This window comes from Tiliqua scincoides, chromosome 4 (assembly GCF_035046505.1).
Source record: "Tiliqua scincoides isolate rTilSci1 chromosome 4, rTilSci1.hap2, whole genome shotgun sequence".
In the NCBI taxonomy this organism is placed as follows: Eukaryota; Metazoa; Chordata; class Lepidosauria; order Squamata; family Scincidae; genus Tiliqua; species Tiliqua scincoides.
In genome coordinates this window covers 116,868,895-116,989,480 of record NC_089824.1, presented here as the reverse complement: position 1 = coordinate 116,989,480, position 120,586 = coordinate 116,868,895, and the positions used below count along the sequence as shown (strand labels likewise).

The 120,586-nt window shown below is 44.8% G+C and overlaps 1 protein-coding gene and 1 pseudogene across 1 annotated transcript; one reads left to right on the top strand and one right to left on the bottom strand.

The window, feature by feature from the left end:
* Positions 1 to 30,396: 30,396 nt before the first annotated feature.
* NMNAT2 (nicotinamide nucleotide adenylyltransferase 2) lies at positions 30,397 to 115,319 on the top strand. Its single transcript, XM_066626048.1, has 11 exons — positions 30,397 to 30,481; positions 82,485 to 82,573; positions 83,958 to 84,025; positions 90,696 to 90,774; positions 97,681 to 97,807; positions 102,099 to 102,179; positions 103,059 to 103,103; positions 106,720 to 106,796; positions 110,314 to 110,415; positions 112,548 to 112,615; positions 115,217 to 115,319. The coding sequence occupies exons 1-11, from the start codon at positions 30,397 to 30,399 to the stop codon at positions 115,317 to 115,319; spliced, it is 924 nt and encodes a 307-aa protein (XP_066482145.1).
* LOC136650714 (5S ribosomal RNA) lies at positions 111,207 to 111,325 on the bottom strand (annotated as a pseudogene).
* Positions 115,320 to 120,586: the final 5,267 nt, after the last annotated feature.

Sequence of the window (120,586 nt, the reverse complement as noted above, 5' to 3'; positions counted from 1 at the left end):
CCCCACCAAATCACAGAGCTGTGCCATGTTTTGCCAGATTCCAAGGCCAAGCTCTGCCTAGAGAATTATGCCCACTTTCAGCTAATTAGCTCCCCTTCTTTCCCCAAAAATGATCCTAGTTCTGCCTTGCAGCACTGCTGGACCCCACCACCAGGGTAGCTCACCTGTTTAACCTACAGAGGTCCTCCTTCCTCCCTCTCCTGCCAGCAGCCCCTCCCACCACTATAGCAGCACTTTGGTCCTTAGCAGGTCTTGGGTGTGACAGCCAAGCACCAATCTCAGTGTCTCCAGCAGTTTCTGCTCCAGCAGCCTCCAAAATCCATTCACACATCAGTCCATCAGCAGTTCCATGTGCCAGTTCCTCAGTCCATCAATCCACTCTCCCTTCCTCAAGCTTTCCTCCTACTACCCACACCCAACTCTCCCTTCATCAGATGCTTTATTCCTGAGGGCCCTATTGCATTCAAGTGGCTGCAGCTGTGCAGCACACATTCTACTGAATGCCCAGGCTTGACCCTTAAAAGGGCCACTGCTGACACCACATCCTACCTCCTGGCCAGATCTTCTGCAATTCCACTGGCCACTAAGTTCATCTCATAGAAAACCAATAGGTTTGTAGTAATGACAGGCCTAGAACTTTGGGGAACCATAACAAGCAAACAGCAATTTACATTCAAAGGAAGTGGTGTTGGCTTTACTTCTTCCTTCTCATTGCTTGAAAATACAGCTCCAGTCATTACAATACAGATCTGTAATTAAAGTAAGTTCCAATAGGGCTGACCTCATATCACCTAATCCCCTATAAAGACAGTTTTAATTAACTTGCCCGAAATTTCATATGAAGGTGTATGAACATGCTGCTCAAGTTCCAACTGCTGATCATGGACAATATCAACACAAAAGTTATTAACACAAAAGTTATTAAGTTCATTATTACACATTTCTCTTAAACTTCAAAGTGCTCTAGAAAGCCAGTTAAATACCCCAGTGTCTCTTATTGTGACTTTGGAATAAGAGACAATCTCACCTGCCCCCCCCTCCAGTACATCATGTGTAGAAAAACAATTGTTCTTCTCTACTAGACATCACTAGGAAACAAGGAAGAGCACCTTTTCCAACATGTGACACTTTGCTGTTCCCTTACTGCAGCCAGATCTTCAGAAGGGTTCAGAATAAGCTAGGGTTGGGGTGGGAGATAGAGGTTGTCGTAACTTATCCCTCAAACTTCTCCCTCAAGGTACCCTGTTCAGCAGTCACTGACTTTTGAGTGTGTGTACCTGAAAATGGAGGACCAAGGCAGAACAGGGATTCTGATGGTGTACCCTACTGACAGTCTTCTTGGCTGAGCTGACAGAAGTGGCCTTGGAGGTGGTGTTGGACTCCTCCCAGCATTGTCCAGGAGAATGGTGATAGTCACACTGGTTAACCTCCAGAATGAGGAAATGACCTGGGTGGTTGACATGACTGCCACAAAGTATCTGCTTCCACTGAAGAGAGCCTAGGTCTGCTGGTTGTCTTGCCACAGCTCCTCCCCACTGGGCCTCATGCCCACTTAAGGCTGATTAGTTTCCCTTGTTAAACTCACAAGTGCAGCAAGCAAAAGTCAAGAGTCAAGTTCCAGTCCACAGATTCGAAGTCAGTCAGTCCAATCAGTTAAAGTTGCCAAACCAGAATCCAGAGCCAATAAGCCGAGCCACAGTCCGAGGTCAGATTCCAGGTAAGCCAATCCAATCAATTAGAGTAGCCAAATCAGAGTCCAGAGCCAATAAGCCAAGTCACAGTCCGAGGTCAGTCGGTTGATCTGTCTCATCTCGTCCCCTCCAACATACACTCCTTCTACAACCCACAGTCTTTAGTTCCTCCAGAAGTTTATATACTTCTAGGTTCACTTTAACCTCTAGTGGCTGCAGCTGTGCAGCACACCTCCAGCTACCACCTGGGCTTTAACCCTGCATTTACTTAGAGCAAGGGGCACTGTGGACACCACATCCTATGTCCTCTTCCCTGATGTCGCTACACTGGTCTTCTGGGGAGCTTCGGGCCATGAAACAGACTGGAAGATGACTAGAATAATGACTAGAGAGAGCTTTGTTATTAATATTTTATTAAAGGTTTTCATCATGTCACAGTTGCAACCAATTATAAACAAATACAAAAAGAATATGAAGGGAGAGATTAAGGAGGGGGAGAGAAGGAGGTACCAGTTTATGTCATATTAGTGTCATACAGACAATAAAGAGCAAAAGCAATAATTTCTTTTGGGACAGGGAGCCATTTAGTTATATGATTTTCTTTGTAAATGGCTTTGTAAACTTTTTTGTTGAAAAGCGGTATATAAATATTCTTCTTCATCATCATACAAAAGACAAAAAACAGTTAAGAGGAGGTTAATTCTGAGTCTCAAATGAGTCAAAACCAATCTTCCCTTTGTCTACTTCTGTATAATGTCCTTTCAAATATAGCCTGCACATACAGTTTAGAGTAGTGGTTCTCACAATTTAGCACTAGGACCCAATTTTTAGAATGAGAATCTGTGAGGACTCGCCAGAAGTGATGTCATGACCGGAAGTGACATCATCAAGCAGGAAAATTTTTAACAATCCAAGCTGCAATCCTACCCACACTTACCCAGGAGTAAGTCCCATTTACTATCATTGTTAAAAGAATATACATAGTAGCTTGTTAAAAGTACAGGTCTGTAACATTTCCCCAAATGCAGTCACATACCATGGTAGCATCAGGTCTAATATATTAAAAATAAAATATTGAAATGAACAGGAACCTACCTGAAATTGACTTGTGACCCACCTAGTGTGTCCCAACCCACAATTTGAGAAACACTGGTTTATATAATCACAGATGAAAATCAGGAGAGAATAAATCCTTCTAGTCTAATGAGTGAGAAGAAGGTGCTTGGACACTTCCAGAGCTCTGGCAATCCACAATTTGGTATATCAAGACAGGTCCCAAATGATTGGGAAGTAACATAAGAGAATATGGAAGTCCAGGTAGTTAACCGTAAGATTACAAACCTTATTAATTGAGTTCAGTGCCTTATCCCAGGAAACAAACTATCAATAGCTTTATAACAAATGAGTGAGATGTGCCATTTCTGTGCCACATATCCAGCAAGAATGAGATGAAGTGGTTTTCTTTTAATATAAACTGCATGGTGTCCAATAAGTTCAAAACAGTATTTTTTTGTTGGATAACCTGGGATCAAATGGAAAAACAGCCATATTTTTAACAGCAACGTTTCACAGTAAAGGCTGATTTTGACAAATCCCAAGCATCTCTTGTGAGATCTGGAACCAATAAAGACTGCAATCTCTGTAGAGAAGAGAAAAAGGTGCAAAGGAAATCTTGAGAAAGGTACAAATTAAAGAATCAAAACAGGCCTCTGCATTCTGACACAGGGCTGTGTCAGAAGCCACACAGACATGGGGTCAAAATAATTTATTTAATGAATGTTTTAGTTGCATATATATTGTGAGCTAGCAGATGCTGGAAATGAGGATTTCTGTTGAAGTTAGCAAAAGAGAAATGTTCAATAGAATCGGTTAATTGTTCCAAGGTAACAAATTTAGTGGACCACATATGCCAGAGAAAGGGTTTTTCCAGATTTTTAATTTAGGGTTCCACCAAATGGACAACCTTTCATGAGAGTAGGGACAGACATTAAATTGACAGCTCACTGCTATCCAGGTTGCTCTGATGATGGTTATAGGGGGCAATACTGGGGTGCCCTTTGGCAAGAGGGCAAAGGGGGCCAAAGGGGTGAAAAAATGTGCTTCAAGAGGGGTCTGAGTGGGAGATGAATGAAAGGTCTTCATAGAGCAGTGCAAAGTGGATGAAAGAAAATAGGCTCTGATTGAGTGCTAAACTGGGGAGATTAAAAACTTCCAGTTTCAGTGGAAGTTGCATTTTTGCCCAAGAAAATTGAGGTTGTATCTCTGACCAGATAAATTTTCTCATTAGTCTTTCAGCCTGTGGAACTATGATATAGGAATATGTATTAAAAGGTCACTCAAAATACTGCAAATATGGAAAGAACATTCATTTTTAAGATATTGGTACTCCCACCCCATAAACTAGGCGACCATTTTTCCATGTAGCTAAATTCTGTTGAAGGGCTGACAGTTCCTTAACTTTATCTTGAAGCAAAGTTCATCAACATTTTCAATTTTCCAATTCTGAGAAGCATAGCAAGATAATTCTACCCCTAATGTACGCTTTAGTTGCTTCCAAGACAAACCTGGAGTCCCATTATGTGTGAAGAAATCAGTACGTTCATCTTGCATCTGTGAGACAAATGCTGCATCGTCAAGTAAGGAAATATTAAATCTCCATTTTGATGGGTTTCTAGGACTAGAGGAAAGAGATATGGACCAAATCAATGGTGTGTGATCTGAAATAGCTATAGTGTCTATTATGCAGTCATAAGAATGTGTAATTAATGTTTTAGAAACAAGAAAGAAATTCAGTCAAAATAGGTTTTTTTTGAGAAAGTGAGAGAAAAGTATAGTCTAATCTTTATCCTTACGGTGCAGGAAGTGCCAGATATCCAAGTTTAGTTCCTGCTTAGTTTCATTTACTTCCTGCTGAAGAATATGTAGTTTGTTCCAAACATGAGACTGTAAAGAAGAAGGGAATACATTATGATCAAGGAAGGGGTCTAATCCCTCAATGAAGTATCCCCCAATTATTATTTGATCATATTGATTGCTATGCTTCTACTTTCATTCCATTTTGCAAAAACTTTCCCCAATAAATCTGGATTTTTAATATTACTTGTCACCAAAGTTTTAATAGGGCACAACGAACCTGTATTTTAATAAGGCTGTTCCAACCAGTTTGGATTGCTGGGGACTAAATGCTCCCACCCATGCCCTACATTCAACACCCAGGAGTATGTACACTAATTAAGGATTATGCCGGTTTCTTTATGGTGTGATTTTTACACCACGCTAAGGTTCATATAAAAAGTGCTTCTCCAACAGCAAATTTGCCTCTTCCTATTTATACTTGCTATCACTTAAACATTGGTTCTCAGTTTCAAGAATATGGGGGTGCACAAGTGCAGACAGAATACCCGACATAGCTGCTCACTCTACTTATTAAAAAAGATAGTGGTGGAAAACATTTGTGCTTAAGGTGGTGCTTAGACAGCACCAGTCACATGCTAGATTTGGAAACCGTCAGCAGGAGCCAGGAGAGAAGAAGAAGCTGGTCTTTGAAGCCTGAGGCTGCAATCCTCTGGGAGTACATTCAATTCAATTCAATGGGTTTTACTTCTGATTAAACATGCATAGACTTGCACTGTAGAAGTATTCGCCGCCAACTGATTTTCACCCAATAAACACCCGTGATGATTGACTATAGCCCAATTGTTGTGTGCTGCACCTGAATGTGTCTGCTGCAGGTGCTGCACCTGCTGCAGCAGGTGTCTGCTGCACCTGCAGTCTGTGGCTTACTTGACTTGAGTGTTTTTCCGAGTCTTCCATGCATGCGACTCACGTGTCCAGGAGTCTGCAAAAAATGCACATTTTTGCAATTTGAGCCCGAGTCCTCTGAGTTCCCTCTGCACTCCTAGTGCAGAGTTCCCAACCCTGGTCTTCTGACTATGACTTCTAGAGGGGAACTATGTTCATCTTTGCAGCAAGCACAGAAAAATCACCATTTTTCAGCTGAGGAACTTCAGAGGGAGCCTCTAGCATGGAACTGCTGAATAATTAGAGTTTATCAAGAGGGTTGACTGCCTTTTGAAGCTTGAATGAGATGAGGGTTTTCTTTCAGGTGATAATTAACTAAGCCAGGCTAAGAGGATAGTATTATTACACGTCACTGTGTTGAATTTCACTATGCTTATCTTATTTATATTTAAACTTTTCATAGAATTATCAGAAGATGCCTCTTATTTTTCTTAGACATTTGATCTTCATTGCCTACGGATTTATTCCCCCCCCTTTTTTTTTTACATCCATGTACCTGCAAACTGAGGATTGCATTTCATGCATCCATAGTCCATGCTGCCAACAAATGTGTTGGCCTTTAAGGTGCCCCAAGGCTCTTTGTTGTCTTCTGGTTATAGACCTGCAGATGGCTCCAGCACCTAAGGGCAGCTCTGATTGCCTGCTCTTTCCCTTACAAATACCGGCCACTCCAAGTGCAGATGGCTGTGTCAACTTTCTGTTTCTGGCTTGGAAAAAAACAGAAAGGCAATTGGTTGGCAAAGTTGCATTGACAGATCTAAGGCACATACACTTATATACATATACATGATATGTGTTTGTGCTTATATCCATTGGAAGCACAAGGAGGTTCAGTTGAGATTAAATGCAAATGGTTGGGAAGCTGTTGGGGAACATTGTAGGCATATGAACAATGGAACAATTTTATGAAAGCTATAATTTGCTCGTTTGCATTGAACCAGAGGTGGACCTGTTTGTGTTTCCAGTATACCGTACTTGGGTTCGCTGACTTTTGTTGCCTTTAGCACCCTTGCCTCCATCTGTGAAGGTACACGATGTATATATTACATGTGGTCACACTAACCATGTATCGTATTTATACTAAGGGATCAGCACAATTGATGATAGTGCACAAGGGTAGTCCCCTTGTCCCCTGAACTTTAAAGTTTGAACAGTGAGCATCCCCAAAATGAAGTGGTCCCCCAAATGAAGCACTTCATTATAGGAATGAATGCCAACAATACATTTATACAAAGGATAATACAAGGTGTAGACTTGGCTTAACAGGTGGATTGGAGACTAAGGGCCCAATCCTATCCAACTTTCCAGCACTGGTGAAGCTGCAGTGCAGCCCTGAGTCAATGGAACAAATGTTCCCTTACCTTGTGGAGGCTTCCATAACTACCATCCCACCACAGGATGCAATGCGAACCCCATTGGCAAGGCTACACCAGGGCTGGAAAGTTGGATAGCATTTGGCCCTGAGGGTCCAATCCTTTCCAACTTTCCAACACCTGCGCAGCCACAAAGCAGGCCTGGGGTAAGGGAACAAATGTTCCCTTACCTAAAGGAGCCCTCTATGACTGCCTCCCCACCACAGGATGCAGCACATGCCTCATTGGCATGTTTGCACCGGCACTGAAAAATTGGATAGGATTGGGCTCTCCATCCAATTTTCCAGTGCTGTTGCTGCTGTGCCTATTAGGTATGCACTACTTCCTGTGTTGGGGATGCAGTCACAGAGGCCTCCTCACGGTATGGAAACATTTGTTCCCTTACCTTGGGGCTGCATTGTGGTTGCACCAGTGCTGGAAAATTGGATAGGATTGGTCCCTAAACCAACTGGTGACCTGATAAGAAGCAGACTGCTCCTATCCACAGTGAGTTTAGTTTCTGTTTCTAAAAAAGCCATGATTTGAGGGAGTTGATTCAGAAAATAGCCTGGAGAATAATTGCAAAAGTTTTGTTCTATCACCTGGAAGGTGGAACAAAAATGAACGTAGCCCTTTCAAGAAAGTAATGCACATTTTGGGGATGCTCACATAAGTGATATAAGTAATGTACAGTAATGACTTATAAGTAATGTATAGTACATATAAGTAATTACTTATTAGTTATGCACATTGGTTATGCACATTAGTTATGCACATTAGTTATGCACATATGACAATCAGCCTGAAGAAAACACATGTCATGGTTCAGGATGCGGACTCACCTCCCTGCATTATAATCTCTGAGCATGAACTGGAGGTTGTCCATGACTTTGTGTACCTTGGCTCAACGATCTCCGACACTCATTCTCTCGATACCGAGCTAAACAAGCGCATCGGTAAAGCAGCTACCACGTTTTCCAGACTCACAAAGAGAGTCTGGTCCAACAAGAAGCTGACGGAACATACCAAGATCCAGGTCTACAGAGCTTGCGTCCTGAGTACACTTCTGTACTGCAGCGAGTCATGGACTCTTCGCTCACAACAGGAGAGGAAACTGAGCGCTTTCCACATGCGCTGCCTCCGACGCATCCTCGGCATCACCAGGCAGGACAAAGTTCCAAACAACACAGTCCTGGAACGTGCTGGAATCCCTAGCATGTATTCACTGCTGAAACAGAGACGCCTGCGTTGGCTTGGTCATGTCGTGAGAATGGATGATGGCCGGATCCCAAAGGATCTCCTCTATGGAGAACTCGTGCAAGGAAAGCGCCCTACAGGTAGACCACAGCTGCGATACAAGGACATCTGCAAGAGGGATCTGAAGGCCTTAGGGATGGACCTCAACAAGTGGGAAACCCTGGCCTCTGAGCGGCCCGCTTGGACGCAGGCTGTGCAGCATGGCCTTTCCCAGTTTGAAGAGACACTTTGCCAACAGTCTGAGGCTAAGAGGCAAAGAAGGAAGGCCCATAGCCAGGGAGACAGACCAGGGACAGACTGCACTTGCTCCCGGTGTGGAAGGGATTGTCACTCCCGGATTGGCCTTTTCAGCCACACTAGACGCTGTGCCAGAACCACCTTTCAGAGCGCGATACCATAGTCTTTCGAGACTGAAGGTTGCCAATACTAAATGCACATTGGGCACCTGGGCACAGCTGGGCACCTGGAACGTTAGGACAATGACACCTGGCTTCTCTGATGACCTGCAAGAAATAGACAATGCATGCAAAACAGCTGTCATCGACATGGAGCTGAGCAGACTGCAGATGGACATCGTCGCCCTTCAAGAGATGAGGCTGTCAGATTCCGGATCTGTCAAGGAGAGAAATTTCTCATTTTTCTGGGAGGGAAAACCACCAAACGAAACCAGGGAACATGGCGTTGGCTTTGTGGTCAGAAATACCCTGCTGGAATCCATCATCCCACCTACTGTGGGAAGTGAAAGAATTTTGTCCCTGCAGCTCCAGTCATCAGCAGGACCTGTCACTCTCATCAGTGCTTATGCACCAACTCTGTTGTCTCCAGCAGAAGCCAAAGACAAATTCTATGATGACCTGGCCACCACTGTCAAGAAAATCCCTGTAAAAGAGCCATTGTTCATCCTCGGCGATTTCAATGCTAGAGTTGGTGCTGATAACAGTTCATGGCCCACTTGCTTAGGTCAGTTCGGCACTGGGAAGATGAACGAAAATGGCCAACCCTGCTAGAGTTTTGCTGTCATCACAGTCTCTGTGTCAGCAACACGTTCTTCAACACGAAGCCCCAACATAGAGTCTCTTGGAGACACCCAAGATCAAAGCACTGGCACCAGCTCGACCTGATTCTCACCAGACGCTCCAGCATTCCCAGCATCAAGATCACACGCAGTTATCAGGGTGCTGCCTGTGACACTGACCACTCCCTGGTGTGCAGCAGAGTGAAACTGCGAACAAAGCGACTGTACCACACGAAAAAGGAAGGAAGACCTCGCATTGATACCAGCAAGACCCAGGATCAGAGAAAAGTGGAGGAATTTGCACGAGCGCTTGAGGAATCTCTTCCAGGCCCGGCCGATGCAAATGCATCCAACAGATGGGAACATTTCAAGAATGCTGTTTACAACACCGCCTTGTCCATATTTGGCAAGAAGACCAACAAGGCAGCAGACTGGTTTGAAGCCCACTCTGAGGAGTTGACACCAGTCATTGAGGAAAAGAGAAGAGCTCAAGCAGCATACAAGACCTATCCCAGTGAGCGCAACCTGCAGGTCCTCCGAGCTGTTCGCAGCAAAGTCCAGCAGACTGCCAGGAGATGTGCTAAGGACTACTACTGGCTCCAGCTCTGCTCCCGGATACAGATAGCAGCTGACACGGGCAACATCAAGGGGATGTATGATGGTATCAAGCAACCCCTAGGTCAAACACAGAAGAAAATTGCCCCTTTGAAGTCTGCCGCAGGCGAGGTCATCCAGGATCGGGCGCAGCAGATGGAACGCTGGGTGCAGCACTACTCTGAGATCATTAGAAAAGTTATTGAGAATAAAATGGCTAATATTATAATGCCACTGTACAAATTGATGGTAAGGCCACACATGGAGTATTGCATGGTTCTGGGCACCACATCTCAAAAAGGATATTGTGGAAATGGAAAAGATGTAAAAGAGAACAACTAAAATGATTACTGGGCTGGGGTACCTCCCTTATAAGGAAAGGCTAAAGAATTCGGGGCTCTTCAGTCTAGAAAAAAGGCTCCTGAGGGGGGATATGATTGAAACATACAAAATTATGCAGGAGATGGATACAGAGATGCTCTTTTCCCTCTCATATAACACCAGAACCAGGGGACATGCGCTAAAATATTTATTTCCACAGCGTGTAGTTAGTCTGTGGAACTCTTTGCCACAGGATATGGTGACTCTGGTGGTCACTGTGAGTTACAGGAAGCTGGACTAGATGGGCTTATGGCCTGATCTAGCAGGGCTGTTCTTATGTAAGAAACCTAGAATTGATAAAGTTTAATGATGTTTTCTTATTAATGTCCTTTTAATCAAAACAGATGGAACTCCAGCGTCCCAGGCATAAGCATGGCATACATAACATTTCCTAATTTACAAAATAAATACATGGATTTTAAAATGGGAGATAATATCTTGATTTTATTCCTGACAGTGATGAAGGGTGATATTCACCCAGTAGTCCAGAGGTCCAGGCCTTGTTTCTAAAGAATAAATTGGAAAAGTAATTAAATGACCTCTAGCATTAAACTGTGAACTTTAGATTCCCCTCTAAGGCCGCAGACAATCCAGAGCCCAGAGTTTTTTTTGTGGTCTCATTTATTCTTTTTCCTGCTCAATTTGCTATTTATACCAAACCCAACTTTGATGGTAAGCCTGCATCTAGTTTTGCATGCAAGAGTTTATTCACGGAACATTTCTACACACATTGTTTTTAATTTGCAATTACTATTCCTATCAGCCTGAACTAAATGGTTGAAATGTTATCTGGGTGCTACCCCAGGCTTTTGCCTTCACAATGCTGTGGCCAATAGAGACCTCAGAGAACCACTTAAGAATGAGCCTCAATTTAGTTGGGGCTCAGAGAAAGCTTGTATGGGTTAGAATAAGCATAGAGCAGGGGTCTCCAAACCCTGGCCCAGGGGCCAGATGCAGCCCGCGACAAGCCTCTACCCGGCTCGCCTCTTGCCCCCTGAAAGCCTCTGGCCCACTCAACTGTACATGACCAGAGCTTTGCTCTGGTTGTGTCTGGAGGGTGTTCTGAGGGCCAGAGAGGTTGAATGAATGAGCCCATTCATTCATTTATTCACTCATCTAAGTTCCATCTCTTATTTATTTAAATATTATATTTAAATTTTTTTCCGGCCCTCAACACCACGCCAGATATTTGATACGGCCCTCTGGCCAAAAAGTTTGGAGACCCCTGGCATAGAGAATGCTTTAAATCAGGGGTGCCCAAACCCAGGCCCTGCTGGCCCGACACAGCTGCTCTCAGCATGAGGGTGACTGCTTGACCGCTTGCGTGAACTGTGGGACGAGAGTTCCTTCCACTGCTTGCTGTTTCATATCTCTGATGCAGCAGCAGCAGCAGCGAAGGAAAGGTCAGCCTTGCTTTGGTACAAGGCCTTTTATAAACTTGTACAAGATCTTCATTCATTCATATAAATTCTATCTCTAATAAATTAATTATGTAAATTTATTCAAAGTTTAAATGTAAATTAATTCTTTTATTCCTGGTCCCTGACACAGTGTCAGAGAGATGATGTGGCCCTCCTGCCAGAATGTTTGGACACCCCTGTTTTAAATAAAGAGATATGTGGATGAAATGTTGGGCCATCCTGCGTTTTGCATTTCGCATGTTTTTAAGGGGCCACAATATTGCTGTTCATGACCCTTATAGAATTACTGAGCTTGACAGTATCTTCCAAGTATTTTTTTTCCTCCAATCAAATTGCAAGCACCTCATTTAAAAGAGACCCATGTAATGCTTTTAAACAGCTTTCTGTGCTTTACATGTACAAAAGCTTTGTGCATCCATTTTTGTCTTTTAATTTTGATAGATTAAAATATGGCCTGAGTTGCAATCCTATACACTCTTTCCTGGGATTAATCCTTATTGAACACGGGGGAATTTCTTCTGAGTAATTCTTTGGATTGTGCAGTAAGTCTTCACGTATCCTGTGCCAACTGTCTTCTGCCTGTGGAGTACATTCAAAAGGGGCTTGGGAATGATCAAACACCAATCAGGCTTTAAAGAAACTAGGTAAGGAGCCAAAAAGATGCCCTGAAGACCTGTTCAGAAAGAGCCATTATTCTTCAGCATTTCCTATGCTGCTGAAGGAGAACGAGCATGGAGGCAACAAAAGAAAGCATTGTTTTGTCTTGAAACCCTTTTTTGAAAAATGAGGGAAGGTATAGAGAGATGACAACATATAGTAGCGTGGAGAAAGCGAACAAAGAAAAGAGATTCACCTGTGAGAATGTTTTAAAAAACTCCAAAGGGTCATCTAATGAAAGAAAAAGGTACCATGTGCAAGATGAACAACATGAAATATTTCTTTCCACTTGGCATGTTTATCAACCTGTAGAATTATTGATAGCCCAGTTCTATCCCCTGCCACGTTATAACACACAGTCACAAATATGGTGGATGCTCTGCATATTGTGGCAGAAGAGGACAATCAGGCAGCCTGATTAAAAATATTTTTTACTTTCCTCTTGGTAGGTTGGCCAATTGGTCTCCTTGGACCTGCGCAAGTCTGAGGAGACCCATGGAGTGTGTTGGGTTGCAAAATGGGGGATAGGATCTAGTGAAAGTTGCTATCACTGGATCCATCCTCTCCTGCCCTCAACATGCCCCCCAGTTCTTCCCCGTTAACCTATCCAGTTACTCCTCCTGCCATCCCCCTCCCTGCCCACAAACAACTGTCTGTGCCAGCTTACCTGCCCTGGTGCTATCCAGGGTCTGCAGCGGTGGTGATCTGCCCCTGCAGCTGCATTGTGGCAGCAACTTCAAATAGCCTGGTAGTTGAGTAATCTTCACACTCTTGCAAGGCCTTTTACACCACTGGGAGGCTAGTCCTGCTGTTGTGAAAGGCCCATATAGCAGTGGTTCTCAAACTTTTAGCACCAGGACCCACTTTTTAGAATGAGAATCTGTCAGGACCCACCAGAAGTGATACCATGACTGGAAGTGCCATCATCAAGAAGGAAAATTTTTAATAACCCTAGGCTGCAATTCTTCCCACACAGACCCAGGAGTGAGTCCCATTAACTATCATTGTTAAAAGCATATACAGAATAGCCTGTTAAAAGTACAGAGCTGTAGCATTTCCCCAGATTTCACATACCATGGTAGCATCAAGAGTAATATATTAAAAAATAAAATATTGAACTGAGTGGGACCCACCTGAAATTGGTTCGCAAACCACATAGTGGGTCCCAACCCACAGTTTGGGAAACACTGCCCCATAAGATCGGGCCATTAGAATAGTCAACTGCTAGAGCAGTGGTTCTCAAACTTTTAACATTGGGACCCACTTTTTAGAATGACCATCTGTCAGGACCCAGTGGAAGTGACATCATCAAGCAGGAAAATTTGTAACAATCCTAGGCTGCAATCCTATCCACACTTACCTAGGAGTAAGTTCCATTGACTATCATTGTTAAAAGCACATACATAGTAACCTGTTAAAAGTACAGATCTGTAACACTTCTCTAAATGCAGACACATCACAGTCTATTAAAAATATTGAAATTGGGACCCATCTGAAGTTGGCGTGTGACCCACCTAATGGGTCCCGACCCACAGTTTGAGAAACTATTGTTTATATACTCTATATATACCCATAAATACTCTATTGTATATATATGCACAATCGTCTTTTCCCTTTTGTGAGTTCAGTTTCAGCACACCAAGCAGAGCAGAATAAAAGCAGCCTCTTTCTAAAAACATCCTTGGAATACTTAGATTCTAAAGTATTCCAAGGATGTTTTTATGGCTGGTATAAATTTGTACCTCAGCACCCTATATTTCCAGTACCATGTTCCAGTATGAAGGAGGGTTTATGCAGATGGCAACTTTTGTCTGGTTGTCACATACTCATCTGTGGGTATTTGATGGGATTGTAAGTGGCCAACCAGGATGGCCAGTGAGAAGGGAAGGGCCAGTTTGGGATCAGCTGGATTGAGGAAGCAAAAAATGAAGGCTGCAGATGCCAGGGTCTGTAGCACCTAACATGGCTCCAAATGCAGCAGCAGTGTCACATCCAGGAGGTTAAACTTCGAATGATGAAGAGATTGAATACAGCTAGAGCTCCACCTACCCCCCAACTGAAAATACAAGGCATTTAATGAAGGTTTGCAGCCACACACTGTGACACAGCTTGGTGGGAGCTGTCAAACACAGGCCAGGACCAAGTCAAAGATGACAGTCAGGCAAAGGTCCAGAGGCAGTAGGCCTAATCCTAGTCCAGCTAGAGTCAAAGCCTGAGGCTGCAGTTGGATGCACACTGACTTGGGAGAAAGCCCCATTGAATGAAATAGGGCTTGCTTCCAAGCAGACATGCCAAGGGATAACAATCAAGTAAATCTTGATTCTTCTCTACTTGGATGAGTTGCTCACACTACTGAGTGGACCTAAGGAAAGAGTTTTATAGAGCTCAGGGATCGGCTGATCACAGCCCAGCATTTCATCCTAGTGGGCACTATCATGAACCCCTCTGGCCCGGACAGGGGAGGCATAGAAGATAAGGCGCTAGAGATTAACCACTGGGACATCCAATATGAGACACTTCTCCAATGCCTTAAAGTCTGACTTCAATGATATCTGCTCCCAAGTAAGTGTGCATAGGATTGTTGCCTAAGTTTGGGAAGGCCAAAGAAGAAGAAGAAGAGGCAGCAAGTTAAGTGTGGGTGTTTGGCTGCACTGCTCTGGAACAAGCTTCATGCTACTAAAGACCCAACTTAGCTAGGCTCTGCTAATTAGTTCTTCACAGAAACAGGCTGGGAGCTCCAATAATTTCAGTCAGTGGCATCACTAGGCTTGACATCACCAGATGCAGTGACATGTCATCACCCACCAAACTTTCAGGTTGTCCCCGTGCCTGCAGCTACTGCCTCTCCCTTTCTTCCCTTTCCAGCATCCTGCGACCCCACCATTGGGGTGGTGACAGGGTGAGGCCCTGCAGCTACACTGACATAGAGCACGACACCTACTGCCAAGTCATGGTCTGTGCATACTTTACCCTGGAGATCAGCCAAACCCTGCTCACCTCCCTTGCCTGGTGCATGCGGTGGGCAGAGTGTGTTGAACTCTAACTGTTGTCCTCTGGGCCTTCCCCCCTCCACATAATAAGCCTACCTCTTAAAGAGGCAGAGAGTGCAGGCGCTCCCAGCTCAAAGGGGCAAGCTGTTGCCTCCTCCTTGAATCTGGTGAGGTGGGTACCTGTGCAGCCCCTGCCAGCAGAGCTGCTTCTTTGTCACAGGACAGCTTCTCCTGGACTGCTTGCAAGCCCAGCTTTGGGCTAGCCCAGAGGAAGCTACAACTCGCCCTGGTACCCAGGGCAGCCTGTACCTCCCCCCCCAGTTGCTATGCAACTGATTTTAGTCATCCTGTCTGTTAGGAAAAAATCTGGCTTGGTTTGTAATAGATTGCCTTCCTTTGTTCAATTTTGGCAGATTCAGTTTGGGGTTTCACCTTAATCCCTGCAGAATGTAACTTAGTAGTAGCTAGCACACAGGGCATTGAAAAAATGACTCACTGAAGACCTGAAGAGCAGCTCCATTGCTAATTAGTAGTCTTTTCAACAGCCAAATGGCAACCATTAAGAGTAATATCTCTGACTACTAGATACTGTGAATTAACAGCAAAAGAACAGATATCCTGCTTGGAAACTCTCTGAGGCATTAGTGAGGCCAGTGTTGGTAGGCAGGTTGCCGTGACAGATGAGCCATTTGTCTGATCCAGCAAGGCAGTTATGATGTTCTTGTGACAGCATCAGACTAATGAGGACCACTCCAAAAGCTATAAACCTTCTACAGGGAAAATGTTTCTTTATTGAGAAAAAGTGCAAACTACACACTGATTGTCATGCATTTTCCGAGGCACTAAATCAACTTGTGCGTGCAGTCATTGTACACAATAATGAAAAAAAATCAGCGGGGCTTGTATGACACTACCTTCAGAACTATGGCGTAAAAACTACTGATTAAACAAATCAATGCACAGATCACGAGGAGAAGGAGGTAAGTCCAGCAATGATCAAAGATTGGACAGTTTAGGACCTTTTACGTTGGTGTCTGGAAAGAGAAGCAGAGTGCCTTGTTATGATCAGTCCCAAAGGCTTAATTATGTTCAAACCAAAATTGACTGACACAACTGCTCCTAGAAAATGCAAAATATCTTGGAAGCACAGACGCCTAACTGTCTGTAGTTGGCTGCGAGAGAGCATTTTATACTGTATTGCCATTGCCTTGCCACAAACATTGCATGCTTCAGCCTGGGAAGAAGCAGTTGGGCTGTGAGAGAGAGGGGAAGAGCAGAGACTGGGGCCTGCTTCTCTGGTCTATAGTTTACAGATGGAAACTGCTATGATTGAATGCTTCACCACACACCTGAACCAGGGACATTAGGGTTTTAACATTCTTGCAAAAATGCCATGTACTGAGGAATTTTGTCTAGAGGAGTATTCCTCTAGACCAGGGGTGCCCAAACCCCGGCCTGGGGGCCACCTGCGGCCCTCGAGGCCTCTCAGCGTGGCCCTCAGGGAGCCCCAAGTCTCCAATGAGCCTCTGATGCAACTGCTATCAGCATGAGGGCGACTGTTTGACCTCTCGCGTGAGCTGTGGGATGAGGGCTCCCTCCACTGCTTGTTGTTTCACATCTGTGATGCAGTAGCGGCAGCAAAGGAAAGGCCAGCCTTACTTTGTGCAAGGCCTTTTATAGGCCTTGAGCTATTGCAAGACCTTCATTCATTCATATAAGTTCATCTTTAATATATTCATTTATGTAACTTATTTAAATTTTAAATGTAAATTGATTCTTTTTTCCCCTGGCTCCTGACACAGTGTCAGAGAGATGATGTGGCCCTCCTGCCATAAACTTTGGACACCCCTGCTCTAGACATACCCCATGTGGGCCTCTACCTGCAGTCAGTCTCCCATTTGAGCCTCCACTGCACTCCTTCCTGACAAGTCTGGGCAGATTCTCTGATGTAATTATCTGCCTAAATAAGGTTTTTTTCCCCATTTTGTTCTAGTAGTAGCTGCTGACAGAGTGGTACAGGGACATCTCCCTCATTCCCTTCCTGTACTGAGCACAAGGTAATGAAGACAAATAAATACACTTTTTCCTGTAGCACGCATGTGTGTCCAAGAGAGAGAGGCAAGAGACAGATTTGCCAGCTAGCATATTGGCTACAAGCCTCTAGAATGCATCCATGAAATAAGAATGCCAAGCACTGGCATATCTGTGGCATTAATGGATTTTGATGAGCTGTCTGGCATTATGATCAGCACCATGGGAAGACTACGTTCTGCACCAGAGTCCCATTTTCTGCAACTCAAGTAGATATATCATGCATCATTTTATCTCCACTATTCAGATTTTCAAAGGATTTTGAATTTTGATTTGGGATACCAAAGGGCAATAAAGGATTAATAAATAAATGGGCAGAAGAAAGAAGGAACTGTGGCAGTGTGAGAGATGGGACTGTAAAAGTACTGATAGTCTGTCCTATGTTGATGACACACCTTGCCCAAAGCTCAGTTTTGTTTCTGATTCAGAATGCTTCCTAATTTCATGATCACGAGAGCTAGAAACATGGCTTTTGAAGCAGTGAGTGAAAAGGAAAAGATGAAAATCAAGATCCACTACCATCAAAATCTGCATCAGATCCTAATTTGACAAATGCATAGTGAATCCATAGAAATGCAGAATATACATCAATTCCCAATTACGTTAAGATTACGTTAAGATGGCAATTGGGAGGGAACCGATTTTTACAATATTCCTAAAGCTATTAAAATTTAAATTAAAGACAAAAAAGATGGGATTTATCGTTCTTATTAGACAATCAGGGACTCCACTGAAAAGCATAATGCTTGAGGAGTTGTGAGGGGACACAGAAGTTCTATCTGGTGATCTATCTATCTGGTGGTATCATTGTGATGCCAATGCTGCATTTACCAGTTAAGGTCATTCACTTATGAACCAGCTCTGAGAAACAGTTGCAGATGGGCATGCCAGTGGAAACTCATATCATGGATTCCTCGTTCAGCATCCTGTCAGAACCAGATCCTGTGAAGTGTGGGGTGAAATAAGGTCTGATCTAGTCCAGGGATCACCTTTGTGACTCAGAACAGTAAGCAAGTATGACCTGAACGGCTTTATGGGTGAAGATGGGAGAACTGGAATGTCTGGTGACAAGGAAAACATTGACATAGTGGGTATAACAGAAACCTGGTGGAATGTGGAGAATCAGTGGGATACTGCAATCCCGGGCTATAAACTCTACAGGAGGGACAGGGAGGGGCATGTTGGAGGTGGGGTGGCCCTTAAGGAAGGGATAGAATCCAGCAAAGTAGAGATTGAAGGTGGGTCCGACTCCACCATAGAATCTCTCTGGGTTAAATTACCAGGCCTGAGGAGCAATGTAATACTGGGGGCATACTATTGTCCTCCAGACCAGAAACCGGAAGGGGACCTTGAAATGAGGAAACAGATCAGGGAGGTGAAAAGGAGGGACAGGGTTGTAATCATGGGGGACTTCAGCTATCCTCATATAGACTGGGTCAATTTGTGTTCTGGTCATGAAAAGGAGACCAGATTCCTTGATATGCTAAATGACTGTGCCTTAGAGCAGCTAGTCATGGAGCCCACCAGTGGACAGGTGACTCTGGATTTAATATTGTGCAGTACGCAGGACGTGGTTAGAGATGTCATCATTACTGAGCCATTGGGGAACAGTGATCATGCTGCGATCCGTTTCAATATGCACGTTGGGGGAAGAATACCGGGCAAATCTCTCACAAAAACCCTTGACTTCTGACGGATGGACTTCCCTCAAATGAGGAGGCTGGTTGAGGAGGAGGAGGTTGAAAGGGAAGGTAAAAAGAGTGCAATCTCTCCAGAGTGCATAGAAGCTGCTTAAAACAACAGTAATAGAGGCCCAGCAGAATTGTATACTGCAAAAGAAGAAGGGCTCGACTAAGTCCAGGAGGGTGCCTGCATAGCTAACAAGCAAAGTTACAGAGGCCGTAAAGAGCAAGGAAGCTTCCTTCCGTAAATGGAAATCTTGCCCTAATGAGGAGAATAAAAAGGAACGTAAACTGTGGCAAAAGAAATGTAAGAAGGTGATACAGGAGGCCAAGAGAGACTACGAGGAACACATGGCCAGCAGCATTAAGGGGAATAATAAAAGCGTCTTCAAATATGTTAGAAGCAGGAAACCCACCAGAGAAGTGGTTGGTCCTCTGGATGGTGAGGGAGGGAAAGGGGAGATAAAAGGAGACTTAGAGATGGCAGAGAAATTAAATGAGTTATTTGCAACTGACTTCACGGCAGAAGACCTCGGACAGATACCGCTGCCCGAACAGCCCCTAATGACCAAGGAATTAGACCAGTTAGAGGTTAAAAGAGAAGTTTCAGACCTAATTGATAAATTAAAGATCAATTAGTCACTGGGCCCTGATGGCATCCACCCAAGAGTTAAGGAATTGAAGAATGAAGTTGCTGAGCTCTTGACTAAAATATGCAACTTGTCCCTCAAAACAGCCACGGTGCCAGAAGATTGGAGGAGAGCAAATGTCACACTGATTTTTAAGAAAGGGAAGGAGGGAGGACCCGGGAAACTATAGGCTGGTCAGCCTAACATCTATACCGGGTAAAATGGTGGAAAAAATCTCAAAACACATAGATGAACAAGCCTTGCTGAGGGAGAATCAGCATGGCTTCTGTAAGGGTAAGTCTTGCCTCACAAACCTTATAGAATTCTTTGAAAAGGTCAACAGGCATGTGGATACGGGAGAACCCGTGGACATTATATATCTGGACTTTCACAAGGTGTTCGACACGGTCCCTCACCAAAGGCTATTGAAAAAACTCCACAGTCAAGGAATTAGAGGACAGGTCCTCTCATGGATTGAGAAATGGTTGAAGACCAGGAAGCAGAGAGTGGGTGTCAATGGGCAATTTTCACAATGGAGAGAGGTGAAAAGCGGTGTGCCCCAGGGATCTGTCCTGGGACCAGTGCTCTTCAACCTCTTCATAAATGACCTGGAGACGGGGTGAGCAGTGAGGTGGCTAGGTTTGCAGACAGCACCAAACTTTTCCAAGTGGTGAAGACCAGAAGTGATTGTGAGGAGCTCTAGAAGGATCTCTCCAAACTGGCAGAATGGGCAGCAAAATGGCAGATGCGTTTCAATGTAAGTAAGTGTAAAGTCATGCACACTGGGGCAAAAAATCAAAACTTCACATATAGGCTAATGGGTTCTGAGCTGCCTGTGACAGATCAGGAGAGAGATCTTGGGGTGGTGATGGACAAGTCGATGAAAGTGTTGACCCAATGTGTGGCGGCAGTGAAGAAGGCCAATTCTATGCTTGGATCATTAGAAAAGGTATTGAGAACAAAACGGCTAATATTATAATACCATTGTACAAATCAATGATAAAGCCAAATATTGTGAACAGTTCTGGTCACCACATCTCAAAAAGGATATAGTGGAAATGGAAAAGGTGCAAAAGAGAGCAACTAAGATGATTACTGGGCTGGGGCACCTCCCTTATGAGGAAAGGCTACAGCATTTCAACCTCTTTAGCCTAGAAAAGAGATGCCTGAGGGGGGACATGATTGAGACATACAAAATTATGCATGGGAAAGATAAAGTGGATAGAGAGATGCTCTTTACACTCTCACACAACACCAGAACCAGGGGACATTCATTAAAACTCAGTGTTGGGAGAGTTACGGCAGACAAAAGAAAATATTTCTTTATACAGCATGTGGTTGGTCTGTGGAACTCCTTGCTGTAGGATGTGGTGACGGCATTTGGCCTGGATGCCATTAAAAGGGGATTGGACCAGTTTCTGGAGGAAAAATCCATTATGGGTTACAAGCCATGATGTGTATGTGCAACCTCCTGATTTTAGAAATGGGCTAGGTCAGAATGCCAGATGCAAGGGAGGGCACCAGGATGCAGGTCTCCTGTTGTCTGGTGTGCTCCCTGGGGCATTTGGTGGGCCACTGTGAGATACAGGGAGCTGGAGTAGACGGGCCTATGGCCTGATCCAGTGGGGCTGCTCTTATGTTCTTATGGGGTTCAATCAATGTGAAATGATTTGCTCTTTGTGTTGAGAAGCTCCTTGATAGTTTGGTTGGTTTCATTGTGTCATATCTTTGGGCCCTGAAAACTCAGAACATGGGGAAGAACAGGGTACAGAAACCAGACTCAGAGAGAATCCAGAGATACCCTCCTTTCCAGAGATTTCTATAGGAGGGGAGTTTTAGGAGCCACCTCTGCTAGCATCTGCTTTGCCCAAGGAAGTTGCTTGCCTCCCTCCTCTGACTCCAAGAATTCTTCCTCCTTCAAACCCTTGGTGAAGCAGGAGGCTATTCTACCATTGCCATCCTAGAGTTGGGGTGGCAGGAGGCTCCCTAAACCCATCAGAGCTGATGTTTGAGGACCAGGACATGGTCCCTCTAGGTAGGAAAAACTGTCCATGGGGTGGGGCTACAAACCTTCAGCCTGACTGCTGAACTATAAAGTTCTCTGTTGCCATCAGACAACTGATGGAGCAATGTTCTTTGTTGCCGTGGGTGCCTTGGAGCCAGTCTCCGGTACCTCTTTTATTGGGAGCTAAGCAAGGTCCTTATTCCCTGCACCTAGCCTGCCCTTGTCTTATAATACCTCTTCAGGGTTTCACCCAGGACCCAAGAAGCTTATGGTTGCCTTCTTCAATGTACAGGCTAAACTCCTGCATGACATCCCTTCCTGAAACCTGATATAACCTGGAAGACAAAAACATGTTAATAAAAGAATTGGAAAATGTTCTGCCTTCCCTTGCATGCTTGTAGTTTAGATGAAAACTCATCAGGACTCTAAAATAGAATATTTTCTTGTTAAATTTTAATAGCTATTGAAATATTTTAAAAATTTATCATGACATTGTGAAAAAATAATTCTGTGATACAATACCGAGGGATTAATCATGCTCTCTTGGCTGGATAAATGTACTTGACTTCTGCTTCTTGCAACTGCAAGGAACCTTTTTTGTGACTGGCATTTTATGACACTAATCTGCTAGCCCTTGAGCTGAAGGAAAGCTTTGCCCATAAAAAACTGAAAGTTAAAGCAAAACCATTTCCGCTTTTCCAGCAGGCCAAAAGGATTTTGCTGATTTGGAATGAGAGCCATTAAGGAAAAAATACACCAAAGTTTCCATGTAGATGTGTATCAGTCTTCTGGATGAAAAAGTAACACAAAAAGAAGCGAGACTTGCAGGCACTGAGATGGGGATGGTGGTGCCTGCATGATAAACTTAAAAGGGTCAGAACTTGGAAGTATGTTTAGACAGTGATACTTGCAGATCATATTTTGAAAGGGGAGGGGCAGAGAGAGATCTGCATACCAAATTACTATCCCGCTCTGAATGAGAGATCTTCATGCAGCAGATGGGAGGCTCTGTGATCAGAGACAGAGAATCAGAGATAGATTCTTATACTGGCAAGTGTGTGTGGGGAGAAGGACTCCGGTTTGGCATATGCCATTTGCCTCCTGTCCCCTAGATCAGCGTTTCACAAGCTTTTAGCACCAGGACCATTTTTTAGAATATGAATCTGTCAGGACTTGCTGTAAGTGGTATCATGACCAGAAGTGACATCATCAAGCAGGACCATTTTTAGCAATCCTAGACTGCAATCCTACCCACACTTATCCAAGAGCAAATCTCATTTACTATCATCATTAAAAGCATGTACATGGTAGCCTGTTAAAAGTACAGATCTGTTACCTTTCCCCAGATGCAGTCACATACTGTGGTGTTTTGCCAGATCCCCAGTCCAAACTTTGCTTAGAGAGTTGTGCCCACTTTAAGTTAATTAAATCCCCCCCCATGACCCTAGTTCTGCCTTGCAGCGCTGCTGGACCCCACCACCCAGGTAGCTTGCTGGTTTAACCTGCAGAGGTCCTCCATCCTCCCTTCTCCTGCCAGCAGCTCCTCCCACTACTATAGCAACACTTTGGTCCTCAGCAGGTCTTGGGCATGGCAGCCAAACACTAATCTCAGTGTCTCCAGCAGTCTGTTCCAGCAGTCTCCAAAGTTCATTTACCCAGCAGCAGCTCCGTTAACCCAGTCTGTTCTTCCTCAAGCTTTTCTCTTTCTACTACCCACCCCCAACTCTCCATCAGGTGCTTTTATGCCTGAGGGCCCTATTGCCTTCACGTGGCCGAAGCTGTGCAGCACTCTCTGCAGAATGCCCAGGCCTTGCCCTTAAAGGGGCCACAGCTGACACCACATCCTACCTCCTCGCCAGATCTTCTATGGTTCCAATACACATGGTAGCATCTAGTCTAATATATTTAAAATAAGATACTGAAATGAATGGGGAGCCACCTGAAATTGGCTTGCGACTCATCTAGTTGGTTCCAGAAACTAGAAGACTGACGTTCAAAACCCATCACTATGATATTGCATGGCTGCTATTTCTCAGTTCCTCATACCTGAATTTTATCGTGAACCTAACAGGTTGTCACAATAAAGAATGCAAAGGATCACAGACATACATTCTGCTACCATTTATTTTTGCATGGCACTTTGACAACGCTGAAACCTGATAAGGCTGGAATCCAGCCCTTGACTTGAACCGGTGCAAGTCCACTGTGCCTGCCCAGGAGTGTCACAAATGTGCCATAAGGTACCTTTGTGCCTCCTCTGGAGGAAGCTGGACCAGCACTCAGAGGAGCGCCGGCCTGCAGAGGCTGACTCAAGCCTCCACGCTGGCTTATCGGCCCAGCTGGGCCAACACAAGTCTCTGAGGTAGGCGGGGGTGGGGTGGGGTGGGTGGGAGGAGGCGTTTCTTGGTGGGGAAGGGCAGGCAGGTGGGAAGCAGTAGGCGGGGCTGGGATGTTTCCCCTTACCTCTGGCTGAGCCTCTTATGGCCCCTATCCTGCACTGGATACAGCGCAAGCCTCTTGGCTTGCCTGTTCCAGCGTAGGGTAGGATTGTGCCCAAAATAGCTAACAGATGTATTTTAAATGATTCCCAATGTAATATAAATGAACAACTGTCATAACATTCAATATCAAATGTAAGAAAAGGGAGTGCATGAAGCTCATCTTTCAGCACCTATGCAGAGGTGCTTCCTTCCTGGAGAGCAGTTCTTCGATGACTATGACTTCATTCTCATTGAGGGGGCAACATTCAGTCATGTGAGCTCCTGCCTGCAGCAAGAAGTGGGTGTTGTTATTTCTTTATAAATTATCTACAATTATCTAGATTGCTGTTCAAACATTTCAAAACAACATAGGCCCTGCCCACGGGTTTATAATCCAATAAACACAACACAGAAAAGCAAAAGGAATAGGAAGAAGAAAACAAGCACATTTGGTTCCCAATTTAACAACCCAAGAATAGTTTCATCACCTCAGGGAGAACAAGGCCTAAGTCAAGGGTGGTAGTAATGGTGATCATATAGTGGAGGCTGATTGGGAGGAAGCATCCCTTGCCTATCTCTCCCTCTGTTGTTTACAGCAGGGGCAGTGGCATAGCTAATGATCATGTAGCCCGGTGCAAGCTCAAAACAATGCCCCGGAAGTGATGTCACAACCAGAAGTGATGTCATACCCAGGCTTTTGAAAATCAGGGGAAAACCTGCCTGCCCTCCCCAGAAGCTTCACCACGTACTTGCTCTGCTGCCTCCCCCCAGCCAGTGGCATAGCTAAGGCATCTATCTGCTACCTGGGGTCAAAGAAGATTTTGTAGCCTCCCCAAGATAAAATCAAATTTAATTAATTAAGGGCGCAGTCCTATCCCCTTATGCCAGTGCCCATGGGACGTGTGCTGCATCCTGCAGTTGGGTGTCACTCACGGAGGCCTCCTCAAAGTAAGGGAATGTTTGTTCCCTTAACTCAGAGCTGCATGGCCCTTATGTCAGTGCTAGAAAGCATTGACATAAGGGGTTAGGATTGCACCCTAAGTAAATAAATGTGCCCCTTATTGGTTAGAGACACTGTGCTTGGGTGAAGAGGGACAGTTATTCTCCCCCTGCTAAATATAAGAGGAGCACCACTTGAAAAAGTGCCTCTTTACCAAGTTAGCAGAAGTAGCTATATTATGACACATGGAAATGAGAGCTGACTTATATTAATACTGGTTCCATGCTGTATCATAATAACATTTCATTGGCTGTCAGAATAATCAGTCTCATAGGGCAGTTTTGAGTTAAGGAAATCCATTTTTTGTTCCATAAGGCACTTGTGTTTTAAACTTCCGGTTAATTGGCCATAACGTTTGATAGAATATAGATATTCCAATGGGGTTTATTTCATTGCATTCTGCATTAAATTACCTTTCCAATTACATATAACATGATGGTATTATTTGTATATACCAATTTTTTCATAATTTTGGCCACTAGTATCAAGCTCAGCTTGTTGCCCCCCTAAAGCCTGTTGCCCAGTGCAACTGCTACCCCCTGCACCTCCTTAGCTATGCCACTGAGCAGGGGTCTCTAAATTTTTAGGCCAGAGGGCCACATTAAATATCTGGCCTGGAGGCCTGGAGAAATACTGTAAATACATTTTAAATATAAAATTTAAATAAATACATTAGAAAGCCTCAGAAAGCTATGGCCTTCAGACGGCCCAAAAAGTGACTTCTGGTTTTTCAGGAAAACCAGGAAGTGATGTTTTTAGGCCTTTAGAAGGCATTCTGACGAGAGGCGCATGACCTCAGAACAACCTCCAGACGTAATTGGAGGATTGCTCTGGTCACATTTGGTTGAGTGGGCCAGAGGCTTGCCGCGGGCTGGACAGAGGCTTGTTGTGGGCCACAGCTGGCCTCTGGGTCAGGGTTTGGAGACCCCTGGTTTACAGCATTACCCTGCACTGCCTAAATTTAGATGATAAGCCCCTCAGTACAGGGCCCTTGTGTATCTGCTAGTTTATAAAAAGCCATCCATGAACAGCCATGTCACTATATGATTAGTTGTTACTGTTTATGCAAAGCTTATATATTTGTGCAGTTCCTTCCTCTGACCAGCTGTCATGGCGATGCAGGAAGAAAAGAAAAAGAATCAGCACTTTGCTGAAGTCTAAGATTTGGGAAATTTGCAAATGCTTTGATGTGTGAGTTATTGCACATACATGCACATGTGCAGGCTCTGTTTAAAAGCAGTCGGCAACATGGAGGAGCTGAGGAATAGTCTCTTGTTACAGTGCAGCCCTAGGCATGTCTGCTCAGAAATGAGTCTCATGGAATTCAATAGCTGACTGCACAAAGGACTGCTGTCCTGTTCCCCTGCAGGCCTGGGCCAGAGAGTTTCCTTGGAGGTGGCTCTGCCAGTTACTTTTTGAAAGCTCTGCCCTTTGGGGAAGAGGGTCAACTGACAGCCTGTGTATGATTCAGCCTTCAAGCAACACAGCTAGAGCTGGATCAAAATGGAAGGTCGGGCCAAATTAATGGGAACTAGGGGAGTTGCAAGGACCAGGCAGAAATGTGGAGTCAGCTTGATATTGGTGTAGGGCTGAAACTCCCTGTCCTAGACAAAGAATAACAAAGTGGTGTTTTCACCTTTCCTTTTTATTATGTAACATAGCTCATCCAGCTAGAAATCCTATATAGTCAAATACAGACCCTAAACATACAGAGAAGAGTAATTATTCTGAATTATTTAATTTGGAATGGGAATAAGCAGGAATGAATATGAGCTGATGAGTGAGGTATGTACTGCCAGAATAAGGTATATTGGAATATGGAGTATCAATACAAACTATAAGCTTTAAGAATTCAGGTTGGGTGCAATGCTGTTGTTTTTACCTTTCTAACAGTGGGAGCTGAGATATGTCTACTCAGAAATAATAATAATAATAATAATAATAATAATAATAATAATAATAATAATAATAACAACAACAACAACTTTATTTTTTATCTCGCCTTTCTCCCCAAAGGGACTCAAGGCGGCTTACAACATATTAAAAACATAATTTAAAAACAAATAAAAACATATTAACACATCATAAAAAACAGCAGTCAGAGTAAAAAATAGGTAAAAAGAGCATAGAGCAGCAGCAAGTCATAAAAGAATCAGGCCTGTAAAAAATATTAAAAGATGTTAAAAAGATGTTAAAAGGCCAAGAACTCAGAAGGCCTGTTTAAACAGAAGGGTCTTCAGGCCTCGCCGAAAGATCTCAAGAGAGGGAGCCATTCTTAAGTCAGGGGGAAGGGAGTTCCATAGCGTTGGTGCCACTACTGAGAAGGCCCTATTTCTTGCAGCCGCCCCACATACCTCCCTAGGCGGCGGCACTTGTAAAAAGGCCTTATCTGATGACCTAAGAGGATGAGCCGGATTGTACGGGAGCAGGCGATCTCTAAGATACCCTGGTCCAGAGCAGTATAGGGCTTTAATGGTCAATACCAGCACCTTGAATTGGGCCCAGAAACGAATGGGCAGCCAATGCAGCTGCTGGAGAAGCGGACTGACAGAGTCGAACTGCCTACCTCCAGTAACCACACGGGCTGCCGCATTTTGCACTAGTTGCAGTTTCCGAACCGTCTTCAAGGGCAGCCCCACATAGAGCGCATTAACAGTAATCTAATCTCGATGTCACAGAGGCATGGATCACCGTGGCCAGGTCTGCACGATCCAAGTACGGCCGCAGCTGGCGCACCAGCCGAAGCTGAGCAAAGGCCCCCCTAGCCACAGCCGCCTCCTGGGAATCCAGGAGCAGCTGCGAGTCCAGGTGGACCCCCAAGCTGCGGACCTGCTCCTTCAGAGGGAGTGCAACCCCATTCAGCGCAAGCCGATAGTCCAGCACCTGCATCGAGGATTTCCGAACCAGGAGAGCCTCTGTCTTATCCAGATTTAATTTCAGCTTGTTCAAATAAGCGTTCAAATAAGTCAAATTGTGTTCAGTGGGCCATACTCCCAGGAAAATGTGTATACAGGATTGCAATTTAGGATCCCAAACCTATTCAACTTTCCAGCATGGATGCAGCCATGACAATGGGGCATCCTGTGGTGGGGTTGCAGGCCTCCTAAAGGTAAGGGAATGTTTGTTCTGTTACCTTGGGGTTGCATTGTGGCTGCATTGGTGCTGGAAAGTTGAATAGGATTGGGTCCTAACAGCCCAATCCTTTCCACACTTTCCTGGGAGTAAGCCCCATTGACTCTAATGGGATTTACTTCTGAGTAGACATGCATAGGATTGGGCTGTAAGTGTGGTAACTAGTTGGTTGATTGACTGGGGCTATGACAGCACTATGTTAAAATCTGCTCTGTGCCAGGACCCACATTTCCAGATTGCTGTCCTCAGTACTCCAGACCTGTATTCCTCACTGGACTCTACTAACTGTTTCAGCCAGAGAGCTGCATGGTGTGGTGGGTAATATATAAGTAGAGAACCAGGGGGAGGCATGCAATATGCATTTCAGTTAAACATCAGATCTGCTATCTCATATCAGATACCCTTATCACATGAATAAGGTGCTAAAACTGTCCAGGCGCACCACTAGTTTTTTGACAATTGACAATGCACACCATACTGCCAGTGGGGGGGGGGGGGCTTACATTCCCTACTAATAAATGACCCTCCCCCAAACTGTGCTGGGGCAGAGTGGCTGAAAATAGCTGATCCCAATCACTGTTTGGCTTCTATCTCTCAACCTTTAGTTCCATGAAGGAAAACAGCAGGCACTCCTCCTGGGCCATTAACAAGCAATCTGCTTAACCAAAGAAACTTCCAGCCAGCCAGCCAACTTCATAACATTTTCTCTGTGGCTGGACGAAACTTGGGAGCACAGAATTCCTTTGTATACAGAAAAATAATACCCCATAGAAAACTGCAATGACTTAATATTGGAATAAGATTGCTCTCTCTTTCAAGGAATGGTACTGTTGAAGATGGGAGGAGTTAGTGCTGAACTCCACTAAAGGAGAGGGCCCAGTCCTATCCAATTTCCCAGTGCTGGTGTCACTGTGCACTGCATCATGTGGCGGGGAGGCAGTCACAGAGGTCTCCTCAAAATAAGGGAATGTTTGTTCCTTTACCTAGAGGCTGCATTGTGGCTGCACCAGTGCTGGAAAGTTGGATAGGACTGGGCTCTTAATCATCAGCACCTGTATCCCTCCTCCACTGCTCAACTGGTATTGATTAGGGCAGTGTTTCTCAAACTGTGGATTGCGAGCCAATTTCAGGTGGGTCCCCATTCATTTCAGTATTTTATTTTTAATCTATTAGACTTGATGCTATCATGGAATGTGACTGCAGTTAGGGAAATGTTACAGACCTGTACTTTTAGCAAGCTACTATGTATATTCTTTTAACAATCATAGTAAATGAGACTTACTCCTGGGTAAGTGTGGGTACAATTGCAGCCTTGAATTGTTAAAAATTTCCCTGCTTGATGATGTCACTTCCGGCCATGACATCACTTCCAATGAGTTCTAACAGATTCTCATTCTAAAAAGTGGGTCCCAGTGCTAATTGTGTGAGAACCACTGGATTAGGGATTACAGTCCATTTTCATGGTTGTGTGGACAAGAATAGTGTATAGAATAGTGCAGTGCTTTTCTAACTGTAGGTTGGGACCCACTAGGTGGGTCATAAGCCAATTTCAGGTGGGTTCCTATTCATTTCAATATTTGATTTTTAATCTATTAGCCTTGATGCTACCATGGTATGTGACTGCATTTGGGGCAATGTGACAGATCCATAAAGGCTACTATGTGCACGCTTTTAACAATGACAGTCAATGGGACTTACTCCTGGGTAAGTGTGGGTAGGATTGCAGCCTAGGATTGTTAAAATTCTTCCTGCTTGTGGTGGGTTCTGACAGATTCTCATTCTAAAAAGTGGGACCTGGTGCTAAAAGTTTGCAAACCACTGGAAAAGTGATTCTGGATCAATTCCGTCAGAGGGTGCGTGTGTGTCTTGTGGAGTCTTATGCATGCTTCCTTGGGAGTAAGCCTCATTAAAGTCAGTGGCTCTTCCTTCTGAGTAGCCATGGCCAGGACTGGCCTGCAGGTGTTTGATTCTTCTCTGGAGTCACTTCTGTGTGGTACCAAAGGGACTATTGCTGGCAAAGCTTTCCAGGGCCCAGAGAGCCCAGGTTCTCCCACGTTTCTTGCCCGGCGCTGAAAGCGTTAAGCGGGGTGGGGGCTGGGGAGGGGAGAGTGACGCTGCTTGCGTCTGGGAGCGCATCGCCTGCCCTCCCTCTGCAGACACATTGAGACACAAAAAGGAAGGAAGGGAGCGAGTGAGCGAGCCAAGCCTGGGGAGCATCATGACGGAGACCACCAAGACCCACGTTATCCTGCTGGCCTGCGGCAGCTTCAACCCCATCACCAAGGGCCACATCCAGATGTTCGGTGAGTGCCTCTCCCGGGCTGCGCTCTCCGTGCCGTTGAGCGAGCTGGCTCTGCTCCATCAGGGTGGGTGCCGGCTGGAGTGGGGCGCGTCGCCGCCTCCTTCCAGGGCCGCAGGAACGGAGCAGGGAAGGTCTTCCTCCTGGGCTGGGCTGGTGCAGAGCGAGAAGCGACGCCGGACTCCAAGCTGTTCTGCGCCGTGCCCTGTGTTGCCATCCCTGGGACGGGCGAGGGGAGGGGCAGCTGCTTCCATTGATCAAGACGAGGAAGGGCTTCATACATGGGAGGGGGGGGAGGGTATCTAGTAGTAGTGTCGGAGTAGGGTGGGAGGAACATGGGGCTCGAGCTCCCTAAGCTGTGCGAGAAGTGCTACACAGTACTGCTGGAGCCTCCTGAAGGAGGGTTTCAGAAGGATGGAGCAGCTCGGGCTGGGGGGGCGGTGGAAGGAGACTGCCTTGGGGAGGAGGATGGGCAGGGGGCTGGGCTAAAGAATGGATGGGAGGCTGTCTGGTAGCTAAGGGAGGGTGGTTGATGTCAGCAAAAGGGGAGGCGTTTATAGGGCTGTTGATATGGGATGCGATCCACTCTTCTCCTCGGGAGATGTCCGCCTTTGCTACGTAGCCACCTGTCACTGAATTAGGGATGGCTGATGAATGAAGAACCATGAGCACAACAGCTTCTGCCCCTCCCCCCTCGCCCACCTGATCGCTACTTTATTGGGAGTAACCCCTTTAGTGACTCCCCCTGCCCTGGAGCAAGTAAGACCCTTTCACTCATTTATGCAGAAACCCTTTTTGACCATCCTGTATGCACTCAGTAGGGAGTTTCAGTCACTCACTGTTCCTTGAAAGTCACGCCTCTGTGGGGCATGTGTTCATAAGCATATATTTGTTGTACATGTTATTTGTCATGCAAATAAATGTTAAAAGTACATTTAACATACTTGGTGCACACCTAAACTCCCCTCCAGCTGTAATGTGTGAATTGGCCCTTACTGCTTGTGTATACCTGGTTGTCTTAGGGCACAATCCTATGCATGTCTACTCAGAAGCAAGTCCTCTTGTGTTCAATGGGGCTTACTCTCAGGAAAGTGTAAGGATTGGACTGCAGCCTCAGTGTCTTTGACTCGATGGGGAGAGGTGAATCAAAGTATCTCTGTAGATCTGGTGTGAAATTAGAAGACAGTGCAAGGAGTTTGTGGTGCTTCTCTGGAATTTGGGGTCTCTCAGGCGGCTCAAGGCTACCTTAGGTCTTGCCAGTGGCTACCTTGAAATGGCAGCTAGTGCCATCAGGTTGTGGGCATGTCTAGACATGTTGATCATCTCAGCCCCGGCTGCTTCTGTTTCAGAACTTGCATTTAGTTTGCTAATTTCTTCATGCAGCTCTATGCTCATGTTTTTATATGCAGTTGGGTTAGCTCAAGTGGGATAAAGTAGCGTGCCTTCGCACTCTTATAAAGGCATTTTTAAAAAATGCACAACCTGTTGAATGTAATGCATACTAGTAAGCTTTAAGTACAGAACCTGGGGAGGAGGAATGGTATAGCTTCCTGTGTGAATGTAACCTTGCCCATTCATTTTGGCTGTCTGTGTGCGGAAGAGATTTTTAGTGACCGTTTCTATGCATAGGTAGGAAAGTTGAAGGCCTGTTAGCTGTCCACAACTCAAGTGCTGAAATCGCTTCATGGTTAAGAATAGGAAACGCTTGCCTCCTTTGTATTGCAGGGTGACCAGAGTGGCTGCTGTTTTGCTATTTTAAACTATGCTTGGTAATAGTAAATTTATGTTTGCATGCAGCAGCTCAGCACTTCAAGTTAAGCAGCTCATTGAGAAATCTGTGAGACTCCAAAAGAGAAAATTGTGACAGCAACTTATTTCTTTACTCCTGTAAACAAGAGGGATGCACAAGAGAGAGAATGTGGGTTAACTCACTGGCTTTCTCCCGTGTTTCTAAATGCAGTTCAACTGTCAGGCATTTCTAAATGCAGCTCAGCTGTCAGAAAAGCTGCCTGTGGGCTGGAATTTCATTGGAATCTTTAAATGCACCTGGAGGAAGAGATCCTCCATCAAATCACAGGAAGGGAAAAAACAGAAAATTGTAAATAATGTACAAGTGTAGCGTGTTGAAAATGGATTTCTGTTTTCCTTGGGAGACCATTCTGCTTTCTTCACAAGAGAAAATCTGGCCATATGTTTTCACTCATTCTATAATGCATAGGAGTTTCACCATGGATATGAACAAGATCACAACTTATGCTCAAAAGAAAGGATAACATTTAAAGGAGCTTCCACCAGAGCCACTGCTCAGGGGTAGAAGGATTTTGGTCTTGTATGACGTCTTATGTTAATACTGTTATGCAGATGAAATAAATCTGAATGAATGTAATAATACAGTTGCTGATTATACAATAGAGCATAATGAGAACCAGGAAGTCATTTTTCCCCTTGCCAGGTGCCTACAGATGCTCTTATTTGCATTTTATCTCATTTTTTTAACACAAATGCTTGCAAGGGTTTTCACATCTGCATGTGTATTCTTTAAATGCATATCCTACCATGGTGACATGCCAGGATCTGCATCCTTGGAAGTGAAGGAACATCTTGCCCATGTAGCCCTTTGATTTTCCATGTGTCAGCAAAGTGGGGAGAAAGCCCAAGCCTGATCTCCTCACAATGCAGTATGTGAAGAGGCCTACATTAGCCACTTTTTCATTTCTGTGAAGTCCTTAGAGCCCTCCCCCCCCCCACACACACAGGCTGTAGAATCTGTCTCTAAAAGTGATTCCAGTGAACAAAATTCATCCTTCTCAGCTTAGGCTTACCTTGCTATTAGTGAAGCGTTCGTGCCAGGGAATGTTTTCCAGGTATAGGCTGATTACCCCAATTGTGAACCTTGCCCTGATGCCACCCAGGGCCAGGACTGCAAAATGCTGCCCCCCCCCATGAAAAACCAGTTTTCCATGAAAACCGGAAATGTTTTTTGGCATTTTGGCCATGGGCAGCCTCCCAGGCCCTTAGAAGACTTTCTTAGGCCTTGAAAATGGGGCTTTAAAAAATTGTGGGTGGGGGAAGGGTCATGGTATTCCCCCCCCCCAGTGCTAGTGGGTTACCCTTTATCTGGAATTCTGAAAATCAGAATGCTCCAAAATCCAGAACTTTAAGTGCCACCATGACATAATATAATCCCAGGGACTGGCTGGCATGCATTCATAACACAACAAGACATCATGGTTTAATGTACAGGAACTGTGTTTTCTGCACAAAATTATTAAAAATATTGTATAGAAATTACCTTCAGGCTATGTATATAAGGTATATGTGAAGCATAAAGGAATTTCATGTTTAGATGTGGGTCTTATCCCCAAATATCTCGTTATGTTTATGCAGATGTTCCAAAATGCAGAAAAATCTGGAACACTTCCAGTCCCAAGCATTCCAGATAAGAGATATTCAACCTGTAATTCAGGGCTGTATAGGGTTTGACTTTAATGACCAGACTGTGCTAGAAATAGAGAGCTAATGTGACAGATTGGCTGAGCTGCAAACCAAGGATCTCATTGTTCAAATCTTGAGTATACTATCAATTCACTAGGTAGCCTTAGGGAAACCACTCTCTCAAAACCTCAGCCCTCCTTTCCCCCACATTGGCAATACTTGCCCAACCTGCAGAGTTGATTGCTGATATAATTCATGTGATACTTGTAACGCATGTGATGCATGATATAAATGCTAAATATTATTAAAATCTCAAGGCCAAACTTGATTCCTTGGGAATTGTTAGGTTTTTAAATATTATTAAAATCAAGGCATGCAGTTCCTATTTAGTTTTCCTGCTTGCTCTGCCCTTGTCTTGAGCCAATATTCCCTCCCTCTCCCACATGCACATTCTTTACTGGTTGTATGCATATTGCCCTTTCTTAGCCCAAGGTCTCTTTTTCTCTTGTCTTGCCAGTTTTTACTATTCTTTCCTTTCAAATTTAGAGACACTTAATTCTCTCCCAAGCTAGGGATTCCTTTTTAAGGGCACATAGTAAAGAAATGTTAATATTAAACTGGAATAAAATTCTATAAGCTGTGATATAGATGCAAGATAGCAGAAAGCATCTGATATTAAGAATTTTTGTTTTTAATTCCTTGGAGTTGGATTGCAGGTATTATTGTTCATAGTTGTATGATATTCTGTCAGGTGCCAGTAACATAAGTTTAAATTGGAGTTAATCTACCTATGATTTTCCAAATTGTTGTGAATCTGTGTGTGTGTGTGTGTGTGTGTGTGTGTGTGTGTGTGTGTGTGTGTGTGTGTGTGTGGAGAGAGAGAGAACGAACACGAACCTCAAGCCAGGAGCTTATAAATTGAAAATGTAAAAGACGGATGTCTTTATGGTTGACTGTCTTTGCTTTTGCTGAGGGGGAGAGTACAAAGAGTATATGTTCATTATGGATTTCAGAATTTCAATCTTCATGTAAATGTCTCTTCCTATCCTTTCCACCACACCTTTTGTTGTTTCGTCTACTGTCAATGTATACTGCAAGCTCTTTGGGGCAGGAACTGTACTGACTTATTTTGCTTCTGTTCCTCTATAAAGAACCATGAACTTGGATGCTTCTAGGTACTATATATAATACTAACATCACTACTACTAAAGGCCCAAATGCTTATTAATTTAATGAACTGAAATTGTGCCCGCAAAAGATCATGTCAACGATCTAGCTAAGTGCATGCCAGATATGAGGCATACTGTGAAATCCTATGGCTGTGCATACACCCATGTTAGGTGACTGCTAGACTTAAGTAGCTCTGAATACACATGTTACTTTTGAAATGTTGGTCCTGTCACAGTCCATCATTGTTGTCTTAAGATACTGAGAATAGCTCGATTTAATTTATGCTGCAACATTAAATATAAAAAAAGGAGAGGTAAGCATGTGGATGGGCTACACTGATCAGAAAATATAAAGACTGGCCCATTTCACAAGTGGAACTGAACTTTGAGAGGAGAAACAAAGCCTTCATTTGAATACGAACCAAGCAATACTGTAACTAGCTATCTCTAAACCTGGGACAGACTTCCAATTTTACACACACTTCTAAGCACTTTAAGGGCACTGTTGATGCTCAAAGCTGTTGTACAATAAACTATTGTCATAGGTTTTTTTTTTCTCCTGCGAGCAGTACTCAGTGGCTGAATATACTTTACAGTATTATGTTTTACTGCAGTCACTGAGCCAATGAGAAGCTGCAGTTGGTACCAGTCTACCTAGTCTGCTGCCCTGACTAAGCCTCTGGGCAAGAGAACATTAACACAATGAACATTATTTTAATTAGTGTATTACCTTATCTTTGCTCACCTGCCCAAGTTGTATCCACACAACTACAATCACTCTAGTTACACAACTGAAGTAAAAAAGACATAAAATAGATTATTTCTAACTCTGGAAAAACTGGACCTAAACATTTTACAATGCCTTCTGAGCACTAAATGAATTCGACAGTATTTTGTAATACTTGCCTAATATTTGCTGAAGAGGCTTTGACTGTAAGAGGCTCATCCAAAGCATCTTTTGAAGACATAACAATTACCATGGACAGCGAAGTACAAACTCTTGACAACGTTAAGAGAATACACTGTGCTCAGCTGGCTCTTCAGACAAAACAGCGCCAATGTGCCAGATGACAAACGCAAATGCTTTGGGTTTTAAAAACGTTATTGGTTTCCCCTCCCTTGGCTTCCCCTGTGCCACAGCAACCTGCTACTGAAAAAGAAATTCATGTTAATTTCACTTGAAACATTTATTTATTTACAGATTTTTACCCTACTTTATCTCCCTAACAGGCATTCAAAGCAGCTTACAAAAATCATAAAAATGTAAGTATTATAGAAATATAGAATACTATATAAAATAAACTTAAGATCTCCTAAGGCCAGTAAACCAAAAATTTAATTAAAAGTGAAGAGCAAGAGAAAGCAGAAAACAAGCAGCAAAAAAATAAAAAATAAAAAAAAAATGCAGGTCCATAAAGCTAATTGGCATAAAAACCCAAAATATTCATATTAAACAGCCTGAAATAAGGTTTAGTGTAAAAACAAATGTCTTTAGGTCCTGCTGGAAAACCTCTAAGGAGGGAGCAGTCTGTAAACTGAAAGGGAGGGAATTCCACAGAAATAGAACTGCTCTACCATTGTGCTGAATATTTTAAGTGGGGAAAAGTAATTCAGATGTCTACCATTCTGTAGAATCCTCTTGTTAGCAGAAAAAGTTTCTGAAATGCTGTAAAACCATGATATTGAGGACATGTGCACACATTGTTACCATATACTTGGGACTGATTCACACATCCATGTTCCTCACTTGAGTTTTGACAGGTGCATTTACAGCAATCTGAGTGAATTGGTCTGTAAAAGGGCACTGTACTCAAGGTGACATCATAGAAAGAACACTGTGTTACTTGATGGTTCATTCATGTGTGTTAGTCACCTCTTGATGAGGGAGGCATCAAATGATGAACATGCATTTGTGAGCCAGCCCTTGGGGACTGGTTGCTAGATGTGGCAATGTACTTGCTCAACTAATGAACTGTTCCTCTTGCTGAAGTCTCCTGTGCTATTGGCATGTTTATTTGAGGGTGTTACATTGGCTATTATGACTTGAACTTTTTAATTTGTTGTATGATGCAGATTTGAGTATGCACAAAGGCATACTTTGGCCTAAAGATGGGGTATAAATCAAATATGAAGCAGCCAGGCTGTTGGTTCCTTTATCGTAGTATTCTTAAATTGAACCAACAGTGGTTTTCTAAAGTCTTTGCCAGCATTCCTACTGGAGGTCCCAGGATTGAACTCATGATCTTATGTACAGGGCATCTGTTGCGGCAAAGCAGGCCCCTCTGCAAAGAAGTCCTGAGTTAGGATCTTGTTGAAAAGTATAGTGCTTAACCAAATGTGCTTGACCCAAACACTCTTTGGGTGTTTGTCTGGTATGGCTCAGTTGCACACATGGGTAATGACTGAGGTTTATAGTCAATGGGTGATACACAAACATGTGTGAATCAGATTCGGAATGCTGAGCCTGAATTTTTTTCTCCTCAGCAAATTCTGTGTAAGAACTAGTCTTGTCTGAGGGTGCCTTATTTTCTTCTCATACCCTTCCCAATTCTTCCCTGTGTGGATAGCTTCATAATGCTTTATCTGCAATCAGTAGGAGAAAAAGCAATGCAACACCTGCAGCTAATTAAAAGTATCACTGATGGATTAGTCTCTTTGTTTCACCCATTGTTGATTGCCAGGTTAAGTCCATTTTGTTAGGATAAGGTATTGGGAGAGATTAGAAACGTTCAATCAAAGAGTAGGGCAGTCAAGGGAATGGAGGTAGGGCATCAGTTAGGCTTAGTACAGTATTACAAATTGTGGCTACTGTTGAAAACGTTTTGGTATCTCCTTGCCCTCTCCTGATAATGTTCAGAAATGCAAAACATATAACATGCAGTGGCATAGCTAGCGAGGGGCGGGGCGTGGTCCACCCCAGGTACCAGTCTTGGAGGGGGTGACACTTCAAATTACCCAACACCGCAGAGGTTATGAGTAACCCATCATGCTATATACTGTTGGATGTGGAATGTCCAGCTGAATGCATTGCAAAAGCCCGGAGGAAATTATCTCCTTTCCATCAAAAGTTATAGCCAAAAAACCGGAAACAAAAAAATGCATGGAGCCCTATGGAAAGTGAAACCAAGCCATATCACACATTTACTCGTGAATAGGCAAACGTGCCTTAGTCCATCGGAAAGGCTGAGAGGAATCCAGAATGGTTCCTATCCAATGAAAGTTGCCCCCCCTCCCGGAAAAACACCCAAGAAGGAAGTTCCTCCCTCCAAGCAGGTGAATGTATTCAGCCCTATGGAAAGCGAAAGTAAGCTACAAGGTTGTGTTTACTCACGAGTAAGCAAATGTGCCTTGGCTGCTGGTCAAGTCAGGCAAAGGGAAATACAAGGCTGGCTGCATGGTCCCAATCTGATGAAAGTGGAGCTCAGCAACTGCTGCAGAAGGCAGCACCCCCTAAAGAATAAAACAGGCTTGAGCTGGTAAGGTGGGCACTGGGGAGGGCTGAAAATCTCATTGATTTATTTGTGGGGGGAGGTGTTATAGCAGGCAGGCTACAGAGACAATGCACTTGGTGGAGCAGAGCTGGCTTACCATTATTTATTTGTTTTTCTTTAATTTAATTATTTTAATTTGCTTGATGATGTCAGTTCCAGCCAGGACATCATTTCTGGTGGGTCCTGGACAGATTGTCATTCTAAAAAGTGGGTCTCAGTGTTAAAAGTTTTGAGAACCAGTGCCTTAACTCAAAACAGGTCAATTAGACATTCTTGGTGTGTGTGTGTGTGTGTGTGTGTGTGTGTGTGTGTGTGTGTGAAATCCTAGTGGACCAAAATTCTGGAAATCATGGCTTTTAGGAATAATACCATGTTATATACCATTTATATGTTACCATATATATTATGGTATATTATAATATGGTATATTATATTACCATGTTATATACCATTTGATGCCAAATTTCATCCGTTGCTTATGGGGAAATATTCAGTGTATTTATTTTCTGGCCATTATTATTATTAATTTCATGCCATGACTATTACTATGTCTCAGTCTCACCTACCTCACAGAGTTGTTGTGAGGACAAATAACGGGAGGAACTATGTACACCACCCTGAGCTGCTTAGAGGAAGGGTGGTATAAAAATGTGAATTAATAAATAACAAATAAATAATAATTATTATTAATTTGCGGGCCCTGGGTGTCAGATGACCTTGCTACACCTCTGATAACATGACATAATCATGTTGAGAGTTTCCTGTTCTGCAAGCAACTTCTGGAAAACTTTTCAGTGTAATGATACAGTAAATCACATGGGTTGCTTTTCTAAGTGTAATTGCCAGAGGTGTTTGAAAACGGTGTTTTTATTTTACTCACCCCATTGTGATCCAAACACTTCTAGTAATTGGGAAGGAAATGGGGCTGCTGCTTTCTGCCTCATTTGTACGTTAGTTGCAACATGTAGTTCCAACTTAAGGAAAAAAAGGGCCTAAGTGGGTTTTCTCAAGCGCTTTGTTTTATGAACGTTGTCCTGAGTTTGAAACATCTTAAGATAGAAGGGAAGGAGAATGCAGCTCTGTTCACAGATTTAGATCTGGGAGCATTGCTTTCAAATATCACCCTCTGTAGAAGGTAATTGGCAATCTCCTTTTGGTTTCTATTTGCTATCTGTAAATTGAACTTGCTGTTGTCAGTTTCAGCTGGCTGGTACCTTCTGTTTCTGTTCAGGACTGTGTACTGGAGTTCTTCTCCTTGAAACAGCAACTAAGATGGGAGAACAGTGGCGTCACTAGGATTCGTGTCACCTGGTGCGGGAGGCCTGCGTGTCACCAAATGCAGTGGGCGGGGCAACACCCCAGGTGGTGGGCATGGTGATGTACCATCGCCCCGCCCCCACCAGCTTTTTGGCTTTACCTTTTGTTAGAACACAGATACTTCAATGTGGTTTGTTTCATTGCATTCTGCATGACATTACGCATTGATTGATATATATAACATGATGGTATTATTCCTCCAAATTCTGATTTTAGTGATTTTTTGAAGCAGCTCCATCAAATCAGGACCATTCTGGTGTCCTCACATTCCCCTTTGCCTGGCCTGACCACCAGCCAAGGCACGGTTGCCTACTCACGAGTAAACACAACTGTGAGGCTGCTTTGCTTTCCATAGGGCTCAACAGACTGGGAGGCAGGGTCCTCCTTCTCCAGTGTTTTTGGGGGCTGCACTCATTGGATGACGACCATTCTGATGTCCTTGGAGTCCTCCCTGCGTGCCCTTTCCAAAGGACTAAGGCAAGTCTGCCTACTTGTGAGTAAACACGGCCACGTGGCTTCGTTTTGGGCTCAATAGACTCAGGAGGGACCTCCTTCTTAGGTGTTTTTTGGGGGGCTGCATTCATTGGATTGGTGTTGTTGGAATCCTCTCAGCCTGCCCTTTCCGATGAACTATGGCACGTATGCCTACTCATGAGTAAATGCGTGATATGGCTCACTTTCACGTTCCATAGGGATCCATTCATTTTTTCTTTCTGGTTTTTTGGCCATAACTTTTGAATGAAAGGAGCGATTTCAATTCTGTTTTTTGCGTTGCACTCCACTGGACATTCCACATCCAATGGCATATGGCATGATGGGGCAGCTCCTGAAGCCGCGATGTTAGTACGTCACGCCCCCAGGATGTGTCACTCCCCCCTGGCGCGACACCTGGTGCGGCCCACACCCCCTGCTGCCCCTTAGCGATGCTGCTGTGGGAGAAGACTGCACCAAAGGAGGGAACAAAAAAGTAAAAGCACTGGCGTACCTAGAGGGGGGCAAACAGGGCAAATGCCCCGAACACTGACCCTTCAGGGGTGCTGCCTCAAGCCTCCCCCCGCTGCCTGCCCGCCAGCTATTTTCTTTAAAGGGAGAGAAGCAGGCAGCTCTGCTAGCTACTCTCCCTTTAAGAAAAGCTCCAAATGCCCCAAACCCAAACTCCCCAAACTGTTCCAACAGAGAAGTCCGTGCGGCTTACAAGAGGCGCGGAAGGCTCCACTGGGGCCTCAGCTGCCTCCTTCGTTTCCCCTTTCTTCCAAAGGTACACCACTGACCAAAAGTACTATTTAGTAATACTGGCTGGTGTATATACTGTAAGTCCAGTCAGCAAGCAGTCTTGTCAAGGAGTCATTTGGTGTGGGTGAGTGGGATGGGACTCGTTCTCTCCCTCCCAAGTAGCCTACTGCCAAGTCCCACTATTGCAGGTGCTGCTCAAACACTTTTTCCTTTTGGGACAATTGCAAGATCAGCTGACATCCCTCATAGAGCTGCATTTTGTCTAGTTACCTCTTATTGCTGACCACGAATGCAAAAACAAACTGTTGGGGACACTTTCAGTAGTTTCTTTCTGGTAAATGATCTAGATCCATATGCTTGAAAAGTATTTTGAGTCTCCCAGGAAAACAGAAATGCCTTGCCCTGAAGATGTTATTTTTTTACTTGCCATTTCCTACTTAATTGCTACAGTGTAAGTGCTGTAATGAAATCTGAGCCCCAAGCCCAGTTGTTTTCAGAACTATATAGGTTTTTTGTTTTGTTTTGCAATGTAAGGCCAGAGGAGATTGTTCATAGAGTGCACACTGACTTGTCCACAAAGCTGCACATTGCACAGCCACATTGTGGCATATTCTCATGTCATTCGTGATTCACTTTGAGCACCAGCCAGATCTGTTGGGCCTCATGTCACCCTGTATGAACCAAGTTTGTGCTCTAGATCAGGGGTGTCCAAAGTTTTTGGCAGGAGGGCCACATTGTCTCTCTGACACTGTGTCGGGGGCCGAGGGAAAAAAAGAATTCATTTACATTTAAAATTTGAATAAATTTACATACGTTTACATAAATGAATATATTAAAGATGAACTTATATGAATGAATGATGGTCTTGCAATAGCTCAAGGCCTATAAAAGGCCTTGCACAAAGCAAGGCTGGCCTTCCTTTGCTGCCGCTACTGCATCACAGATGTGAAACAGCAAGCAGTGGAGGGAGCCCTCATCCCACAGCTCACGCGAGAGGTCAAACAGTTGCCCTCACGCTTAGAGCAGTTGCATTGGGCCAGTGTGGGCTACAACAAATCACTGGAGGGCCAGTAGCTCATTGGAGACTGGGAGCTCCTTGAGGGCCGCATTGAGAGGCCTTGAGGGCCGCAAGTGGCCCCAGGGCCGGGGTTTGGGCACCCCTGCTCTAGATTGAGGAAAAAACAAAACTCTTCTGGATTTGTATTGCTGAAAAGATCTACAGTGGTGATCAAAACTGTATTTTTTTAATGAAAGATTACCACTATAGCAGATTTCTCAATGAGAAATTCACTAAGGGCGCAGTCCTAACTCCTTATATCAGCACTGACATAAGGGCAATGAAACTCTGAGGTAAGGGAACAAGTCTTCCCTTACTTTGAGGAGGCCTCCGTGAGTGACACCCAACTGCAGGATGCCGCACACGCCCCACTGGCACCACTATGCCAGTGCTGGAAAGCAGTGACATAAAGGGTTAGGATTGTGCCCTAAGATTCTTAGAAATCCCTAGTTTTACTGTAACACAGTTTATAAACCACTAAGTTCACCATTTCTTCTTGACAAAGCTCTAGTGACAAAGTTCCCCCCTTATTTTTTTTAAACTTTACAGCAAACAGTACGTACAGGGAAAAATGTACGTTAGCACCCCTGATATGTAGACTGTACTTCTTGGGGTGCAATCCAGAGGCATCCATGGGACTGGCACCCAGGAGGGTCGCAAGTGAACTGTAAAGCACATTTTACAGTGCCTCCTAGGGAGTAAGCTGCATTGGCATACGGAAGTGTGCCAGCACATGGAGGCTGAATCCAGCCTCCATGGCAGTTTACTCTGTGTGCCTTGTGTTGGCTCAGCTGAGCCAACGCAAGGCTCTGGGGTGGGCGGAAGGGAGATGTTCCTGGGTGAGGAGGGGGTGGGCAGTGGGCAGCCCTGGGGGCTGGCGGATGGGGAGCAGGAGGCAAGGCTGGGATCCGGCATAACTGCTGGATTCCAACCCCCTTCCCAGGGAGATCAGAGTGGCTTCAAGCTGCTCCCCTCTCCTTGGACTTGTGCTACCTCAGGAGGTGGCGCAAGTCTGAGGAGACCAACAGGGGCCAGCATGCTTTACCTGGAGGTAAGGGGAAAAGTTTCCCCTTGCCTCTGGCTGAGCTGCTCTGGGCCCCTATTCTGTGCTGGATACAGCACAAGCCTATTGGGTAGGGTCGAACTGTGCCCTTAATCTTCTTTCCTTACCCCAATCATAACAGTAGTCTTTCTTCCTTCCTTTGCTCTGTGAGATGCAGGTCCAGCTGGCATCTATTAACCTGTGCATACAACATATTCTGTTTTACTTTTATTTTATATGCCAGATGAACATCATGTATGGTTTAAAAGCTTGCAGTATTTTAAATGAGTTGGTCAGTCAGTAAAATAAACCATTTCCCCAATTCTGTGACCCTGGTCTGTCAGGCCTGCACTGGGCAAGAAAATGGCCAAGAAACATTCTAAGTGTCTTACCTCAATCATCACCTGTCAGTCTCTAGATCAGCAATTTTCAACCTTTTTCATCTCATGGCACACTGACAAGGCATCAAAATTGTCAAGGCACACCATCAGATTTTTGACAATTGACAAGGCACACCATGCTGCCAGTGGGGGGCTCACATCCCCACTGACCCTACTAATAGTAGGTAGTAGAATCCCCCAAATTCTTGTGGCACACCTGTGGACCACTCATGGCACACCAGTGTGCCACGGCACAGTGCTTGAAAATGGCTGCTCTAGATAAGTGATTTTCAGCCGTGGTGCTCCAGCATGTTGGTGTGCTGTGAGTGGTCCACAGATGTGCCTTGGGAGTTTCAAGTCCAACCTAGCTGAAATTCACCAATCATTGCCAGCCACCTGGCTCCCTATTTACATAGATTACCAGCACAAGCTACTTCCCTGTGCCAAAAGTTTGTTTCGCTTCTATATGGGACATGCTCTGTGTGGTTTTTTTTTTAAAGGAAAAGTCACAGGTGGCTTCTTTGCCTCACCATGTTATTGCCATCCCAAGTAGAACTCCATGTGGCTCAGCAGTGTCAAGCTTCCCGTCCAAACAGAGAGAGGCAGGGCTATTTAAAGTACACCAATCAAAGTCGGGGAATGCATGAGTGACAGCCAAACAGAACAATCAGAAACCCAGACGAGGCATAGTTGTGACTTTTTGGAAGCAGTTAGTTACATTGGGAGGCTGGATAAAAATCTCGTACAGGAGATTTAATTCTACAGCTTGCCACTTCTGAGTAAATACATTGAAAAGTATTTTCAATATTGACAAGTATTTTCTGTCACTTTATGTATCTTCTTTGGTCTAGGTGAGAGATTAGTTTGTGTTAAGTGTGTGTGAGTAAGCAGAATTAAGTGCTGCAGAAGAAGATGAGCTGTCAGAAATGATAAGAGAACTGAAACACTCATCAACACATTGATTAAAATTTCAGTTATTTTACTTTAAACATAAACTTAATACTTGTTTTTAAAATGATAAAATATATCCGTAACTGATGGTGTGCCTTGACAATCTTAGCACCTTGTCAGTGTGCTGTGAGATGAAAACTATTGAGAATTGCTGGTCTAGATTTTGTTCTAGGTTTTTTTTTTATTCATAGAAAGGGTTACATATACATCAATCAAAATCCATTTATCTTCAGGCAGATATATGTAAATTCTTGCCCTTCATGTTGGTGAAAATTTTATCTCTGGCCTAGGAAGTGGATGATTCCTTTGGCACCTTGAAATCATAGATGATGGCAGGGTTGGCCCAAGACCTCCTAATGCACCATGTCAAATGCTGTCCCTCCTTATTTGAGAATATGCCAACCTCAGCTCTTCCCATTCACCAGTGTTCCAGCCCAGCACTCCCCTCCCCTCCACATTTCCTCTTCTTCTCTGTCTCCTTCTTAGTTTTCCAGTTCAGAGAATGGAAGGAGAAGGAGGAGGAGCAGTGGAGGCAAGTAGATTGATAAAGATGAGTTGGGACAGACAGAAGAAAATATTTCTTTACCCAGCATGTAATTAGTCTGTGAACTCTTTGCCACAGGAAGTAGTGATGGCATCATGCCTGGATGCCTTTAAGAGGGGATTGGACACATTTCTGGAGGAAACATTCATTATGGGTTACAAGTCATAGTAGATATGTGCAAGCTCTTGGTTTTAGAGGCAGGCTGCCTCTGATTGCCAGATGCAGGCGAGGGTACCAGGGCACAGGTTGTGTCTGTTGTTGTGTGTGCTCCCTGGGACATTTGGGGGGCCACTGTGAGATACAGGAAGCTGGACTAGATGGACCTTTGGCCTGATCCAGCAGGGTTCGTCTTATGTTCTTATGATGGGTGTCCCCTACTGATCTGCTGCCTGAGGTGACTGTCTCAGTTGGCCTTTTAGATGGAGCAGATCAGGGTGATGGAATTTCTTAATTCAGACTTGCAAGTAAAACTTAACTAGCCTCAAAGTTACTAGCCTGCTTGTCCATATGTACCCAATTTAGTTATATGCTGCCTAAGAGAAAGTAGCCCACTTCTTGAAAAACTTCTCTGGCTAGTTGCCCAGAGACAAATCTTTTAAGAACATAAGAACAGCCCCACTGGATCAGACCATGGCCCATCTAGTCCAGCTTCCTGTATCTCACAGCAGCCCACCAAATGCCCCAGGGAGCACACCAGATAACAAGAGACCTCATCCTGGTGCCCTCCCTTGCATCTGACATAGCCCATTTCTAAAATCAGGAGGTTGCACATACACATCATGGCTTGTAACCCGTAATGGATTTTTCCTCCAGAAACTTGTCCAATCCCCTTTTAAAGGCGCCCAGGCCAGGTACCATCACCACATCATGTGGCAAGGAGTTCCACAGACCAACCACACACTTTTGTTGTCACAAGCATCCATCACAAGCATGTCACAAGCATCCATCAGACTGGAAGCTATGTATCAGCCTGGGTGTGTTTCATAAGAACATAAGAAGAGCCCCGCTGGATCAGGCCAAAGGCCCATCTAGGGCAGCTTCCTGTATCTCACAGTGGCCCACCAAATGCTTCAGGGAGCACACAAGACAACAGACACAATGCCAGTGTTTCATGCCAGGGGTTATTGCATCTTGATTGCTACACATTAACTGTAGAATATCACAGTCAGTCTCTTAAGATATGTTGGCCAGAGGTTCAGTTTAAAAACTACTGAATGAGTCTGAACTTTGCAACCTGAAAATCCTAATTCTGCAAGTGAATTTGGCTGCAATCTTAAACACAGAGTAAGCCACACTGAACTGAATTGGTCTTACTTCTGAATAGACATAGTATTGAGCTGTATGACTGCAAACCACTACATGCCTATCAGGAACCACTAATAAACAGCCAGTTTGCAGTAATGGTGAGGAATGCTTAACTCTTTCTCTCTCTCCCCCCCCCCCAATGCTCCTTTTGTTCAAAAAATGTAATTGAGACTTGCATTGCTTTTGTCCTTGGATAAAAGGTAAAAGGATACTCCCAATCACTGTGGTTGGAAATGGAGGCTTATCAAATTATAACATTCTCCTTGGTCATCTTGTTTTTCTAAACTAAACTTTAGGAGGATTCAAGAGCTATATGCACATGCAGTAGTTGCTATAACCAGAATTCGAATAGTAATGATTCAGGGAGCCCCCATAAAATAAGTGGAGGATGATGTCAATGCATTTATGCCACTGTAAGGCTTGCTTTTTTTTCTGACATGTTTCATTTCTCCCCCACATCCCAAACCTTTATATCATCTTTATGAGCTGCAATGAGGGGATTGGAGCCTCTGTCGATAACTACAGCCTCTAAAATATATAATCGCTGTTAAATATTTAGCAGTTTTGCACGCCATGAGATGTTGAATTGTCTCAGATGATGGTATTATTTTTTTAAACCAACTCATATTTCTGATTCACTTTCATACAAAAATAACCATTGGCAGCTGTGGGGATTTTTTGTGTGAGGAGGAAGCTTTAAAATCTTTAAAGAGAAAATATCTTGCGTACAAGTAGAGCATTCCATGTGTGAATGCTTTCCCTGCCAAAAAAAAAAGGGACAGATCCTTTCAGATTAGATGGACTCCTTCTTTACATGTTGGTTTCTTAAGGGTTTTACATTTAATTCAGCTATGCCACCCCCACCATGGACATCTGCAGGCTTCAATGGTACAGCCCAGGGAGAACTTTGCAATGTAATTCTGTTGCTTGTTCAAAGTGACCCTCGCTGCAGAACTCTGACAATATATTCTGCAGTGTGTCAAACTGATAGTGATTTTATACTGTAGTCTAAAATGCTGCTACAAACAGGGGTGCATGTCTTCTTCAGTGGTGTTCAGTGGACCTGACTTGGCTTGTATAGACTTGTGTTGGCTGTTACTGCTGCCGATTCCCTCCACCTCCTGCTAAGCCTTCCAGATGGTCTTGGGCTCCCTACCTGGTTTACTGTTCAATGGTGGAGAATGGCAGCAGCAGGATTTGTGTAATAATGCAGGGGAAAGAAGAGGACAGCTACCACTGTTTCCCACTGCCACCTAATAAACCAGCCAGGCCTCATAGCCCAGTGAGGGGCTAACTAGAAGGCAGCAGGAGCCCATCATCCTCTTTCTTTCCCTGCTTCTCCTGCTTCTTTTAACAAGCTTTCCTTGGCTCCTTTCCTTGGCTCCCGGGCCCCCTTTTTGGCCCGGGTACAAATTACCCCCTTTACCCTTCTCTCCTAGGCCCTGCCTTGGACTCCAGTAATGCCTATAGTTGAGAGGCTTGGCTTCTTCCAGCGGAATGATGGAGGAACCTTGTCTGAAGGATTCATTGTGACTGGTACTTTTGATGCACATTCTGTGTATGGTCAAGCACCTACTTGAACATAAAGTGAAATGAAGCTGAACAGCTGCGTGGGGGGGGGTATCTCTGCTGGGTTCAGAAAGGCAAAACTGTGCAGAATGCAGTTTGAACAAGTCAGCACCTCTGACATCCAGGTGTACATAATCTGAGCAATGACCTCCACTGTGGAAGGGTGCTTACTTGGTTTAACTGAGATATAGTACAGCTTTCTCTTAAAGAACAAGGTTAGGGAAACCCAGTCTGCTGTTGAATGTGACTGTGTATGCCTTTGGCTGGCTCACTGTGACATCATGGGACTACTCTTCCCCTTTCTCTGAAATATTTTTGTCACCTTAAAACAGGGGTGTCCAAAGTTTTTGGCAGGAGGACCACATCATCTCTCTGACACTGTGTTGGGGGCTGGGGGGAAAAAGAATTAATTTACATTTGAAATTTGAATAAATCTACATAAGTTTATATAAATGAATATAATAAAGATGAACTTATATGAATGAATGAAGGTCTTGCAATAGCTCAAGGCCTATAAAAGCCCTTGCACATACCAAGGCTGGCCTTTCCTTTGCTGCCGCTACTGCATCGTAGACGTGAAACAGCAAGCAGTGGAGTGAGCCCTCATCCCACAGCTTACGTGAGAGGTCAAACAGTCGCCCTCACACTGAGAGCAGTTATGTCAGGCCAGTGTGGGCTCCAGCAAGTCTCTGGAGGGCCAGAGGCTCATTGGAGACTGGGGGCTCCCTGAGGGCTGCATTGGGAGTCCTTGAGGGTCACAAGTGGCCCCAGGGCCGGGGTTTGGGCACTCCTAATCTGATATTTTTGGTTATGCAGTTCCCCAAGATGCACTGTCAATGCTTCCTTAAAGTGCTTTAGTGTTTTTTTTAATAGCTAAAGCAACTTGGAATAAAGGCACTAAAAGTAGGATTGAATTCAAATGTAAAAAATAAATTTCAGAGCATTTTTTTTGTATGTCACCATGACAGACAAGGTGAATTAGAACAGTAAGACAAGAATCCTCTGCTAGGATTTCAACTAGGGGGTGAAAAGAAATTATACTGTCATAATTTTAAAACCACAGGATTGGCTGAGACGCAAGCCAGAGCCTCTTGGGGGACAAAACAGCATAATTCTGCTCTACTTCAGTCTCACCCATGGTCTTTTAATGCTAAAATAGAATAAGCTGCCTGAAGGGTGTTTGATAGTTCTTGTGTGTGGGTATGTGTTTATTGGTCTTGTTTAATGGAAGCAACGTAATCCAGATAGTAGGCAGAGATCTGGAACTCAGAGGTAGGCAGGAACACTTGTGTACCTTTCTCTTCTCTCTCTTCCACTGGAATTGCTTCCCTTTAATTCAGGGTGGGTGGAGAGCATAGAGCAGCATTTCTGTAGGCCTTTGTATCTCAGAGGTGTTGTCAGTTCCTGTAAAACTTAAAAAAAAATCTTTCATGCACTGGTCATCTCTCACTCTGACTACTGCAAGATTCTCTCCTGATTTTCTCACTTCCAGCCTCAGTCCTCTCCTCTGTCCAGATTTCTGCCACACACACACACACACACAACTGATTGGTACAGGTATTTGTTTTGTGTTTTTAACAAAAACACTATATTTTGGTGTATAAAGTATTTTCCAGAAATTAAAATAGATTACTTTTCCAGTTAGAGATAATACAGTGGCTGCATCTGCTGACACTATATCTCTTACCTAGTATGATTTCAAAGCATTTAAAATTAATATAAATGAGACTATGGAATGCGAACTTAGAATAAAAACACATAACCCCTTTCTGCCCTTTTCATCTTTTTCAAATCATGAAATCGGTGAGAAAATAAAAACCATTTTCCAACACCTCTATTTATTGGTCATCATACAGGACATGTCACAGCCTTCCCAGACCCAGCTTAAGCCCACTTACCACCTTCAGCCAAGCATACCTGCAGTCCCCCACAGCTTGTGTTGCTCACCATTTTAACTGCTTCATCTCCACCTGCCTCCCCTGCATTTTCCCCACCACCTTCATTAGAATTTTTTCATCCCTGCATCTCTCCCACACCCCCTCAACCTTATTTCCTCCACCAACATCTCCTTTTCCCTACTGCCATTTCAACAGGGTAGGATAGTGTGAAGGAAAGGGGGTAGAGGGCTTGTTCTCTGCTTCACTCTTCTGGCTGGTAGGACTGGTGTTATGGAGAAATTGGTAGTCTTCCTGCTACCACCCCCAAGACTAGGGAACCAAGACAGAAAGAAGGTGCCTTGGAAATGCCAATCCCAGGTTAACCAAGAGCTCCTAAATTTGTGAGATCCCCACCCCACACCCAAACAGTAGTGGAACGAAAGCAATCTGAGAGGGCAATGGGTAAGTAAAACAGTAACTCAGAAATTTATTAGAAGGCTGAGCAAGGCAAAAAGAGGGATCAAAGCAAGACACATAGTCAAAAGCAAACAGGACTGACAAGGGGGGAGGAGAGTTAGCAAGGAGATCAAAATGCAAGCAGCAAAATAAAATTTCCCTAATGTGCCTGACCAAATATTGTTTATTCTACTCACTCTTTCACGGTTCAGATCTTTACACTCAAGTTGCAGCAAGGTTAAAACGTTGCAGCATGTTGCCTCTTTTGTTAAAACACAGAAGCTGCTCTCCAGCAATAGCCAGGCAACACACCTAAGCATGCTGCTATGTGACATTTTATAAAGAGAGCCTACGGCAGCTGATGTCATGGGCTTATTTAATTGGATAGTTTATGATTACCTGGCATCCCTACCTGCTACTTGACCTGGTCAGATGGACTTGGATGCCCAATCAGATATTGTATGCCAATCCCAGCAAGAGGACTGGTCTGACTGTTGCCTCAGAATGCCAGGTGCAAGGGAGGGCACCAGCATGAAGGTCTCTTGTAGTCTTGTGTCCTGCCCTGGCCAAGATGTCTTCCTGGATTCTGGGTATAACCAGGCCCCATTTGCAGTCTGGCTCTAATATAAATCTCTACTATGGACTCTCATTTGAACTGGATCAAGCATAAATTCCCAATTCTTTCATTCAAAACCCTCCTTGGTCTTGATCCCCTTCTCTGTCTACCCTGCTGTCTTGGTGTATTTTGGCATCTGACATTTACTTCTTCAGTGGTGCTGTCCTCTGCCACCCTAAGGTCTCCTGCTCCCTTAAATACCTCCCCCCCTTTTCCCCATGCTCTTTATGCAATGTTGGCATTGGGATCTCGTATGGCATCTTCCATTCTCCTGATAGCACCCTGGGCACTGACACCAGTGCCTAGGGGTTGGCCCAGCCACATGGGCCTTTACCTAGTGTCTACTTGGCTGGCCCCTGGCACCACCCCTGTCTTTATGCTTGAAACTCTTGCCAAAATACCCCCAACTCTTCCCCCCAATTCAGATTTATGTTCTCTAAACCCACATCTTCTGGGACATCAGGGCCTTAACCTCTTCAACTGCATCCCATAACAAACCCCTTTCCAAATATCAGCACTACATTTTTGTGTATTCTTATGTTGCTAAGATCTGCAGCAACATGACTATTTAGCATGTACGCTCTTTGAATGTGAGAATCTGATTTGTTTGTTACTGTATAATGGACCGAGTGCATTGAGGGCACTCTATAAAAATGTTGATAAAATGTTCTTTTGTTAGAAGAACCAAACAATGTCCAGATTGGGAATGTAAGCTTTTGTATTATATGGAACTCTTAAAATGAGGTAGGGCTCCTACTTTATTTTTTAAAAATATATATTTCTGGATTTTAAGCACTGTCTTATTTCAGTCTTAAAATGGCAATGGAGGTGGTGAAAGCTCTTGCAGACCAATTAGGGTAGAACTGTGCCTTATGTAAAAGACCTCTCAAGTCACACAGAGAAATACTGGGACAGAGGGACATATAATAGATCTTCAGTGGTTAGGTGATTCTGCCTGTAGCTCTAAGTGGAATTTGCAGGTCACTTGTAGAGAACAGAAAGGAAGATAAATGTGGCCATTCTTACATAGCAAAATGGGAGATTTAGTTTTAGAAGCTGCACAAGAAACAGAGTCCATAATGACCAAATTAGATAGTGTTGCTGGTAGATGGTAGCCTGGATGTTAATTCCAATTAGATCAGGGATTCTCAAATGGTGAGCCGTGACCAAAGTTCTAGAATTTTACTTTTGGATTACAACATTTGAAGTAGATAAAAACAGACATATTGGCCCACCAGAACAAAGCATGTCCTGTCACTGATTCATTCCAGATACATGCAGAACTTGTGCTTTCATAGATAAGTCTATGTCCTCTGCTTGTTTAGCCCAATTCTCTGTGACTCACTAGAGATCTGTTCCTGTGGTGTATTATTTTGATTGCCCCCAATGCCCCATTTTTTCCTCCTTGTGTCATCGGAGAAGCTCCAGTGTGTGTCCCATGCCAATGAGATCATTTAAAATAATTGAACTGTGACATGGTTGTATTCCAGATTTGTCTATCTTTAAATAATCAAATAGTCACTGCATTAACTTTAGCATCACATTAGCTTCCTTCTAAATTCTTCTGGAAAAAGGCCAACAAGTTTGTATATTAAAGCAAAAAAAAGAAAAAAAAAGCTACATCCACTAGTATCAAAAGCTACATTCACTAGTATTTGCAAGGTTGTTTCACTAGCTTGGTTGTTGAGCATCTTGTTTGCATGCTGAAGATGCAGATCCCCAGCATTTCCCAGCATGGTACAGAAAGTCTCTTTGGAAACCCTGGTGAGCTGTTGTTAGTCAGTGTACTAAGCTAGATTGACCAATCATCTCATAGTATAATGCAGTTTCATAAGATCAGAGCCCTTGAGAAATCTTTTTATTTCTAAAACACATTTTGCAGTCCCCCTCCCACAGAACAAGGCATGGCTTCACTGGTGGGGCACTTTCTGGGGGGCCTGTGCCCTAGCGAGGGCCCACAGCAGTACCTGGCCAGCCCCTGTGAAGATTTGCCAGTGCCGATGGGAATGCTTATCAGGTTGTGGTCAGGGAGCAATGGTGTCATTGGACATCTTGAGTGTTAGGAGAGTTAGGACAGACAAAAGAAAATATTTCTTTACACAGTGTGTGGTCGGTCTGTGGAACTCCTTGCCGCAGGATGTGGTGACGGCATCTGACCTGGATGCCTTTAAAAGGGGATTGGACAAGTTTCTGGAGGAAAAATCCATTATGGGTTACAAGCCATGATGTGTATGTACAACCTCCTGATTTTAGAAATGGGCTATGTCAGTTGCAAGGGAGGGCACCAGGATGAGGTCTCTTGTTATCTGGTGTGCTCCCTGGGGCATTTGGTGGGCCGCTGTGAGATACAGGAAGCTGGAGTAGATGGGCCTATGGCCTGATCCAGTGGGGCTGTTCTTATGTTCTTATCTTCTTCCCTCAATGCCATTTTACATGTCATGGATGTCTTGTTCCTTGACACTGTGTCAGGAACCTGTGCTCTGTTTCCTAGGAACTTCTCTCCATGTCCATATTAGCAACATACAAGAAGCAGTAATAAAACAGAAAACAATAGTATGTCAATAGTTTAAGGCTAGACCACATCTACCAGTTAAAATAAAACAAGACTATAGTCGGACTTGTATTGCCAAAATCCTTCACCAACCTGCTGCAGATCCTCACTCTTTAAAGCTGTTGAGGGCTTAAAAATGTCTGTACATTCCCATCAATATGCTAGATATCAAAAGCTGTGCATGAACCTTAAAAATGTTTTTAAATAAGGAAGGATAAGCTTAAATATTCCAGTTTTATGCATTTTACTCAGAAGTAAGTCTGTCAAATGGAGCTTATTCCTAACAAAGTGTATGTATAGGATAGCAGCTTAACAGCCCAATCCTGACCTTCAGTGGTGCGAAGCTTTGGTGGCTCTGAAAATGGCTCTGAAAATTCCTCTGAAAGCAGCAGGAAAAAGCAGAAGACTCTCCCTTCTGAGGAAGCAATTGAAGCAGCATTTCATTAGATATGGATGTGCCCTGTTCCTCTTGCATTGCTTCCCCACACTGCTTCTTCAAAACAGATCAGGTAAGGCATGCTGGGAGCAGGAGAGGTCTTCTGATTCCAGCATGTCTTGCCTGGACTGTTTTAAAGAAGTGATCACGTGGTGGTAGTAGACCTATATTTAGACGGTCATCAGGGGCTCACAGTGCTAAATGCTTCTCCATAGAAAATGAGAATATTTATAGGAGGAAGAGATTTAGAATTTCAGCAATGCACTGCTGAAACAGTGCTCATACAACAAACTGGTTTGTTTTTGCATGTAATCTGATGCCTTTTCCACACCATGTTGAGATCTTCTTGAAGGCCCAGATCTTTCAGCATGTCATCAGAACTGGATTTTAACCAACTTGGATTTTTTTTACTAATATTGACAATTTGATTGATGTTCATTGTTTTGCTGAATTTTATGTGTTTTGTAAAAGGAAACCGTCTTGTGAGTTTTGTAAATGGATGGGTGGCATATAAATAAGATGGTTCAAAGCAGTGGTGGCCGGGCTTTTGTGCCAAGTAACAGGTTGCCAGGCCCTCATACTCCCTGAGAAGCTGAATTCTGGGGTGATGAACCCACAGATCTGCCCCACAGTGGCAGATGAGGAAATAGTGGGATGATTCTACTGAAGACTATCCCTAAGCTCTACAGTCAGTGGTTCCCAGTGAACCGTGACTCCCCAGGGAGCCATGGGAGCCGGGGAAGCTGTGGAATCCTTGCAAAAAACCTGCTGCCCAATATTATTTAAATACAGGGTGGCAGGTTTTTCATGAGGATTCCACAGCTTCCCTGGCTACCACGGCTCCACTGGCGTCGCTAGGGGGGTGCGGGGGCTGCAGGCCACACCAAGTGACGCATTGGAGGGGTGACGTGCCCTGGGGGAGGATGCGCTAACACCATAGTGTTAGGAGCTACCCCACCATGTCATACACAGTTGGATGTGGAATGGCCAATGGAGTGCAGTGTAAAAAGCAGAATTGAAATAGCTCATTTTGTTCAGAAGTTATGGCTAAAAAACCGGAAGGAAAAAATGTATGGAGCCCTATGGAAAGTGAAAGTGAGCTGTATTGTGCGTTTACTCATGAGTAGGTGCACTTGCCATAGTCCATTGGAAAGGACAGGCTGAGAGGAATCCAACGACACCAGAATGGTCCCAATCCAATGAATCCAGCCCCCCCAAAATATCCAAGAAGCTCCCCCCTCCCAGCTGCTAGTCTGAGCCGGAAACGAAGCCACGTGGCCCCATTTACTCGTGAGTAGGCGGACTTGCCTTAGTCCAGGCAGGCTGGGAGGCTCCAAGGATGTCAGTGGTCCTCATCCAATGAGTGCAGCCCCCAAAAACACCGGAGAAGGAGGTTCCTCCCTCCCACCTGCCTCCCTCCCAGTCTATGGAGCCCTATGGAAAGCAAAGTCGCCTCAGTCGTGTTTACTTGTGAGTAGGCAGACGTGCCTTGGCTGGTGGTCAGGCCAGGCAAAGGAGAATGTGAGGACACCAGAAGGGTCCTGATCTGATGGAGCTGGAGTGCAACAGAAGGCAGCCTCCCCCCCCCCCCCAAAAAAAAAGAACAAAAAAGAGGCTTGAATGGTAAGGGGAAAGTTTTCAATTTTGCACTTGCAAAGCCAGGTGGGTCTCTAAAGTTCTTCTATTTCAGGCATATCATAAGAACATAAGAACAGCCCCACTGGATCAGGCCATAGGCCCATCTAGTCCAGCTTCCTGTATCTCACAGCGGCCCACCAAATGCCCCAGGGAGCACACCAGATAACAAGAGACCTCATCCTGGTGCCCTCCCCTACATCTGGCATTCTGACTTAACCCATTCCTAAAATCAGGAGGTTGCGCATACACATCATGGCTTGTACCCCATAATGGATTTTTCCTCCAGAAACTTGTCCAATCCCCTTTTAAAGGCGTCTAGGCTAGACGCCAGCACCACATCCTGTGGCAAGGAGTTCCACAGACCGACCACGCGCTGAGTAAAGAAATATTTTCTTTTGTCTGTCCTAACCCGCCCAACACTCAATTTTAGTGGATGTCCCCTGGTTCTGGTATTATGTGAGAGTGTAAAGAGCATCTCCCTATCCACTCTGTCCATCCCCTGCATAATTTTGTATGTCTCAATCATGTCCCCCCTCAAGCGTCTCTTTTCTAGGCTGAAGAGGCCCAAACACCGTAGCCTTTCCTCATAAGGAAGGTGCCCCAGCCCCGTAATTATCTTAGTCGCTCTCTTTTGCACCTTTTCCATTTCCACTATGTCTTTTTTGAGATGCGGCGACCAGAACTGGACACAATACTCCAGGTGTGGCCTTACCATCGATTTGTACAACGGCATTATAATACTAGCTGTTTTGTTCTCAATACCCTTCCTAATGATCCCAAGCATAGAATTGGCCTTCTTCACTGCCACCGCACATTGGGTCGACACTTTCATCGACCTGTCCACCACCACCCCAAGATCTCTCTCCTGATCTGTCACAGACAGCTCAGAACCCATCAGCCTATATCTAAAGTTTTGATTTTTTGCCCCAATGTGCATGACTTTACACTTACTGACATTGAAGCGCATCTGCCATTTTGCTGCCCATTCTGCCAGTCTGGAGAGATCCTTCTGGAGCTCCTCACAATCACTTCTGATCTTTACCACTCGGAAAAGTTTGGTGTCGTCTGCAAACTTAGCCACTTCACTGCTCAACCCTGTCTCCTGGTCATTTATGAAGAGGTTGAAAAGCACCGGTCCCAGGACAGATCCTTGGGGCACACCGCTTTTCACCTCTCTCCATTGTGAAAATTGCCCATTGACACCAACTCTCTGCTTCCTGGCCTCCAACCAGTTCTCAATCCACGAGAGGACCTGTCCTCTAATTCCCTGACTGTGGAGTTTTTTCAGTAGCCTTTGGTGAGGGACCGTGTCAAACGCCTTCTGAAAGTCCAGATATATAATGTCCACGGGTTCTCCCGCATCCACATGCCTGTTGACCTTTTCAAAGAATTCTATAAGGTTTGTGAGGCAAGACTTACCCTTACAGAAGCCATGCTGACTCTCCCTCAGCAAGGCCTGTTCGTCTATGCATTTTGAGATCCTATCTTTGATGAGGCATTCCACCATCTTACCCGGTATGGATGTTAGGCTGACCGGCCTATAGTTTCCCGGGTCCCCCCTCTTTCCCTTTTTAAAAATAGGCGTGACATTTGCTATCCTCCAATCTTCTGGTACCATGGCCATGCAATGTTTATATCCATATAAACTGGGCACTGGGGAGGGCTGGAAATCTCACTGATTCTTTTGGGGGGTGTAATTGCAGGCAGACTACAGAGTAAGCCCCATTGACCACTATGGGACTTACTTCAGAGTAGACATGCATAGGATTGGGCTCACAGTCTGCAATCCTATCCACACTTTCCTGAGAGTAAGCCCCATTGACTACAATAGGACTTACTTCAGAGTAGATTCACTTGGTGGAACAGAACTGGCTCCCCCTTATTTAATTATTTTATTTTAATTATTTATAATTATTTATTTCAATTGCTTGATGATGTCACTTCTGGCCATGACATCACTTCCAATGGGTCCTGGACAGACTGTCATTTTAAAAAGTGGGTCCCAGTGCTAAAAGTTTTAGAACTGCTGCAATAAGGTTTTAGTAAGTTGACACGGGATGTGTGTGTGAGAGACTCTATAAGTTTTCAAAATCACTAAAATCAGAGTTTGGAGGAGTAACATCATCATGTTATATATCAATCAATGCGTATTTTCATGCAGAATGCAATGAAACAATCCACATTGAAATATCTGTGTTCTAACAAAAGGTACAGCCAAAAAACCAGTGGGGGCGGAGTGAAGGTGCATCACCACGCCCACCTGGGGCGTTGCCCTGCCCACTACATGGGGTGATGTGCAGGCCTCCCGCACCGGGTGATGCGAATCCTAGTGATGCCACTGCATGGGTTCCTGGGGAGGATTGTAGCTCTGATGGGGAGCCACAGCCAATGGCCCAGAAGGTAAAGGGAGCCGCCAGTCAAAAGAAGTTCGAAAACCACTGCCTGAAGCTAATGTTAGGTAGGGGAGGACAGAATTTGCCTGCAAAGGTTACCAAAATTTAGGATTGGAACACTGGTATGTCCCTGAAGCACCAAAATGTATAAGGGCAGTCAAGTCATGTACCTTAAATGTTTGTTGCTGGAAGTGCAACTTTTTAAAATCCTGGAAATATTAAGGTCTTTGTTAGTCTAAGAATAGGCACAAATCAATTTGCCACAGAACTATCTCCTCAGAAGCATGACAGGCCAATATTATATACGGATCATAAGAACATAAGAACATAAGAACAGCCCCACTGGATCAGGCCATAGGCCCATCTAGTCCAGCTTACTGTATCTCACAGCGGCCCATCAAATGCCCCAGGGAACACACCAGATAACAAGAGACCTCATCCTGGTGCCCTCCCTTGCATCTGGCATTCTGACATAACCCATTTCTAAAATCAGGAGGTTGCACATACAGATCATGGCTTGTAACCCATAATGGATTTTTCCTCCAGAAACTTGTCCAATCCCCTTTTAAAGGCGTCTAGGCTACACGTCAGCACCACATCCTGTGGCAAGGAGTTCCACAGACCGACCACATGCTGAGTAAAGAAATATTTTCTTTTGTCTGTCCTAACCCGCCCAACACTCAATTTTAGTGGATGTCCCCTGGTTCTGGTATTATGTGAGAGTGTAAAGAGCATCTCCCTATCCACTCTGTCCATCCCCCGCATAATTTTGTACATCTCAATCATGTCCCCCCTCAGGCGTCTCTTTTCTAGGCTGAAGAGGCCCAAATGCCGTAGCCTTTCCTCATAAGGAAAGTGCCCCAGCCCCGTAATCATCTTGGTCGCTCTCTTTTGCACCTTTTCCATTTCCACTATGTCTTTTTTGAGATGCAGCGACCAGAACTGGACACAATACTCTAGGTGTGGCCTTACCATAGATTTGTACAACGGCATTATAATACTAGCTGTTTTGTTCTCAATACCCTTCCTAATGATCCCAAGCATAGAATTGGCCTTCTTCACTGCGCCGCACATTGGGTCGACACTTTCATCGACCTGTCCACCACCACCCCAAGATCTCTCTCCTGATCTGTCACAGACAGTTCAGAATCCATCAGCCTATATCTAAAGTTTTGATTTTTTTGCCCCAATGTGCATGACTTTACACCTTGGGGATCATAATGGGGAAAAATAATTCATTTGTGCAATTAATTTGCACATGAAAATTAGTATCTGTTGTGGTTTGTGGGCCATCTTCACTTCATCTCTTGCGAGATGAATTGAATGACCACGGCCAGGATTGGTCATCAAATACAGCTGCATGGCTTTGGGCATTACCATGGGAACAGAATCTGGACCTTTAAATGTTTATGCTAATATATTATTGTAGTGTGAAGTGAAATGTATTCCAGTGTGTTATTATATCTGTAAATCAGAATGCATGACAGAGAGGGGAATAAAATGTCTTCTGTTTCTATAAGAGTTAGTCCCCAGCGTTCCATCTTACTCTCTCAATATTCCATTACATTTTGTGCGCTCAAGGTCAAGTTCTACAGTGAATATGTCTGGGCTGTATCATTTCAGTCTGCAGGTGGAGTTCATGAGAAGGAATATTCCTCCCCCTCACACAAAAATCTCTGCACATAGAAGACTAGACTCTTTCCTTGACATGCTAGACTGCTTGGTTTGCTGTGGTTGATGTTGTTTTAACGTGGAGGAAAATGGTCTTGTAGGAAGAAGCATTCCAGCATGCAAGCCCCCACCTATAATCTGGAGTGTTCTAGCTCAGATGCACATTACCTCTGAACATGAGGCTTAAGAAATGGAGCCCATGGCAGGGTTCCTGCTGGATTATGTGGTGCAAAGTAAACATACTTCAATTAACAGTCACTGAAGAGGGGGCAAAACCTACTTCTCACTCCAAATCACCTGAGTTAGGATTGGTCTGTATCCCAGTGATGGTGACAGCTTGCTTTTTATAAAGTGAAGAGCCACCATTGCTTTATAATGGCGGACAGTAAAGTGCTGCACTTTGATCCACTACAGTGTGGTTCCCATCTTATCTACCATCTTCAGCATTTGGACCAGGCATGTTCTCCCAGCACCAACCCTGTCTCATAGTATTGTTCCAAGGGTAAAATGGAATTACTCCAGGCCAGAGCTCTTTGGTGGAACCATGAGATACAACTATTGCATAAAAATGTGTTATCTAAAATAAAACCTTGATGTCGTTCTCCTAACCGCACTTGCCTTTGGCCGCATGATTAGGCAACATCCTAGACCTGTGTACATGAACACAAGTCTCAGTGAATTCTAGGTGAGTTTGCTTCAGACTGAGAATGTTGTGGTGCTTTAAAAAAAAAAAAAATCCTTGCCCATTGGAGTTTTAGCAGCTTTCTGAGACTGGATGAGCAGAGCCATGCACACATTTTTGGAGACTGGCTATTTTGGTGCAGGAGATGGAAAATCCAAATAATGACCTGTTTCCACTGATAAACATAGAATGTAATCCACTGGGAACTTCTTCTGTATAAGCTGCCCTGGAATTAAGAGTGCCACCATTCATTTGAATAGTCAGAACGCATGTGCAATACAATCCTGTGCACATCTACTCAGAAATAAGCTCCAGTAGACGCAGTGTTTAGTTCCAGGTAATCTTCTATAGCAGGGGTGTCCAAACGTTTTGGCAGGAGGGCCACATCATTTCTTTGACACTGTGTGTAAAAATTAATTTACATTTCAAATTTGAATAAATTTACATTAATGAATATATTAGAGATGGAACTTATATGACTGAATGAAGGTCTTGCAATAGCTCAAGGCCTATAAAAGGCCTTGCACCAAGCAAGGCCAGCCTTTCCTTCGCTGTCGCTGCTGCTTCACAGTTGTGAAACAGGAAGCCACAGCAAACGTGAGTGGTCGAACAGTTGCCTTCATGCTGAGAGCAGTTGCGTCGGGCCAGCGTGGGCTCCAGCAAGTCTCCGGAGGGCCAGAGGATCATTGGAGACTGGGGGCTCCCCGTGGGCTGGATTAGGGGTCCCCAAGAACTGCAAGTGGCCCCCGGGCCAGGTTTTGGGCACCCCTGGTCTATAGGATTGCAGAATTAATGGGCTTTATGGTGATTGTGTCCCATTGTTATCTGTTTTCCAATATGCCCCTAATGAAACCCAAAGTCTGCTTCCTGAAGCAACCACTTCTCCTTAGGTTGTGGAATGGGATACTACCTGTGTTGCTTGAACTTAAGCCTTTACTAATGTGGGGTGATTCCGTGGAAAGCTACAAACTTTGTCCTCACTGAGAATCAGTTTCTTCATCATGAAGAGAACTGTCCCCGTCACAAGTTCTTACCTCAGGCGATAATTTAACTGGCAGGAAGTGCTGACTTGTTAAACTGAGAGCAAAGCCAGCAGGAGTTATAGGGAGAAAGACCCTGAAGCACATTATCAGTGTGTGTCTTCTCCATGAACTATTTCTTGAAGAAATATTATGAAAGCCATTTAACTTATATGCCCTTACTTAGAAGCTGAAAAAGTCACCAGAAGTAGTTGGTTTTCTTGGCCAGATAATAAGAATTCTGAAACACTGGTTTTACTGAGTTTGTGTTGCTAGATAATAAAATGACATTGAAAAATCTCAGTTGGAGCAACAAAAATCCTGTCCTTTTTAGTTCAGAGTGATTGTGTTTAAAATGGAGAACTTGCTACTGAGGAGTAAAGAACATAATTACTTTCCAGGACCCTACCTTACCACAGCTGCACAACTCGATAGCTGGCAGACAAATCAAGTTAAAACACAATTAAAGCTCACCATATAGAGCAGGGCAAACAATGTTTCAGCATTGTTAGTCCTGCTGAATCCCCATTAAGAACACATAAAATATTAAACTATCATGAGATTGGCATGGAGCCATGGTTTTGAAATGGAGGAACAGGCCTCCCTCAGGAGGCACAAGCAGTTGCTAGGGGGGCAAGTTCCTTTTTTAACCTGCATATTTTTGAGACCAATTTATCTGTTCAGATAAATTATGTGGTATATAGCTCCTGAGGCCATATCTTCTCACTGTACAGACTGAAGGGTGGAATTGCATGTTTAAATGCTTCTTCCAATCCCACCTGCACCCCTGCACATGAAAATGCCCCTGCTTAGGAAAATGTCCATGTTGGGGAAGAGGATTCTAGACTGTAAGCTTCTGGCTTCAGTCTTTAGTCTATCCCATATAGCTGTTGTTCCCAAACTTTTTTGACTGGCAATTCCCTTGACCTACTGGGCCATTGGCTGTGGCTCCCCATTAGGACTACAATCCTGTACAGTGTAGTAGGTTTTTTATAAGGATTCCACAGCTCCCCTGGCTGTTTTCCACAGCTCCCTGGGAGCCACAGCTCACAGTTTGGGAACTCCTGCCCTATAGCAACAATTTTCAGCCTTTTTCATATCATAGCACACCGACAAGGCACTAAAATTGTCAAGGAACACCATCGGTTTTGGGGTTTTTTTACCATTGACGAGGCACACAACGTTGCTGGATGAAACTCTCATCTCCCAATGGCCCTACCTCTCCCACCAAACTCTGATAGCATACTGAGACCATTCATGGCACACCAATATGCCATGGCACAGTGGCTGAAAATTGCTGCCCTGCAGGAACAAAGGGCCCAATCCTATCAAACTTTCCAGCACTGATGAAGCTGTACCAATGGGGTACACAGTGCATCCTGTGGAAGTGGGTAGGTCATGAAGGTCTCCTCAAGGTAAGGCAACATTTGTCCCCTTACCTTGAGGCTGCATTGCAGCTGCATTGGTACTGGAAAGTTGGATACAATTGGGCCCTAAGTCTAAGTACATCAAATTTGTTCGTGTTTATTCTTCCCTCAGTCTGCTGCCTCCCTCTCCATAAAAAAACTCACATTTTAAGATCTTTGAACAACAACCTGTTTTTATATTCAGGTCGCTCTGAAACATGCCATGTTGTCTGATGGCACTATATAAAAATAACCTAGCAGGGACGTTGTTAGGAGTCAGCCAGGCTGGCTACTGGCTGAGGGACATGCATATAAAGGGACCTACTGATCTGTGCTGATGTGTGAATCCCCAGGCCTACTGATAGTGACCAAAGTGCCATTGGGGGTGGGTGGGGGAGTGACAAGGGAGATCCACTGCAGAGCTTTGCCCCAAGGAACCTACAGTGCAAGCACTGAAGCCTAGCCTTTTCCCTGCTATGCCGGCTTTCTGTTGACAGGAAGAATTGCATAGATGCGTGCTCCCCTGCTTGCAGTCTAAAGTGGTACTGTCCCAGGAATTCCAGACCATCTGAGTTTATGTGTAGATTGGCTCTCAAATGGGCACAAAACCTGAGACAAGGAGGCAACCAACCCTGCAGTGACTGTCCCCAAGGTGGGTACTGGTTCCGTTTTGGAGGTACTATATGTCCAGAAGTTGACGCATAAAGATCTGGGCCTTCCAGCTACATCACACCTGTGCAAAAGCACCACAACAGACAGACTGTGATTGCGTGAAAGCCCCAGCTTGGACATCTATAACATGGAAATCCAGTGTAGATGGATCTTTCACCTTGTGGAGTTGGTTGAGAATGATGGTGGCCAGCAGGGCTATGGGGGGGGGAGTCATCCTAAAACAGCAATTTTTAACCTTTCCTCATCTCGCAGCACACTGAAGGCACTAAAATCGTCAAGGTGCACCATCGGTTTTTTGGCGATTGACAAGGTACACTGAGCTGCCGGCAGAGTGCTCACATCCCCCAGTGACCCTCTCCCAAACTCCTGCGGCACACTTGCAGCCTATTCACAGCACACAATGTGTTGCAGCATAGTGACTGAAAATTGCCATCCTAAAACAACAGAATCCTGTGGCACTTTCAAGGCTAAGAAATGTGTTGTAGCATAGAGAGGCATGTTGCCAGTACATTTTTCTGATTTGTCATCTTGGGAAGGCAAAGACTTGCATTAAAAACTCTTCCATGTTTTTAAACTGGCTGATGAGGCAAAATGGCTGCTGAGAAGCAATCTGCCACTTCAAATGGATTCAGAAGCTAGATGGCAGGGCATTTCTCTAACGCCTCATCACACTTCTTGCTGTTCCTTGTCTTTAGAGGGACAGCAGAAAGTACAGTATTAATAATGTGCCTCCAGTTGAGAAACTTCTACCTACCCTGACAGCTTAGCAATTAAGGGCGCAATCCTAACCAACTTTCCAGCACTGGCATAGCTATACCAGTACGGCATGTGCTGCATCCTGCAGTTGGGAGGCAGTTATAGAGGCCTCTTCAAGATATGGCAATGTTCGTTCCCTTACTTTGAAGTAGCATTGCTCTTATTGTCAGTGTGGGAAAATGGGTTAGGATTGCGCCCTAAGTGGCTCTGGTCTTTAGCTATGACTGCATGGGCAGCCATAGCACAATCATGGCAGCTGGACCTTTGAAATCTCTTGTGGCTGTCATTGCAGAGACCATGGGAGAACACTTGTCTAGCATGGGACTAGCAGGCAAGCAGCCACTTGGGCTCATGCAAATATCTAGCACCAGCCCTATGGAGTGTTTCTTGAAACAGCTGTTGGCCTGATCTCTGCTCGCTCACACACACACCCATGTTATATCGCATGCTGCTTTGGAAACCAGGGGATAAGGTTTCTTCTTTTCATTAGCATTATAATTATAGAGCCCTTTGCGAGGGAGGAAAGCATTTCGCAACTTCTCTGTTGGTGCCATCATTGGATGAAAATGGTCCATGGGATGGATAATTCCTTGCCCTGAGATGTGCTTGACTGCACTGCACCAATTTGGTGAAGCCCGCAGAAGATCAGAATGGAACAATGAAATTGCATCAGGATGAAACAGTGACATGACCAAGTAGCAAAGGGAGCACTGTGATAAATTCTGAACTATTATTGATACAGATTTTTATTTAGGATAAAACCCATGATATTTCATGGGCAGAAAGGGTGTCTAGGATGGGCTCTAGCCATTGTTCCTTCTCAGCTATTTTTTCACTGCACTTTTTCCACTCTCTCTCCCTGGGCACATTCCTTAGCTCTCCGCACAACATGCAGGCAACCCTGAGATTGCTGACCAACGTTCAGAAACAGTGCAGCTCTGTGTGCATGTGTGCGTACTGTGAAGGACTGGCATGTCACAGTTTTTCAGAGGGAAGTGGTGCGGTCAAGAAAGAGTTTTACTATTTCATCTGCATATTACAAGGTCTAAATTTTAAATAAGTGCAGCCCAATCTTTGGTATAGAAATTCTACTAAATCCAGTTGGGCATATTCTGAAATAAGTATTTCAGTATCTCAGCTTCAGGCTGTATTTATATTTAGGATTACATTTTATATTGTGCATTTACATTATATTTTTATATTTAAGATCATGGGCTTAGCTTTTTTGGGCTAAACACTTGTACTGCATTTCTTAAATTTAATCCTCCATTTAATTGTATATTTCTTTTGGTTAAAAATACTGTGAACCTTTCGTGGTATGTTCTTATTTCAATAAAAAGGTTGTGTTTGCTTTACCAACCATTCATGCTATACATAATTGAAGCTTTTGATGCCTATGTGAATTGTAAACCTGAATTGTGAGCTGGTCCATATGAGTCTAAACTAGCTGGACTGCAGATCATTTTAAAATTCATTCTTGTTTCTATGGCAATCAGGAAGATATTGCAATCGTGCAGTCAAACTTTGTTCACTGAAAATAAGCATTTTGCACTGTGTTTAAACTGGGCGCTGCCTTCCTTCAAAGCTAAATGCTACATTCAAGTTCAGTTTCCAGTTGCCTGTAATGTTGAATAGTTATGTACCATATTTCAACAAAAAGTTCACAAAGTGATGTATGTAACAAATGAATAACTATATCCAGTGATGGGATTCAGCCGGTTCGCACCGGTTCTGTAGAACCGATTCCTAATGTAGATTAGGTTCTGCGAACCGTTTGCTAATAAGCGCCAGCTGCGCTGCTCACAGGGGCTGGAGCAGCGAGCACGGCAGTGGCTGCGCACCAGGCGGCCTCATGCCAGTGCCCGATTGCCCGCAGCTGAGCGCCGTGCGCCTTGAAAAGTCCCTGCAAGAGCCTCGCTGCACCTGCCTGCAGTGCAGGCTCCGAAGCTACTCTTGCGCCCAGCCCAGCCAGCCCAGTCCCACGCCCCGGGCTCGTTAACCCCCCGCGCCGCCGCCACTCGCTTGCATAGCCCCATGACCTGGAGGAGCGCAGCCTGTGGGGTGCCTGCGGGGGGGAGCCAAGCCAAGCTGAGCCCGGGCGCGTCATGTGGCGCGCACGCCCAGCTCCGAGCAGGGGAGCATCCCTGGAGCCACAGCCTCGGTGCAGGTTCTTCTGCCTGCTCCGGCCTTCCCCCACTTCGCTCCCTGCCTCCCTGCTCCCGGGCAAGCGTGCGCCTCCTGCCAGCCTGTAGGGTGCGCACCAGGCTCGCAGCATCCCCAGCTAGTGCAGACGGACGGCACGGGCGGGCAGGCAGCAGCAGGGTCATGCAGAAGAGCAGAAGTCTCTCAGCAAGCAGGTAGCATGGGGGGCACGAGCGGGCTGTGTGGCCACCCTCCCCCATGCAGCCCTGACACCCAAACAGACCTGACCCTCCTTCCCAGAAGCAGCCCTGACCCCCATGCAGCCCTGACCCCCCTTCCCACAGGCAGTCCTGACCCCCATGCAGCCTTGACTCCCCTTCCCACAAGCAGCCCTGACCCCTGTGGAGCCCTGACCCCCAAGCAGCCCTGACCCCCCTTCCCACAAGCAGCCCTGACCCCCATGCAGCCCTGACCCCCCTTCCCACAAGCAGCCCTGACCCCCATGCAGCCCTGACTCCCCTTCCCACATGCAGCCCTGACCCCCGAGCAGTCCTGACCCCCCTTCCCACAAGCAGCCCTGACCCCCTCTCCCATGCAACCCTGACCCCCTCCCCTAAGCAGCCCTGACCCTGTCCTACATGCACCCATGGGTGTCTGGATAATTGATGGGAATACTGGGGGGGGGCTACTGGACACCTGATGGGGGATACTAGGGGGACTACCAGGATTGTCACAACTGAGAGCCTCTGCTCCTTTCTACTCAACCCCCAGCTCAGTCTGCAACTGCCTTGCTAGGTTCTCTGTGACTCCAAAAAGCCTGGTGAAGACTATGAGTTAAGGCCTTGTAGCTGTCATTTGTTCAGTAGCTCTCATGTCAAAAAGGATATTTTAAAAAATGTATTTCACTGTTAAGCTCTCAGCTGCATTTATACGTAAAATAACGCATGAGAATTAGTTTTAGTTCCCCATTGTTCCAACAGATGTCAGATTTCCTATTTTGCTAAAACTGTGAAAGGAATCATTTTTGGTACAAATTGGGGAAAATAACACTCATATGTAGAGGGCCAAATTTTACATTTTTTAAAAAACTGTTGATTCTACTTAAATATATTAATTAAAGAAGTACTTTGCTACAAAAAACATTTCACTTTTATGGTTCCAATCTTCATGCATCAAGCGGAAACACTTAAAATAATAGGTAAGAAACATTCCACAGGGTCTCTCTGCCACAGAGAGATGGACTTATCTCAGCACCTCAATGGAGAATTATTTCTCATCTCTTAATTGTTTGTCGCTTATCAGTTTCATTTGGTGTCATCCATCTGTGTGAGTCCAATCCAATTATAAGTGATCAGTCCCTGGTATTGGTAGTTCTGGTAATGAATTTACATTACTGCAGCAGGCTACCCTTGCATACACTGAAATCCAGGTGAACAGAGAAAGGTGCAGGTTTTTTTATTTCTCTGTACCAAAAAGTGTTGGTGTTTGTCCTAAGTAAATCAACCAAAACGAGATAGGTTGAATTTCAGAAACAGACTTATTACTCAGAGTAGCATCATCAAGTGTACAGAGCTTTTCATTCCTGTTCAGCTATGATCCATGACTGATTGGTTGTTATTCAGTTTACAAATGTTGTTGTATCTATAATATTTTAAATATTTTAATATTTTAAAACTCTTTCTTAAAACAATCTAGTTTTGTGCACCTCTTTTATTGTTCTTATTTGAGTATTTATTGCATGAATTATTAAACTACCTTTCGGTATATCTTTTGGTATGCTTAAAATGGTCATTAGGACATAGAACCTGTTGTTAATTTATTTGAATCCCACCACTGACTATATCTGAATAAAGCTTAAATAGCTTCAATTCTTGCCTTAATACGGAGGTGTTTAGCCTCAGGCTTCTAGTTGGAATTGAGCATCATTAAAACAATTTTGGTGCTCATCTCTTTCCAGTTGACTTCTAAACCTTCCCTTCTCATGCTCTCCATTTTGCATATGGTGGTGGCTGAAATGTGTCTGTCTTTTTTAGTGCGTGGGGGGGGGGGTTTGAAGCTTGTCACAGGGCCATTGTGGCCTGCAGATATGCCTGTTGGAATGTACAGATACCATAATGTGCAGTAGCAGAAGACCTAGTAGACACTGTTGGGGAGGTGGAAGTGGCTGTGGTACTTACCAGCGTCATTGGGAAGTGTAGTCGGGTGATCCTGGAAGGGTACAAGATAGGATACTGAAGGCCAGGACCCCCAGAGTAATGTTTTGGAAATGCTACCTATTTCATGTGCAGGCAAAGCTAAGGGGTCTCAATACATGGATGAGACAGAAGTACAGAAGGATTTGTTGGGCACTGGGGAATGTTTTGGGCCAAGCCAATCCTGTCCAAAAGTGATTCACATTAGGGCAAAATACTCAATTTTATATTGACCGGGGTTGGGGGTGGGATGGGGTGGAGGAATCAGAGCTGTCAGTAACGAGCCAGGAAAAAGATTTTGATCATGGTAGGTAGTGAATACACAGACCCAGTGGTCAGCACACGAAGGGGGCAAATTCCATACTATTGGTAGTTAGGAAAGGGATTGACGATAAGACTGCTAGCGTTATATTTGCCCTTATTAAATAAATGGTGCTGCCACGTTAGAAATGCTGTGAACGTTCTGTGTGCCACACTTCAAGAAAGAATAACATAGAGCTCTGAAAGCTGCAAAAGAGGGCAACCAAAATTATCAGAAGGCTGGAGTACCTTCCTAATGAGGGAGGCTTAAGGGGCTTTTTATTTTGGGGTGGAAGAAAGCAACTAAGGGCAGAACATGATTTAGATAAAAATATGCAAGATGTAGAGGGAGGTTTTTGCCATAACACTCATCCAATAAAACTGATTGGTGGGAGATTTAGGACTGACAAAATGAGGAACTTCACAAAGCACACCATTAATCTCAGATTTATTAATGGGGGTAGCCAGCAGCTTGGATGTCTTTAAGAAGATTGGACAAATTCATGGAAGACAAGCTTATTATTGGCTACCAGTCATGGTGGTTATGTGCTATCTCTGAGTTCAACAAGAGTATGTATCTGAATGCCACTTGCAAGGTAGAAATGGCAGAAGTGGGGGGATGTCTTTCTGGGGAGGTCCGCTGCTGGATTGTCACCCATTCCGAATTTTATAGGCATAATAAAATTTTACCTTTTGGCTCTTTGTTGTAATTAAAAGATGCAACTCTATGGAAAAAAATCAAGCCAAACTGTTCTTGCTATCAGTGCATGCACATGAGTCACCATGGCACATGCATGTACACAAAGGCATTGCACATTGTGATGCACACTGAGCATGAACTGTGTCTTCTATGGGCAACTTGGGCATGCTATGCCACTGCAAAGAGCCCCACCCCTTAATTCGATGTTTGTGAAAGAAAGGGCTGGGGTGACATTTGGATGCATTTGGTGAGGGTGTTTGGTTATGAATTTCCCATACACTGGACATGTTGGCTACTGAGTCCAGGTCAGAGCACTGGCCTGACTCCCTCAGGTGAGCAACTGCCTACAATTTCATCCCATGTTGCTTTTCAAGTGGCACAGAATCTGTGGGCCTGCTAACTATTTACTGGGCAGATCGCCTGAAGCTGAGATGCAGGGCACCATTTTTCACAGCATGCTTGGACCGTCTATGGACAGATATATGCACGCACATGCATGCACACAAAATATGGAGAGTAGAACCTAAGAAAGTGGCAACAAAATTAAATATACTACTCTCAAATTTTGTTTGGCATATGCAAAAAGATAAATAAGCACTGGTATCAGTCTTTTCTTGAAATCTGTGAATCAGTCTAACTCAGAGTTTCCCACACTTCTTGAATGTTCTGGGACCCCTTTAAAGAAACTTTGCTTCTTGAATGAGGACCCCAGTAGTGTCAATTAAGGTTGGTAGATATAAGAGCTGCAGTTATTGGGAGAGGGGTTGGAGGAAGCCTTTTATCACTTTCATCCAGCTGCAGGTAGTAAATCGTGAGAAAGAGACCTTGGTTACTTGGGGGCTCTCTACCTTGCCTCCAACTAACTTCATTCTGTACTTCCCTTTTTGATTCTAAATAAATCTAAAATTGAAGCACAGTAGGCCTTCTTATTTGAGGGTGTCAAAATGCCAGGAGTGATCTATTGCTTTTGTTCCAACAATGTGAATTAATTTCCATGGCAACTGCAGTCCTATTCATGGGAACAGGCTTTTGTATGGAGTGTCCACCCAAAGCGATTGCTAACTCTTCTATTAAAAAAGTACCTTTAAAGGCAGTACCAACAGTTTCTTAATTGGAGCTGTGCCAGCTTTGGTTGCTTTAATAGATTTTTAGGTGCAGGGCCCTTATTCCCCATAATCCATTCACTGCAGAAATTGTGAAATTAATTTGACTTTTGCGTGACCTGCAGCACCGCAGCTGGATGCCTTCTGTGTACAAGAGGTGCCTGTTAAAAGCAAACTGTCTACCCTGTCAGTGCTGTGTTATGGGTGGAGGCTGAAGGAGAGTTTCTGCCCATTAAATCTGTTCTCCAGTCATCAGATTATTATTATTATTATTAACAGTATTTACATAAGAACATAAGAACAGCCCCACTGGATCAGGCCATAGGCCCATCTAGTCCAGCTTCCTGTATCTCACAGTGGCCCACCAAATGCCCCAGGGAGCACACCAGATAACAAGAGACCTCATCCTGGTGCTCTCCCCTACATCTGGCATTCTGACTTAACCCATTCCTAAAATCAGGAGGTTGCGCGTACACATCATGGCTTGTAACCCATAATGGATTTTTCCTCCAGAAACTCGTCCAATCCCCTTTTAAAGGCGTCTAGGCTAGACGCCAGCACCACATCCTGTGGCAAGGAGTTCCACAGACCGACCACGCGCTGAGTAAAGAAATATTTTCTTTTGTCTGTCCTAACCCGCCCAACACTCAATTTTAGTGGATGTCCCCTGGTTCTGGTATTATGTGAGAGTGTAAAGAGCATCTCCCTATCCACTCTGTCCATCCCCTGCATAATTTTGTATGTCTCAATCATGTCCCCCCTCAAGCGTCTCTTTTCTAGGCTGAAGAGGCCCAAACGCCGTAGCCTTTCCTCATAAGGAAGGTGCCCCAGCCCCGTAATCATCTTAGTCGCTCTCTTTTGCACCTTTTCCATTTCCACTATGTCTTTTTTGAGATGCGGCGACCAGAACTGGACACAATACTCCAGGTGTGGCCTTACCATAGATTTGTACAACGGCATTATAATACTAACCGTTTTGTTCTCAATACCCTTCCTAATGATCCCAAGCATAGAATTGGCCTTCTTCACTGCCGCCGCACATTGGGTCGACACTTTCATCGACCTGTCCACCACCACCCCAAGATCTCTCTCCTGATCTGTCACAGACAGCTCAGAACCCATCAGCCTATATCTAAAGTTTTGATTTTTTGCCCCAATGTGCATGACTTTACACTTACTGACATTGAAGCGCATCTGCCATTTTGTTGCCCATTCTGCCAGTCTGGAGAGATCCTTCTGGAGCTCCTCACAATCACTTCTGGTCTTTACCACTCGGAAAAGTTTGGTGTCATCTGCAAACTTAGCCACTTCACTGCTCAACCCTGTCTCCAGGTCATTTATGAAGAGGTTGAAAAGCACCGGTCCCAGGACAGATCCTTGGGGCACACCGCTTTTCACCTCTCTCCATTGTGAAAATTGCCCATTGACACCCACTCTCTGCTTCCTGGCCTCCAACCAGTTCTCAATCCAGGAGAGGACCTGTCCTCTAATTCCCTGACTGTGGAGTTTTTTCAGTAGCCTTTGGTGAGGGACCGTGTCAAACGCCTTCTGAAAGTCAAGATATATAATGTCCACGGGTTCTCCCGCATCCACATGCCTGTTGACCTTTTCAAAGAATTCTATAAGGTTTGTGAGGCAAGACTTACCCTTACAGAAGCCATGCTGACTCTCCCTCAGCAAGGCCTGTTCGTCTATGTGTTTTGAGATCCTATCTTTGATGAGGCATTCCACCATCTTACCCGGTATAGATGTTAGGCTGACCGGCCTATAGTTTCCCGGGTCCCCCCTCTTTCCCTTTTTAAAAATAGGCGTGACATTTGCTATCCTCCAATCTTCTGGTACCGTGGCCGTTTTGAGGGACAAGTTGCATACCTTAGTCAAGAGATCTGCAACTTCATTCTTCAATTCCTTAATAACCCTTGGGTGTATGCCATCAGGGCCCGGTGACTTATTGATCTTTAATTTATCAATGAGGTCTGAAACATCTTCTCTTTTAACCTCTATCTGACTTAACTCCTCGGTTAGGAGGGGCCGTCCGGGCAGCGGTATCTGCCCGAGGTCTTCTGCCGTGAAGACAGATGCAAAGAACTCATTTAATTTCTCTGCCATCTCTAAGTCTCCTTTTATCTCCCCTTTCCCTCCCTCACCATCCAGAGGGCCAACCGCTTCTCTGGCGGGTTTCCTGCTTCTAACATATTTGAAGAAGCTTTTATTATTCCCCTTAATGTTGCTGGCCATGCGTTCCTCATAGTCTCGCTTGGCCTCCCCTATCACCTTCTTACATTTCTTTTGCCACAGTTTATGTTCCTTTTTATTCTCTTCATTAGGGCAAGACTTCCATTTACGGAAGGAAGCTTCCTTGCCCTTCACAGCCTCTCTAACTTGGCTGGTTAGCCATGCGGGCACTCTCCTGGATTTAGTGGAACCCTTCTTTCTTTGCGGTATACACCTCTGCTGGGCCTCTATTACTGTTGTTTTAAGCAGCCTCCATGCACTCTGGAGAGACTGGACTCTTTTTACCCTCCCTTTCAACCTCCTTCTAACCAGCCTCCTCATTTGAGGGAAGTCCGCCCGTCGGAAGTCAAGGGTTTTTGTTAGAGATTTGCCTGGTATTCTTCCCCCAACGTGCACGTCAAAACGGATCGCAGCATGATCACTGTTCCCCAATGGCTCAGTAACGTTTACATCTCTAACCAGGTCCTGCGTACCGCACAAAATTAAATCCAGAGTCACCTGTCCTCTGGTGGGCTCCGTGACTAGCTGATCTAAGCCACAGTCATTTAGCACGTCAAGAAATCCGGTTTCCTTATCGTGACCAGAACACAAATTGACCCAGTCAATATGAGGATAATTGAAGTCCCCCATGATTACAACCCTGTCCTTCCTTGTCACCTCCCTGATCTGTTTCCTCATTTCAAGGTCCCCATCAGATTTCTGGTCTGGAGGACGATAGCACACCCCCAGTATTACATCGCTGCTCAAGCCTGGTAATTTAACCCACAGAGATTCTACGGTGGAGTCGGACCCACCTTCAATCTCTACTTTGCTGGATTCTATCCCTTCCTTAACATAAAGGGCCACCCCACCTCCAACACGCCCCTGCCTGTCCCTCCTGTAGAGTTTATAGCCCGGGATTGCGGTATCCCACTGATTCTCCGCATTCCACCAGGTTTCCGTTATGCCCACTATGTCAATATTTTCCCTTGTCACCAGACATTCCAGTTCTCCCACCTTTGCTCGTAGACTTCGGGCATTCGCATAAAAGCATTTATACACGGAATGCCCCAGGATGGGCTGCTTATTCGCTCCTTTGTCCCCGCATCCTCTCATTGTGCCAAACTGTCTATCACATCCCATCTCCCTACCTTTCCCAATTTCTTCTCCTACCCTGCCTTTGTCTTGTTGTTCTCTAACCTCCCCATCCTCATCCCATAGGGATGAGGAGTCCCGAACCGGATGCCCCTCGGCTCCTGTGGGCCTTCCCCCAGGGATCAGTTTAAAAGCTGCTCTGCCACCTTTTTAATGTTATGCGCCAGCAGTCCGGTTCCATTCTGGTTCAAATGGAGCCCGTCCCTCTTGTACAGGCCCCGCTTGTCCCAAAACGTTCCCCAGTGCCTAACGAATCTAAACCCCTCCTCCCTACACCACCGTCTCATCCACGCATTGAGACCCCTGATCTCCGCCTGCCTAGCTGGCCCTGCGCGTGGAACAGGTAGCACTTCAGAGAACACTACCTTTGAGGTCCTGGCTTTCAGCTTCCTGCCTAAAAGCCTAAATTTGGCCTCCAGGACCTCCCAGCTACACTTGCCCACGTCGTTGGTGCCGACATGCACCACAGCCGCTACCTCTCCCCCAGCACTGTCTACTAGCCTGTCTAGACGAGAAGTGATGTCCGCAACCTTCGCACCAGGCAGGCAAGTCACCATGCGGTCCTCACATCCGTCGCAAACCCCCCTCTCTATGTTTCTAATAATCGAATCCCCCACTGTTGGCGCGGAGCTCCTCGGCGGCCGCGCGGCCCTCCTGCACTCCCCGCGCGGCCACCGCAGCGCCTGCCAGGCTCTCCGGCGGCCGGAAGAGACCGGCAGCCCCAGGAGCAGCTCTCCAGGCCGGGGGGGGGGGGCAGCAGAGCGGCAGTGCAGGGTCAGGTCCTGCGCACTGCGGAGGACAGCCAGGCTTCACGCGTGGGCCTGTGGCGGAGCAGGAGAGGGCCCTTGGGCGCTGGCGCGCAGCTCCTTGAAAGTGTCCACCCAGAGTGCGAAGAGGGCCGGTTCCGTGCCTGGGATCCTCAGGAGAGGCATGGAGAATAAGACAGCTAGTATTGTTCTGTCGCCACATCTCAGAAAGGGTGAGGACTGGGCTGGGGCCCCTTCCCTGTGAGGAAAGCCTGCAGTGTTTGGGGCTCTTCAGCCTAGAAAAGAGGCGCCGGAGGGGGGACATGATTGAGACACACAAAATCATGCAGGGATGGACAGAGAGACGCTCTTTTCCCTCTCGCATAACACCAGGACCAGGGGACAGTCACGAAAGTTGAGTGTTGGGAGCGTTAGAGCAGACAGAAGAAAATATTTCTTTACCCAGCGTGTGGTTGGTCTGTGGAACTCATTGCCACAGGATGTGGTGATGGCACCTGGCCTAGTTGTCTTTAGAAGGGAATTGGACAGATTTATAGAAGAAAAGTCCGTCACAAGGTACAACTCCCTGGTCTTTCTAACTCCCTGTCTTCTAACCTTAACCTTACCTTTAAAGCAACCTTAAATCAAAATTGAAAGTTAGCACCTACGGGAGGTACATAGGGCTACTCTGAGCAGGAGCAGAGTCCTACTCGTGAGTAAGAGCAGAGTCCTACTCGTGAGTAAGTGCCCAAGGGTCAGGCATTTAAATCAAAATTGAAAGTTAGCTGCACTAAGGTAGCACTTAATCAAAGGAAGGGAGGAGGATAAAGTGAAAAGCAGGTTTTCTACTTGTTTAAATTAAACCTATACTTAACCCAGGTTAAACCTAATCTAAGTTAGAACATAACCTAAACAGGTCAGTAAATTGGGACACAGGATCTAGAGAGTAATAAATAATTAAACTAACCCAAATAAAAACTAGCTTGAGGTTACAAAAACAGTCCAGCCTAAGAGAACAGAACTAGGAGGGAAAGGACCTAGGAAGGGCCAATTCCCAACCCATTAAGAGCCCCATTAGGCTAATCCAAGCAGTCCATTCAGGAGCCTGCAGAGTAGGTCACGCCCATCAGCAGCCATTTGCCTTCCTGAGCTTTTGTAAACTCACCTGGGAAGGCCAGCCCCCTTTCAATCAGGAAGGAAGGAGGGGGGAGGAGCCAGCCAGGAGTATAAAGCTAGGCAGGCCATCGCGTGAGGCTCTCTGCAGACGCGTGTGGCCTCTGGGAACCCAGTGCCTCGGGAACTAAGTGCCAGGTAAGGCACAAGAGTTTAGCATCTGGGCGAGTTCAGCAGCAGGGCGAGGAGGCCAGGGCCCCATACACTGCCCTTCCTTTTCCCTAGAGAAAAGGGCTGCTATCCAGTGTACGGTTTTTAAAAGGACCCCTAAATAAAACAACAACAACAACAACAACAACGCTATGCAGTCAGACAGCCAGCAGCAGAGTGGGGGCTATCCAGTGTTCTGCATCGAGTGCCACATGTATGATTATATGCCTCTGGGGCATAAGTCATGGGTGTGTCCTCGGTGCAAGGAGCTCCAGGCTCTCAGGGAACGCGTCCGCTCCCTTGAAGCCTTGGTGGCCGACCTGGAGAAGCGCAGGCAGCCAGAGGAGGACTGTGGGGAGACTTCTGGGGACGATCAGGCTTCGTCCCAACCTCAGGCGTGCAGCTCCTCGGCTGCCCGGGTGGGAAGTCTCGGGACTGGAGGACGTCATCCTGGAGAGGAGGGAAACAATCCCCTAGGGGGGATCCCTTCTCCAGGGGATGGGCCCGTATCCGAGCGCACTCGGGATACTCCTCGGCAGGAGGGGGGTCGGGGGCTTCTTATTTATATACCGCTTTTCAACTAGAAAGAGACTGCAGCTCTCGGGGGCTGAGAACTTCCATCTGTGAAAGGGGATGCATAGTATTTGACATGAGAGTGGAGTTAAGGTTAAAAGGAGGTCAAGCCCAGAGTCTTCTGACTTTCAGTAAGCCAGGTCACTGAAAATATTTTTCTGCTTCTGCTTTGCTCTGTCCACGAGCATGCGCACACACTTATCCTATACTCTGGTAATTTTCTAACAGCCTTCAGATGCTGAAAAATAGAACCCTGAGTTTTCTTTCCTGAGATGCCTGGAAACTGGATGGGAGGGTGTCCAGAAATAAACACCAGATGAAGGGCCGAAAATGGATAGGAGGACAGATAGTAATTAGACAGGCAACCCAATCTTAACCTTCACCAATGCAGCAGGGTCAGTACAGTAGTGCTGCATCTTAAGCACAAATGGAGCAGGTTGGAGGTCTTCTCAAGGTAAGAGTTAAAGCCCCAGCCTGTTCAATGGTGCAACTTGGATCTGTGCCTGTTAAATGGTTGGCTCAAATTTGAGTTGGCTCATGTTGGATTTTTCCTGAATATCCAGGAAGGGGGATAGGATTTGGCATGTGCCAGCACTGCTGATCCCACCCCCTCCAGGACCCAGTCCATCCATCCCTTTCCCTTTCCCCACCCTTCCATCTCCCTGTACTGCTTAGACTAGTTCTTCACCTGCTCCAGTGTGCGTCCTCTGTTGTTCCAGCACCAGTGGGAAGGCTCAGGCCTTCCTGCCAGCACTTCTAACTGCTAGGCCAGTGGTATTCAGACTGGGGCGTTGCAACACCCCAGCCTGAAGGCCCTGGCCTCTGCCCCCTTAAGGGGTGGGGTAGGGGGGAAGGCAAGGGATGTGATCCCCAGGATCGCGTTGCTAACAGGGCTGCATGGACTGGGATGTACTCACCAATCCCTGCAGCAACCTTCCCAGGGTGCGGAGAGCCCTGCGTGAGTGCCTGCAGGGCTCCCTAGCATGCAGAAAGTGAAAGTGGAGCGATCGCTATCCTCTGCAAATTCTTGTTCTATTTTGTTAATCAGCCAGTTTTATGTTTGGTTTCAAAACCCAGCTGGGGGAAAAACCAAACATGACCAGAGGGAACATTTGCAGTTGGGCAAAGAAGCCTATATGCTCCCCTTGTGCCAATTTTCCTGCAAGTGTTCTCACCTCCAGTTTTCTTTATGAGGAACTTATGGGGTTAGGACTTACTGTCTTCCTCCTGGTGGGCAATTCTACATTTGATCATAGGCAGTTTAACAAACTTGAGGCTGGGCTGGTAAGGCTTGCAAACTGGGAATTCATTCACTCTGCCTCTGGCCTTTTTGGATGTTCCATCCTTGCAAAGTGAGAGTGGCTGTACTGGTGAATCCTTTCCCTATCTTTAAAGCCCTGGAAAACATTCCGTCTTTCAACTTCCTGGTGTTCTGGTATTGGTGTACTGCAGTCATCTAATGATTAGGTTAATTTCTGTGCTGAACGAAGGACAGGAACAATAAGGTCTAGTTAACTCTCCCTATCACATACTTTACAAGTGCTTTGAATTGTTGGTTTTAGTGATGAATTTAGGGATTGGCCTCATCGGGCATCTGCTGAGAGCCCAGCATCCTTGAAAAGGCCCACTATCAGTCCCATTCTTGAGATCTTCTGTGTCCATCAGTGTAGTGTAATGTTGAGAGAGCGCTTTTCTCTGCTAAGTGCGTTGCTCTGTTGTCCTCTCTCTCCATTTCCATCCATCAAGAGGAACTCCAGAAAGCGGCTTGTGCTCAGTCTCAGTTTGCTGAGGACCCCCTAAACATGGCGCCAGCCCTAGTGGCTGGAGATTGTAGCAGGAAGAAGAGCCTATTCCTTAGGAATGTTGGATCCCAGGGTGTTATAGACTCCAAAGTTGAGGGAAGTACTGCAGATACTTTGCTAATCCCCAACCTGTCAAGCTTTTTTTCTGTTTGAAGATGCATATTAACTAGACGGCTACTGCCAGCCAATATTAAGGACAGACATTCAGCCTTGTGCAAAAGTTGTGACACCAGAAGACACAAAGCCACAACATTAAGATCTAAGGCTGACAGTCCACAAAGCGGAACTGTATTGCCTGTTTGTTTGGGGAGTTTCTTTCAGCAAGGACAGCCAGGATGAAATTAAGGCAGAGTGACAGTCTGAGCTTTCTGAATTGAAAAGCTTTAGAAGATTTAGTGTGCAGCTCTTTTGTTATGTAAAAGGCAGCATTTTTGTCTGATTGTATTCCAAACCCTCTGTCACCGAGTCTCTCTTGTCAGAGATGCACCATGTTCGAGTTCTGTTGTGCTGTAGTTTTGAGGCCTCAGCTGGGATCCAGACAATCTAGCATTTGAAAGTGTTAGTATTCAAATATTACTCCTGGGTATCCCTGTCTTGTGTTGGAATACTTAAAGCACATTGCACATGTAATCTTGCAGCAGCCTTTAAGGACAGGTCTGTATTATTATCCCCATATTGCAGATAGGGGTGTGCGTGGAGATGAGGTTGAGCAGGAGCAGCAACAAGGCTTTCTAGTGAGGATTATGGCCAGGGAGAGGTTTGAACCTATCCCTCTTTAGCTGATGCTCTTAGTCACTGTTACAACAGTTCTCATCTAACAATGGGTTGCTTCAGACAATGCATTTATCTTGTGATTAGCCACAAGAGATGATGGGTGTTCACGCTCATGTTGTGCTCTGATCTTGACCCCCCTGCCCTTTCCTCTTTGTTAATTTCTGTATTTGCACGGGCATGGTAGTTTGTCCTTTCTAAAAGTAGGTTTGGCAGCACAGGTCCAGGGGTGGTTCAGGTGAATTCCACCCCCACCTCTGATCAAAGAACTGTACCACTGGGCATTTTCATACATGAAAGTGCCTTGGGCAGCCTAATCCTAATCTGCACCAGCACATCCAGGCTGTTTGGCCAGCACTGCATCAGTGCAGGTTAGAGGCAGCTGGAAGTCTCCTTGGGGTAAGGGGATACTTTTCCCCTTACCCTATGTCAAGGCTCTGCATACTCTATGGGATCTCTTGGATCTGTGCCAGCTATTTAGCTGACACAAATCCGGGAAGCCCCAGTGTAATGTAAATCATGCCCAGTATGATACAGAAGAGGAGACTTCTGTCGATCCCACACCCCCCCAGGCCTGATTCATCCCCATTCCCCCCTCCCCCACCCATAAATGTTCCCTCCCTCCCTGCCTACCACCCTCCCCACACCCTTGCACCACCTGGCGCAACCCTACCTGCTCCAGCCGGTGCTGCTCCTGGATGCACAAGGGTAGTCACAAACATGCTTTACGGCATGTTTGCAACACTCGGAGCTGGTGCAGGGACAGTTGGCCTATTTTCACTACTAGACAAACTGTCTCAGTAGGAGGAGACTTTGTGGGTTTAAACACACACACACACACACACACAAAGAACTTCAGTTTCTTTGGTGTGATGAAAGCCCAACAGACAATTCAGTGAAAAGAATGTGTTGTGATGTTATATACCAAAGCAAGGTCCTTAGGAATGCAAATAGACAACAGGCCACTTCATTGCCCTTTAATTGGTATGTAGCAGTGTTTCTCAATGTTTGTCCTCCACCTTACCTCTTCACAAGGTCCACCTATTCAAAGTAACTGGCACTGACATCATTGCCAGTTACTTCTGGGTTGGGATGCCAGAGGAGATGTGATCAACACCAGTAAGAGGTTCAGGATAGACGGGAGGGCTTTCTTGTGTGAAGAAAAGCATTGTTCTGGTACTTTGCATATCAAGCCAAGCCTTCTACCAATGTTTGTTGTGTTGCATTCACGGTCTTGCTGCTGGGTGACAGGAGTCCAGGGTTCCCTCAAGTACCACCAGACACCATCTTAAATACCACTGATGGTACCTGTACCACTGGTTGAGAAACACTGGTATATAACATTGTGGATTTAGATTTGCTGGAAGTGTTAGATTAATCACAGGGTAGTTATGGTCTAGACATGTTGTGGTAGTTTCCATCTTTCTAATTCTTTGGGTGGAGGATCAGTCTATAACCTCTCTTCCTCTCAGTTTGCCAGCTTCTCTGCTTATCAGTTTGTATGGCTTCCTTGATTATGATGCATCCAATGCCACATTTTTAAAGAGAGACTGTTCAGAACATGGTCAGACTCTCACAGATTTCAGAGGGATAGCAAGACAAGCACTATATTTATATAGAGCCTGGATAAGGGACCTATAATAGACTTCCTTCCCTGCCTGGGGCTCACTATATGCATGGTTTGGATAGTTCCCTCCACTGCTTTCTCCTTCTCCATCGCCATGGCTGCTCCATCTTCCCACCCCTTCTGTTCCTAGCATCAGCTGAAAAATTGCTGCTGCCCACTGCTGGTACATTCTTGCCCTTTCTGGCCTGAGCAGATCAAAGATGGTGGTGCCATGTGGGTGGGTAGCAGCAACTTTAGTTCTCAGCACCATCTGGTGCTGAGTAGGCAACAGGTGCCTGAGTGCCCAGCACAGGCTGGTGCTGGGAAATGAAGGGATGAGAAGTGAAGGTAGACTGGGGATGAGGCTGGTGCCACAATGCCACCACAGAAGGGGCAGGGGGGAAAAGCTGTAGTGGAATTCAGCAGCAGGCCCTCTCTCAGTATTCCTTGCTCATAAGATTGTACAGAGATTTGCCTGTGTCTGACATAGCAGGAAAAAATATTGCCAGTTGTCCAGCTGTTGCAATGAAATTTTGGCTGGTTCAAAGTTGACCAAGTCAGTGTGGCCTTACAAATGGAGCATTTGGCTTGGCGGGTCATGGATTTTCAGGATGCTCCCAGACAATTCCTATGCTGACAATCTCAGTTCTTCATCTGTACATTGAGGACAATTTGGTCCAGTATGGTCCATAGATATTTTTTTGTGTAGTAGTGGCCCAGATTCAGCTTAGATTGAGCAGTTTTGTCTGACTCTCAGCAATCCTACCTCTTGGTCATAAGGCAGAAACCTTTTACCAAAATGTTTAAGAAAAGATGTTTCATACTTGAAGTCTCTGTTTCTCGTTGGGTTTTCTGTGTAATGGCCTGAGTGATATGATCTGTAATACTGAGGTTCTTACCTCCTAGGAGGTGCCAATTCTTATCAGAGAGTCTGACCATCCATGAGGGGTTTGGGCTGCATGGTGAATTATTCTTCAGACCACAGGCTGTTGTTGAGGTTTGTCAAAAATGGTCTGGTTTATTTGGTTTTTGCAGACTTGTCAAATCTTTTTGGGCTTCAGTCCTATTCTATCCCAAACCCACTCTGGGTTATAGGGCACGTCTCCCAGGCTGTGCAGCAGACTGGCACATTTTTACTTAGTAGTCCAAGCCAGCATCTGGAGAACTGAGTGAACTCAAGAATACAGGAATTGGTTAACTGTGCATTGGAGGATGAACCTGAATCTTCAGATTTGACTGGCTGATTTAAAATCAATGACCGGCAGTGGAATCTTCAGCCTCCTTATCTCTGCCTTCCCATCGTGCCTTTGAGCCATTACTTTTTCTTTTCTCCTTGCTGAGCTGCATAGTTCCCTTTGGTCTACTGTCTTCTTATCCACAGCCCCTTGGATGTGCTCTGTTTTTGGATTTGAGCAGTGTAGCCAGCCACAATCCAGATATCTTTAAGAACCAAGTAGCTAATCCAGTGGTAGCTAGAGACTCTCTTGCCCATGGTACCCCTCTGTGACATTAGGAGCAGTGGTGTTGCCATGCCGCTGAAGCTCTGGGAGCATTGTATTAGATGTTTAAATACTAATAGTAGATGACTAGATATGTGACAGGTTGGCAGCCCAATTTTGAAAATCTTTGCAGCCTTGCATACAGATGTGGTTTACTAGTTCTTCATTGCTGATTTAGCATATATATTTCTTTCTGCCCTTTTCCCTTCCCCTAGAAAGAGCCCGGGATTATCTGCATAAGACAGGAAGATTTATCGTCATTGGTGGAATTGTCTCACCTGTACACGATTCCTACGGGAAGCAGGTGAGTACAGTTCCTTTTACTCTCTTCCCCATATGTGATGCTGCTGGTAAAATTCATTCAGAGAGAATTCTGCTGGCACCAAAATCTGACTCAGAAATGTTCTAGTCAAACAGAGTTGCTAATGCTGCCACCTTTTCCCCCCCAAGGAGACTTTGCAACAGGTGAAAATTCAGAAGGTATGGCTTTAATAATCTTGGGATATAATGGAGGGAGAGGTTCTGCTTGCTGGACACGTGCCTGTTAAAGGCATAAATCCCTTGTTACATAAAATAGTGGCAACCTCGCTCAAGACAGATCTTGTGGTAAGAGAACACCTGAAGGAATAGGGTGCTTTCCATATTAACATGGAACTTTTGTAACAGCTTCTAGAAGAGTACTGTGTTAGCCTATCTGCAGCAAAATCAGTATTCTTGTAGCACCTTAAATAGCCTGATTTACTTCAGCCTAAGCTTCCATGGACCAGAGTCCACTTTGCCTGATGCATCTGACTGTAGCCTACAAAAGTTAGGCTGAAACAAATTGGGTTTGCTTTTAAAGTGGTATAAGACTGTGTGAAAGAGAAGACAGTGCTTTTGACAGTTCCATTATTATTAGCCTTCGGTATTTGTTTTTTCTAAGGGAAATAGCAGTTGTGGGTGTGGTGGATGCAGTTTGGGATCATAGTGGGGAGAAGTTAATGCCCCTTTCTGCTACACAGTGAAGACCCGTAGTTCACTTCCTCCAGGCTTTTTGCCTTAAAAAAAATTCAAGTATGCTGGATCGAACTATGCATTTAATGTAACATGTAGTTCTGGCTCTTAAACCTAAGGCAGCGATTCTCAAACTGGGGCATCATGATGCCCCAGCCTGAGGGCACTGGACTCTGTCCCCTTAAGGGGCGGGAGTGGGAGTGGCAGGGCGGCAGCAATGTGATTCCCAGGATTGTGTTGCTAAGGAGGGTGCAGGGACTGGCATGTACTTACCAGTCCCTGCAGCAGCCTTCCAGGGGTACGGGGAGCCCTGCGTGACCCACTGCAGGGATCCCCGAGCCTTAGAAAGTGAAAGCGGAGCGATCGTACCCCACTTCCGGTTCGCAATTGCAAACCGGAGGTGGGGCATGATTGCTCCACTTACACTTTTTGAAGGTTGGGGAGCCCTGTGGAGGGTCACGCAAGGCTTCCCACACCACTGGGAGGCTACTGCAGGGACTAGTTAAGTACATGCCAGTCCCTGCACCCCCCCCCCTTAGCGATGTGATCCTGAGGATCGCGTTGCTGCCTCCCCCTGTGAACTCTCCCTGAGAGTTTGAGAACCACTGGCCTAAGGGACAGGATTTTATGTTGGAGAAGTCTAGCACTGTGAAAACGTCCTTCGTAACTTCTGCTGACAAGTTACTCTCTTCCAGGGCCTGGTCTCCAGCCGACATCGCCTGACAATGTGCCAGCTGGCCGTTCAGTCCTCCGATTGGATCAGGTATTATAGCACATAGGGCTGCTGCAGAGAACTTGCTCAAGACCTTGCTTTGTGTGTTCATTTTAAGAAGACATAGGGGCACCACGTTTTCTAACCTTGTGCCCAGAGTTTGCTAACTCTGTACCAGATTCCCTCCTTATTACTAACTAACGCACAGACAGGCATGCAGCCAGATTTAAGATGGTACAAACAAGAATAAACAGTTTTATTCAGAGGGTAACATCGTGGGAGAAACAACATGCACGTTCTTATACTGCTAATAGGAGCTTATATTTTAGTTGAGAGTACATGAGTCAGCTTTCAGGTTGCAGAAGAAAATTACATAGGCGTACAAGGAAAAAAAAAATCATTCCCTAATATATGGAGCTGTGATGATCTGGGGAGAAACTCTGGTTCTGTTGCCTCCATTCCCCAGACTCTGCTGCCACCATGAGGCATGAGTCAAACATGGAGAGACTGCCCTTGAAAGCCTCCTATCCCATTGTGAGCCAACTTCCACACCCCAAATGCTGTAGTGAAGTCTGTAGAGTCTACTCTTGGAGGATTAGGACAAGGCTCAAAATGAGTTCAATCAACTTCAGGTCAATAAAGCGTTAAAACATGAACAGAATGTATTTGAAATACAAGGGGTGGTGGACAGAATAGAGCAAGCAGGCTTGGGGAATGGCATGAACATTGGTAGTGGTCAGTTGGGGTTCTTAGCAAAAATACAAGCAAGCAATTACAGGACAACTTAAAAGCAAAACTAATTATCTGTAAATGTTATGGAACTGAAAAGTTCCTGATCAGGGGCTTACTCCAACATCCGAGTCCATCACACCTATTTGATCCCTAGGAGGGAAGTGAGAACTTGGTCATATGCAATCTCTGAGGGAGTCAAGTGGGAACTCACCCAAGCATTCAAGGTCTGAAGCAATCTAGGGTGGATGATTGGATAGCATTTGACCACCTGGGCATCTCTACCTGCCTGCTAACCTGCTCAGGTGTGCTTGAATGCCTGTTAAGCTGGTGTATGTCAGTCCCAGCTCATGGGCTGGCTAGGGCTATTATCCAGGCTAGACCCAGACAAAGAAAGCAGCACATCTACCCAACAACCTATCTGCTGGGCCACGCATTTGGTGCAGATTTCAAAGTAATTCAGGGAAACGTCTTTCCCCACTTAATCTTCCTGTGCACCTTTCCTTGAGAAAAAGAAGGGAACAAAGGCTGCACAGCCATCACAAAAGCAATCAACAGAAGTCAAACATCCTTTAGCAGACCCTTTCTTACAAAGTGCAGGAAATATTGTCCGAACTTTATATATTAAGGATGTAGTGAAAGACTCCTCTGTAGCCGAAAGATAGTACTGTTTCCCCCACGTACCTTTCACCAATCCATGAACTTTTGCTTTGTTCGCAACCATGGCTTCTATAAGAACTAGAAAAAAACCCTCCTTGTGAAATCCTATTCCTAGAGTAAACTTTGATGTACATGCAGAGAAAATATTGTGTGCTTGACAGAAACATCAAATTTAGTGTAAGCATTTGCTGAGAAGCAAATGAGAAATTTCTGCCTTTAGATCAGACTTGGAACAACCAGGCCAGGGGGCTCAAAGACTTTTTATTAGGTGTAATATGAATATATGGCAAAAAAAATCAATTCAAATCCTACTCCTGTAGCACTAATAAGATTCAGATTGTCCAGCGGGGAGACAAAGCAGCTGGGCCAAATGGCAGGCAGTCTTGTTCGCTAGGCAGGAAGCTTGTGCTACAAGCAAACTGCCACTAATCTTGCTTTAGTGGTGCCACCAAAAAGTGTGCCATTGAATTTAAAGAAAACGAGTGCAATTTGTCAGAGGTTTCTCATGATCACAGTGTGTAAGAAACCTGAAGGTCATGACTGAGAGGTCTTGGGAAGAGAGGGAAATGACATGAAACAAGGAAATGAAAAGCTTACAATTGAAGCTGAGCAGATGTCGAATGGGATTTCTATAGGGAACATATGCATGTGCGTACACAGAGCTATGCTCTTTATTGATGCTTGTAGAAAATGAATTTTAAGATGTGGCATCTTTATAGCTCAGTATCCTTTATACTGTGCTTTTATAGCTTGATGACTCAAATGAAAGCTTTGCTTTGCTTTGCTTGCTTCAATTTATCAGCTTGGTTTTCTAACTAAAGTAAATGAAAATCATGCCAAACACCTGCAGGAGATACTCCAGAACTTTAGGGTTTGGGGGTTTCGTTTTTGAGAGGGACAATAAAAATCCTTTGTTTGGGCTTATCAAACAGTTCAAGATGACTCTTACACATTCTCTAGGCTCCACAAGTTGTGAAACAGGCCATACTCCCAAGCCATCAGGTTTGCATTTTCAAAATGGAAACCAGTAATGTCAAACTGACCAGACCTGAGCAAACAGTGGCCAAAATAAGCAGGATTCATCACTGTGATTAATACCCTGTTTTTTACCCTCTACTTTTAACCTATTTGTTCGTTATTTTTGGATGCTTCAAGCCCTCCAGAAGCTCCTGTGCACTTTCAGTCACTTAAAAGCTGGTGGGACCTGCTCTTGCAGCAAACTTTATCCCTTGTCTAAAATGCCATTGCCAGATGGCCATGTGTGGGATGTGGATTGTAGTCCTTCATGCTTGGAGTAGCCATGCCTTGTACTGAGATTGGTGTGTGCCTACCAATTGTGCCAATTGGTGTATGCCTACCAATGGAGCACTGAACCTGTCTGGCTAGGTCAAGCGTGGGATGAAATTGCCAGGTGGGTTCCAGTTTGGGTCACAGTGACATCATCCAATCTACGTTACTTAAGTTCAAGCACAGGGATGTTCATAGATGTTTCTGCCACCTCTGCTGTGAAATCTAGTTTTGCTTTGTGGAAGGCATGCCCACTTACTCTCCTGTAAGTGCTGGGTCTGGAATTCCTGGGGTAGTGCAAGCAGCTAGTAATAAGGACTGTATTTCTAGCTATTTGTGTTTAGAGTTAATCTAGCTAATTTTTTTTGTTTCTTTTTTTCACTGTCAGCCAACCTGCAGTTCCTGTCAACTTAGGGACTTGGGGGTTTGTGTGCTTTGCTCTTGAGCAGCTCCCACTTCCTTCTTCTGGGTGTTGCTGGTTATTGTATCCATTTGGTCAAGCCTTTTCTTTGTGTGCATCCAACCAAGTTCATGGATTTTCCATCATCCTGCTTTATTTCTTCTACCTTCTCTTTTTTCCTTTTGTTTAATTCCTTTCCATTTTGGAATTTTAACAGTTGTATTTTGTCGACTTAGCTGCCTCTTTCATGTTTGCGGGTAGTGCAGTGGATTGTCACATCTGATCATTTCCAGGCATTTCCATTTTTGTAATAATGGGGTTCTGTGGTCTCCTGGGGGATGGTGGTTTCCCAGATGAGCCCTATCTGCCTGGTCTGTTTAGTTTGGGAAGGTGGCAGCAGATAGAACTACCAGTTTCCCACCTCATTCAACAGCTGAACCAGTAAAAAGGAAAGGAGAGCCAGAAAGGGGTGCATGAACACTAACCACTAGGCGCTACTCTCCTTGATCAGCCTGCTTTATCCTGCTACCTTCTCCGACAATCCCTGTATCACCTTATTTTCTGGAGTCAACTTACCTGGGATAACCTCCTCTCTCCCCTCTTCGCCACCCGAGTTTGAGAGAGCCTGTTTTGCATGAATGAGTGGTTGGTGACATTATTAGTGAGAGTGCATTAATTAGCAAGTTCACATCTCTGAAAATCTCAGGTGGAGCATATAGAGAAAGGTTGCTGGGCTGCTGAGGAAATGTTTAAGAAACAGCCTAATTTAGCAGCTCATTAAGTTTTCAATTAAGACCATGTACTGCCTGTTCCATCAGTGAGCTTTTGATGTTTTCCTTTTACAAGTGGAGTTAGAAGTAGAGGAGCCTGGGAATTTTAGCACAGGATCCCAGTGCATTCCTGCATCCTCTGAGAGACAGGTGTAAACTTGCTAGGCTGCCACGGTTTCTGGAAATGTCCAAAGTGGAGTTTGTGAATGAGAAGTTGTCAGTTTCAGCAAACTTGCACTGTGGGGGTGTGTGTTTGTATTGCAGTCATGAGAAACTGTTGGTAACCATATACTTTGCCAGATACTGTTGGTAACCATATGCTTTGCCTCTGAGCAATGCTATATAAAGCAGCTATATCTTTAAAGACCAAACTACGTAGAAGAGATGCTGATAACTGCATGTGTTTTACCATGAGGCAAATAGCAAATCTGGAAAACTGTGGGGGTGAAAGGTTTAAATGCCCTTCCTCCCAGTATTGCTTCCTTGTTTTGTCCCCTTCCCTGCAGTTGTGTTGAGCTAAAAGCAAAACTAAAGAGTTCCCATCCTAGATCTAAAACACTCTTGTCTAATTTGGCCCTTATTTGAGAAAGCCCTTGCCCAAACCAAAGCATGTCTTAGAATTATTCTCTTCGCCTTGAAAGAGAGCATCTTTGGTTATTTCTCCAGAGGGATTTCTGTTGAGCTAATGTCAGTATTGCGTCAACTTCATACATCCCTTCTCCCCAGTGCTTTTATTTGAGATCCTTGGTCAACAGTTCATTTTCCCAGAAGGACAGTTCAAAGGATGAGAAAATAAAAATTGTGTTACAAATTTGTCCAAGGTCCATTTAGTTCTACATCCTATTTCCAGCAGTGGCCACTCAGATGTCTCTTCCAACCACATGCAAGCAAGGCATGAAGGTGATGGCCTTCTCCTATTCTCTGGCCCTGGCCTTTGTTAATCAGAGAGATACTGCCTATCAAAATGGAGGAGATGAGCTAGTGCAGCTAAAATATATTTTGCTGATCTTTTTTTCTTGGCTGGAATTTTCAAAATTCAGTAAATAAACGTACTGAAGCAACAACACGATAGCATAGAGTAGAAAGCAGCTACAAAACAAAATCATTGATGAACCTGATTTTGTCTAAACCTATAGGTGTCACTTGATTGTTACTGAGAGCCAGGATGGTGTCCTGTTGTGGTTTGGGGGTTGCAGTTAGACCTGGAAGATCCAGGTTGAAATCCCTGCTCAACCATGAAACTTCCAGGGTGACCTTGGGTCAGCTCTCAGCCTCACCTACCTCACAGGGTTGTGAGGACAAAAGGAGGGAAGGAACCTTGTACAACATCCCGCGCTCCTTAGAAGAAGGGCAATATAAAAATGTGAAAAATAAAATAAAAATAGTGTGGGCGTGAATTTTGGAAGTTATGTGTCCTATAAACTCTTTCCTTCAACTAAAAATCCCCAAGTACATTAGCCTATTTCTTTAAAGGGCTCAAACTTTTTCTCTGTACAATTTTACAGGTACACCTCCAAAGCAGAGCTATTGTTGGAATGTCCTGTTGTCTCAGCTGTGTTGTTCCTTTGCATGCTCCTGATTTTTGACTTTGAGTTGACATGGCAGCCTAACAGGGATGGGCAGGCAAATGGGAGTTCAGTTCAGTCCGGCAGCTCCAATTGCTGAGCCCTTTGCATACTAACTTTTGGGCCTTGTTATTTCAATCTGTGCTCCATACTTGGTGAAAATCTGGGTTTAAGTTGACACGTGTTACTAATGCTGAGTTAGTTAGTTGGTTATCAAGACCAATTCTTTGCAGCAGCCTTTGAAGCTCAAATTTGCTGTCAGTTTTGTGCATCCACTTAGCATTGCTCTTTGTGGAATGACTTGCATCCGCTGGAGGCGTTTTTTCACACCATAGCCTGGTAGGGTGATGGGTAAAGCTGCAATTACGAGCCCCAAGTCCTTGTTCCTCATTCATCTTCACAGCTGTAGTAAGCTGAGTGGAATAACCGGCAGGGGGAGATTATATTTTATTAATGTTCTGGACTGCCGGGAGTCCAGCAGTCTTTTTTATTAAAGTTTTTAAAATTATTTTTGCTTCATTTAGAAAACCTTTATTTGATTTTTTTTTTAAAATAAGTACTCATTTGTCATGAATTTGAAGACTAAGAGAAAAATTGATATAGATGGTATTACATCTTTTATTTCTACAGGTTTTTGATTTGGATCTAGATTGAGGAATACAATAAAAAATGAATTCCTCAATACAGATTGGGGTTAAACATGATTTGAAACCTTCTTTTAAAAATGAACAAAAGAACAATAGTTTTCTATCTGTAGCTATAAATAATTTAAATTCAGTTTAAAGAAGTAGAATTGCAAGAAAAAAGGAGTAACAGCAGATTTGTCTTCAAAAGCTTGCTTAAAAAGTGCACCTTACAGTGTTTCTAACAGATGCAAGGATAATGCCTACACTTCTCTACTTAGCAATACACAGCATTAGAGTGGGACTTTACTTTGAGTAATGTGTCTTGTTTGGGCTGCACACCTGAACAAGGAGACGCACTTATACCTCTTCTGAATGCTCACCCTGGAACCTTGGAGCTATTGAAGAAAAGGCCCTGCCAACCTCATCAACAACAGTTCCTTCATTTTTAATGTGGGCTCCTGTGCAAATGGTCAAACAAGACATGAAGTTAAGCAGGTGTTGAACCCTATGGTCTGGATGGGAGACCACTGGAAACCCTCATGCTCAGGATGGAAATTTAATTAATTACTAATTTTCACAGGCTTCAATGGTTTATACATTTAAACTGTTTTAAATGTGCAAATCTAATAATAGTCATTCTGAGGTAAAAGCTGTCAACCTTTCTTTGTTTTTCCCTTGCCACAGGGTTGACCCCTGGGAATGTTATCAGGATACATGGCAGACGACCTGCAGTGTACTGGAACACCACCGGGATCTGATGAAAGTGAGTTGATTTTGGAGCTCAGGAGACTGGGATTGCAGGAGTCGGAATGTTAAGTTCTTCACCATTTTTATAGGAAGTACAGAGCTGGACATCATTTCTTTAACAATTGAATTTATTTTGGGTCATGCTTATGATTTGTACTGGCCAGATCTTGCCCTGTGTACATAAACTAAATAAATGCCTTTTAATTGTCATTGCTGGAAGATGGAATGCACCCCAAGCTGTTTGGTGTACCAATCTGCACAGGCATTGTACAACCTCAAAATTTTGTATTGGGCATAGATTGCTAACACAAAGCTAGGTGCTTGGAGTAATGCACAGGATCCAGCGCAGGAGAGGCTTTTTCAGAAGTTGCACCGGTCCTTAGTTCAAGGTGGGCTGGATGGGGTCGGTACTGTGCCCACGTGCAAAGGAGGAAGAGGGCTAAGCGCCAGTGCCCTAAGAGCCCTCTGAGACCGCCCAGCTCCCAGCCCTCCTCCAATCCCCCCACAGGGGAGGAGACTCTTGTATTCCAGGCTGGGTCAAACAAACCCCCGATCTCGCTGCTTACATTGCGCGATCGGCGTAGTTAAGTTACTGCGGTGTCTCAGAATGTTTAGTTGATCAGTAATCAAAGCAATTTACAGTTCCATTATAGAAAGGGGAATGTTTGTAAGTTTGGCTGGGATTATGATGCTTCCCAGAGGATGACTTGGAACTGAGAAGAGGTGACGGAATATAGGGGTGCTAAGCTACAAGTTGGGAAGCCCAGAGACAAGGAAACTGAAGAAAGGGTGCAGTGTAGGCAGTGGGCTGAATGGAAAGAACTTGGAGGATCGGTGACTAGTGCATGTGGCTTGTGGAAAAGGACAGGAGATAGGAGGATTTGGGCAATAGGAGAAGGGAGTTCTGGAGAAATTAAGTTTAGGATAGGCTTGTTATGAGATCAAGAAGTAAAGGGTGCTGGAGAAGTTGATTGAATGGTTTCAAAAGCAGTGGCCTAAAGATAATGGTTTCAAAAGCAGTGGCCTAAAGATAAAAGTTACTGTTGAAGACAATGGACATAAGGAAGGTCTGTGGCAAAACAGTTGCAAGGACTATGTGTTATTGGCAGGGAAGAAATGGACAAACAAGACTAAGGAGTTGAGGATGATGGTAGCTCACTCTTGACTCTAGCAGGGATCTTCTGCCAATTATAATTTCTGTGGTCACTGAAACATGCTTCTGGGCCATGCACTGCCTTTGGATGATCAGAAGGTGGCAGTGCCTTTGTCAGGTTTAAGCTAGTGAACCTGCTGTGCTTATTTCTGGATCTAGCCACAGTGTGCCCATGCAAACAGAAGGGGAGACCTAAGGCCTACTTCTGCCTCTAAATAGCCATGCCGGCCTGCTTGTGAAATTTTGCATACTTCTAACCATTTAGCAATTACTGCAAGCGCTCTGCTTTGATTGCTATAGGACTCTGCTTTGGCTGCCACATTTCAGCCTCAAGAAAGTGGTTCTGAACACATTTATTCTTTGCCTGGTTTGTTTTTTAGGATAGATCAATGTAACAAGCAGCCCATAGTGGCAAGCCTAATGGCAATAGGGAAATTCAGCTGATGGTACCATCAATACTGAGTAATGTGTTAAAGTGGCTTGTGTGCAGCAAACTCAATGCTCTCTTTCTTCATCCTCCAGTAACTGTTTATAGGGATACTTTGTCCCTTCTTGAACATTGATTTTTCCTTAGCTTACAGTTAAGAGACTACACTCTTTGAATAAAAACAAATAAAAACTCACTATTGTCTTAAGGCATTTATAGATTGAGTACTGCTCCTAGAACAAGGCACCTAGGGATAAAAATCATTGTCATATCCAAATCTCAGGTAGTGGTGGACCACCCCAGCCCTGCAACCCAGGGCAAAGGTCCGTGATAGCGCCCCCCGTGGGCTGTCACCACCCCCCACGTGGAAATCTGCCCCCCTACTCAGATGAGGCTCATGGAGCCTTGCATGACCCAAGGCTGCATCAGGGAAACCTCTCTAAGGCTCCCCAACACTATAAACTGTGCTTCTGGGAAACCAACCCTGTTTGGAGTCTCAGTGTTCCGCAGAGTCCTACAGCCTCGTGCCCAGGGCATTTCCCCCATAGAATATAATGGGAGCTCAGCAACTGATCTCAGGGGTAATTCTGAGAGACCAGTTTCAGTTTAGCATTTTGTGGCCAAATAATGATGGTTGCCTTAAAAAGAAAAACACTATTTATAGTTGGTTTCCATTTCATTCTATTCTTGAATATGAGGTAGTTAGCTAGGAGGACAGTCCTTCCACTGCTGTGGCCAATTCCTTGTGTTTCAGCAGCTTCACAATCTAGCTATCACCCCCCCCCCCAATTCCTTTTCCTTTGGAGGCTCTCGTTGAGTCTCCAAAGGAGGGGGACAGGGGGCAGCAGCCAGATAGCAAAGCCACCAAAACATGAGGAGGAGGAAGCTGGTGCTGCTGCAGCAATGCTGTAGCTTCCCACTTCCACCATCTTGACTGAACCTCATATGGCACCCCATTTTGGCCTTGGTACCTGGGGCAGACTGCCTCTGCTCCTTGTTTGCTATTCGACTGGGGCCACCTGCAGAAGAGAGAATGACTACTAAACCAATTTAAGGCTTAAGTCCTATACCCACTTGTTTGGGAATAAGTGCCACTGAACAAAATGGTACTTACTTCTGAGTACACGTGTATACCTGTGCTGTAAGTCTCTAATTTAGCTTTGCTGAGTATATATATATATATTTCTTTGTCAGATGCTGAAAGGCATGCTTTTAGCAGCGCTGTGATATAGTCCTGAGGAGCACTTTAGTAGCAATTCAGCACGAGGAGGTATGGATGCAGAACAGATCTTTGCATGAAAAGAAGTTCTTTGTAAAAAAATTTTTAATTTTCTGGCACAAGTTTTTCAATATTACTGGTTATTCACTTTTAAAACAGTTACTAATAGACTCTTGTATTTGCAATACGCCTCCTTCTGTGCAGCAAGAATTTAAATTTTCTTCTTTGATTTTTAAGGTTTTCTTACAGCACGGTTGGGCTGAATTCAGTCTTGCGTGGATTTCTTTTCTTTTTCTTTTTGTTTAACTAGAATCTTTCTCATTCATTAACATGTGTTAAATTTATAGAAGTAGGGAGTACATACTCAGGATTTGTCTAACAGTTAGACTCACTTAATCTATACTGTGATCCTGACTATACTACTTTGCTGAAGAACATAAAGCCATCAGGTTCAGATCAAGGGCCCACTGGTGTAGCTGTGGAGGCGCACTACATTTTGCAGGGAGCCTCCCTGCAGCATGCAAACAGCTCCTTCCCCTCCCCTTGAGAGTCATTCACCTCCGTTTCCCCCCCCCCCTGCCTACATGGCTTCAAACATAAGAACAGCCCCACTGGATCAGGCCTTAGGCCCATCTACTCCAGCTTCCTGTATCTCACAGCGGCCCACCAAATGCCCCAGGAAGCACACCAGACAACAAGAGACCTCATCCTGGTGCCCTCCCTTGCATCTGGCATTCTCACATAGTCCATTTCTAAAATCAGGAGTTTGCACATGCACCTCATGGCTTGTAACCTGTAATGGATTTTTCCTCCAGAAACTTGTCCAATCCCCTTTTAAAGGCATCCAGGCCAGACGCCACCACCACATCCAGCGGCAAGGAGTTCCACAGACCAACCACACGCTGAGTAAAGAAATATTTTCTTTTGTCTGTCCTAACTCTCCCAACACTCACTTTTAGTGGATGTCCCCTGGTTCTGGTGTTATGTGAGAGTGTAAAGAGCATCTCCCTATCCACTCTGTCCATCCCCTGCATAATTTTGTATGTCTCAATCATGTCCCCCCTCAGGCGTCTCTTTTCTAGGCTGAAGAGGCCCAAACGCCGTAGCCTTTCCTCATAAGGAAGGTGCCCCAGCCCAGTAATCATCTTAGTCGCTCTCTTTTGCACCTTTTCCATTTCCACTATGTCTTTTCTGAGATGCGGCGAGCAGAACTGGACACAATACTCCAGGTGTGGCCTTACCATAGATTTGTACAACAGCATTATAATATTAGCCATTTTGTTCTCAATACTTTTCCTAATGATCCCAAGCATAGAATTGGCCTTCTTTACTGCCGCCGCACATTGAGTCGACACTTTCATAGACCTGTCCACCACCACCCCAAGATCTCTCTCCTGATCTGTCACAGACAGCTCAGAACCCATCAGCCTATATGTGAAGTTTTGATTTTTTGCCCCAATGTGCATGACCTTACAATTACTGACAATGAAGCGCATCTGCCATTTTGCTGCTCATTCTGCCAGTCTGGAGATATCCTTCTGGAGCTCCTCACAATCACTTCTGGTCTTCACCACTCAGAAAAGTTTGGTGTCATCGACAAACTTAGCTACCTCACTGCTCAACCCTGTCTCCAGGTCATTTATGAAGAGTTTGAAAAGCACTGGTCCTTGGGGCACAGCGCTTTTCACTTCTCTCCATTGTGAAAATTGCCCATTGACACCCACTCTCTGTTTCCTGGCCTTCAACCAGTTCTCAATCCATGAGAGGACATGTCCTCTAATTCCTTGACTGTGGAGTTTTTTCAATAGCCTTTGGTGAGGGACCATGTTGAATGCCTTCTGAAAGTCCAGATATATAATGTCCATGGGTTCTCCCGCATCCACATGCCTGTTGACCTTTTCAAAGAATTCTATAAGGTTAGTGAGGCAAGACTTACCCTTACAGAAGCCATGCTGATTCTCCCTCAGCAAGGCTTGTTCTTCTATGTGTTCTTTCTTTGATGAGATTCTTTCTTTCTCATCTTTGATGAGATTCTTTCTTTGATGAGGCATTCCACCGTCTTACCCGGTACAGATGTTAGGCTGACCAGCCTATAGTTTCCCGGGTCCCCCCTCCTCCCCTTTTTTAAAAATCAGTGTGACATTTGCTCTCCTCCAATCCTCTGGCACTGTGGCTGTTTTGAGGGACAAGTTGCATATTTTAGTCAAGAGATTAGCAACTTCATTCTTCAATTCCTTAACTCTTGGGTGGGTACCATCAGGGCCCAGTGACTAACTGATCTTTAATTTATCAATGAGGTCTGAAACATCTTCTCTTTTAACCTCTAACTGACTTAATTCCTTGGTCAGGAGGGGCTGTTTGGGCAGCGGTATCTGCCCGAGGTCTTCTGCCATGAAGACAGCTGCAAAGAACTCATTTAATTTCTCTGCCATCTCTAAGTCTCCTTTTATCTCCCCTTTCCCTCCCTCACCATCCAGAGGACCAACCACTTCTCTGGCGGGTTTCCTGCTTCTAACATATTTGAAGAAGCTTTTATTATTCCCCTTAATGTTGCTGGCCACGTGTTCCTCATAGTCTCTCTTGGCCTCCTGTATCACCTTCTTACATTTCTTTTGTCACAGTTTATGCTCCTTTTTATTCTCCTCATTAGGGCAAGACTTCCATTTACGGAAAGAGGAGGGGAGGAGCCTCTTGCATGCTGCAGTGAGGCTCCCTGCAAAACTTAGTGCACTGCCTAACCCCTAGCTACACCAGTGCAAGGGCCATTTTGCCCAGTATTCTTTTCAATAATCCCAGTGCTACTAGGTCCATAGAAACCAGCCTGTGATCAACGGATGGTTTGCAGCTGTGTCCATACTTGTTGTCTTACAGCATACAAAAATTGTAGGCTGTCTTACAGCCTGTCATTTTTCAGTGTCATCTTTATAAGAGCAAAACAGCCTGACTCTCCTCTTGTATTTATGGTCTTTCACTAGACCATATGGCATTTTTTATAATTACGTAATGTACATGCCAAGAAACATAAGCAAAAAAGTCAGTTCCCTGCCCTGAGAAACTTACAGTCTTACATTTGACAGCAATAGCTGGATGAACACAGGTAGAATAGGGAGTTATTTAACAGGAAGAACAGAAAAAGGTAATAGAGGATGAATACGCACAATACATATATGGTACACATTAGTTGGCAATCCTATATAGAGAAAAAAATTCTGGCCCACTAGTTGTGGCTGCTTTTGGACCAGGAGGCAGAAAAGTGTTGGGGCACTTGGGATATTTCCTCCTCAACTAAACAGCTCTATTATTTGTATGAATTGACAGCTTTTTAAATTTGTATTTATTTCATAGGCTTATATCTCACCCTTCAATGCACAAGGATGCTCAGGGATGAATACTCACTTTAAAAAATTACAAAACAATGAAAATTGTGAAAATGCAGCAGGAAAGAACAGCAGATAAAAACAGATTTACATATAGTGGATAAAAAAATCTAAGAACTTTAAAAAGCTTTTAAATTGTACTAGAGTGACATCAGAGTAATGCCAGATGAGTCTCCTTGGTAAGCAATTTCCTCCATAGACTGGGTGTCACAGTCAAAAAAATCCTCCTTCTCTTGATATCATACTTTGGTCACAAGTATCTGCTCCTGTATCAGGTGAAAAACTTTTGGACTCTGCCCCATACCTACCCAAAATTCATTGGACTCTTTGCCCAGGTACCAGAGCTTGGATTTCAAGAAATTGTGACCTCAGTTTTCCTGAAATGGTGTTGCATTTTGGGGAGGGAACTAAGGGCTAAGGCGAAGGTTTCATGAAAGGGGCATTTGAAGGAAGTCAAATGACATCATTTAGACGCTCCTACAGGGAGTTTTAGAGATACTGAAGGAAGGAGGAAGGGCAGACCTGTTTGTCTCCTGCTTCGAGACTTATAGGTAGCTGAAAGTGGTAGACTGGAAGTACAAGTCAGAGGCACTGACAGGTAGGGAGATGAGCATATTTTGCAGACAGGGAGAGGACTGTAGGACATAAATGTGTCCAAATGCCCTTTTCTCCCTTGGTCATCTATGTGACTAATGAATGTGTAAATGACAATTAGATGCCAATTGACATCTTATAATTTCCTCTAGCGAGTGACTGGCTGCATCCTCTCCAATGTGAACACACCTTCCTTGACCCCTGTGATTGGACAACCCCAGAATGAGTCTCCACAGCCCATCTATCAGAACAGCAACCTTTCCAACAAACCCACTGCAGGTAGGTCCAAGCAGATGGGAACGAAGTTCTCCAAAGGTGGCCTAGAGCAGGGGTGTCCAAACTTTTTGGCAGAAGGGCCACATCATCTCTCTGACACTGTGTCGGGGGGCCAAATTAATTTACATTCAAGTTTGAATAAATTTGCATAAATGAATATATTAGAGATGGAACTTGAATGAATGAATGAAGGTCTTGCAATAGCTCGAGGCCTGTAAAAGTCCTTGCACAAAGCAAGGCTAGCCTTTCCTTCAAGGCCACTGCTGCATCACAGATGTGAAACAGCAAGCAGGGGAGGGAACCCTTGTCCCACAGCTCATGCAAGAGATCAAACAGTCATCTTCACACTGAGAGCAGTTATGTCAGGCCAGAATGGGTTCCAGCAAGTTTCCAGAGGGCCAGATGCTCATTGGAGACTGGGGGCTCCCTGCGGGCCAGATTGTGAGTCCCTGAGGGCCGCAAGTGGCCCCCAGGCCGGGGTTTGGGCACCCCTGGCCTAGAGGATGCTGTTGAAGGTAGTTTTTTTTTAAAAAAAGCAACACCTTATTTCCATCAATAGGCCGAACAGTCATTAATTGGGATTTCTAGGTTATAATTTGGCAGTCCATGTGTGCTGTTAAAAATCCACTTCAGAATGGCTAACTGAGAAATTTATGGTTTCTCCCTGTAGTACTCTCATCCAGCCCTTTCCTCACCTCCTTCATGGCACACCTGGAGTGTTACTTGCCATAGCTGTTGGGGAAAAAGGACAGCTGTGAAAAAAGTAGGAAGAAAACATATGGGAGAAGCCTTGGCTGTCTCTTCCCACAATTCAGCAGCAGATTTAAAGGTTCAGGAAGTGTCAAAAAAGAGACTGCAAGGAGACGGTTGGCTGACCAAAGGGAGTAGTGGCAAGTGGTTAGCGTGCATTCTCCCCTTCCTGTTCTCTGCTTTTTCTTTACTAGACTGGCAGCTGAACAGGGAGAAAACCTTGGAAGTTTGTATCCACTGCCATCATCCCAGACTACAAAGATTAGGCAAAGGGGGCCCATCTGGGGAAAGATACCCTCTCAGGAGAGCATTGAACCCCAGGATTCTTATTAAAAATGCACAGTAGCATCTGCAGGGCTGCAGACATGACAACCCACAAAATGACCCATGACCAGGCAGACCAAACATTCAAAATGCATCTAGTTTATTAAAAGCCTAAAAGGGGATTAAACAATATGGGGAAATAAAGGGGGTAGTGCAAAGTATAACAAGACTGATGAAAAATGGCTGGAAAGCTCAAAGAAAAGTTTTTTCCAAATTGATTCAATAACCCAGATGGAGTTGGGACGCTGTGCAAGTTCTCAGTCCACAACACAGCCCTAATGCCTTGCAAATAGGAAGTTTACATGCTGGCTGTCACTTAGCATACAAAAGTCCCTGATCACAATCTAGGTAGACAATACCTAGCTTAAGCTACTTACATTGCTCAAGAAATCTCAAGTCCTTGTGGATGCTCCTCTCTGAGCTCCCAATGAATGGGTCACTCAGATGACAGGTCAAGAACAACGAATACTTTCTGAGAGTGGGGAAATATATAACTTCTGCTTTGATTGTGTCTTCAGGTTTCCTGATTGGAGGAGTGGAAGCCACCTGGTCACTCCATTCCCCCTCCACCTGGGGTTTGCCTGTCCAATTGCTAAGCATGTGCCAATCCTAGAGAAGGGGTAGCCAAATTTCACAAACAGCACACATTTGAGGAATTTTGGAGTTTCTAAACAAAAGGACAAAGGCTGCTTGCATAGGATGCCCCAGCAGGTTTAGCATGCTTGCAAATGCTGCTAAAACTGCACAGGACCTTCTGGGGAGTAAGAAGTGTCCCAAAACACAGAAAAATAGGCAAAAAATAGGGCATACATCTCAGGAGGAAATTCACAGTTGCAATCTGGCAACCTTATCATGACTTAAGAAAAGTCTGAAAATTCAGGAAGCGATTTGAACCGTTTTTAGGTAGTCATATGGTTTCAGGATGAAAAAACAGAAACAGTTGAATAAGATTAGAAGCTGTTGAGTCTGGATAACACCAAAACCACCAACAAAAAAGGATTGTCTTCACTTTCTGATGACTAATGATTCCTCTTAAAAACATAAGAGCCCTGTTGAACCAGACCAAGCGTCTGTCTCATTCAGCATCCTATTTCCGACAACGGTCTACCAGATGTCTTGATTCCAACATCTGGCCCTGAGAGGCATACTGGCTTTGAACTTGAACTTTGCTTATAATTGTTTTTAATTATCTTTCCAAAAATATGCTCAAGATGCCGTGTCACAAATAGAATCACCACAATATGTGACAATCAATAGCCGAATTATTAAATGCATTCAGAGTAACACATAATTAACAGAGAACTCAGCAGCATGAAATAACAGGATGTCCAAGTAAATTGGCATCTGCGCTAGTTGCTCTGATCTCCTGACAAGGGAGATCTGCATACAGAAGCTGCCTTGCACAGACACAGGAATGCAGATGCTGACACACATCTGGATGCAACTGGCCCATCTGTGAAGCTGCCTGAGGCAACTTCCTAAGGCAGCAGATTGATGGGAGTGCCCACTTCCATCCATCTACTCACCTCCACTGCTGCTCCTCCTCACTTCCTGGATGGGAAAAAGAAGAGAGGGTCAGAGCAGAAAGGATGGTGGAGAGAAGAGTGGTAAGTTAGTCTATCACTCCTCTTTCCTCCACAATTCCTCTTCTACTCCATTCCCCTCTTTCTTCTCTAATTCAGGGAGTGGGAGAAGCAGAGGCTGTCACAGCACCATGGTAGGAGAAGCAGCATTTGACACACTTCTCATTGCCAGGCTGGCTCCATCATGCTTATCTGGCAGAGCATCCTTTCTTCTCATGCTCATGGAGGTGCACATCCCCGTTCAGGGCCAACAATTACTTGTACCCAACTACTTGTCCGTAGCTGGATTAAGATCAGTAAGGCTTGGCAAAAACGAAATGTTTTTCCTTTTTGCTAGGAGAGGTTGGTGGCCATTCCCCAAATAAGCAGTGCCATAAAATGGATAGCACAGCCAGGAAGGCTCTACAGCAGTCATTTTCAACCACTGTGCCTTGGCACACTGGTATGCCACAAATGGTCTGCAAGTGTGCTGTGGGAATTTGGGGAAGGGTCATTTATTAGTCATGCCATTGGGGGATGTGAGCCCCCCACCAACACTATGGTGTGCTTTGTCAATTGTCAAAAAACTGATGCTGTGCTTTAGTACCCTGTCAGTGTGCCATTTGACAAAAGAGGTTGAAAATCACTGTTCTACACTGTGCATTGTGAGATTGCCCTTCCTAAGAGTGAGAATAGCAGCACACTGAGCAAAACTGCGTGATCTTCATCTGGAAGCAGATCCCAGTGCGCACAGGTGATACTCCTACATGCGCATCAGTGCCAGGACATCTGTGTGGGCACATTTGAGCTTACGTCTTTGGATGCACATGGGGAATGTGTATCACCATCTGAGACTATTTACTATTTGACAGTGCATCCCTGTGCATGTTTACTCTCATTGTAGTCACTGAAACTTACTCCCAGGATAGAATGCATAGGATTGCAACCTCAGACTACTTGTATGCATCTGGTGCTGGATCACGGCTTTTGAGATTTAGGAGGGCTCAAGTATTCTTTAAGCATATAAATATTCCTCATAATAAGCTGAACCTGTACAGATAGGCAAAGGTTGCAATCCTACACAGACATACTTGGGACTGAATCCCATTAAACTCAGTAGGAGTAAATGCGCACAGAATTGGACTTTAGGAAATTGGGCTTTACCTTAACCAACAAATTCGTGTAGCATTACCTCAACATTTTAAAAATGTAATGCACTTTGTCTGATGCATGAACTCATTTCGAGCATCTAATGAAATGGACGGTAGTCTAGAAAAGCTTTAGCTGAAATAATGTGTTCATTTTGAAGATGGTACAAACTCTTGGCTGGATTTGTGGCAACAAACTAGCACAGCTAACCTTCTGGAAACTGTGATGTTTTTACAGTTACCTATCCATGGGTAAAACTTAACATGGTAATGGTATGCAAGCAAAAGTGGTGATGTTTTATTTCCATGATACAATTCAAGGAATGAAATCCAGCTCTGTGGCCATAAAAGTTTTTGAAGTTTTTGTCAAAGAAATCAGAATAAAAAATATTTCTGGTTTAAACACTTTTGGATTAAAAAAAATTGAAATGAGAGCCACTGAATTGAGACAAACACTTTTTCAGTTTAAGCACAAATCCACTGATTGACTGACTTCCTTCCTTTCTTTAGCAAAGCTTTTGGGAAAGGTGGGAGAAAGCCTTAGCAGGATCTGCTGCGTCCGCCCACCAATGGAGCGTTTCACCTTCGTGGGTAAGTTTCAGAAACCTGCCTGGTTTACAGCCAGTTAAAGCTGTGACTCTAAGTTGAAATAATATTGGTTCTCATTCAGCGTATCTCTGCTTTTCCTCCTGGGCCTCTCATCTTCAAGCCTGTGTATAGAAATCAGTTTATCTATCTATGGTTTTGCACTTATGTACCAAAGATGACAAAAGTTTGTGGAAGCACTAGCAGTGAAGCATTTGCCAGAGACGATTCTTGGGTTTAGAGCAGAGTCTTGACTTAGAGAGTGCATTCTATCCAGGTTTGTCCAACTTAGGGTACAATCCTAACCCCTAATGTTGGTGCTTTCCGGCACTAACACAAGGGCAATGCAGCTCTGAGGTAAGGGAACAAACATTCCCTTACTTTGAGGAGGCCTCTGTGAGTGACGCCCAACTGCAGGATGCAGCACATGCCCCATTGGCACCGCTATGCCAGTGCTGGAAAGCACTGGCATAAGGGGTTAGGATTGCGCCCTTAGTTTGTCCCACTTAGCCATACTTAAAGGCCACTGAACATCTACATGGTAGTAGAAATGTTACTAAAAATAGGTGAACATTTGATTTGACTAATTACTAAAAGCATTTACCCAGTAGCCTGTTAAAAGTACAAAATCTGCATCATTTCCCCCAAATGCAGCCACACACTGTGACAGCATCAAGTCTAATATATTAAAAATAAAATACACATTGAAATGATTGGGGACCCACCTGAAATTGGCTCACAACCCACCTAGTAGGTCCTAACCCACAGTTTGAGAAGCACTGTTCTAAACAATTAATGGGTGGAATCCTCCTGGGTGGTAGGGGGCTGCCTATTGCTGACTTTCTTATGAAATTTCTATCATTTTTTTTCTTTCTCTCTTTCTAGATGAAAATGCAAATTTGGGGACAGTAATGAGATATGAAGAGATTGGTAAGAAGGCCTTGTCATTGTTCACTAGCCTGGATACATCCTGTATTTTTTAAAAAACAAAACACTAGAGGGCCTGTTTACCTCAGTGGGCCTAACACATTGTCTTTATGATAGCCTACTGGTGAAAAAAGCAGCCCTCTTTTCCTTCATTTAGCAGAGCCACATTGACACTAAGTCTAGGCCGAACTTTGTAAATAGTCAAAAGCTGAAGTTGATTCAGCTTCCCTTAAGGCAGCAGTTCTCAAAATTCCCAGGGTCACAGAGCTCTACATTCATGGTGGTCTCTTCCTTCCGGCTCTGCTGGGTGTCGCCATCTTAGATCGTGTGAGATGTTATGCTATTGATAGTGGCGCCCTGGAGAACTGGGAAGAAGAGGCTTCTGGAGATCTCGTGGCACTCCCGTGAGTTTGCCATGTTGTCTGATAGTGTCATGGTGCACAGTTTGGGAACCACTCTCTTTAGGGAAGCCTCAATGTAAGATTCAATAGGAAAGTGTCTTCCCTGAAACACTTTGAAATAATCACTTTTCAGACAGGCAGACAAGCCATTTTGTAGACTGGCCATTATACTGTCTGGGTCCTGCAAGAACAATATTCCTAGCTCCTCTGTCCATGTCAGGGAATGAGGCAAGATGCCCACAGAGTAATTAAACCTCCAATCAGATGTGTTCATCAAACCTAGGTTATTTAAGATAAAACCCAAGGATGCTCCTGTATGTTTGAACCTACCTCCTTCTGAATGTGCATCTCTTTGTGGCCAGTTGCATATGCCATCCTAGAACTCAAGGGGTAAAATGGAGTTTGGGGTTCTGCTACAACTTCTGCTGGGTGCTCTAAACTGGTTATCTCCCAAATCTGAGAATGTGCACACTGCCTAGTTCTTCTCACAAGGTCCCTCCTTAACTGGCATGCTCTTCTACTGAGTCAGATCATGCAAAAGCTCTAAGCAGCAAATGGATCATGTAATTGAATCTGTACACTGGGTGAAGTAGCCAAATGGAATGGAGATCAGTATCGGATTGGCAAACTGACACAATCACTACAGAAATATCAAGCACACCAGACAGACCTTCAAGCAGAGAACTTGCCCTGTTGGCTGTAAGATGCTTTTGCAGTGCACAGAATGGGCAGGACAGTGCACACTATTGGTGCTTTACTGTTGCAATTAATGTCCAACTTTAGTGAACACTGACAATAGCAAGTGGTGCATTTGAGTGTTCAAAGCACTGCACAACCTTTTTCTTGTTATCCTTGCAACAATCCTGTCAGACAGGTCAGTATAATTGTCTCCCAATTTCAACACAGAGGGCGGCAAAGCCAAGAGTGGCGTGTCCCAAGTCACCTAGTGATTTCATGGCAAGGAAAAAGATTTTGAACTGGGAAATTCCTGAATCTTGGCTCAGATGCCTAGCCACCATGCCACACCAGCTCTCAGTTCATCTGCATGTAAATACTAACAGGCCTGGATTAGTTTTACAAATGTCTGAGCACAGATTTATACTTCCCCACTTTACAGAGAATGCCAACACTTAGGTGACTGTCACCTTCCTCTGGTTTAGTTCTTGAGTCTTGGGGCATTCAGAAAATTTGCCAAGGATTGTTAGTGCGCATATGTGATGTCAACTTTTACTGTAACATCAAACGTCGAGTTTAAAATAAGTATACCGTATTCCTGATAGCTACAGATCACCATTGCATTCTCACTGAGCTAAATTTAAGGAGGCAGAGTGGGACAGGATTCTTGAATCTTTCTGCTGCCCCCTGGTGACCAAAACTAACAGATAAATTTCAGTTCCCATTAGTACTTAAAGGGTGATTCCTATAACATGTCCTGGCTGCCAAGGATTGATTTTCACAATTGTATCATCAGGGGCCTGGGAACAGATCTAATCAGAATTGTCATATGCACTAAAAAAAATCATATTTATACTGGTGACTTTATAGCAAAGGTCATTCTGGGGTGTCAGGGCATTTCCCACTAGATTCTCTTGCTAAGACGTGGCCAATCTGCTTCTCTGGGATCTTGAGAGATTGGAATGAACACTGTAAACTCCTAGAGCTCTTCTATAGGCAACAGCACTACCTTCCATGCATATGAAAATGCAACTCCCTTTTTTGGTGCACAGTTGTGAACAGTGTGAACAATATTGTGGAAGAGTGAAGGACAGTGGTTTTCAAACTTTCAGGGAGAGTTTGAACCGCAGTAAGTTCTTGCGGGGGCGATCGCGCTCCACCTCGGCAAAACTGGAAGTGGAGTTTGATCACAGCACTTTCACTTTTTAAGCTGCGGGGAGCCCTGTGGAGGGTCGTGCAGGGCTTGCTGTGCCCCCAATAGGCTGCTGCAGGGATTGGTGAGTGCATCCCAGTCCCTGCCGCCCCCTTAGATCCTGAGGTCGCATTGCTGCCTTCCCCTGCCCTTGCCCCTTAAGGGGAAAATGGCTAGGCCGTCGCAACGCCCCGGTTTGAAAAGCCCTGGTAGAGGAGAACCTTTGCATGCTGCATATATTTGAAACCACAGAGAACATTTAGGGAGGCAAGTTTGTGTTTGAGCTGCAACCAGCTTTCCTTGGGAGTACTTTTTACATCAGGGTTTTCCCCCCCAGAAATTGACTGATTCTTGCAAGTTTCTTCTGTGACTGTCTAATGCAGCCTGTTATCCTTGACCCCAGCAGATCTGTCAGGTGCAACATTCCAAAAGTAGTGTGCAGATCAGTGCAGGGGTTGGTTCAGGTGGTGGTTATGCATTTCTGGAAGGCCTTTTGTACATGTGCACATACATGGGAAGTATCTTCTGTGTCTGAAAACAGAGTGCAGTTTAACAGTATTGCGGCTTCTTCTTTTTGCCCTTCTTCAGTCAACTGTCTTCAGACCTTCCGGTAGGGGTGACCACCCATTAGGCAAGATGCTGCAGGTTGCATCAGTGTCAGATTGCAGGGGGGAGGGCAAGAGGGCAGCGGATTGGGGGTGCCCTTTGCCCTGTCTGCTGCCACTACATACCTGCTATTTTAATTTAATTAACAGTATTTATATACTGCTTTACAACTAAAAGTTCACAAAGCGGTTTACAGAGAAAAATCAAATAACTAAATGGCTCCCTGTCCCAAAAGGGCTCACAATCTAAAAAGATGCCAAGGAATACCAGCAGACAGCCACTAAAACAGACACTGCTGGGGTGAGATGGGCCAGTTACTCTCCCCCTGCTAAAAAAAGGATATGTGCTCTGAATGCAACCTGCACTGATCTGCTTTCCATTCCCTCAAAGTGAACTGAAAGTGGATCACCCATCTTCTTACCTTGCTTCTCGCGCGGTTTCTTCAAACACAGAAGTGCAGGATATATAGGGACAATGTGAATGGCGCTCCATCGTTCATGTATCTCTTTTAGATTGGACATGGACGTCCTACACTTCCATGACTGAAGAAACTTCCTGAGGAGCATGGTGGGGAGCTGCTTTTTTTTTATTATGCAGAGGTGGCAGACCTGAGGTGGCATCAGGCGGCTTTCTGGGTCATGCTACCCTGCTTCAGATGATGAGCAAAGAGATCAGTGTAGGACTGATACCTTGGGAATAATTGATATCTATGCTTCTTAAATCTGTGTGTCCCTTTTTTTTCCAGAACTCCGAATCTTGCTGCTCTGTGGAAGTGATTTGCTGGAGTCTTTCTGTATCCCAGGACTTTGGAATGAAGCTGATGTGAGTAATTACCCAGATTTGGGCACAACTGCAGTCTGCCTTTGTCTTGTCACTCATCTTTATGATTCACTCATTTTCATTCATGCTTCTGGCCATTCATTGAGCATTCTCTGTCAACTATTTTAGGAAGCCCTGGTGGAAAACAGTGGGGGAAAGGGTTAATGCCCCCTTTCCTGTATGCTGCTGTCCAAGTCTGTGATGGGCCTTCTGAAGTTGCTGTTTTAAAAAGGAACAGTGTTCAGCATATTCTTTAAAAACTTTGTTAATGTAACCTACAGTTTTGGCTCAGAGTACGCAAAGTACCATTTGCAACAATAGTCTATGTGTGGGAGTACTGAGTGGTCCAAAAGCTTAGGTGAATCTGATAGATAATACGTGGCCTAAAATACAGAGTAGGGGGTGGTACATTCCTTCCCTAAGGCTACAATCCTATAACACCTTTTTCTGTTAGGAAGGGGAGCTTCGTAGTCCTTTGTACCCAATTGCCTTGAAGAAAGGGCAGTCTAGGAATGCATCTTTACTCATTGATGCATCAAATTATTGTTCATAGAGCACGCATGCAAAAATTATGCCTAGACTTTTCCCCCCACTCTGTGGCTAAAAGCAGCTTAAGGGCCAAATCCTATCCAACTTTTCAGTCCTGGTGTAGCCATGCCAATGGGGTGTCTGCTGCATCCTGTGGTGGGAGGGTAGTTATGGAGGCCTCCAGAAGGTAAGGGAATGTTTGTTCCCTAGCCTCAGGGCTGCATTGCAGCTGCACCAGCGCTGGAAAATTGGATAGGATTGGGCCCGAAAGTGGCAATTTAAGTTGGAGAACTGGCCCTGGGACAAAGGCTTAATCCCCACATCTTGGTCCTGAATCCTATCCTCTCTCACTCACAGTTGCTGGGCAGGGGGAAAACTACCTTGGGAGCCACAGAACTCCCACATTCTCTTTCTAGTCTGGCCCTTGATGTTGTAGTGTTTTTCTCACCTTTGTCAGTGCCTGAGACCAACAATGCCAATTGTTTTTGTACTGAGTTCAAGTGTGTTTAGGACTTTAGCCTGGGTGGGTGGCAGAACTGTCTTGGAAGCTCCAAGTCTGCTCATTCCTAGGGTCTGCTTTCTAGGAAATATTTGAAGGGCTGCATCCCAGACTGCTGCATTTAGAAAGACACTGTTATAGAATTTTAGCCCTAAATTTAGCATATGGGTATAGGACCTGATATGTGTAGAGATGTTTCTGTGACACAGCAGGAAATCAGGAGTGCCTATTATGAACGCAGCATGTTTTGCTGCATAGCAACCGGAAAACCCTTTCCTTTCCTCCTTATGGATTCAGTAGCATGCAAGAGCCACCAAATAAAATGAAGCACAAAACCAAGGGCCTCGGGTCATTCTTCACATTGAATAAAATTTCAGGACCCAGGGTGGTGACTACAACTATGTAAACTAAAACTGCAGTCCATAAACTCATCAATAAGCAATCAAAATCAATAAATAACTGAGCAGCGGCAGCTGCATCAAAACATAAAATAACCAAAATCAATTTGAGAAATAGAAATTGAATGCTTTCCTTGAACAGTCGCATTCAACCAGCTGCCTCAAACTTGCAAAGGGGCCATGGTCTCTAAGTGATGCCCTTGGCACTTTTGACTCCCGACTCCTGAAGCAGGGTTTTGGAGGCTGGTCTGAGTGTCCATCGGAGCAAGGTATGTATGGGGGAAAAATTTTAGGAGGAATGAATATCATCAGAACTGAGCTCAAGAGAAAACACCATCCTTTGCAATCCCTGTCCAGATTGCCTAAGATGATGAAACTTGCAGGGTTGATTCCTGAACGCTGATTTTTGCCTCTACACATTTTTTCAATAAAGGCAGTGGGTCTCTTATCAGCTGTATCCACTCACTCCTGCCAGAACCCTGTTTCAACCCTTCCTACTCTGCACATGAACATCCTGCTTTACCAAGAGATATGGCCTGGAGCTTTCATTTCAGTGGCCGCCTGTCTCTCTTACACCCACACACAATAACCTGCACTGCTGGGTAGCATTCATTTTCTCCAGAGGTCATTGGAATGAAAAGTTGGCAGAGGAAGTAGAGCAATGCTCTTATCGGCTGTGGACGGAGGTTCCCAGGATTAGAGGACAAAGGGAGTAAGGGTAAACCCCAAGTGAGCTAGGCTGGGGTGGTTTCACTCAGAAAAGCTTCTGGCAGGACCAGGAAGCAAGCTTAACACTTAAAGATAAATCAGTCAGAGCTGTAATGGGGAAGAGTTCCCTCTCCTGTGCTTAAGGAGAAAAACAACTTCCGACGGGAAATTCTGTGTATTATGAGTTAGATTTTGTATCCTTTGGATCCAGATTACAGAACAAAGTTACCTCTAGCACCAAAATGCCAGTCAAATTCTTTCCTTCCTCTTGCTGTCTTTCCTGTTCTCAGGAAGCTGTGACTGGATTCAGTATTACATTCATTTGGGCTTCTCTCACAACACAGATTGACTGCATCCTGCCAGTTCCTGAATCTTAAGAGAAGCCAAAAACCCAGCATGTTGTAAAAGTGCAATCATGGCTATCAAATTGGCCTGTTGTGCTGAGTTTTGGAAGATGACTATTTCCTTTCTTCTATGTATCTTTTTTAGAATGCTTTTATGAAAACTAGTTCCCAGGATCCCATTTGCACAGCCAAGAGATATAAACAAGGGCAGAGATATGCAGATAGGGTCTGGCCTGGGTTCAATTTTCAGATACTCTGGTTCAGTGTACTCTGATTCACAGATGGAACAGAGGAACAGGCTGCCCTTGAGGGCATAGGTGGGAGTGGGGCAGCCTTTTATCCTGAGCACTAGCCAAAAGCAGGTTTAGCTATCACCCTAATGATGTCCCCTGAATGCAACCCTCTTACTTCTGCTTGCATAAATGAATGACTGCCCTTCATTTCTGTGGGGACATTGAGAGCTGCACACAATAGTGGTGAAGGCACAGTCTGACCCCCCCCCCCCAACTGGATGCTCGAAGTATCGCAAATTGTGTGCATGGATCCAGGCTCCCCAGGTTTTCTTGCAATAGATAGTCCCTTTGGCAACCTCAGTGAGTCACAAAGTTGAGCAGTGTTTGGGTTTATTAACCAATAATTGGCTGAATAACCGGATAGGGACGGTTGCTTTCCCCTGAGACTTGTCTCAATTTCTAGTGACTAGAGCAAATTCATTCAGCACATCCCTTCCTGAAGCATATCTGCACTCTGCTTATGCTGTGGAATTCAGGTTTGAAAGATAGGAGGACTATATGACCTGATATCCTGGCCAGTCCTATGCAGCTACATTACAAACCTATATTGGATTCTATGTTGATGTAACAGTCTTGGCTCCTTCTAAAGAATCTTGGAATTTGTTGAGTTCCTAATGCAAAGGCATCTCATCACGTGTCTGAAGTGCACCTCTGCTGCAAACCAGGAATTTGGAAGTGGGTTCAGTTTGCGAGAATAAACATGCGTATTGCCCTCCCATTCTAAAAGGTGTTTCTTTTGCCTTACAACAGATGGAGGTGATAGTTGGGGATTTTGGCATTGTCGTCGTGCCACGGGACGGTGCTGACACAGACCGGATCATGAACCACTCCTCAGTACTTCGCAAGTACAAAGTAAGTGCTTTGCATAATTCAGGTGATATGTGGGAATTAGAAGTTCTGCCAGGCTACATGAATGTTTTCCTGTACCTGTCCTTTTCTACTTACCTTCAATGACTGAAAGCTGCTTATCCTTCCTGCAAAACCTGGGCACCTTTTGGGTCAGGTGGCTTTCGTAGAATAAAAGCAGCCTGAGCTGTGTGGAATCATACAACTGTGTTGTACACAGCCTGTGACTCTTCAGCTGTTAAAACTGTTGTTTTAGTTGTACATTAATGCATTTTCATACATATGGCTTAAAATAGTTATTCCTCCAGTAAATGTATGGCCAGGATACTCATGTAAAGCTTACAATGGCCAGGATACTCATGGCCCAATCTTATCCAACTTTTCAATGCTGATGCAGCCATGCCAGGGGAGTGTGCACATTCGAGGGGGGGCAGTCACAGAGGCTTGTTGCCCCCCAAAGCTTGATGCCCGGTGCAATTGCTACCCCCTCCACTCCCTTAACTACGCCACTGGCTACAGGTAAAATTAATTCGGGCCCAGTTCTGAAGCTGACAGTTCCCATTGCTCCAGTGGCACCAAAATGGTGACTGCTGGATCCTGTGGACGCCATAGCTACCGCCGCGGTCTCCTTAGCAGGCAGGCAGCCAGGCAGATAGCAGCTGGTGGCAATGGGTTTCCTCAGCTCTGCGCCCATGTTTGAACACCTGAAGAGCAGCAGCTAGAGAGAATGGCGATGGGAGGCAAGATTGGCAGCAAGATTGGTTGGCAACTTTCAGTCTCGAAAGACTATGGTATAAGCCTACAGCACCCAGTATTCTCAGGCGGTCTCCCATCCAAGTACTAACCAGGCCTGACCCTGCTTAGCTTCCAAGATCAGATGAGATTGGGCATGTGCAGGGTAACATTTGCATTTAGGGAGTGATTGGGATGCACTTTCCCACAATTCTTGGCTGCTGGACTGTAAGTGGTCACACTCATGTAGACTGGAGAGAGAGAGAGAGCTCAGCAGGATTAGTCTCCCTTTGTCTCACTTCAGTTATGAGAACTAATGTTGAGACAACATTGATGTCACAAGGGTCAGGGCTCTTCCTGCTGCAGAGATAATGACAGGGCAATAAGTCTCCATGGTGATGGTCTCCAGGGCAAGCTGTAGAAGAAGTTAACCTTTTCACTGCTCCTGAGACTTCCATTTAAATCAAGCAAGTCTCCTTCTCTTTAGCAGACCCTTCTGCACCCTCCATTTTGCAAATGTTTGACAGAGGTCTGGTTTTTAAAACATCAGGCTGTAATCCTTGTTTCTATTTGAAACAAAGTCCAAGGCTACAATTCAGTGCATCGTTACTTAAGAATAACACCCATGGAAAACAATGGGGTCTACTTCTGAGTAAATCAGGTTGCCACTATGTCTAGCTGTACTTGCTCACAGTCATTCATTGTTGTTTGTTTCTCCACTGTGCACACTCCCAATTACGTGTTGTATGTTATATGTAGAGCGTGTGGCTTAACACGCCAGGCCTTAAAGAAGGATTTGATTAATGGTTCTACTAGTATATTGTTCAGAGTGCACTTACTCTGATACCATTTACAAAAAGGTTTTGAAGAGCAGCATTTAAAATGTTAATGAATAAAAATGTATCTTATGATTTTTTTACTATGTTTTTAATAATTTAGAGACTGTACAGTTCTTAGGTAACAATTACTGGTAGGTTATTTTTCAGGATCTGGCCTTGGGTAAAATCAGACAAAACTATAGTCAGATACCCCACATGTTTAACTCCCTGACTTATCTGAGGGTCATAAAAAATCCATGATTTTGGCTCAAAATTTGCCCTCAACTTATCTGTGAGATCGACTTATACTCGACTATCTGTGGTGAATTGGAGCAAAAGATTTGGGTAAAGGTGTCAGTTTCTCTCAAAACATCTGCTGAAAGAAAAAGATCTTTGTTGTGTCCTAAACCTGAACACAGGGCAAGCCTCATGACCTGTGGAGAGAGCTCCACTGTGAGGATGCCATCCCTGCCCTCCGAGAAATCCCTGCCCTCCTGCTCCCCCCTCTGACCTCAGAGAAGTTGAAGAGCAAGGCCGTGCCTGAGAATCTTGCAGCCTGTCAATATTCTGTCATTGGTTTCTCCACAGAATAATATCCTGGTGGTGAAGGATGATGTGAATCACCCCATGTCCATTGTCAGTTCAACCAAAAGCAGGTGCGTCAAGTGGGAAATCTTGGGGGGAGGAGGGGTTCTCTTGCTAAGCCTGGGGACACTCCCGACTGGAACATATCCATTGGTGGTTGCAGACAGAAATCATTCCAAGGCAATTCAAACATTTAACTCTTTAAAAAAGAGAAGCATTTCCAAAGATTGCAGTGGATACAAAACACCTTTGACCCCAAACCATTGTATTCCTCTGCTGCCTCCTCTTATTTCAGTGGATAACATGAGAACTTGTATTCTACAGGGGGAAAAGGATAACTGAGGGCCCAATCCTATCCAATTTTCCAGTGCTGGTACAGTTGTACCAGTGGGTTGTGCGCTGCATCCTGTGGTGGAGGGGCAATCCCTGGGGCCTTCTTAAAGTATGGGAACGTTCTCCCTTACCACAGGTCTGCACTGTGGCTACACCGGAGCTGGAAAGTTGGACAGGATTGGGCCCTTAATCAACCTGCCAATTTCATGAATAGATCTACAGTTGCTAAAAAGGCTGCGTTGTGGCTTCTTCCAGCCAGAGCCTGTCTCCTTGCTTTTACCTGCTGTGGGTGCATTGAGTCCTGTTTGCCCCTTCAGGATAGGTAACAAGATTTGGGCTGGACAAATTGCAGATCTGTTATGTTTCTGTATGCTGTCCTGAAGGTGTGCAAAAGGTGGCTTATGAGTATAAATGACTATAATCAATCAAACTCTGAGAGCAGAAATTTCACTTTTGTTCTTGCTCGTTTTCACAAGAGTAAACAAAAGGAGCCTATGCCAACATGGTAGCTGATCTGCCATGTGGTTGCCCTATAGCAGTGGTTCTCTAACTTTTCCGGCTCGCACCTCCCCTGATCCTTGTGGCCACTGGCCACGGCTCCCCATTACAACACCTCACCTCAGTTACCCCCAAAATGGGGATGAAGGTGTTATAATTATACACTAGAAACAAGGCTGCCAGCACTCTGAGGCTGCAATCCTAACCCCACTTACCTGAGAGTAAGCCCCCACTGAACAAAATAGGACTTACTTCTGAGTAGACCTGGTTAGGATTGTGCCCTGAGTTTGCTAGCAGCACACCTGGAGGGTTTTGGAAAGGGAGGGGGGAAGAAGTGATGAATTTGCTGGGGGAGGGGAAGACTTTGTTTTGTGTGCATCTGCTAATTGCAAATTGATGCAAACTGAGACCTAGAGACTTTGGTTGGAATCCTTACCCCACTTTCCTGGGAGTAAGTCCCATTGAACACAATAGGGCTTACTTCTGAGTAGACGTAGCTAGGATTGTGCCTTTTGTCTTATAATAGCAGCCAACAGAGTACCCCCCTCCAAAAAAAAAAGGAGGCAGGAGGAAGAAGGGGATGGCTGAAAAGAAATAGGGATTTTTATTTTTAATCAATTTTTGGAGACAAAGCCATCAAGAATGGCTTTTTTCTTTTTTGAAGGTGGAGGAAAAAGAGAAAGGTGAAGATCCTGGGTTAAGCTGACACAGACCCCACGCCTATGTAGGTCTACTCAGTAGTAAGCCCATTTGAGTCAATGGGGCTTACTCCCAGGAAAGTGTGGAAAGGATTGTAGCCACATACAGCAAGATTGCAACTCACCCCAAAGCAGAAGGCCGCTCACACACACCCAGCATGCAGATGCCACCCCTGTTCCCCCCAGGCAAGACGGAGGGATGCAGGCTGGGGCATTTAGACATCCCCCACTAAGAGCAGGCTGGCTTCCTCCTTCGCTGAGCTGCAAACTCTACCCTCCCAGTTTGAAGCCTCTTCTCCTCTCCTCCAGCCTTGATCAATCCCAGGAAGCCCAGGGCAAGGGGTACACTGGGAAATGTAGTCCTTGGGGCGAGGTTGCATATGGAGAGAGCTCCATGATGAGATGCGGCACCTCTGCCTGCCCAAACAGCCTTCTCTCCCACCTCCCCCCACCATGTTTCACACGCCCTCCCAGCCTCACGCTGCCCCACCCACCTCGTTCACAGCTGCAGAAAAGCAGAAAGTCATTAGGCAGCACCTGCAGTTGTGCAGCCCAGCCCAGCCCCTCTCCCCGAGATGCCTGGTGATGCCCCTGGAGGCTAGCCACGCCTCACCAGGGAGGTGGGATGCACAGACTGAATACCTCAGCCCTATAGTAAACATTCCTGGGCATTTAAATGCTTATTCCCACCCGCAACCTGTGCATACAGGAAACAAGCACAATGGAGAAAGGATAGGCTGCAACCACTTTAGCTAGGTCTAGTTTTCTGTGTATATAGAAACTGCAGTCATGCAGTTCCCACATCCGTGGTCTGAAGTCCAGGTTCTGTTATAGCACAGGAACTGCTGTTTGTGTTAATGAAAAGAAAATGTCCAAACCCTTTCCTTTTTGGCATCCTGGCCAAGGGTAATGCAAGGTGCTAGGATGTCATAAGGAAAGGGGCAAAGACCAAGGATGCGTCCTGCTCTTAGATGTGTCTTTCCTCCTGGCATTTGTTCCACCTCTCTCCAAACTGGACTAACCCACAAACTTCAGGAACAGCCCCAGGAAGAATGTACCATCCCTTGTATGGGGGGGGGCAATTTTTGCATCTGATGGACTTCAGTATACGCTGACCCTTTTGTTTGTGTGTTTCTCCCACAGACTGGCTCTTCAGCATGGTGATGGGCATGTTGTGGACTACCTGTGTCAGCCAGTCATCGATTACATCCTCAAGAGTCAGCTGTACCTGAATGCCTCTGGTTAAACCTCCCCTGGCATTGCTGCAAGGCAGCTCCATTGCTCCACTTTCCTATGGTTGTTCATCACATTTATCTTTCTTACTCTTTTCTTTCTCACTGCTTCTTGCGTGCATCTGCCTATTTCACTCCTCCGTTCCTTCCCCCTACAGTACAGGGAAGTGTGGCATATAACAAGCAAGCAAATGCATACACTGTCAGCAATCCCTTTCCCCCTGTAGTTGGAAGGGAAAACAGAAAAGAGTAACAGATGCCATGTGCCTAAGGGGGGCAGCTTTGGTGTCTACCTTCCCAGCATGCATTAGGGGAAGTAACACTGTCTACCTTCTCAGCATGCTTTGGGAGCCAGGAAGTTTGTTCATTTTTTCCCCCTCACTCTCATAATGCATCAGCAAAATAAATCTCAGTGAGTCTTTTTTATTTTTATTTTTAGTACTAGTTTAGTCTCTCTCCTTTTTTTTTTTTTTTTTGCCTTTTGTGATCTGCTCAAATTAGAATGTGGGTTGGTAGAAATAATTTCTCACCCACTTGGTACAGAGCCTAGACTTTTTAGGTCAGCTGTGGAAGAATTTTGCCTTGAAGTTTTTTTTTTATGTCTGAATTCTTGGCACTATTATCTGGAGAAAGGGCACAAGAAGGCAGCAAGCAGCCTTGTTGCATATGTAGCAGGTGGTTCCTGTTGTAAATAGATACTTGTTGCAAGGAGAGGAGGGTGTCAGTGGGTTTCTGTAGTGCTTTAGAACTTTCTTAAAATAAAGCATGAGTGGGTGGGAGGGTGGGGCAGGATACCCACAGAGCATACACTCATGGGGGTACTACAACCCATCTCATGTCTTCATGCTATCCCTGTTTGATCTGGCCCTGCATTGATTGCCCCTTCTTGGTTTTAAGCATTCCATTTTCTCCATAGATTGATTTGGAGTGAGTTGTTTCCACTGTACCCTTGCTAGTTTTGTTAGCTTAGGCCAGGCTGGATTGGTTCTTGAGTGGAGAATCAATACATGGTTCCACATATGGGTAGCAGTGGTGATTTTCCACATTCCCAGAAAGGCTGCATGAGAAGATGCTGTTGAAGCTTCATCCTGAGCAAGAAAGAATTCCCCCCTGCCTGCCCACATACATACAATTGGCAAATGGGAAAAAAAAAAATACAAGGAGCTATATTAGATTGATTTCCTTGGCCTCCAAGTGTGGTAGTCTTCCCAACAGTGTTTTAATGTGTGCTAGCCAGTGAAGGATCCATGGGATCATTTGCGGTGGCAGATAAGCAAAACTCTCAAGAAGTTTTTGCTCACAGTGGTAAGGTACAAAATTTTCAACTTGTAACAGATGGATTTTTATCCTTGTGCACAGGATAACATGAGCCTTAGAGCTACATGAGTCTTTAAGCCCTAGGCCCATCTGAAAGTCCTGTTCTGACTGAAAATGTAGGTCAGGAAGCTCTATATTTGAATGTGCCCTATTATTAACAACAAAACAATTTTCCCACATGTAGAAGCCAGCAAACTAGGGGGAAATATTTTAGCCTACCTCCATGTGGAAAACTAGCACTGGAGAAGGTTAAAAAAAAAGAAGAAACCATTCAAATGTAATCCTCTGCTTGCATTCTAGAGTGGTGTAACTTCAGGAGGGCTGTTCTACGTATGTGATTCTTCTTTGTTTATATAAACTGGTTATTACTCTTTTGGGTGAGAAAGCAGCATTTCAGGCGATTGTGATCCATGCAGTTCAGACCCACAGGAGGCTTTCAGGCCTCCCTCATCCCTGTTGTCCAACATGTTTCTGACCATCCCCACAGCAGGCTGTCTGAATGGAGTATAGGGGTATTCCGGGGGGGGGGGGGGATGGACGGTATTTGGAATCTCTTACTCTAAGTGCCCTTACTTGGTCATTCTTATTGCCCAAGGAGGAGCTTAGGCAGCTGCTGTCTGGCAAGCACTAACAGTGGGATACACCGGCATGGTGCTGAACCTTGTACCTGGCATCGCAAGGCACACACAAAGCATTTGGTACTCTTAGCTCACTGCTGTCATAGGCAGATGTACAAAGGAGACAGTCTCTTCTGTGATTTTTCTACTCACAGAAAGCTTAGACATCCTACGTGACTCTCAATAAATTGCTCGCTTGCTGTCCTGTTGCGTATATCAACTACTGTTTCCAAAGCACTCTCTCTTTCGCACGCCTCTGTTGTCGAGAGCAGCCTCTGCCTCTTACTGGAATCCACTATACAACTCAATACCAAGCCGCAGTGTGCAAAGCCAACAACTTATTCAACAGTGATGGAAAAGCAACACAGACACGTGTGTGTGTGTGTGTGAGAGAGAGAGACCGTAAGCATGGCCCTCTGAAAAGGCTTGAAGGACCGTTATGCAGTGAAAACAAATAAGTAGGACACTCAAGGGAGGAACTCTCCATACTCTTCAACAAAAGATGGACTTTCAGGCCACTTTCCAATTTCATCCAGTTTAGGACAGCATGCCTTAGGAACATAGCATTGTGGTACAGATGATGTCTATAATGTCTTACTAGTCTTATCTTTGCCTTCATATGCTCAGTTGCGCTTATGGTGGGGAAGGGAGGGGGGCAGGGTGTAGCATTAATTTGGAGGGGGCAGAGGTGGTTGAGGAACGCAACAGACTCTGCCCTTCCCATTTGGGTGTGGGTTTTAGCTGCACAGGGAGGGTGGGAGGGAAGGCTATTTGTTTTCCATCACTGAACTTGCAGTTTTAAACCATAAAATGTGCTTTATTAAAAAAAACTCAAAAGGGAGAAAAAAAAGTTGAAGATGTCAGTTTCACACTAATGGAAAATGCTGAGTTGGGTCACTGTTGCTAAGAAGGTCATGGATAAAAGTAAAATGTTTAAAATTATGTAATAAAGAAAATTATGCTAATGAGTCTTGTGTTTGTTTTCACTGCTATTTCCAGACCAGGAAAACTTTGAAGCACCTCTTCTGTTCTGTAGTATACAGTGGATGTTTAGCAAAAAGTAGTTTGGAAAAAGAACTAGACTTACAGATCTTATCTGCACGTTTAACCTGGGATGTTCTGTATGTAATCATTGGCAATGGAACTCGGTAGCAGGGCTCTAAAAGCTGTCTGCTTGAGTTTATGGACAGAGGCAGCCAGACAGCCTAGACTCTATTTGAGTAGATGTACATGCTCTGACTCTACATAAGGCTTTTACTTTTGTATTGTACGCTTGGTGGGCCCCTCATTGGCTTATTTTGCTATTTATTTGAGTATTGCTATTTATGTGGGTATTTGCTTAATTAGTACCCCTCTGAGGTGTGTTGGTTTTGTGTTCTTCCAATTTATATTGACCTCTTAATTATCTTTGGAGTTGAGATTATTTTACGTTTGGCTTTTTGATTTTATTATTGTATTCATTTCTATTTAACTGCTGTAAGCTCCCTCTTAGGCCATGCAGGAAGCAAAAAGTCAGATAGAAATCCTTAGGAAAAAATAAATAATTTAGCACTTAGCAGCTAAGTACTCCTCTCACTGCAGCTCATTCTTGGCCAAACAGTGCTGTACCTTTGGCACTGATTCACAGGCCTACACATATTTTGTTCTCTTAAAAGTTAATCTATTCTTGGATATATTTGTGGTGCTGAATCAAAAAATGGCATCAGTTTTGCCCGTTTGGCTCTAGTTTTGAGGGTAAGGCATAGCCACCTTAGATGCTGATTCAAGCAGCTTCCTCATGAAGAAGCCATGGCGTAAGAGGGGGCACTCTTATGTGTGCTAAGCCCTAAGGAAGTACAAGGGGGGGGGCAGGACCAAGAAGTAGGGCCTTCTCAGCAGTGGCACCACAGTTAAGGAACTCCCCTCCTTTATGACTTATAGACTGCCCCACCCTTGCAGTATTCTAATGGAGATTAAAAATACCTACTCTTATTTGGATTGGCATTTGAGTAGTGTTGGTTTGCAGTGAGGATTTTTGTATTGTTAAGTTTTGGTTTTTAATGCTTTATATCTGTTTTTATTGCTGCCTTTAATGGCTGTATTTTCTTATCACTTAGAGCCCAGTGTGCTGGCTCTCCGCTGCTGCGCACTGTTGCAAACGTGCTATAAGGCACGTTTGTGCACCTTATCATGGGCTCAGTCTTGGAGCTAGCCCAGTGCGAGCCAGTGTGGGCTAGCTCTGGCGCTGGGCCTGCATTCCATCGCCCAGACTGCCAGGCAGTGGAGAGGTGAATGGGGGTGGGGGTGGGGGAGAGGCGGGAGAGGCATTCTGGGGCAGGGTAAGGTAGGGAGAGGGTGGGGAGGAGGCGTGATGGGACTGCCAGAGCTCAGCTTTGGAGCTGACATATGACTCCATGATTCTGCTCTGGCTCAAGAGCTGCTGCAGAATCGAGTAGCCCTATTGTGGGGCTACTTCCCTTCCCCTGTGGAGCCGTTGCAGGCTGCCCAGCTTGCCAGATGCCACGGTAGCCATTTTGGTGTTGCAGCATGCTGGGAAGCTCAGGATTGGGCTGACTGATACATTTTTTTTCTGTACTGCAATGTTTTTATGTTATTTATATTTTTATGTATTGCAGATGCTTTATGACTTTTATGCTGCTGCCTCTGGCTTTTTTGCTGTTTTATTGCTGCGTTGCTTTTATATTGATGGTTTTATGTAAGCAATAGTGGGGGAAAGGTGGAATAAAAATACATTAAATAATGGCCACCCTCATAATTAAAACAAAAAGGCTAATTCAATGATAGAGTCTCTTTAGAAGCAAAGATTGGGGGTGGTGGTTGTAATTATGAATGGAGTCCTAATTATAACAACCAGCCCCAACCTTTGCTTCTTAAGAGAGTATCATTGGATTAGCCTTACTGAGGTTGTCAGAGCATCTTTCCCATTTAAAGCGTTTTGAGATACAGTAGATTTTTTTATAGTATATAAAATACATACACGTACATTGGGCTAGTTAACAAGCACAAACAAAAGAAACAACCCATTTAAGTCTGATGCAATCCCTGTTCTTGATGGCAAAGTGATGAAAGAATGAAGTAATGGGACATTCAGTGACCATCTACCACAGACTGGCCCTATTTGCACTACATCCATTTTAGCTTTATAATGGCTTTCCCAAAAGTACTGTAGTTGTTCAATAACAGCACTGAGAATTCTGTTGGAGACTCCCCCCCCCCAACTACACTTCCCTTGCATGAGGGAATTACTATTACCATGTAAATCTGTAGTATTGAAATGCCCAGAGCTCCAGCTTTATCCTGAACATTAAGAGAGATTTTCTGAGACAAAAAAGGTGACTTCTGGAAGA

Bases quoted from the DNA above. Each gene is read 5' to 3' on its own strand.
- NMNAT2 (XM_066626048.1), top strand. From the start codon at position 30,397: ATGACGGAGACCACCAAGACCCACGTTATCCTGCTGGCCTGCGGCAGC. The intron at 90,775-97,680 runs GTGAGTTGATTT...AATTTCCTCTAG, and splicing joins ACCACCGGGATCTGATGAAA to CGAGTGACTGGCTGCATCCT. The intron at 112,616-115,216 runs GTGCGTCAAGTG...TTTCTCCCACAG, and splicing joins GTCAGTTCAACCAAAAGCAG to ACTGGCTCTTCAGCATGGTG.